This window comes from Echiichthys vipera, assembly GCF_963691815.1.
Source record: "Echiichthys vipera genome assembly, chromosome: 19".
NCBI classification, from domain to species: domain Eukaryota; kingdom Metazoa; phylum Chordata; class Actinopteri; order Perciformes; family Trachinidae; genus Echiichthys; species Echiichthys vipera.
In genome coordinates, this window is record NC_139844.1 from 5,598,509 (window position 1) to 5,738,508 (window position 140,000).

At 41.0% G+C, this 140,000-nt stretch overlaps 4 protein-coding genes and 1 pseudogene across 8 annotated transcripts in view; 1 reads left to right on the plus strand and 4 right to left on the minus strand.

Moving 5' to 3' along the window:
- The window catches only part of adgrg6 (adhesion G protein-coupled receptor G6), a 100,639-nt gene extending 88,900 nt beyond the window's left edge, over positions 1-11,739 (minus strand). For all 3 annotated transcript variants that reach the window (XM_083933771.1, XM_083933769.1, XM_083933770.1), the window contains exons 1-2: positions 11,485-11,739; positions 1,524-1,615 (exon numbers count right to left, since the gene is read on the minus strand). In XM_083933771.1, coding sequence (XP_083789897.1) covers positions 1,524-1,615; positions 11,485-11,486 — 94 coding nt within the window. In that variant the 5' untranslated portion in view covers positions 11,487-11,739. The remainder of the gene's footprint in view (positions 1-1,523; positions 1,616-11,484) is intronic.
- A 3,481-nt stretch (positions 11,740-15,220) lies between these two features.
- vta1 (vesicle (multivesicular body) trafficking 1) lies at positions 15,221-80,060 on the minus strand. 2 transcript variants are annotated; one of them, XM_083933748.1, is made up of 8 exons: positions 79,878-80,060; positions 60,276-60,370; positions 50,206-50,333; positions 45,968-46,043; positions 38,781-38,895; positions 26,339-26,590; positions 23,435-23,506; positions 15,221-16,677 (listed from the first exon to the last, which is right to left on the minus strand). In XM_083933748.1, the coding sequence occupies exons 1-8, from the start codon at positions 79,966-79,968 to the stop codon at positions 16,532-16,534; spliced, it is 975 nt and encodes a 324-aa protein (XP_083789874.1). In that variant the 5' UTR covers positions 79,969-80,060; the 3' UTR covers positions 15,221-16,531. The 2 variants fall into 2 exon arrangements, with proteins under 2 accessions (XP_083789874.1, XP_083789873.1); XM_083933747.1 differs by having other exon boundaries at positions 23,435-23,509.
- On the minus strand, positions 43,899-44,589 carry LOC310961896 (exosome complex component RRP41-like; annotated as a pseudogene). Its single transcript has one exon. The product of its transcript is annotated as an exosome complex component RRP41-like (transcript).
- Positions 80,061-89,151: 9,091 nt separating the features above from the next.
- gje1a (gap junction protein epsilon 1a) lies at positions 89,152-95,397 on the minus strand (the record flags this gene model as incomplete). Its single annotated transcript, XM_083934367.1, has 4 exons — positions 89,152-89,349; positions 92,869-93,066; positions 94,617-94,799; positions 95,359-95,397. The coding sequence occupies 4 exons, from the start codon at positions 95,395-95,397 to the stop codon at positions 89,152-89,154; spliced, it is 618 nt and encodes a 205-aa protein (XP_083790493.1).
- Positions 95,398-105,653: 10,256 nt separating this feature from the next.
- nmbr (neuromedin B receptor) overlaps positions 105,654-140,000 on the plus strand; it is a gene marked incomplete at both ends in the record, with an annotated part of 53,631 nt that continues 19,284 nt past the window's right edge. The window contains 3 exons of the mRNA XM_083934408.1: positions 105,654-106,081; positions 132,273-132,414; positions 134,538-134,753. Of these exons, the coding sequence (XP_083790534.1) occupies positions 105,654-106,081; positions 132,273-132,414; positions 134,538-134,753 (786 nt within the window). The remainder of the gene's footprint in view (positions 106,082-132,272; positions 132,415-134,537; positions 134,754-140,000) is intronic.

Genomic DNA, 140,000 nt, shown 5'->3' on the forward strand with positions numbered 1-140,000 from the left:
GTAGTAATTATCGTGGGGGAAAAATAATATGTAATCAAACAGGAGAGAGCTGTTCGTGTCCCAAACTTAAAGTCTGTGATGTAATGTTTCAATTCGATCGTCATGCGAATTTGGAGGGAACTTTTAAAATACATTTAACCTTAATTTATGTTTCAAAACATCAACAAATATCTATGATAGAAACATGCAGAGTCTTCAGGAATTAGTTTTAACAGTATTTATTAAGTTAAATATCCGCTACTAGCATATGTTTCCATTTCCAAAAACCACCAAAAGTGAGCGTAAAAACTTTAACTTGCGCGTTTGAGGACGTTTTTATCACATTTGGAATTTCTTTTCAGTTTCTTATGCGAATTTTCAAAATACAATTCATACAAGAAACACAATTCCTGGTGTGTCTTTAAGGTATGAGCAGTGGCAGATTAAGGTGGTTATGGGCCCCTAGGCTACTGTTTTTTTGGGCCTCCCACATTAATAATCATGCTTTATCAGAAAAAAAGCCCTTAGAACTTAAGAAAAGTCTGCAACCTTGAAAAATCCTGAAAATTTAGAAGATTTTCTTTATTAGATCTGGGTCCTGTTTTTCTTTCAGTCGTTCAGTTTTCTTTTCTTTTTCACCGCTGCCTCCACCTGTTAGTTAGTTTGTGTTATTGTGTGAACTAACACTTTAAAACAAAGCTCCTGTGTTTCTGTGGGGTAAAATCACCGTTTTTGTCAATGGAGTCTGGTGGCTTTGAAGAGAGCAGATAAACGTTTCAGTTCCCCGTCAGAGAGTCATTCTGAAAGCAAGGTAAAGCTGTGAAAATACTCTTTACTCAGATATAGTCCGTCTGAAATCTGACTGTGTCATTTAACTTTCTATTCAAATCAGAAACAACGTTTCTTCCAACAGCAGTGAAACACAACATGGAAAACATGAATGGGGCGAAAAAATAAAATAAAGAAAATGCATGAACAGCAATATAACCAAAGTGCTGAATTATATTATTTCACATTATATTAAATTCAAAACAACTTAAACCATGAGATTCAATAAAAGAGCAATTGTCTCTAAAGCTCAGGGTGATCATCAAGTTTAATTATCACTCAAACTTTGGACAATTACATTTAATAGAATATTTTCTCATTAAAAGCACATTTTACCCGTGTGAAGTATTAAACTTGCTGCACTTCTATCAGCTGCAATGATTTAATTATAATAATCATTAAGAGCTCATGATGTGCCTTTAATGCCTCGTGGTGACTCTACCCTCATTCAAATTAAGTATTAAATGTCTCAATATCTGCAGATAATAAGACTGAACACTGAAACACTCATGACATTTAATGATTCATAATTAAATCCCTTATAATCTCACCGAATGCTCAATTATATCAGAAGAAGAAAGAATGTTTTGTGTTGCAGCTTTTGTTGCTTTGCTCTCACAGCTGTTTGTTTTCCAGAGATTACGACTGATTCTGACGGACTGTGATGGTGATTTATGTGTGTGTGTGTGTGTGTGTGTGTGTGTGTGTGGTCCTACCATGTCTGTGCAGACTGATCCACAGCAGGACGACTGGGACGACATGATGCAGCCTCCACCTTCCTCCTCCTCCTCCTCCTGTGCAAGACCCCCTGCAGGACCAGAGGAGACATCAGTCACTTCAACACAGAACAATGTGAACTATGCACATGGATGGATGACTGAACGGGTCCATGGGCCCAGGCCAACGGGCCCTGACTCATAAAATGTTGCTGGAAAAAAAACACAAAATGATAACAAAGCGATGCTAAATGACCACAAGTTCACACAAAATGACCAAAAAAGAACGCAAAGCGAAAATAATGACAATACAGATGGAAAATGACTACAAAGAGATGCTGAGTGACTTAAAATAGACAAAAAACAACCACATGAGGACAAAAAAGGACAAAGACACGCAAAATGATTAAAATAAATGCAAAACCACCACAAAAAGATGCAAAATGACTAAAATTGAAGCAAAACCACCAAAAAAGATGCAAAATGTCTAAAAATAGATGCAAAACACCACAAAAAGATGCAAAATGACTAAAAACAGACGCAAAATAATTACAAAGACAAACAAAACAACTAAAAATGGAGGCGAAATTACCACAAAGAGGAACAAAATTACTAAAAACAGATGCAAAACCTCCACAACAAGATGCAAAATGACTAAAATAGATGCAAAACCACCACAAAAGATGCAAAATGACTAAAATAGATGCAAAACCTATGCAATAAGATGCAAAATGACTAAAATAGATGCAAAACCTACACAATAAGATGCAAACAAAACTAAAATGGAGGTGAAATGAGCACCAATAGAAACGAAGGGACTAAAAGTCGTGGGGGGGCCTCTGATAGGTCCGTGCCCAGGGCCCCGTTGGCTCTGAATACGTCCCTTACTCTCCACATGTTTTACATATTCAGAGGAGCGTGTTATGGAGCTTCTTAACTCTCCCCCCTGACACTGAAAGCACACTGACATTTACCAGAGCTGCACAGTTAATTAGATGTTAACCACGAACACGATCGGCCGTGATGATGATGGCGTTTAAAATGCTCTGCTGCATGTCCAAACTAACAGCGCAGCCACCAGGGGGGCATCCAGCCCAGTCCCGTCCCCAGGGCGTCAAATACTGCCGGGGTTTCACCTGTTAACCCGTCTGTGGGGATAGACGCTCAGAGAAGGTTCTCCAGTAGCGACAGCGCCAAACTCCACGTAAGGAGGCAGGATGTGGCGGTGGATGAGTGTCAAACAAACACCGGACCTTCACCAGGAGTTCCGTGCGTCACTGACGCCACAAAACAAACTCTCATTATAACTTTAATGTGAGGTCACACTGCAATCAAACACATCCCTCGTGTTTAAACAACGGCCGTGGTGGAGCGGATAGTCAGAGCACTGGCTTCTGCCTTTACCAGGTTTCCATGACAACCATGGTATCACGTCCATAATCTACATCTGCAACTTTATTTAAATATTCATCAAACGAACTGATGCTGAATATGTTTATTTAGATATTTATTTTATTTGTATGTATCTTTATTTAAATGTTCAGCAATTAACTGAAACTGAACATTAGTTAATATAGATATTTATTTATTCTTTATTTAAATGGTAAGTAATTAATTGACACTTGGCAATTTCATTTTACTTTTTTTTTTTTTTTAGATGTTCAGCAGTTGAATGTTACTGAACATGAATTTTATTAAGGTATTTATTTTTATTTTATTTTAATGTATTCTTTATTTTCTCAGTGTTCATTTAGAATTGGTTGATAATGCAGTTTTTATGATGTATAATAATGTTTTCTTTCATAAAGTTATTTGATCGTGAAGGCAGTCTTCTGAGTGATATCGATGCAAGATCTATTTTAGTTTGACATAATAACCTTTTTGAAAAACATTTCATTTATTATTATTATTTTTTTTTTTACTCCATGGTGATTTGTTGTTGTCCATGTTCTATTTTCTTTGTTGTTGGGAGAGACGAATAAAGATATTAATGAGAAAAAGATACATTTTCATTCCAGCTCCAGAATTCCTATATCAGCCGCCTTAGTCTCAAACATCCCACATTGTTATACTTGATATTTTATAGTTATAGCCAAAGTGTTTGAAAGTGGAGACAGGCATTTTGATAAAAAAGTCTTTTGCATAAAGTATGAAGCTGAAAACAAACATATGTCTCCTTTTCAAGCTTCTCTGCTCTTAAAAGAAAAACTGTTTGGTTGGTTCTTTAAACAGGAGTGTGAGCCTGAAGCTTCAGAAACGCCAGGATCTGGATCAGCTTTATTGTTCAGACCTGAAAAATCCCCGTACGTCTTTATTGTGTTTGGCAGATGGACTCGGTTGGACTCACGTTTGTTTGGTGAAGAATAACAAATCATGTAACACATTTGTTGCTTTTTCTTTATGCTCTTACTCAACACAGATGTTTTTTGTTCTGGCACTGAAACGACCTGAAAACAGTTTCCACAGAGGAGCCACAGGGGAGCCACAGAGGAGCCACAGAGGAGCCACAGAGGATCCAGGGAGGAGCCACAAGGGAGCCACAGGGGAGCCACAGAGGAGCCACAGAGGAGCCACAGAGGAGCCACAGAGGAGCCAAAGAGGAGCCACAGAGGAGCCACAGAGGAGCCACAGAGGAGCCACAGAGGAGCCAGGGAGGAGCCACAGGGGAGGCACAGGGGAGCCACATGGGAGCCACAGAGGAGCCACAGAGGAGCCACAGAGGAGCCAGGGAGGAGCCACAGGGGAGCCACAGAGGAGCCACATGGGAGCCACAGAGGAGCCACAGAGGAGCTACAGAAAAGCCACAGGGGAGCCACAGAGGAGCCACACGGGCTTTCAGAGGAGCCACAGAGGAGCCACAGAGGAGCCAAAGAGGGGCCACAGAGGAGCCACAGAGGAGCCAGGGAGGAGCCACAGGGGAGGCACAGGGGAGCCACAGAGGAGCCACATGGGAGCCACAGAGGAGCCACAGAGGAGCTACAGAAAAGCCACAGGGGAGCCACAGAGGAGCCACACGGGCTTTCAGAGGAGCCACAGAGGAGCCACAGAGGAGCCAAAGAGGGGCCACAGAGGAGCCACAGAGGAGCCAGGGAGGAGCCACAGGGGAGGCACAGGGGAGCCACAGAGGAGCCACAGAGGAGCCACAGAGGAGCCACAGAGGAGCTACAGAAAAGCCACAGGGGAGCCACAGAGGAGCCACACGGGCTTTCAGAGGAGCCACAGAGGAGCCACAGAAAAGCCACAGGGGAGCCACGGAGGAGCCACAGAGGAGCCACTGAGGAGCCAGGGAGGAGCCACAGAGGAGCCACAGGGGAGCCACAGGGGCTTACAGAGGAGCCACAGAGGAGCCAAAGAGGAGCCACAGAGGAGCCACAGGGTCTTTCAGAGGAGCCACAGAGGAGCCAAAGAGGAGCCACAGAGGAGCCACAGGGGCTTTCAGAGGAGCCACAGTGGAGCCACAGAGGAGTCACAGAGGAGTCACAGAGGAGCCACAGAGGAGCCACAGAGGAGCCACAGAGGAGCCACTGGGAAGCCACAGAGGAGCTACAGAGGAGCCACAGAGGAGCCACTGGGAAGCCACAGAGGAGCTACAGAGGAGCCACAGAGGAATCACAGAGGAGCTACAGAGGAGTCACAGAGGAGCTACAGAGGAGTCACAGAGGAGCTACAGAGGAGTCACAGAGGAGCTACAGAAGAGCTACAGAGGCCGACGCCTAAAAACATGCAGTGCTTGGCAGCTTAAGGCGTCCATGTGACTGCAGCTCGTCTGACATTTTGTCTGACCAATGCTCAGGGATCTGGACGTGATGTGGCAGACAGCATGCTAATGCATAACCCTGACTGACCCCCCCATCCCTGTCTGTCTCTCATTAAATAACATGTATCGATCACAGGTCCTGCTTTCATTCCTGCTGCTCTACGTCACTCTGGGGACGAGTCACCGGAGCTGCTCAGGTCAGCGAAGAATCCCCATAAACAACATCCTGATGGATGATTCTGCAGGACGTCCTCATCCACTGGTCCTATGTAGACAACAACCTGAACAACCTGTGTGCAGGAGCCTTTAAAGAGTTGTGATTTTACGTTTAGACGACAAAAGGCGACAAGTTTAGACAAGAAAAGGTGACGGTTAAGTTTAGACGACAAAAGGTGACGGTTAAGTTTAGACGATAAAAGGTGACGTTTTTTTGGTGCTCTGATACTACGTCACCTGATATCCTTCTTTGCTCCGGATGTAATTTTAACTTTATGTATGAACAGAGAATGGGGACCGACTGATTCCGTCAAAGTTTTCTCGGTGTTTGCGGATTGGATCTTAAACTCCTGAAACTCTGGAGGGAGAGAAAGTCGTCAGTGTTTGTCTCCAGAGTGTGGGGGGGGGATCTCAGCGTGTTTGCTCTACGTTTACTCATCAAACAGATGCATTATTAAACTCATGTTGGGCTGAAATCACCACTGTATGAGTGCAGAAAGTAAAAAGAATGAAATCTACTTTGACTGTCCGTCCATTTGCAGCGAGCCGGGCTCTCACTGCGAGCATCATGAATATTTAAAGCAGAAGAGAGAGAGTCCCGTCCAGCTCCGCAAATTCATGCAGCTCCTGACATTAAAGAAAACTCGCCTCTTTGTCAACTCATGCGTCGTGTTTCCTTGTTTCCCCTCCTCCCTCCTCCACTATGGAAATGGGAGTGAACAGCAAACGGAGTGAGGGTCAGCGGACGAGGCTGCCGACGCGAGCGCATAAAGAGGGCGATTCATGGGTGTGCAGGGCCCGACGGCAGCCGCCTCCAGTCAGACATTTTGTGTCCTGGTCACATGATCCATCACAGAGCACAACAGCCTCTGCAGCTGATGAGGAGTCGCACCAGTCATATCTATCCAGGGATGTGGCTATTAAAATATAGGGATTACTACAAAATATTATGACTTTTTTGTCACAATCTTCTGACTTTTTTTACTCATAATATTATAATTTTTTTCTCCAGATGCTACATCTTTTTTTTCATGAAATATTAAGACTTTTTTGTCACAAACTTCCAACTTTTTTCTCAAAACATTACGACTTTTTTTGTCACAATCTTCGATTTTATCTGACAAAATACTTTTTTGTTACAAACTTCCAAATTTTTTCTAAACAATTCCAGACTTTTTTGTCACAATCTCTGGACTTTTTTTTCAAAAAAATCTTCCGGCTTATTTTTCCACAATCTCCCGTCTTTCTCATTCAAAAAAAAAATCCAAATATTTTGTTACAATCTTTGGAATTTATTTCTAAAAACATTACGACTTTTTTTCATCACAATCTTTTGACCTTTTTACTCAAAGTATTACATTTTTTTCCCTTAAAATATTTAGACTTTTTTGTCACAATCTTACAATTTTATCTGACAAAGTATTAAAACCTTTTTGTTACAAACTTCCGAATTCTTTTTCTCAAATAAGTCAGACTTTTTTTTTTATCACGATCTTTCGACTTTTGAAAAAAATATTCTGACTATTTGTTTTTTTTAATCTTTCCTCTTTTTCTCTCGTAATGTTCCAACTTTTTTATTCCAACCCCAGCAGACTGAGACATTACAGGAAGACGTTGTGAACTCCTCCAGCCCAGTTTAAACTGGTTCGGTCCTCAAGCCCACATTAAACCGGTTCAGTCCTCCAGCCCAGTTTAACTTGTTTGGTCATTATCACAGTTATGAAAGTGGTACGTTATGAAACCGCAGTTATGATTTCAATACGTGTCATACATGTTCTCTGTATAGGATATCAATCCATGGGCGATGAAGTTTTTTGGGCGATGATGTGTTTCTTTTAACATCTTCGTCTGTGAATTCTTCTTTTATTAACACCAAACCAGAGTTGGTGATTGTTGGAACAGTGGAGAGACTCAGTTCTTTACTGTCCAGTTTGAATGAAGTGTGTTTTGATGATTTAACGAGGTCCTTATCTCAGCCTGAAGATGATTCGTCCTCATATTTCAGGTGTAGTCAGAAGATATCGGGGCCAAGACGTCGTTGTTTACGGAACATAGCTGAGAGACCCCATAAACAGATGCAGATCAATAAAAACAGAAAGATCATGAAAAGAGAAACGGACTTCAGGTGAACCATAGCATGCTCACAGCTGAATGGTCGAGTTATTGTAAAGGCTGTCCAGCTCAGTCACAAAGACGACAAGTCAACAAAGAGCCTCAGAATCGGCTGCAACCGTCGATTCTTCAAGTCTGTTGATGTCAAAGTTCACCGATTTAGAGGAAAAACAGCCGATTTAACAGTTTAAAAGTCAGATGAGACGGCCTTCAGTGGACTGAAGGAACCTGAATATATTTATGTTGTGGACGGTTGGAGACGTCACCTGGACGTTTTTTAAAAGAGCAGAGCAGGCAAAGAAAAGACCTGTGTGTCCGCTGTGATTCCCCGTCCTGTTTCCTCACGATAAATATCACCGGGATCAAAGTGGATCCAATCTCTCCACTTTAATTAAAACACATTCCTGTGTGTCTCAAATACACACACAAACACACACACACACACACACACACACATACACACACACACACACACACACACACACACACACACACACACACACACACACACACACACTCGCACGCGCACACACACACACACACACACACACACACACACACACACACACACACACACACACACACACACACACACACACACACACACACACAAACACCTAACTTTAATATGTCATCTCTCTTCTTTAAAGAGCTTCAACTAAACAATATTTTCATTATTGATTCAAGATCCTTGAATGAGTACACAGGCAAACTGGTGGAATTCAAATTCAATAGACAGGATTTGATAAGTCCTCTGTTTGGTCTCTAAAAAGTCTCAAACATGTTCAGTTCACTGTCACAGACAAAAAACTGACAGCGGAGAAATTTGGACTTTTGTAAACTAAAAAAAATGATTTAAAGTGTAAGTCTGCCGAAAATGGACCCAGGGGTGTTTTTCAGCATTTTTTCAAATAAGCCATGCAGACAGTTTTTTTCATTGATGAACCATGTACAGAGAATGCCCAGAGAGACGCTAACAGCCCCATAGGGCTAACACTGATTAGCTTGGGGCGGTGCACTGAACGCATCCAAAATAGCATTTTTTAACCACTAATACTGCTCAAAATAACACAGAACCTCTGCAGTAGCATGAGAGGAGTCCTTACACAGAAAATGTAGTTAGAGAACCAAGAGTGTATTAAAAACTCCAGTGTATTCACTAATCCACTTGTACGGACGACCTGTCAACATGGACCTGCTGGTAAGGACCAGACTTGTAAAGCAGTCTTTTTTTAATAAACTCTGGGTTCACTAACTACGTTGTTGGTGCTTTGTTTTCTGTGTAGGGACTCCTCTCATGCTACTGCAGAGGTTTGCTGTTATTTTGAGAAGTATAAGTGGTTAAAAAATGCTGTTTTGGATGCGTTCAGCGCACCGCACAGAGCTAATCAGTGTTAGCCCTTTGGAGCTGTTAGCGTCTTTCTGGACATTCTCTGTACATGGTTGATTAACCAAAAAAACTGTCTCCATTGCTTATTTGATGGATTTCATGCTGAAAAAGACCATTGGGTCCATTTTCACCAGACTTACACTTTAAAACAGAGAACGGAAAATGAAAATAGCTGGTGATTAACTGAAGAGTTGACTTCTAATGGAGTGATGGACTGGTGGTTGGATGCAGGACGCCTCCTGCAGAGCTGATCTCTGGAGGTTATTTTACATCCTTTTCTGCAGGGACTAGTCCTCATTTCAGCTCCAGTCCACTCATCTCTTCAGTCGTTTTCATCGTTTCTTATGTTGAAGGATTTATTTACTTATTTAATTGAATCTGAAAGATGGCTACAGGAGTGACATCATAGATTTAGATACTGTATATATGAGTCTCTAATTAAAAATGAAAACACTTAAAGAGATATATTTTTAAATCAACGCCAAAGTTTTGCTCATTGAGTACACGGTCACCAACATGCTTCTGAAGATTTGATATTAAAGATGGAATTTAATAAACAAAGTCCGGCTCTCCTGTTAAGACACTTTATGATCTAGAAAAAGATGTTTTTAATGAGACACATGTCCACACGGCCACAGTCTCGTGTAAAACAACGCGTGCTGTGATGTTTAAAGGATCAGAAATCCAACGGACTTTAAGACACTGAGAATAAAAGAAATCCAAAAGTCAGTCCAAGGATTAATCGACTAGTTTATTAAAGTCCAAACATTTCAATAATGGATGAATACTTTGAGTCTTAAATGTGAATACTTCCTAAAACAGTTGTTGTTTCATGATAAACTTCCTGACGGTTTTTAATCACTGTCTCAACTATGAATTATGGTTAAAACTGTGTTTAATTCAAGTGAATCTGTCCACCATCTTGTTTCTAAGGGCTGCTGCGTTTTTATCTGCACAGTTGATTTACTCACTGTTTGTTTTTATTAAAACAAACAACTTGTTTACATGTGGATCTGAGCAACTGTTCTTCATCCAGTCGAATTTTAATATTCAAATATTCAAATATTCACTTTCATTTAATGCATTTTATCCACAGGATCCGTGAAATCAGAGTTTAGTTTCAGTGAGTGAACACAACGATTGTGAGCTGAACTCAAATTAAACACGTATCTGATCAAATTAGAAGCAAAATAATTGACATTTAATTAAAACAATTCATCTGTCAGTTTCTCTGGGCTTCAGGAAACGGTGACGTTTTTACATCAAGTTTCAAACATAAGTGTCTTTTTTTTGTCCTAACAGCATTTTTTCCTCTTTAGAAATGACTCAAAATTATCGATTCATTCAAATAATAATCAAAAATAGTGTGTGAATAAACAATAACAGTGAAGAGAATCAGAGCTGCGTCTGTTGGTGAATAAAGGAAACAACAGAAATAAAGAAGACTGGGGCAAAACTCATGTTTTCATGAATTGAACTTAAATGAAATAACGTAAAATAAAAGTCCGTAAAACACGACAGACTTCAGCATTTTGACTTTCAACTGAAACATCATTTCAGGAAACTTGATGATTAATCAAAGTTTAAAGTGCACTTCCTGTCGTGGCCACACGGTGACACTTTGATATGTTTTTATGTGTGTTTACAAAGTGCTTTCACTGTATTTGTTTATTTATGCAAATATATAATTAAATATATATAATATATACATATACCTTTTTGGGGATGGTTTTCAAAATAAAACATGTTTTTTTTAAACATTTTGAGAACATTTTAAGGTCACCGAGAGAAAAACTTGAGAAAGAAAAGTGATTCATGGAGGGAGGAAACGACCCTCAGATGAATCCAGAATGAAAATAATCTCTTCTCCCTTTTTAACCAAGTTCATCTCTGAATAAAGAAATCGGACTTTTATTCTGACAGTGTGAAGGAAACTAAAATATATATCTAAATGCAGTTGAGACCCTTTTATCCTGGAACTGTTTGCTGTTTTGGATGTGTTCTATGACTGTGCTGCGGCCTGTCTGGGCCGGGACACTCTTGTAAACTTTTAATCCCTATGAGTCTTTTTCCTGGCTAAATAAAAATAAAAATGTATGTTTCCATCAGGACTTTGATTAGAAACATGTGCAGCTTCGTGGAAAACAAATCAAACTCTAATTTCTCTGATTTTTCTCTTTTTCTTGTCCTCCAAACTGAGACTCAGAGTAAAACTTTCAAAGTGTGAGACGGACTGAAGAAGAAGAAGTGACACTGGATCAACTTGGACACCGAACCCAGAGCTCACCATAAAGCTGGCAGCCTGTTCCACAATAATAAACCTCATTTCACAGCACAATGTTGCTTTTTACGCATTCAAAAACCCACACTAATGAAGAGCTGCAGCTGCTGTTGGACACTGAACGCACCAGACGTCTCCATAAAAGTGTCGAGCGTGTCCTAAAGCGCAGGAATGAGAGAGGAGTGGAGGATCTGTGGGGACTCACATGTGTTCAGTGGAGCGGCCGCTGGTCCTCCTGCGGGATCATTTCTCCTCCACGGAACTTTCTCCTGCGCTCAAACTCTTCACCTCCAACAGCTGGATCCACGGTGCGCCTCGGTGCCGCGTAAAAGTCTCCAGAGTTTGGAGAGGGTCGGAGATGGAGAGAGAGACGGAGAGAGAGAGAGATGGAGAGATGAATAAAGAGATAAATACGGAGGGCGTCTCTGCTCCAGACTCCCCGGCGGTGTGAGGATGCTTCAGCGGCGGCTCTGTGGACGGTCTGAGGCGCCTCCGAGAGGGGGAGTGAAGCTGCGAGAAACACACCAGCACTTCCGGTCAATATGTCAAAACAATGGAGCAGGACCGGACATATAGTCTAACCTTCAAAATAAAAGCAGTCAGACACATTTAAAGCTCAGACTCAAAGGGATAAGGAAACTAAAGCATCATCCTTTTCTTTAAAGAAAACATTTATGTTACTTCACTTTGTCTGTTGGTGTCAGGAGCCCTGCATCACCACCGAGCCCCCACCGCAGCGACTTCCTGGTGGATGGCATGCGCAGATTTTTTGAAGGGCAGGGGAGAAAAGGAAAAAAAAGGGCAATTATATAGCGCGTCCTCACCACTGAGGAGGGCACTTTAGCACACGTTTTGGCTCCTAGAGGGAACTTTAGCACATGTTTTGGCTCTTAGAGGGCACTTTAACACACGTTTTGGCTCCTAGAGGGCACTTTAACACACGTTTTGGCGCAGAGAGGGCACTTTAGCACACGTTTTGGCTCCGAGAGGGCACTTTAACACACGTTTTGGCTCAGAGAGGGCACTTTAACACACGTTTTGGCTCAGAGAGGGCACTTTAACACACGTTTTGGCTCCTAGAGGATATTTTAGCACGCGTTTTGGCTCCTACTTCAGCACACATTTTGGCTCCTAGAGGATACTTTAGCACACATTTTGGTTTCCAAAGGGCACTTTAGATACGTTTTGGCTCCTAGAGAGCACTTTAGACATGTTTTGCCCCGCACTTAAGCACACATTTTGGGTCCAAGAGGGCACTTTAGCATATGTTATGGCTCTAAGAGGGCACTTTAGACACATTTTGGCTCCAAGAGGGCACTTTAACGAACATTTTGGCTCCTAGAGGGCACTTTAGCACATGTTTTGGTTCCTAGAGGGCACTTTAGCACACATTTTGGCTCATAGAGGGCACTTTAGACACATTTTGGCTCCAAGAGGGCACTTTAACGAACATTGTGGCTTCTAGAGGGCACTTTAGCACACGTTTTGGCTCTCAGAGGGCACTTTAACACATATTTTGGCTCCTGGAGGGCACATTAGCACACATTTTGGCTTCCAAATGGCACTTTAACACAGGTTTTGGGTCTTAGAGGGCACACGTTTTGGCTCCAAGAGGAGTCTGACAAAATGGTGATTGGATCAAGTTCAGAGAATGGCTATGCTACATCCATTTTTATACAGTCTATGATCACGACGTGTGTCTGAGGAACCCACAAAGACGCTGAAGGACCACGAACAGAGAAACATAAATCCTCCACAAAGAGAAGAAAAATTAATACAAATAAACGCAGGACCACAAAAAGACACAAAAAAATGAGCCAAATCATAATCGATGCAAAGAAGCTTCAAGGAAACGCAGCAGGAACACAAAGACTCATTCAACAAAGAGAATAAAAACGACTGATGCTAGACTTTAGTTTAGTTTTGTCCATTTATATCTATAAATGTTTTTAAACTTGCACTTCAGCAGAGCTTACAGACACCAAACGTTCCACTTTCATTCCTCTCTATATTCTGAACGTTTTTACATTCAGACTCATTTAGACAACATTTATTCATAACACATGCAGATAATAAGGCTGATTCATGGAGTGATGAACAGACATGTCTGTAAAAACCTTTTACTGTAGCTCATATTTCATCCAATGGTGTCTCATTTGCGTATTTTAAATGTCAGAAAATGGTTCGAATCCAGGCTGGGGCCCTTCTGTGTGGAGTTTGCATGTTCCCCCGTGTCTGGGTGGGTTTTCTCCGGTTATCCTCCCACAGTCCAAAGACTTGCACGTGTTAGGTTCATTGATGACTCTAAATCACCCATAGGTGTGAATGGTCGTCTGTCTCTGTTCGTCTCTATGTGCCCTGTGATAGACTGGCGTCCTGTCCAGGGTGGACCCTGCCTCACGCCTGATGTCAGCTGGGATTGGCTCCATCCCCGCGACCCCAATAGGGACAGGCGGTTGAAGATGAATGAATGAGTCTTAATGTCAGTAATGGGGAAGTTTCATGTTGATATCTGTTATTCTCCTGCAGCGTCTCACCTTAAAACGTTACTGAAATAACTTTTTTTTAGTTTTGTTATTTCTGCTTTTCCTTAAGTTTAGTTTTTCTTCCACTTTATTATTATTATTAAAATATAATATATTAAATAATGTGCACAAAGTCTGCCTCATCGCAGCAACAGGAGATGAGAGCAGATGAGGTGTCGTGAGGATGGACGTGTTGTGATGAAGCTGCAGGACAAAGAGACTCTGAAGTGAACTCCTCTCATTTGCCTTTAAACGTCACTTGATCAGATTTTCCGGCCTGATAATTAAAAGTTGAGAGGAGCTGCAGAGATTTGCATCACAAACAGGAAACTGTCCGACCCAACCTCTCTCTTTTATCTCCGCGTTAACCAATCAATAAAACGCTTTCTTTTAATGACACTGTTGTTCCTTCACCAGCGTAAACAAACACACTGGAGCTCATTTTCCTGCTGATGTAAAGATTCATCCGCTGTCAGAGTGGTCCACAACAAAGTCACAGTTTCCTGTTTGATGAGATCTACAGTGAGCAGGAGGAAATCACCACAGGACCGATGTTGGTCATTTTGCTTCAATTTTTTTTTTCATTCAGCATCTAATTTTATTAATTTTGTGTGAATTTTTAGTAGTTTTTCATACATTTTTTATCATTTTGTGTAAACTTTTAGCCACTTTGCATCTTATTTTGCACCTTTTTAGTCTTTTGCACTTATTTTAAGATATTTTGCATCTATTTTTAGTAATTTTGCATCAGTTATTAGTCACCTTGCATCCTTATTAGTCATTTTGCATCTATTTTTAGTATTTTTGCATCCATTAGTCATTTTGCATCTAGTTTTAGTTATTTTGCATTTGTTTTTAGTAAATTTGCAGCTATTTTGAGTTAGTGTAAATTTCTTTTTAGTTATTTTGCATCCTTTTTAGTCATTTAGCAAATTTTGCGTCAATGTTTTATCCATTTTATTGTTGGATCAGATGAGTCGAATCATTAGATATCTAAATGTTCCCTGAATCGTATCGTAGCTCATGTATCCGTATCAGATCAACTCCTGGCGTCTCTTCCTCGAGGAAAGAAAAGGAGAATGCAGAAACCGCTTCAGTCTCCACTCTAAAAACATTTAGAGGGAGCAGAGATGGAGAGAAGGAATATTGAGCAGAGAACATGATTGCGTAATAAGAAAGAGGAAACATCGTGTCCCTGGCAGACTCTCACTAAATAAAGTTTTATGACAGAAGACTGCAGTCGGAGCGCAGAAGGTAAAAAAACAAAACTGGTGCTCAATTTCCTGCCAACAGTAATGAACTGGGAAAGTTTCGTGGTCATGTCTGTGAGTTAATGTTGTTTCTAGAGTCTCCGCTTGTTTTTTAAAGGACGAGTTTAAAGCACTAAATGTAAAAAAGATCCAAACACAGAGTCAGTTCACCGTCATCAAATATTTTATTCAAAGTGATTCTGACAAGAGCTTTGTGAAAAAGTCCAAACTGGAACAAGTTCAGAGAAACTTCACTGTTAAATATCAAAGAGAAAGATAAAAAAAGATGGCCGCCCGCTCTCAGAAATAATCAACAGAAAAAATTGATGAAGAAACAGAACCAACAGTTTCATTTTCTCACTGATTGATGCATTGTAAACTTTCATTTCCCTCCAAACATAGTTTTATGTTTCAAACTGAAAACATTTACGATTAAATATGACAAACTGTGACGATCAAACACTCTGATGCATATTCACGGCTGTCAGCTGCCCGTCAGCGTCCTCATTAGTGTTGTTAGCATGTCAGCTAACCAAGAAGAGGTCATGCATTCATCAGAATCAGGCTCAAACTCATATCTGGACAATTAGTAGAGATGCACCAATTCTGGGCCGATACAAATTATTTTTGTTTTCTATTTACCTTTTTGGTCTTGGAAACAAAGAAATCTTTGTTATAAAATAGCAAAATTGATGCAGCAGCTGATAAACACCGGACTCTGCAGACGGTGTTTATCATATTATTAACAGTCATCACATCAAATATTCAGCTGATAAACTGGTGCATCCCTAACAATTATAATTAGCCTAGCTTAGCACAAAGACTGGAAGATTGTTTTCCTCACCTCTAGTTTTTATACTAAGCTAAGCTAGCTGTTTCCTCTTACTTCCAATGTTTATGCTAAGCTAAGCACTAGCCGTTTCCCCCTGCTTCCATTTTTATGCTAAGCTAAGCTAGCTTTCCCCCCTGCTTCCAATCTTTATGCTAAGCTAACAGTCACCCTTGACTGTTAATGGGTTTCATTTCAATGTTCAGTTTTCATGTAAAGCCACAGTACAGAAGATCGTGCAAAAGAAGGTAAAACTCAAGAGTCATACAATGATTTTAATGGACTGTATGTGACAATGTTGATGGATGTGTAATAAACAAATAGTGGGCAATAATGGGGCTTTGATCTTTGGGCTGTAATTATTAATATCGGGTCAAAGAGTCGGTGTGTTCTGCAGTCAGTCAGTCACAGTGTCAGACACATGCAGCCATTGTTGCGCACTGATTTCCATCATGTCCTCCTCTGACGCCGAGCTCAACGGCTCTCTCACAGGCCGTCCTCAGTGTGTGTGTGTGTGTTCATGCCTGCGTCCTCAGCTCGCTGTTGGCCAGATCAGTGACGGATAGAGCGGCGCTACTGGGGAGAAAAGAAGGGGGATGGAAGAAAGGAGGGAGAGAGGGATCACATCGGAGGAGGAGGACAAAGGCTTCATTCTTTGCCGGTGGTGAGGAGCTTCAGGGCTTTCTGGAGGTTCTGGACGGCCGTGCTGACGTCCTCGTACTGCAGGGCGCTGCCGGCGTACTTGCAGTACTTCTGGGCCTTGGTGAAGTCCTCCGCCGAGAGATGAACGTCGCCTGGATGGATGAAGGGAGGAGAGAGGAAGGAAGGGAAAAGATTGGAAGATAACAAAAGGGAGTCAGATATCAGTTCATGTCAACCGTGAGCAGAAATCACTCTGGATCACAGATTCATCGGGGCTGCGAGCGTCTGCAGCAACAAGTAACCCTAACCCTCAAACCCCAGAAACACGTCAGTTAATCTTCCTCCGACACACTCTTTCTTCATTCGGGGCTGCAGATCGGTGTGTTTTAAACAGGATAAAAGTTTCTTTCTGTCGGTGTGTTTTTGTTTTCCGACGTTCCTGCTCTGCAGCTCTGTGTGTCTGGAAAAGGGCAGCGTTGTCGACACGGAGGTCACCGCTGGACGATAAACTTATTTTAGTTTAATATCAATGTACCTGAATTCAGAAATATGTGGATATTTCTACGGATGTCCTGTTCTTAGAGCCTGAGGAGGAGTGGTAAAACTGTTAAAAAACATTTCATTTCCTATAAAATCTTCACAATCAAAACCACGTTGTTTTGGTATTTAAAATCAATTTATTATGAAGCAGTGACTTCCAAAAACATCTTTCTCTTTTGTCGCATGCAGGCAGGAGGAGAAGTCAAAGTCGTACTAAAAATAAGTAATAAGTTCTTTCCTCAAGTGCGAAAAACTGAAAGGGTTACAACTTACTTACAAATCTCTTACTGGTTCAATCAAACGTCAAAAAATAGTGGGAAAATTATAATAAATTATTATATCATTAAAAGTTGCTGGAGCTCGGGGTCAGTGGTACAGTGGTTAGAGCAGTTGCCCCATGTAAAGAGGCTGAAGGTCCTCGAGGCAGCGGCCGCGGGTTCGACTCAGACCTGTGGCCCTTTGCAGCATGTCTCTCACCCCCCCCCCCCCACCCCATTTCCTGTCTGTCCTATCTAACAAAGGCTTGAAAACTGCCCAAAAAATAATCTTTAAAAAAAAAGTTGCTGGAGCTCAAAGTGACGTCTTTAAATATTCTCTTTAAAACAACATAAACCAGAAAAATCTGAGGGTCCACCTGTCGGCACTCAGGATTGTCGGTATCTTGAAGTGTTTAAAAGGAAGTGTGTGTGTGTGTGTGTGTGTGTGTGTCAGTGTTTAATAAAGACCCTCCCTGTGAGCTCATCTCTCTCCTTAAAGACACTTCAGATTTACATCTGAAATCTTAAAAACACACATAATTGAATAAAGTTGAGCTCTTTCTCAACATTTCTCCCAAAACATTAAAGTGAGTTTAAAATAAACTCAGAGATTTGTTTCATAATCGGTTGAATCCCAGAATCCCAGAAACAACCTTTTCCTGCAGCTCGTGACACTCGCAGCCTCCGCCCTCAGAGTCTCTGGAGGGGCTGCATGTTACACAGGGTGTGACGCTACAGATTTCATCCAGGACTCCAGTGTGAGCTAAAAGAACCCCGGACCCAGAAACCCCTTCGTAGAGCCCCTCAAAGATCCATCTATAATATTTCCTGACCTGGTGTCCACCTACTTTTGGACATATAGCGTAGCTCTGATCCTTCTCTTCCTTCGCTGTTCGTGTCTTCCCTAGTTCAGTTTATTCTTTTCACACAGCAGCTGCTTTAGTACCGTGTCTGTGGTCGTGTTGTTGAACGCGCAAAGTTGGTAACAAAATAAAAAAGGTTCTAGCTGGAGTCTGGATGAATAAAAGTGTTTCAGGGAGAGATGTACACGCAGAAACTGATAAATACAAGATACAATTTATTATCATTGATGTAAACTCTTTCCTGGGTTCTCTGGTCCTTATGTGTCTGAACATGGATGCCCATTTATCTTTCTCTTTATCCTACTGCCTCTCCTTCTCTTCCCTTCCCCTGAGGACTGTCTTTAACTCGAACCATTCCTCCAACACCGGGCTCCGCAAACAGCACAGGAGACACACTCTCCATATCAAACACATGAATTCATGCAGCTGCAGGTCAGATCTGTCCAAACGACTGACGGCACAGAGTCACAGAATCTCACTGAAGAATAATGTGCCAGGACCCCCCTGCAGCCGCTCCTCAAACCCTCCCTCTGACCTCCGCTGGGACGGCGTGTTTGTCCACTGTTGAAGACTTACAAAAACGTGGCGTTGCCTCTGAGCTGCAGAGAGGATAAATCTAAAGATCCACCATGGAAGTAAAACGTGTCATTAGATTTTGAAAATGAAAAATAATCACTGAATATTTACTTACTGAAATTATGTTTCTGAATGTTTTTAAAAAATAAACATTGAATTTTTTAATGTTGAATTTTAACACGTTGTATTATGCATCTGAATCTGATATATTGAAATTTTTAAGGTTGAATTTTTTTAACATTGAATTTTTTAACATTTAATTTTTTAAGGTTGAATTTTTTATTGTATAATTTTTTAACATTCAATTTTTCAACATTTAATTTTTTTAACATTCAATTTTTTAATGTATAATTTTTTTAACATTCAATTATTCAACCTTGATATTTCTGACCTTGAATTCTTTTATGTTCAATTTATGAACATTGTAAAATAAAGAGTTAAAACCTTCTGATACATAATTTCAATGCATGAATATTCAGTGCTAGAAACTCAACGGCCAACTCTTCTCTTAACGAGTAAATGTCGAGCACATGAAAAAATAACAACACCAGTTATTCTTGTGTTTAATGTTAACATGGTGGGACCCTATAAAAGACCTCTGCAGGTCCTTGGACCCCAATTTGAGAGGCTGTGCAGACCGAAGGAACGGTCCTACAGATAATGTCTCTCTTGGCTAAGGAACGCTCATAAAACATGCTCCTCTGCTCTTTAAAATGTCCCGGAGAAGAACAGGAGGAAAATGATTGAATAATGCTGCACCATAAGCTCCTAATCCCCTGGCTGATTCCTCCTCTCCTCCAAAAAGAAAATATGCTGACTGCATCCTCCCAGAGATGGGAAGATGTAGAGAGGAGGAGGAGGAGGAGGGGGAGGAAAGGGAAATAGTGGAAAAATGAAAAGTCATTTAGGAGTTGGAATACAGCCAGAAACTGCAGCAGCTTTGGAGAAGGAGGCCATTAAAGAATAAGGTACTAATGATTAAAAATGATCTGAAGAGTCACAAAACAGATCTCAGTAACTGTAATCAGCGTTTCTAATTCTTAATCAACTAAACAACAGTCAATCACAAAGAATTGTAAAAATAATCAACAATTAAAAAAATGAGTGGTTAGTTTGTCTTTAAACTGCTACTTATGCCAGACGAGCCTTAAACCAATTATATTCAATCAAAGATCTCCAGTTTTATTTACCTTTGCACCAAAGCTGAATACTTAATAACCCAACATTAGGATCCAAGTAATGCGTCTGTGCTTATGCGTCCTGTGACGAGCTACTGGCAGCTGAAGGGGGCGACGACAAGAATGGTGACCACTTGTTCACAACAACGATGAGGTTAGCTTAGATGCTAAAATATAGTGTTCCTGCAGATGCTAAAATACAGCGTTTCGCCACCTTCTCCCAAGTCAAGCACCTTTCAAGCATTTCCAGGTGAATTTGCAGTCTTATCCAGCACCTTCCAGCTGTGGTTAACTCCATATTTGTAACCAATACAACACTCACTATTCAATAAACTCGTTTTTGCACTTGACGAAAGGACGTGTAGACAAACGACAGGACGTATTTGAAGACGACAAGATGCAGGCAAAAAAGACAAGACGTAGGCAAAGACGACAGAACGTAGACAAAGACGACAAGACGTAGGCAAAGACGACAGGACATAGGCAAAGACGGCAGGACGTAGACAAAGACAAGTCGTAGGCAAAGACGACAGGACGTAGGCAAAGACGACAGAATGTAGGCAAAGGCGACAGGACGTAGACAAAGACAAGTCGTAGGCAAAGACGACAGGACGTAGGCAAAGACGACAGAATGTAGGCAAAGGCGACAGGACGTAGGCAAAGTCGACAGGACGTAGGCAAAGATGACAGGACGTAGGCAAAGACGACAGAATGTAGGCAAAGGCGACAGGACGTAGGCAAAGACGACAGAATGTAGGCAAAGGCGACATGACGTAGGCAAAGTCGACAGGACGTAGGCAAAGGCGACAGGACGTAGGCAAAGACGACAGAATGTAGGCAAAGGCGACAGGACGTAGGCAAAGTCGACAGGACGTAGGCAAAGACGACAGGACGTAGGCAAAGACGACAGGACGGTGGCAAAGACAACAGGATGTAGGCGTGTGTGTTGTGTTAGAGTACAGGAAGAAAACTCTTTAAGGACCTTTATGTGTCGATAAATGACTTAATGTTTGTCTTTAACTTTATTTCTTCTAGATAGTTTCATTATAGAGGGACATACTTGACCATTGTGAGAATTTACTTTCTTCAAACATTTCATTCTTTACACCCCTTTGGTGTGATGCTATCTTGTTTTCAAAACAACTCGTGCTATGATGTGATTATGTGATTTCTGTAAAAAATACTTGAAAACTATTAAAACTATTGATCAAAAGTGTTTTTATACTTTGCTGGAGTCCTTTCTGTCGTATTGTGTGGACGAGAAGAGCAGAAAACCAAAAAGAGACAGTTGCTGACTGAGTGAATTAAAAAGTTTGATGAATAGAAAATGCAGAACGGACATCCACATGCGTCCTGCGTCATTGGCCTCTTTCTTTTTAGGCTGTTTGATGTGTTTTAATGGAGCACCGCATGCAACATTTTTCTTGGTTTATCCGTGCGGACTGAGGCTTAATGTGTTTCTTCTCATTTTCATTTGAACACAAGTGTAATTGCCCGGGTTTATCGGCCATGCCCGGACTCACCCTGTGAAGACAAAAGTGCTTCTCCTCTCAGTGACTTGGCAGATCGGCCCGAATCAAAAGACTTTGAATTATTCATTTCACCTATTTCTGCTGAGCCTGCATATTAATCTTTATAGGAAAATAAATGTTTCCACACAGATCTCAGCTCTTTCTCTCTTTGGGCCTTTCAGCGCGGGCTTGTGCAAGACAAACAGTTTAGCCAAACAGTTTAGACAGGGATACAATCGCTGCAGCAAGATGAAATAAAATAAATATCACATGCATCCTTGCAGAGAGAAAGTATCAGTAACAGTGGTAAACACTGTGGCACTGTCAGCTCTGCACCTCTTGGTTTCTCAGCATGTCTCTTTCTCTCTGCGGCTGACAACCACGAGCAGCTAATGACAGTCTAGACCGCGGCGAAGCGGGCTATGGTGCGGTCTTAATGATAGGTTAGATAGCAGACAGATGACTGGCAGGGGCCAATCGGAGGGCGACCATCACCATCACCACCATCTCCTGCGGTGTAACTCTGTGGTTCTTCTGGTGTTCAGAAGCAGAGAGAGACAGGACTGTTTCTGGGAACGCTCCTGATGTGCAGCCACGTTATCGGCCTGCTTCTTTTCTCAGGATCACTGTGGAGGATCAACTGTTTCACCTCCTCTACAGATGTGATTGTTCATGTCCTTTACAGAGTGTGGGGTTAAAACGTCAACCATCACCTTCAGGACTTCCTGTTGTCTCTAACAGCCTGTGGACTGACTTCTCTGTAAAGGACTCAGGATGATATGAAGTTTTTTCTCCAGAGTCCCTCGCCTCTCTGAAGCTCACCTACAGCCAACGGTGATGAACAAATGAACCTGCAGAGTCCACACGTGCTGTTCTTCTGTTCTACATTCTGCAGCGGAGGCCCGAAGAACGACCTAAGGTCAGCCACCGTCCTGTAACGGCAGCAAACAGGGAGCGGGACTGTGGGCGGTCCGGGATCAGACCCCTGATGCCGGGGTGTATGCTGGCTGAGGGTCTGCGGGCCGCTGCAGAGTATGTGTAGCGGAGGCACATCATGTGTGGACTCTGTGTGTGCACCTACAATAAAACCCTTTTCCCCGGATGCTCATAAAAATCCTACATACTCCGTTACCATGATGATGCAACTAGGGCGACAATTAATACAGATTTTAGTTTGTTTTTTTTACATTGTTAGGAGTGTTTAACGCATTCAAAAGCAATTGGATTTGATTGAATACCATCGAACCCCGACAGTAAAACACATTTTCATTTTCAACTCGTCCTCATTTCTCTCTCCGTCCTTTTGACACACTTTGAAAACATCAGAGACACCAGGTGTCCTCGGAAAAAGCTTCAAAATGGACGGACTGGACATGTCTTTTCCACCAAATAAACACCCCAAAAAAACAAATGGATAAAGTGCATGAAAACGCTGACGTCTCCACAGAAACAGGCAGAACTGAAGGACTTCAGAGGAAGTCAAAGTGCTGCTGAGTTCTTCAGCTGAATTAAAGTCAGTGTGAAGTCAATTCAAACCCATTCTACATGTGAACAGACTGTATTCTGTATTCATGTCACACTGAATTACTGAACAGTTTTACACAGAAAGAAACACCTGCCACTACGTCTGGTTTTCAAAATAAGGGTTATACAAAATATATGGAAATGAGATGAATAGGATTGTATCTTCCTGGGTGTCTCTTTTTAAAACATTTTTTTTAAAAAGAAATTACCGCTAAGTTGTGAGTGAAATTCTTGGTTTTTGTAGAAACATCAAAAAACTCCTAAAAACATGGTCTATGATTACAGACAGAGTTCATTTCTGCTGAATTAATTTACAAATATTCAGAGTAAATGTCTGTAAAAATAATCGTTAGCTGCAGCTCAATTTTAAAGGACCGTATATTTAGTGTGTGTAGAATCTGACTGAGGAAAGGAAGAAGCGTGCTCTGTGTGTGTGTGCGTGCATCATTGTGTATCTCACCTTGCTGCTGGGCGTTGAGCAGAGTGGGGTCCACAGTGTGCACTGATCTGGGAACAGGCACTGGTTTCACTGCTTCTGTTGGTCAACAGAAACACGACAAATGATCATAATAATAATAACAACAACAACAACAACAACAACAACAACAACAACAACAACAACAACAACGATGACAATAACAATAATAAAAACAATGATGTTCCTGTTAACAGTAAAAAACTCATTTGGATAAACTGAAATGATTTCACTTCAGCTGAAGCATGAAATAATAACTGACATGACATTAATATTGATTGTCTTCCTGTTGAAAAAAAAATTGTTTTTTTCTGTGACTTCTCTTCACACTGATCCTTTGTTTGTTAGAACTTTTTGCGGTTTTGTTTTTGTTTCTATATGACCCTAAATTGGACCATAATTTACTAAATGAACATCATGTTGTATTGAAGAAGACTTGAAACTAGGGACTGAGACCAAAAACTCATTAGGAAAATGTTTACTGAGGGAATAAATCAAGTGAGATTTTGAGTTTAGGCTCATTTACTCATTGACTTCTATACAATCTGCTATAAAGCAGAAAGAAAAAGAAGTGAAGAATAAAAACTGAAACGGTGAAGTTCTGAGTAATCCGTGTATCCGGCCTCCCCAGTGTTAAAAAGAAATCTGCGGCCTTGGCTTCTCGCACATTTTTCTGTCAAATCTGATACATTCCCACATGTTTTTTTCAAAATAAAAGCCTCAAATAATCGGATTTAAGAAGGAGTCACGACACAAGCAGAAACTAAACAAAAGTGAAACACATCAGGTCTCTGGAGGAGCACCAAGGTCAACCTCTGTCGCTCTTTTCCTTGAATCACCTCTCAACGCAACAACACAAGATTAAATGCCAGCCGCACAATGTGTGTGTGTGTGTGTGTTTTTTGTAGCCAGCTCTTTGTGTCGAAACTTGTGTAATCTATAATGACCCTAAAGGACTTGATTTCACTTTGTCTTGAGCTCCGTCCCTCCACATGGGAACAGAAACAAGACTTCCTCACACACACACACACATTACATAACCCTGTGTTCTTCACACTGACACACACACACACACACTTCGGCCCTCTTGTGTGCACACAAACACACTTTGCACGCCTCGATATCTTCGATTATGACAACTGTTTCTGACAGTCAAACCTGAGGAGTGATAAGATCCTCACATCGTCATTTTTCTATAATTGTGAGGACATAGATGCACACAGTGCTCAAGTGTGTGAGCCTCTTGGGGAGGTGTGTGTTATTGAATGCAGAGCCAGAAGAGCGTGAGGCTGCCACATACTCGCTGTTATCAGGGGAAATTAGCGAGAAGGAGAGATTCCTGGAGAGACGATGGAGGCTGGTAGAGTGTGTACTTGAGCTTCAAATAATTAACCCTAAGAGAATAACGCTGGGAACACCTTTCCTTTATTACAAGGGATCATTATTATTGTGTAACAGTTATCAGACCCTCCCTTCTTTCCAGTAAAGACGTTGACCCGTTTGGCTCTTATCACTGAAGAGCCGCTGTGGACCGAACACAATTGATTTCATCTGAATAAGAGCTTCACTTAGTGATGACACTTTCTGTTCATGTATCCTTCTTTCTTCCTGAAGTGTACAGCTGACAGGAAGTCTAATGTTTCACCACTCTTCTCACTGTGGTCGGTGCATTCCTGCCATGATTTTATTTTTTAAGTCCTCTCTCTCTCTCTCTCTCTCTCTCTCTCTCTCCTCTCTCTCTCTCTCTCTCTCTCTCTCTCTCTCTCTCTCTCTCTCTCTCTCTCTCTCTCTCTCTCTCTCTCTCTCCTCTCTCTCTCTCTCTCTCTCTCTCTCTCTCTCTCTCTCTCTCTCTCTCTCTCTCTCTCTCTCTCTCTCTCTCTCTCTCTCTCTCTCTCTCTCTCTCTCTCTCTCTCCTCTCTCTCTCGCTCTCTCGCTCTCTCGCTCCTAACGCAGCCTGTAGCCCCTTCATCAGACGTCCTCACCCCCTGAGAAATTTCGGTGCTGCAGAGAAGTTGCCTTTTACATCTATTATTTACTTATATTTCACCAAACTGCCACAAACCACAAAGTGTACGTGTTTTGCTGGAATAAAATATCAATGGACCCCTCTTTTTTGGATTTCGTTTGGTAATCAACTTGAATGGCCTTTACTACTTTTACTACTTTTTTCGTTGATCAACCATGTACAGAGAATTCCAGAGAGATGCTAACAGCCCCAAAGAGCTAACACTGATTAGCTCTGGGCGGTGCATTGAACACATCCAAAACTGCATTTTTTAACCACTAATGCTGCTCAAAATAACACCAAACCTCTGCAGTAGCATGAGAAGAGTCCCTACACATAACAGGAAGCACCAACAACGTAGTTAGTGAACCCAGAATTTATTAAAAGAGACTGTTTTACAAGTCTGGGCCATACCAGTAGGTCCATGTTGACAGGTCGTCCGTAAAAGTGGATTAGTGAATGCACTGGAGTTCAATTCAAGGCGTTTATGATTCCATGGAAAAGCATTCTTACTGTGCTGTTTGTGACGATGTCTATCAAGTGTTGACACGGAAGTGAAAGGAGTTGCACATGTAAGTTACAAAACAATAATCCACTTCTACAGACTTTACTATGAGAGGAGCTGATAGTTGGGCTGTTGGTAAGTCTTTTAAATCAAACTTTTTCAATAAACTCTGGGTTCTCTGTCTACATGGCTCATTAGATCGGTGGATTTCCACATCGAAAAAGACCATGGGGGTCCATTTTCACCTGACTTACACTTTAAATTTAAGTTAAGATTAAAAATCCTGATGGTGCTGGATAAAAAGTCTTTACAGTTCATCCTGAGAGGACCATGAACCCTCTTATCAGCGTCACAGGTGACACTGATCTGAGCTTCTCACCTGAGGGAGGAGGCAGCTCTGCAGGAGTGTTGGCCGGAGCGTGGGCCCCCGGTGGGATCTGGATGTTGTTGAAGTTGGTGGGGGGAGGACCCGACGGCCCTGATCCTGGACCGGGACTAAAGCCGATCCCTGGGGCGGGACCCGGATCCAAACTCTGGTTCTGGTTATCAAAGGACCCTGAAGGAGGCCCCCCTCTGAAGGAACCCCCCTGAGAGACTCCATGACCTGAGAAACCTTCAACTCCGTACTCGTCTGTCAGAGAGAAAAGAAGATTTGGGGGACAGTGTTCACTTCTCAGCCGTTTAGTCAGTTTAAAAAGACAAATTCAACTGTTTAAGACATAAAGCGCTTCGTTAAAACTAAGTAAACTGTTGGCAGCTTGTTCAGGAAAACATCCGCTGTAAGAGAGAAAATTGAAGTCAGAAGGTGAACGAGTATAGAAGCAGAATAAGAGGAAGAAAGTGTTGAGTGAGTGAGAACATGTCAGACACAAACTCTCTCCTGTTACATGTGTGAAAGACAAACTTCAATCAATGTCGTTCAAATCTCTCCGGTCATGATGTCTGGGGAAAATAATAATTCCCTGTGAGCAGCTTCAATGAAATGAGTCATCAACAGGTTAGAGTCGATTTTTATGTTGCTTTGATTATTTTTTATGTTAAGTCTGCAGAGTCTCAGAAAACCTTGAGGGTCGTCGAACTGACAGGCTGCTAACGGACCTGGCCATTTTCTTGGAGCCGTGGACGCGTTAGGGGTCTGCAGGGTTAGGGCGTCAGGGGTCTGATGGGCTGTCTATAACCCACCGGACTCGAATATAGAGTTCTTAAGGTGGAATTTGTCCGTCCGTTCTAGTGGAGTTTGAGACCAATCAATGAAAACCGACATCTTAAAGGAGAGTTTTTTTTCTTTGGTTTTGCGATGACAGAGTTGAATGAAGAAAGGCACTTCCAATACTTTAGGATGTCTGCCGCTACTTTCGATTATTTGCTTTTTAAATGTCCGCTTACTACTCTCTTCTTCGTGAATGGTTGGACTGACTCTATACTGACTCTATAGTGCCGCCTCGATATCCCGGGGTACTGCTCCGTTCCATCCGGAGTACTCCGGATTTGTAAGCTCAGAGGCGACGGACCCACTGACGGATGAGACGACCTCCGGGACCGGACAAAAGGGTCCGTATCTGTATTTACCGTAAGGCGGGAATGGGCCCTTATGCACTCGAGTCTATCAACAAGACTGATTAAATTTGTAAAATAATATAAACAAAAGCTTCTATCCGAAATGTACATGCGTTGATGTCATTCTTTAGCTGCCTGTCAGTCGTTTTAATCTCAATAAACACGGATAATGTTTCTCACATTAGTCCGGGATACTGAAGTCTCTCAGAAACCTGAATCCTCACAGGAGAAAATGTGACGTGTTTGTCCTGAAGCTCTCCCTGCTCATGAATTCATCTAACTTTAGCTCACACAGTCACAGAAAGTCTCAGAGAAAAGAAAATGAGACGTCTGTGCTGCACAAGAGTTAAAAGGTCTCTGTCTCATCTGGTTTCAATCAAACTGACAATCAGCAGACTCAGAGATGAGTTCAGGTGAAATGATTCTCCAGACTCAATCATATTCACAGATGTTCAATCACAAACTGGTGTCAGATCCTCCAGCATTTGCTTCCAACATCACTGACATCCAAACATCATTTAATATGGGAGTAAATCTGTGTCATCAGATTTTGAAATAAAAAAGCCATTAAGAATTTAACCCTTTTTTTTTCAATGTTCAGAAAGTCAACGTTAAAGCGTTCAAGGTTAAGAAAACTAAATATTAAGAAATTTAACATTAAAAAAATGTCAATATATCAAATTCAGATGCAAAATACAATGTATACAATTCAATGTTGAAAATTCAACATCAAAAATGAAACGTCAAATTTTTGACCTTCAATTTTTTAGCTTTTAATGCTTTAACATTGAATTTATGAACGTTGAAAAATAAAGGGTTCAATTCAGAGTCAAAACATTCAGATATATAATATCAATGCATAAAAATTCAGTGCAAATTTTTCATTCTAAAATCTGATAACAGATTTACCTCCATAATTTAATACCATTTGTGTGGTTATTTCATAATTATTTATTTATTGAATTAGAAAAAAACATCCTGAAACAATAAATGACACAATCAATGAATCACCTATTTTGACATTCGATTAATTTTAAGAAAAAGAAAGTTAAAATTGCCTGATGTTGGTCTTTGTTTTTTTTTCTCTTTTTATTATTACTTTATTTATTGTATTCTTCTCTTTTTTGTCTATTGTTTTTATATATTCAAGACAGATGTATTATTTTGAAGTTTTTGAAGTTTCACTTCTCCGTTTCTCTCCGTTTGTTCTGCGTACAAACGCAATATTTTTTATTGAAATTAAAACTTTACGGCCGTGTTTGCGCTTTAACATTTACCTCGCCGGACGGCGATCCATTCTTTCTGGAATAGTCCGACACCTTGCAAATGCTGCCTTCACGTGCAATGGTCTCTTCCACTTGTGAACTGGAAATTACCAGTGCGTTGTGTTCAGGTGCGTTTGTTGTCGTAGTTAAATGAAACATGGCGGCAGTAGCTGATTCAACTGCCTAATTCATCAGCTACAGAAAGAAGAGGATTTATCAAAACACAAACTGTAAATAATATACTGTATTTTTTATTTATCATGAATAGAAGATTAGACTAAAAGACATGGATAATATTTCTGTTTTAGCTACATGTGCTTGTTCTACACTAATCTGAAGCACATAATCTTCCCCACCAGCTCAAAAACAGTGTTGTAATAAAGTAGACTCTTGTGTTGCTCTCCGCCATGTTGAAGAGGTCAAAGGTTGTCTCATCTCTGCAACTCGTGTGTTTTCTGTTTTTGTAGTTTTAAACATGATAAAAGTATTTGAGTCACAACGTCTGCTGATTTGACAACACATTTCATGTCCTATAAAAATCTTTGCAATACATGTTCCCCGTTCTTTTTTAATTTAAAACTCCACTTGAGTATCAGCTCACAACTTTTGACGAATGGAAAACCAAAAAAGAATAAGCCGTACAGTACCGTGCCATCGGCGAGACATAACCACCTCATTTGCAATGGGTCATATGTAGATCTGAAGCAGGACTAGGTTTGGACGGTATCAAGGTATTACAGGTCAGTTGGATCGATTTGGACATTTGTTTGTGATGTTTCAAAACAACGTCATCTGCACTCACCATCGTCTTGAAAACAGATGCCGGCCCAAACCAACCCAAATGCAGCTTTGTCTGGTTACGGGTCTGACAGGAATATTCAAAAACCACTAATGCAATAAGTATTAAAAAGTGTTTACTTTGGGTGCACGTGTTGCTCGTCGCTGTCCAATTTGATTTTTTATGTTAAAAAGTGGTTGTCACTGAAGGCCAAAAAATGGCTGCCAATGAGAACTTGGCAAGTGTTACTGTGGCGTCCTGCGAGAATGAATGAAGAAGGCGCTTATTACCAACGTATTAAACCGCTCATTAAAGACCAGCAGGCCCTGTCTCAGGAGGATAAGAGCATATTAAACACAGCACTGTCATACTTTTATCTTTTTTTATTACACAAACACCATCATATACACCGAGCCAACGCCTGAGCCCAACTGGAGCATCTCTTCCTGATAAGAAAGGGAAACAGCCAGCTCCTGAATGCTGGTTTGGCTGCTCCGTTGGTGTAACAACCACTCTGCCAATAAAAACCATCATTTGGAGTTTTTCCTTGGGTTCTAAAAATCTCATCTGGTCGCTGTAATGCCCAAAGTGTCGGCTGAACGGAGGGGAGAAGCAGACACTGAGGCCAGTTTGGACTGAAATCGTCTGCTTCCTGCCATCCTGAAGAAGACACCCTTGTTTACAGCAGGATGATTCACAGCGCACAGAGACGCTCCGCTGGGACAATTAGTGGCTTAGTGTCTTGCCAAAGGGCTCTTTTGATAATGGTTTCTGAGCTTTGGATAGTTGTTCTTTCAGTCTGTCATCCAGTTGCCATGTGGACGAGCAGTTTTACTCTTTACATCAGCAGAGTAGTTTGGCTCATGATTGGGCAACATTCACTGTGCCGCACCACGAGGTGAAAACATCTTTATGTTAGATTTCAACATAAATACACACATGAAGATAAACTCCACACCACAAAGATTAAAATCATCCCAGGGTCTTTTTTGGCAAATGCACTCATCAAGTAAGCCACCGAGACAATTTTTTTCACATAATAACTACCAACGCTAACAGCCGAATGCAGCTAACACTGATTAGCCTTGGGTAGTACTGTGAAGGCATTCAAATGTCTTTTTTAACCACTAATACTGCTGAAAATAACAGCAAACCTCTGCAGTAGCATGAGAAGAGTCTCTACACCGAAAACAAAGCACCAACAACGTAGTTAGTGAACCCAGAGTTCATTAAAAAAGTGTTTTAAAGACTTACCTACTGGCTCCTGTACCAGCTCCTCTCATAGTAAAGTACATTCAAGTGGATTACCAAAGTCAATCCCAAAGGAAGGAGCCCATTGGGGCTTTGTTTTCTGTGTAAGGACTCTTCTCATGCTGCTGCAGAGGTCTGTTATTTTCATCAGTATTAGTGGTTAAAAAAGACGTTTTCATGCATTCACTGTACTGCCCCAAGCTAATCACTGTTAGCCACATCCGGCTGTTAGCGACTACTTTTAATAGTTGTTAAATGAAAAAAATTGTCTCAATGGCTTAATTGATGAGTGCATTTGCCGTAAAAGACCCTGGGAAGATTTTACGCTGGTATTTCACTTTAAGGTGGGAGGGGGGCGCTGGTAGACAAAAGTGTAGTGCGTCTGAGTCGACAGTGTGAACGTGATGGTAACGCAGTCCATACTCCAGCCGAGTACAAACAGCAGAAAACAAAGTGCCTTTTATGTCTGTGAATCTGTCCCACTGTGAAGTAATAAAAACTGGATGGAGTAAAGCGGCGAATATCGCTCATATATTTTTATTAAATATATATATATTTTTTTTAAAAGACGTTAGATCAGGCGGCAGGTGTGTGTTACTTAGGCTGCCGCCTGAGCTGTAAAGTGCTGCCTGAAAAGTCTCGTCACATGACCAGGGCTGAAACTTACGATTGTATTCAATGTCGATTCATTTCTTCATGAATGGATCAGTTGTTTGTTCTCTAAAAGTGAGACAAATGTTCCCCAAAGTCCAAGATGACGTCCTCAAATGTGTCAAAGATATTTGTACTTTCATAGAGGAAAGAAAGACACTAGGAAATATTCACATTGAAAAAACTGAAATCAGAAAAATTAGGATTTTTTTCTTAAAACATTGACTCAAACTGACTATCAAAATAGTTGGTGATTAATTTCTTCGTTGCAGCTCTACACATGATTACACATGAGCATTCACAGACTATTCAGTCACATCATCATTACAGTTATAAAGTGAACAACAGTATAAATAAATTATTATTCAGTTACAGCATGGCCAATGAGCTGCAATGAGCGACTACATTTAAAGGTTTTTATTAGGGCTTTCCAAGTGAACGCGATAATGATGCGCTAACCAGATCCCTCTGTACGCCCCTGTTTTTAGTATGACCCTCGGCCCGCCCCGTAGTTTGTGAAATAAGTAAACATTCTGTGGATAACAGAGAAACAAACCTCCTGGGGAAGAAAAGAATAAAGACGGGCTTTTGAAGGTCAGATGTTTCTCTGGGCAAAGACCAAAGTTATCTGCGTTTATGTTAAGTGAGTTACCACCGGAGTACGTTACAGCAGAACAGCTGACGCTGGATAGTTTCACTACATTTGGGAAGTTTTCCTAAGTAATGTACGACCTATAGATATCAGGGAGGACAGCTTGCTAAATATTTTTAAAAGAAAGCTTAAAACGTATCTCTTCACTTTAGCCTGTAACTTACTCTGCTCAATTTTAACCGAGTTCTTGCTTCAGAATTTTTTTATAGATATGTGGGTTGGACCCATAAAGGGGATGAGTTGACTTTTTTAATCCTTATTTTATCTTTTATCCTAATATTATCAAGTGGGTCTTATCCATGAAGATGCATTCCATGTATTCTATTCTCATTTAGTTTTATTTTACTTGTGGGTTTTATCTTTCATCTTATTTTGGTAATTTCGGCACATATATTCCTGTCTTGATGTTCTATGTGTCTATTTTTAGTGGTGCATGTAATTTCTTTGGGCTGCATTTCATGTATGAAAACGGCTATATAAATAAAGTTTATTAAAATAAATGTTACATTTAGGTCAATCTGCCCTTTCAACAGATTTGTTGAGGTGATTCTGGACAGTATCTGTCCTTCTTTTAGATTGTTGCAATAAAGCAAACATATTTGTCCACCCCCATGTTAATAAGAGTATTAAAAATGTGCAATTAATATTAAATCTCTGAATGTATTGAAAGCCCTAGTGTTTATGAAAAAAAACTTGCTGTCTGTCTCTGTATTCTGCGTCTGGATCTGACTTTAACGCTGGCAGGATTTCACAACCCTTTCAGTACGTTTTCTTCTGACAACTGGGCCACATTCTTTATATTTTTACAGCTCAGGACTGGAAGTAGTTTTCTTCCCCCCCCCCCCCCCCCCATCATTCCTTTCCTCTCGCTCCCGACGTCCCCCCTCACAGCCAATGGAAAGTCAGACTGCAGCAGCTGGAAGACAATGCTCTTTCTGTACCACTGCCATATACGTGCGTGTGCGCGCGCGTGTGTGTGGTTAATTAACCCTGGTTCATATCACTGCAGCGTCCAGCTGACAACATGAAATGGAAAGATGGAATCTTGACCTGTAGAGTCCCCCAGAGAGTGTCCAGATGATTAAATAAGGTCTATTTTTACGCCCTGTTCTGCAGCATGTGGGTGTCCAGAGAGTCTGAATAATTAAAACAACTACTATGATCATCTGTTCATGGTCAAAAGTGATTTTTCATGCAAAAATGACACTAAAATTGTTTTCACTCTCAAATATGAGGGCTGCCCCCAAATAGTCGACCAAAAAATCATCAGCTAACAAAAAATTCATTAGTCCATCGGTTGCGGGGAAAAAACAAAACAAAAAAAACATGTCTTGTCAAAATTAAGGGAAAATCTATGTGACTGGCGGCTAGCATTAGGCCTAAAAGGCCGGAGGGCTTTTAATTTGAAAGGCCAGGTACAAGAAGTCCTGACACTCACTCGATAAATAAGAATGTATAAAATAAGAATGTATTAAAATCAAGCATTTTGGTCAAAACGCAGTGTCAGAGTCAGAGAATAAGTTTGAGGTTGCAACTAAAGTTTTTTTTCAGTATCAATTAATCTGATAATGATTACGTTTTTCTTCTTGTTGCTTCAGATGGAGGTTTGAGTTTCATGAGCAGAACGACGTCTGTGCTGTTTTCACATTTATCCGAGCTAGTTTGGAAGTCAATCCTGGTGAATTTGCACCTCAAACAAGTGTGATACAGAAACTTGAAGGCACCAGTGCACACACACTGAGGATGAGTTTACATATTCAGACATGCCTTTTTAAGGATTTTAATGTGAAAATTGTACCACACATCAGACACAATTAATTGTTCCAAGCAGACTATTTGTACATGTCTTAATAAATATCAGTAGATCTTTAATGCTGATTAATATTAATAATCTGTAATCTAGTTTCCTTGAGTGCAGTGCTACACAAAATTAACCTTTTTGTTGTTCAGCTGAATACAATTTCTCTTTCAGACCCCCCCCCCCACACACACACAATTAGACTAAACAGTTTAATTGGTTATCAGTTAATAAAACATTCAATAATGATAGTTTTGAAACAATTTTTTTTTTGGAAATTATTTATTTATTATTTTGTGTCTGTCGCCTACATGAATTATGGCTGCTGTAGTTTGTTTTTTTGCCATGTACAGTGCCGCAAAGAGATAAACAGCTATGCATATTGGCGTAGATCATCGCTGACATGGAGCCTGGAGGTTTTTGTAGCTTTTTTTAGTCCCAAACTACTAAATGTTAAAGAAACAGCTTTGCTCCAGCTGCAATCACACTAGAAAACAAGCTATAGCTGCACCAAACTGCACAAGTCACCTTGGAGCATGGATTTTTTTATTTATAGATTGATTGATTTTTATCTCATTGTTTTATCTTCATTTTACTGAACTGTTTTTATTTATTTAATTTTTTAACCTATATCTGTAGGAAATTTGCTCTTGGAGTTTTTAACTATTTATGTATTTGTTTTTCTTTCATGGATTGCAGCACTTTCTGTCGATTCTAATATTTATGTTTTGTTTTGATCATTCAAATTGTGAGGTTTCGACTCTCGACTGTGAATCTAGTTAACCATTGGGTATCAATAAAGTAACCTGAGCCTGAGCCTGGTGTCCTGGGAAAGAATGACGTCCAGCCTTAAAGCACAAACGTCCTGCAGGTACTGAGAGGAAAGAGCTGTGGATCATTGGTCCATAACGAGATCTAAACAAAGCGTTTTACAAAGTCCGCACGGAGAAGGAGTGATGTGACACGCATGCCATGCAGACAGATGTGAATAAAATAAAACAGATTTACATACTGTTGCATGACACACCATCTTCTGGAACATTTGATTTTTCTAGTTTTTACTATTGACAATGAATATAAACGTCCTGGAGGCCACGCCCACCCAACTCCCCTGAATTGTACCCAGGTCCTCTGGTCACTACAGTCAAACCTCTTCCTGTCTCGTCATGTTTCGAAAATACGTTGACAGTTGCGCACTTTGCCACTATAGTGTGAAACGTCAGCACCCCACGGCAAGCTGTAATGTTTTGTTTTTTTTTTACAGCGGACAAAATCTAGTTTTCCCTCTGCAAACAGAATTATGTTGCGTCTACAGGACAGAAACAGTGGAACATGTAGAATGATCACGTCAGGAAGGAATGCTTCTCTCTCTGTCTCACACACAGACACACACAACAAACATCTGGGCTGCTGATGCTTCTGACAGAAACACACTCTTCAAGTGTTGAAACACTGATAAAATCCTGATACACACACACACACACACACACACACACACACACACACACACACACACACACACACACACACACACACACACACACACACACACACACACACACACACACACACACACACACACACACACACACACACACACACACACACACACACACACACACACACACACACACACACACACACACACACACACACATCACACACAGGGTGGGTGATATTAGCTGTGTGCTGGCGGGGCTCTCTATCAGTGGGAATAAGCTATCATGATGTCATCACTGACACAGAGACCCCAGTGCACACTGGTAAGGAGTGTGTGTGAGAGACATAAGGGGAAAAGAATAAAAGAGGGGAACAACGCGGTTACATCCTCGGTGTGTCTCCTGTTTGCGCACGCGCAGCCCGCCCCCAGTGGACGTCATGGGCGAGCGGGCCACGTTTGGGTCAAACACTCCGACTTTTTTTTGTGTGTGTGTAGCGGGTGGGCGTTGACGAGCAGATGGACTTTATTTCAGTGAGTGAATTGGTCAACATCACTTCTCTGACATGAAAAATACGTTTCCCTGCAGGGAGCGGAGAGTCTGAGAGCACATAGGTGTTCATGTCAACATGCATTCCTGAGTGGACGTCTCTGGGGAAACCTGACGCAACTGCGAGCCCTCCAAGTGCAACTCTGAAAATGAGTCCAGATGCTACAGAGCCCCATGAGTCCCAGTATAAATTTTGCTCATAGCTGAAGTCACCAGAGTGATCCGAATTATGACACCGTTCATTAGACGGAGTGCTGCGCTCAAGCAGCTTCACTGTCTCACTGTCACCAACTCCTCCTCAGAGACTCATGTGAGGGATGAATACAGGACAACATGTCCTCCAGTCTTGGAGATTCTCTTCATAATGGGAACCAGGGGAGTACCGTCCAGGAGAGTCTGTCCTCTCAGGCACTTTATTATCTAAATGCATAACACCTCATGAAACCTGAGAACTTCAGCTCAAACAACGGGAATCAAACGCTGAACACTTTGGTACAGAAACAAAACAATACTTTAACTTCAAAGCATAAAAATATGTTTTTCTGCATCATCAGAGTCAATGATGCCTTAAAAGGAAGATTGTACAAGAACTCAAATAAAATAAAGTATTACCGCTAAATGGTTCAGTAACTGTCAAGTTAAAGGCTTCTTGCACGCCATAAAGTCTCAAACAAAAACTCTTTAAAATTAGAAGCAACTCAGTCTACAGCCGTGTTTCCATTCGACTGGCAAGACCATTTTAGGCAAACGTTTGAAATGTTGCATCGACTGTTTCGGAGTGAAGAGACGAGGCTGTAATCCTGCAGTAAACACAGCAGAAGAAGAAAAAGAGGTCGATTAAAGGAAACATCTAAACATCAGCGAGAAAAAATGCAGAGAGGTCTTCAGGAATAAGTTTTAATAGTTCTTTCATGTGAGATAGTGTTGTCCATGTTTCATGCTGTTGAAGAAGAAGACATGTTATGAGAAGATCTGAGAAGACGCCAACGGAAAACAGCTGGGTCAGAAGGGAACATATTTAGGTAAGCAGGCGGAGCTAGGGAGGAGTGCTAAAGAGGGACGTACTGCAGTGACACAGAGTCAGTTGATAAATCAGCAGTTCCCCTTGTGAGAACACACCGAGAGAGGGTCAAAGTCCTGAGGCTTTAACACAGACAACATCCAAAAACAAGTTCTCTGGTTCTATTTTAATGTCCACAGTTGCCGTGGATACACATTACTAAACCTCTATCCTGATTGACAGGTGGCTGTGTTGCCCCGCCCTAAAGCATCCCCTGCTTTATGGTCTGTTTGACTCTAACTGGGGCCATCATTTACTAAATAAACATCATGCTCTATTCAAGAAGACATGAAACTAGAGACTGAGACATGAACTCATTAGGAAAATGTTTAATGAGTGAAGAAATCAAGAAGTTTAGGCTCATTTTCTCATTGACTTCTATACAATCCCACTTCTTTATGGAGCCAGTGGAGTCTCCCCCTGCTGAACATTAGAGAGAATGCAGCTTTAAGTGGATTCTCCTCCTGCTGGACATTAGAGAGAATGCAGCTTTAAGTGGATTCTCCCCCTGCTGGACATTAGAGAGAATGCAGCTTTAAGTGGAGTCTCCTCCTGCTGGACATTAGAGAGAATGCAGCTTTACGTGGAGTCTCCCCCTGCTGGGCATTAGAGAGAAAGAAAGCTATGCCCATTATTTTTTACAGTTTACGGACAGCAGGTAAAAGTATGTGTTGATACTCAGCTGTGCTCTGTAAAGGAAGATTAGAGCTGCCACAGGAATGACCAGCTCCGTGTGGACTTAGGTTGAACCCAAAGTCACACATCAAACTGAATTACCACCTGCCAAAAGACAAGTGCTGGTGAGCTTTGAGGACAATCTGTATTTGGACCACTCGAGCAGAAAACCATCATTTTCAGAGTCCTAATTTAGTGCAAATCTCTCGTGTACTGCTAAAACGGTGAATTGAAGGAAGAAACAGCCCCTGCGGCGGTAGCCAAACAAAAAAGGTTTGATTCCTGCCCTGTGTTTTTTCCCACGGCATGTTTCTCACAAGACGATGAACTTTAAAGGCTGCAGGGGCCATGTTTGTTGTCCAATTTATTCAGTCAATCTGGTGGGGATCTGCTGGTGTTTTCCAGAGCTTTTCTTTCTTTTAAAGGTTATGTTTTATGGTGGAGGTCTGGAATTAGAAGCCCAAGCTTTTCAATGTGATAAAAGGTCAGGGAGTTGATCCACGCTGCATATGAAGGCAAACAGAGAATCATAAAAATAAACATCAGGTCAATCTCGCACACACGCACACATGCGAACGCACATGCACGCGCACACACACACAGATGTTTTATTCAAACTGTAATCATTTCATTCTTATTTCAGACGTTACATGACTAATCTCCTCTCTGCACTCTTATGATCTCCTGAAGTCCGCACTTTCTACTTTCCTACAGTCTCAGACCTGATAAGGCACACAATACAGAGCCCACACACACACACACACACACACACACACACACACACACACACACACACACACACACACACACACACACACACACACACACACACACACACACACACACACACACACACACACACACACACACACACACACACACACACACACACACACACACACACACACACACACACACACACACACACACACACACACAGAGAAATGAGCAGGATTCTGCGGTTTACCCAAAGCTTGAGTTCAACCGCAGAGTAAAGAGAGGCTGAATAAAAATAAATATCAGGGCACACGCACACGCACGTAGAGAGAAAACCAGAGGAAGTTGGCCTCCGTGGTCTTTAAAGAGCTTGCCCTGTGTCTCTGTGTGTGTTTGTGTCTCCTACAGTGCCGTATCAGTGTGTCCCACCTGCTTCCTCGTCCCCTTCCATGCCGATGGGCCCGGCCTGAGGCGTCTCACCGTTCTTCAGGCAGTTGTGGATGTAGGTGGCCTTCCAGCGGGCGTACTTCCTGTGCTGGATGTTCTGGTCGAGAGACACAAAAAGTGGTTATTAGTCGTGTTGTGCGGCAGTCTGCAGGGATATTAAGGGTGATAACATGCAGGTGGAAGTTCAGATTTGTATTTATCTGTAGCAGCAGGGGAATAGAGATGCACAGATCCACTCCTCCAGTTGCAGATACTGATACCAAAGCTCTCTTTGCATCATATTCACATAACAATTCCAAAGCAACTTCTTTGAAAAACAAATCAAGTGCACAGCAGCACATCGTCAGTTCTTGCACACCATAAAGTCTCTAAATAAAACTCTGAGAAGCAAACTCAGTCAGCGGCTGTGATTCCATTCAACAGTTGACACCATTGTATGCAAAATGTCCCCTAAAAGAAATGTGAGTGAGGTTTCCATTCACTGGTTCGGAGTGAAAAGACCAGGCTGTAATCGTACAGTAAACAGAGCAGAAGAAGAGGTTGACAAGGTGAAACACATAACAATCCACGGGATAAAAATACAGAAAGGTCTTTGGAAATTAGTCCTAATAGTTTTATTGTCAGCTTGTGTTGTCCATGTTTCACGTTGTCCGGAGACAAAGACACGTTATGAGAATATCTGTGAAGAGGAAACAGCATCAGTCATGTGAGTTAAACGTTCGCTATGTCAGATCGATTCAGCAAAAGTTTCAATCTCCTGTTTTACTATCATCATAGTCTTGTTCCATTTTGCTGTTTCCAATGCAACTCAATATAGATTTGACGTTTCACATCAACCGTATGAATATTTGCATTTTCATGTCATTTCTTTGTCGTGCCCCAGGTGTGTAAAGGCCTTACTGGTGACTAAGTCGCTTGGGTTTGCAAGAGAAAGTATTATTTGTTGGGAACATTAAAGGTTGAATATGTAGAATCTTAATTAAAAGATATATTTAAAAAAAAAAAAATTATTATAATAATAATACGGGGTACAGAATTAGAGTATTGCTTTTTCCATAAAAAAATATAATTAGTCTGAATTAGTATTTCTTTTTCAAATTGACGGGTTTGACAATGACTTTCTATACTGTTTTGTTTTCTTTGTAGCAGCCAATAGCGTTGGGCATTGCTGGTTGTCTGTTGTTGGGTGCAGCTACTGTAGGCTGGCACTGGGTGAAATGGAGTTTGCCAATCCTGCAGCTGCTTCGGAGCCTCGGTGAAGGGGCGTTATTTGTCCCAGCAGCTGAGTTAGCGGAGACGGGCAAAAACCAGAGTCAATATAGGCCAAGCATTTACTCCATGGACTGAAAGAAAGGAGAGAAACTGAACGAAAGGGGAGAAAAGGAGAGAGCCTTTAAAACGCATGCAGAAATGGCTACGTTTCTTCTTGATCGCTAAGACCACTTTCATCTTTACTTAGCTGTAACGGCTAATGCTAACGGCTAAAGGTAACTGTCATTCAAACTCCCAATGCAATACTTGTTTTTAAGGTGCGATTTGGGTTCAAACTGGCTCAAACAGACTCCGGTCTCCTGTAGGCTACTGGGCAACGAACCTGGCAACCCGATTGCTGGAATTATTTTTTATTGCGACGAGGATCTTAAGACACTAGATGGCGGAGTTCTGCTCATTCTCCATAATCAACCTTTAATATTCATCGCGCAGGGGTAGAGGTGAAAACTGTCCCAGCTGATAATCAACTCAGTGAAGTGGGGCAGTGATCGGGTTAATGGGTTAAAGGTACACGAGAGGCAGGATGTTTGAAAGGAGGCAGCAGGTTTCCACGGACATGAAGCTGATAAGAATGAATGGAGAAAGTCCTGCTTCTGCCAGATAAGTGCCATGTTTTCACCAACAACAGCAGCAGACAGGAGGGCTGAGGTCTTTCTGAGGAACGCCTCAGTCTTTACCGTAAAACACAGTGACTAAAGGTAGACCTCTCTAATCACTAGAACAACACTGCGGCCAGATTACACCACGCCACGGAAACACAAGAACTTTAATGACTCCATTTCTAAAGTCAGAAGAAATGTGACTCACTGTGAAGATATTTCATGAACTAACAAGACAGGGAGGTTCCCCTGCAGTCTCCAGAGAGGGTTATGGATTCTGTAAATCCAGAATTTACTCAGGGTTCCTGCACCTTTAACAAAGCCAAATCCAAGCACGTTTCACCTTCCAGCTTTGGTAAGATCCATATTTGTATCCAGAACAAACCTCAGTATTCAGTAAACATATTATTGCACTTGTTCATCACATTAACTGAGATGTTATTGTCCTATAAACAACCAGTTTGTTGGAGACAGTTTACTACAGATTAATGAAAATTTGACAGGAAAACTAACTCCACAGAAATATAATCACCAACTGTTCTGATCATCTGTTCATCAGCATAAGGGATTTTTTACACCAGAACTTTTTTTTTCATAGGAATGAACGTGGCTCCACGCACAACACTGTATCCAGTTCTTTTATACATCCATGAGTGTAACCAGCTGACAGTTCTGTCTGATATCAGTCAAGGTTTATGACCTAACTGGATTGGATTATTTTAAGTCTGACCTGTGGGATTTTAAATCTTCTATTTGGTGGCAAAAGCTCCTGAAATGTGATATGCGCCAGAAATGCCACCAGCTAGACACAACATCCCCGAAGTATATGCAGTTTGAAAATTTTATCTGACCCACAATCTTTAAACACATTTGTAACAATCAAGACAGTCAAGCTTTAAGATATGACATTCCTTGTGATGGTGAGCTGTTATTTATCAGTTGTATCATTTAAGCCACCTACAGCCTTTCCTCAGGTTATCTACAGGCTCCTGTAAAGAGATGGACATAAATACCTATTCTCTGCAGTGTGAGTGGACCATAAACTCCTATAGTCTGACACGGTCCCTGTCAGGGCTCACTGACTCATTGTGGACAGCGATAATCACAGTAAGACGGATGGTCTCTGCTGCCTTTGTCTGCAGAGATTCAGTGATGAGACAGTGCAGATACGACTGAAACACCTGTTCCTGAGATCCTCTGCAGGGCTTTTTATTCATGCCCCCTTTACATATGAGAACAGATCAAATGGTGTAGTTGTCACTGCTCACATACATACATACATACAGTACACACATACAGTAGCTCCTTAATGTTGCATAGATGTTAGAGAATACATCCACCAGAGGATGACGGTGGAGAAAGAGGCGAACCCAGACGCAGCGTTGTTGACGGAATTGACTTTACATTGACGTTACTGTTGTTAGGAGATATTCTAAAGGTAATAACATCACATTTCTTGAGTAATAATTATGAAATAGCAGAGAGAGGGAGAACAAAACGATGGCAATATGAATCTAAGAGCCTTTTTGTTGGCGGAGTATCGTGAAGGAGGAGGATTAAAATTCCCAGTACTGATGCAACTGTCCCACTGTGGAGCTCCACGTCTCTACAGTTCACATGAAGGAACAACAGTGTTCTTGTACATCAGGACAGTCAATATATTGTTCTACCTTGAGATAACGTTTAGTTCTAGTACACCGTAGTTTATTTAGCACAACAAGCTAGCGAGCGAGTCGGTCAGAAATGAAACAGAGCTGGAAGGTGCTTTTTAAAAGCAGTTAAGAAACAGTTTGGTTGTTTGTAAACGTAATTTCTCAGAGAGCATGCAGCTGGTGACTTTATGAGACGAGGATGGTGTGACAGCATCCTTTTCCAAAGTCATATTCAAGCACTTTTTAAGCATTTCAAGGTGCATTTGTCTTTTCCAGCACCATCCAACTATGGTTAACCATTTGATACCATATTAGTATCCAGAACAGTATTCAGTAAACTTATTATGTCACTTGTTCATCACATTAAATGAGATGTTATTGTCCTATAAACAACCAAACATGATGTTTGGAGACAGTTTTCTACAGAGGGACGACAAGTGAAAGGAAACCACCTCCACAGAAATATAATCACCAACTGTTCTGATCATCTGTTCATCAGCAAAAGGGATTTTTCATGAAAAAATATCACAAAATTATATTTTCACTCTCAAATATGCAGATCTGCTTTTCTCTGTTATATCAGATATGACATCACCATATAACAACATTCACAGCACTTTCAGTAGGGTGAACTGTGTGTGTCTCTGGGCGTCAGTGAGAATCAGAGTTCCTGATGGACCGCAGTGTTCAGTCACACCTGATCCACCTGATCTCAGACTCTTTTTACTGGCTGAAACTCAATCGCTGCTGCCTGTCTGTGTCTCTCTGAGGACTCATTGTCTGCTGGAGGACTCCCTGACTGGACCACAGTGCCCTGTTGATGCTTTAATGGCTCCTGGGCGACAGAGACACAAGAGAGAGAAACTCCTGCTGTGTGTCACACATTCACATGGAGATCGAGAGTGTGTGTGTGTGTGTGTGTGTGTGTGTGTGTGTGTGTGTGTGTGTGTGTGTGTGTGTGTGTGTGTGTGTGTGTGTGTGTGTGTGTGTGTGTGTGTGTGTGTGTGTGTGTGTGTGTGTGTGTGTGTGTGTGTGTGTGTGTGTTTGTGTGTGAGACTTCGTTCAGCACAATATTGGTGGACCACAATTACAGAACGATATTCAATTATGCAACACCATTTATGTATTTTGCGATATCTTCAGTGTTTCAGTGTGCAGGTACAGTCACAAATAGACTGTTCCCATTGATTCACACTGATGCATGCAGAGTATTTATGAACAGGCTCCTGTGAGGTGACCGGGATGACCGTCTGAGCTGCTGAACTCTGGTCCGTGGTTTACGGTTCCTCTCTGCAGACTGAACACATTCAAAAACTCCTTTATTGCTGCATCTAATAAGCTGTTAAACAGCGGCAGATAAAAGCCAGAATAGCTCCGGGTTGATGTCGGTGATTTGAGTTTTTGGACTGTTATTGTTATCACTGCACTGATGTTTATCTTATATTAGAAATGTTTAGCTGAACAACTGCGTGGCACCATGTTGACATATTTCTTTTCAGCTTCACCACACGTTTACTGTACAAAAGTCTAATTGTCATGAATACATAAAAAAAAACATTCACTCCAAAGTTCTACAATCATTCCTCTCTGATCAGTCCAATAAAACTTTCCAGTCTGCAACCAAAACCACAGTCTAGATGTTCACCCTTCCTTCCTGCATCACTTTCCAGAGAGCAGAGATGTTGTCGCACCACCTCATCCAGCCTTGCTCACACCTTCACAAGCTGTCATGGCAGCTTCGATCAAAGCTTCGAAATGATCATGATGTAGTCTGGTGTCCATCTGCAGCAGAGAGATATGTCTGCCCCGGGGGAGCAGCGCAACCCCGCTGTGCAGGCACACGCGTAGTCCCGCATGGGGATGAGTAGCAGCATTCACACACGATGTAGTTCCCTCCGTCTGACTGCAGAATCTTGACGTAGATGTCTATTTGAGAGCGAGGGTAGAGCTGGGTCATCACAGGAGCTTAAATGTCTGTTTGAGGTAGACGGTCCCAGTGTGGTCTCCTCTTCCTCTCCGCCATGCTGAATGTGGCCACGCTGTACTGACAGTTGATAACAGCTCGATCATGACAAATCCGGCTGAGCGAACATCGTATTACATGTGGACCGTAAACCACAGCCAGAGCCTTCGTGTTTCCTTGCTTTAATACGCAGATCCATCTGCCTGAGAGAACACACCCATACGGGCCTGAACTTTATGCAGCGTGGTGGCTTGTCTTTCATCTAAATGGTATCCCTGGTCAGACAGCAGCTCCAGGCTCGCCATGTATCATGTTGCTTTTTATGGTTTTATGGTGTGTTTTTTTCTTTTATGCAGCATGAGTGGCTCGAGAGTAATTCCCCATCTTGTATGAAGTGAAGTTAATCTTGAATCTTGATGAACAAACTGTCAGTGTTTACTTCATCTGTGTAATAACTGCAGGCCTCAACACTAACTTCATTCATTAAGATACTTTGCAGCTGTTCATCAGCTTAATAATGAAAAGTATACAAAATATAAAGAAAATGAGAATCAGCTTTATTACAGGAAGCAACATGATTTTCTTACTCGATCTTGGACAAAATGTAGTTCTAATATATGTATTCATACATTCTGCATCCTTACTGAAGCTCTGTGATGTTTACATGAAATGTTCAAACACTAAACTCCTCGTTTTGTTTTGAATACACTTTCCCCAAAAACAGAAATATTCTAAATGTTTTTGCATGACGTGTTTGGAATCTTTGGGAACATGTGCATCCCCACGAGGATCTAAAATTAGCAGTTTGTTATGAATGACTCGTGGATTATTAATGATTTTCAAACTTGTCCAGTGGGGTACTACAGAGCTGGATTAGTGGGTCAGCTGTGTCACGAAAGTCGCTTTCTTTTAGCGTCGGTGTATCACCATGGTAACTTATGCTTTCAACCAGACCTGGTATCTTAGGGCGCACGCACACTGTCCGTCCGTGCCGTGCCCCGTGCTTTAGGGTACTTGTTCCCCCCTCACTCTCCCCCTGCTATTTTTTTTTTGCCAGCACGCCTTTATAATGATTATATTTATCTGCTCCTCTTGAGTGAAATATACGGCCCTTGAGCCGGGGTGAGTCAAATGACGCGATACAGGCCCTTTTTATGAGAACGCGCATTGAAACTAAAGCAGAAATCCTGGCTTGACAAATTAACTCTTAAGTGAGCTTTGTGGTTCCATTTAACTCTGATTACCAGTTTCGTTTTTGTCGATCCGGGTTATCCAAAGAAACCCTGGGTATGTTCAGCACGCTTCGTAGAACACCCCTCAGGCGACATTGGTGTATTTATTTATGTCTTACCGGAGCCTTTTATATCAGCCCAGTTTAAATTGGTTTATTAACAGATGAGAAGCACCTGAACGCTCCATGAGAGGATCCACATTCTTTGTTTAAAGGCACAGATGCATTATCATTATCTGTGACAACACAGACAACACTTGTAAACAAGATGAATGTTTGGTTGGTTCTGGTCTCTTCGGGGAATTTGTGGATTAAATAAAGCCGGCTGGACGCTTTAACAAATGATCTGACTTCCTGCATGATCCCGACTGCCTCCAGTAATCTGGTTTGGTTGATTATCGTCACTTAAGAGAGTATACAAACAGTTTGCAGTGACCAAACCTTTATCTTACCTCCTCTGACAACTCCCCGAACACAGACAAGACGTCCAGCAGCAGACTGGCTGAGTAGAAAGACTTGATCATGTTCCTGGAGGAAGAAAGGAGGACAGGAAGCAAGAGAGAGCGGAGGTAAGAGGGAGGAAGGCAGGGGGACGGAGGTAAAGAGGTGGAAAAGAATGAAAGCGGGAGAGAGGGAGGAGAAACATGCAAAAATATTAGTTCAGTGTTTGATTGAGGCATTGACTTTCCCTCTCCCCACGTCCAACAAAAACACAGTGTTCGGGTGAAACACCAAACTAGCAGAGCACACTGGAAACAGTCGCTGTACAGATAAACTGCACAAAGAGGTGGCTGCTGCCCTGATGTGATTCCCATTATTTCATACATCTCAGTGTGATTGTATAGAAGTCAATGAGAAAATGAGCCTAAACTTCTCACTTGATTTATTCCCTCAGTAAACATTTTCCTAATGTGATTATGGTCTCAGTCTCAAGTCTTCTTCTATACAGGGTAATGTTCATTTAGTAAATTATGGTGAAATTTAGAATAGACCATAAAGCAGGGGATGCTTTACATGGCCACCTGTCAATCAGGATAGAGGTTTAGTAATGTGTCTCCACGGCAACTGTGGACATTTGGGTGTTGCTTGTGTGTGTTTTCACTTTATCACACTTCTTGAACATTTTGGACGCTGAAAATGTCTTCATCAGCGTTATGTTGCATCTTGATAACCGAGCTAACGTTAGTTAGCTAACTGGTAACTTGGAGGGAAACTGCTGATTTTCAACCATCTCTGTGGCACTGCAGTACCGTACAGGCAGATGTACAGCCAAACTCAAGGCTTCAAACTGAAAAAATTAAAAATATTGATCATCTTTTGGTTCACCTTGCTAACAAAGCCAGCACGAGTGTTAGCTGGTAACTTTAGGGAAACTACTGATTTTCAACCGGCTGTGTCACTGCAGCAAACAGCGCCAGCGACCGGAGATCCTCGCTCATCAGCCAGTAGTCCACAGGATGAGTCAGACAGTTAAAAAAAACAACTGTAATTTTCCTTCTTTAGCATTTAGCTTAGCATTTATCTTAGCACAGCGCCATATAAACAACAGATATAAACAGCCTGAAGCTACTTAGCAGCTCCGCCCTCTTGTCCAAATATGTCCAGTCCAGTTTCAAAAATGCGGACGGGCAAAATACCAAACTTGAGGTTTCAAAACGGTCGTCCACAAACCGACAACGTCCATCTCTATTATACAGTCTGTGTGTTACACGAGATATCTGATACGTTTGTTTACGTAGTGGAGTTCTGGGTTTCCTGGATTTGAAGCAGCCGCAGCCCAGATTTACCGGCACCATCATGACTGACGCGCACACGCGCACACACGCGCACACACACGCACACACACGCACACGCACACACACAAGTAACATGAATGGCCTCCTTGTAGCGATGTGTGTGTGTGAGAGAGTTACTGAACAGTGGCCTCAACATGTCGGAGGAAGTTTCTTATTCCACCACAGTTTCCCATAAACATTCACCTCAGCCTTAACATGTGTGTGTGTGTGTGTGTGTGTTTATATGTTTGCTGTGGTTGTCCCTGAGTCCTGATCCTGTTAGCAGACCACTGCCTCTCATAAAAACTGCAGGCTGTTTGTGTTCCCCCTTCAGCGGAACAGAAATATTACCCACTCCTGCTTCATGTACCTGCTTGGAACAGAGAGCTTCTGAGAACTTATTCACACCACAAACAGGGCAACAAGCTGTCGCCTGCATCCATTCATCCTCCACGAGCCGCAGAGCTGACATGGAGGGAAAGGAAGCAGTTTGTAGCATGTTGGACTTGTACGTTTATTGACCTCTCTGCACAATTAATCTGTGACTGCTACGCTCAGACCAAGGTATCGACCCAGGCGGCTTCTGTCCAGTTAAGTACTCAAACACGACAGCCACGTCCTTACTAGGGATGAAATAAGATTCTGATATTGAGATTAATGTCAAATACCACAGTTTCTTGATTATTACTGAGTGGATATATTATTGGAAAATAAAACATGTCAGCCTCCTGTATATTAAGAATAGAGAGTTTGACAACACAAATTAGAAAGAGATATAAAATTAAGCTGGTTTGCTTATGATGATGGATTTAAGTCAGGTGTAAATGATTACAACTTCCGGGACTGGGGTAAGAAAGGGCCCACAGCAATGTGTAATGAAGAAAGGGCACATAATGAGCTTCCAGCAGCTGAAAACGGACCACGGCCTTGAAAACAGAGACCATTTTAGATTTCTACAGCTGCGGGACTATTTTATGAAGGAAATACAAAGTGTAAAAAAACCTGAATGGTGTACTTGATGTGATGATCAGGACATACAATGAAACCAAACTGAAGGCAGTTCCAGTAGACTTAAGAGACTCAGAAGATGTCTCCACTCTGTACATTAAGGAGAAGTGGGAGAATGAATTGAAGATCAACATGACTTTAGAGGAGTGGCAGAATATGTGTGAAGCACAGCACATAACCACAAATTCGAGAATATGGCGGGAATACGGGTGGAAAACCCTGACCAGTTTCTTCATCACTCCCAAATTAAAAAGTAGACAGGCTCCCAACATGCATGTTGGCGTATATGTGGGGAAGGGGAAGCGAATCATGAACACATTTTCTGGGCATGTCAGAAACTTCACTTCAAATTTTGGCAAAATGTACACAACATAATTAAGGAAATCCTGGGTTATGAAATACCTTGAGAATGTAACGTTATATACCTTAGGAACTTGAATCACTTTGTCCTGGTCAAAGACAGATATTTAATGAAACTATTACTGGTCACGTGTAAAAAAACAATAACAAGAAGCAGGTTTAAGGCTGAGCCACCATCTTTGAATGAATGGTTAGAAATCATTAGAGAAGTCCAGAACATGGACAGAATGACTTCTAGACGTAGAATGAAGGGAAATGTTTTTTTTCTTTTCTCTTGGATCTGTGTACAGTGTCATCTAATCGTGGACGAATGTAGCCACGACTGTTGTACTTTCTTTCTTTTTGTTCTCTTTTCAGTTGTATCTGATTTTTGCAGCCGCTCCACGCGTAGAATGTAATTCACGTGGAGATGAAAAATTTCAATAAAATTTAAAGTTATAAAAAAGAAAGAAAGAGAAAAGAGGGCTTGGCATTCTTTTTCCTGTGGAGTATCGCCAGTTTCACTCTTTAGCGCCTAACAACACGTTCTTGCTCCCTTGTGGCTTCTTTTTCTGTATTTTTTGATGTAAAGCACTTTGTAACCTGTGTTTCAAAGGTCCATGCATCCATTTTCGTCTGTTTATCCAACCGCCGAGACATTCCCAAATCAGACGAGATATATAATCCCTCCAGTGTGTTCTGGGTCTTCCCCGGGGCGTTCTCCCAGTTGGAGGCATCCCGATCAGATGCCTGAAGCACCTCCACTGGCCCCCTTTGGACGTGAAGGGGCAGTGGCTCTACGCTGAACTCTGAGTTTAAAAAGATGCTGCATAAATCAAGTTTTATTTACTCACTTTTCCAGAGCCAATTTGTAGGTTTGTGAATATGTGAAAGTTGTACAAATCCTTTATATATTTTCCTTTACGGTGAGAAGCCCCTGTATACTCAGCGCCTCAGATGACTGAAGAGAAAGGATCGAGGGGAGAAGCAGAAACATAGGAGGGATGATGTAGTGTTACCATATGAAAGACACATAAAAATTCTTTCGCCTGTGAGCATTTATTTCATTCCCAGATATTTCCTGTCAGGAAAACACCCCTTAAAAAGCTCCACTCATCATATTCCGGATGATAAGTGGAAGAGAGGGAATGAACTGAAAAAAATCCTTTAGTTCAACTCATCCAATTACTTCAATATGAGAAGGATATATACATACTGTATATAATATGGGTTATTCAGTATGAAAAGGCAAATAAATATTTACTTGGAGAGTTCAAAGTTCATAACGTTGAACTTCGCCGTCTTGTTGTGGCTTCAAGTACTACCACACATCACATCCTGCTTAGAGTTATATCCAATCAGCAACCAGGCTTCTCTCAGGGGAGAAAAACGACCCTACTCTTCGGCAGGGTAAACAAACGGCTGCTAATGTGACTCGCATGCAAATTAGGGGTGTTGAGTCTCTCGGACGGGTAGACTGGGACCTGCCTACTTGTCTGTGAATGGTTAATGAGGGGACTAACAATTTGAAAGAGGAGAGGATATAAATCCTCAGATGTGTTCCTTACTTGTGGAATCGGCCTGATCGATCCTCGTTGTCTGCGTACAGGAACATCTTTAAGGCGTAGTTTTCAATGTGGGCGTTGCCGACCACCTCCTGACTGATGGAGTCGTTGTCACCCAGCTCCTTCTTCATCTGGAAAACAAACGCACACACACTTAATCACAGTTAATTAGATCAATTAATCCACAGGTAAAAGCACTGCGGGGAACTCTTAGTGAGACTGGGAATGTTAAAAAATAAAACAAATGATATGCTGTTAAAAATGAGAATGCATTACTGACAAAACATCAGTATGCTTTGAGAGTGAACACAGGAATCACTTTACTCCATCAATAAGCAGCAGTGACAAAACAGACATTGTGATCGAGACACGTCTTCCTTAAGTGCTCTCTGCACAAAGAGTATGAAAACAACAGCGAGGTCACACTGTCCTCATTCACTGTTCATACATATACCTACATAAAATGATCCACCTATTTATTACTGTAGAAATGAGGTCCGGAGCAAAGAAGGATATCAGGTGACGTAGTATCAGAGCACCAAAATCCACGTAGGGAGGAGGGTCAGGGTGGTGTACGGGCCCCAAAACACAGGACTTTGACCTGGAGGACCGGTGTTCATGTCCTGGAAGAACTAAGACAAACCATCACCTTTATCTGATCTGAACCAAGTCCTTTAGGGTCTAAACTTAACCGTCACCTTTTGTCGTCTAAACTTAACCGTCACCTTCTGTCGTCTAAACTTAACAGTCACCTTTTATCGTCTAAACTTAACAGTCACCTTTTGTCGTCTAAACTTAACCGTCACCTTCTGTCGTCTAAACTTAACAGTCGCCTTTTATCGTCTAAACTTAACAGTCACCTTTTGTCGTCTAAACTTAACCGTCACCTTCTGTCGTCTAAACTAAACTGTCACCTTTTGTCGTCTAAACTTAACTGTCACCTTCTGTCGTCTAGACTTAACAGTCGCCTTTTGTCGTTTAAACTTAACCGTCACCTTATGTCGTCTAAACTTAACCGTCGCATTCTGTTGCCTAAACCTAACCGTCACCTTCTCCTTTCTAATCTTAACCGTCTCCTTTTGTCGTCTAAACTTAACAGTCACCTTTTGTCATCTAAACTTAACTTAACCGTCACCTTTTGTTGTCTAAACTTAACCGTCGCCATTTCATGTCTTCACTTAACCGTCCCCTTTTGTCGTCTAAACTTAACCGTCGCCTTTTGTCGTCCAAACTTAACCGTCACCTTTTGTCGCCTAAACTTAACCATCGCCTTTTGTCGACTAAACTTAACCGTCACCTTTTGTCGTCTAAACTTAACCGTCCCCTTTTGTCGTCTAAGCTTAATAGTCACCTTCTGTCTGAACTTAACCTTCGCCTTTTGTTGTCTAAACTTAACCATCACATTCTGTTGCCTAAACTCAACCATCGCCTTCTTCTTTCTAAACTTAACCGTCTCCTTTTGTCGTCTAAACTTAACCATCACCTTTTGTCGTCTAAACTTAACGTCACCTTTTGTCGTCTAAACTTAACCATCACCTTTTGTCGTCTAAACTTAACCGTTGCCTTTAGTTGCCTGAACTTGACCGTCACCTTCATGACACTAAACAGTCCCATGTCTCAAAAGAAAACAGACTTTTTTTTTGAGAGCATTTATAAAAATGTGTCCAAACATCTGAACACGAGTGAACAAGTCTTCGCTCCAGAGGACATCATCTAGTGAGCCTCCAGCTCGCTCTGTTCGTCTTTTCTTTGCATGCATTTTCTGGGCCTGGAATTCCTCTTTTCCATTAACTCCCGCCCTCTCTCCTTCTCTGGTTCTCTCTCGCTCCATTAAGACGTCCAGCAGTGCTTCAGGTTTCTTGTAAAACCACTAAAAGCAAACACGCTGGTTCCCTCCAGCAGGTGGACCCTGACCGGCCTGAATAGACACACTGTTCCCCAACCTAATCGATGTGTGTGTGTGTGTGTGTGTGTGTGTGTGTGTGTGTGTGTGTGTGTGTGTGTGTGTGTGTGTGTGTGTGTGTGTGTGTGTGTGTGTGTGTGTGTGTGTGTGTGTGTGTGTGTGTGTGTGTGTGTGTGTGTGTGTGTGTGTGTGGTAGAGGAATGTAAAACCACTGGGCTGAGTGCAGAATGAATGAAGGACAACTGGTCAGGGAATTCAGCGAGTCTGGATCAAAAGAGACTTCAGTGAAAACAGTCTCTCATTCTCGCTCTGAAGTTTCAATTTGACTGTCAACCAAACTTTAAAAGGGCACGTCCATTTATTTCTTTATTTCATAGGCTTTTATTTCATCCTGTAGCTGACCAGGAATTTCTAAATTGTCTTTAGAGGCCCTGGAAACTTTTTTCGCTCAACAAGTTTGTTTCATTTGGAGGTGAACACAACAGGATGGTTTTCCCCCAAACCGTCTCTCGATTGCTGCTTAGTTAGTTTAGTTTAGTATGTTCGAGAGAAATATTTAGCATTTGAGTCCCAGGTCTTCAGGCTTTCATAACAGAGGGCTGCAGTGTAAAGTAGACAACTACGTTTACAGCATCAATGACAGATCAAAGAATTTGGGGAGAAACAGTGCTTGTTATTTCACTAGTTCACTTATATGTGATATGAACTTTTCAGTTTTCCACTGCTCAATTAATTGTTATTAATTGAGGTTTAAATGGCACCAAAGGGGTTTGTTCCTGCGTGGTGTGGTGAACCCACTTTATGTGTAAAATGTGTCAAAATTAGGCTGGAATCATGTTTTAAACTCTGCTTTTAACGCTGGACGCAGTGCAGAACACATTGCTTTGGAAAATACCCTGCAGCTCTTATTATTCTGGACAAATTGGACTGACCTTAACTACTGTATAACTACAATCACAGGGCAGGGGAAACCATATAAACGCCATGTCTCCGGTTTTAATGTGAACAGCCCAAATAGAAAACAGTGGAAAGACGTTGGACAGAAAGTAACAGGTGTTACTGAATAATTAACAGCATGAATCACAGCAGCAACACTGCAAAGAGTCTGACAGCGCGACGTCATTAGTGCCTGCTCATTAATAGCTGTCTGCTAAATAAAGACATCGGTGCGCATTAGATTTACCAACACTCTTACTTGGTAAGTTCAATATTAATAAAGCCATTAATTCATTGAGAGGTGATTAAAAGAAATGTAAATGTATTTTCAGACTGGCTATATTTAGCAGCATCTGACTGGTAGCTACTGGAGGTTTCCCAGCCTCCAGCAAATTCAAACTGAGTTTTACAGTTGTTAAAAAAAAAGAAAAAGAGAAATTTTCCACTGCCCCATTGAGAGCGAAGCCTCTGAGAATTGAGCCGGCGATGATGACGGAAAATAGAATTAATGAGTCCAACATGTACCGTACTGTAGGAGCCAGGTCATCAGGGAGAGAGAGCGAGAGAGTTGCTGTGGTTTGTGTGTAGAGATGAGTCACAGCTACCCGCAACAGTTCATAAAGACCATACACAAAAAAAACCTCAGGGTATCCCCACGTTTCAGAGAGCTGCGCTGAGAAAGACATTTAGGACGTGTTGCTAGCCTGGTCTCCGTCAGGACAGAAAAGAAACGCCATGATTAAATAATCAGGCTTCTCCATGTGTGCTGCCAAAAGCACCTGGGGAAGCTTTTACCGGATAGTGAAATGTAACCAGAAAGAAAAACTCAGATTCAAATGACTCAACCTTTGTGAAGACTTTCAAACCCATCAAGGTCTGAAAGGCAAATTCAAGAAGGGCCCATTACAAATACACTTGATGTCTAAAAGGTGCATGGATCCAATCAAACCACTTCCTGTAGGCAGGGGTCAAGAAAGTCAATACTCGACCGTTGCCTGCTTCCCATTTGGCAAACATTCTTGCCAGTAGTGGAACCATGCCAATCTTTGAGGCTCAGGTCCATCAGCCTCCATGTCTGGTCTCCAGGAAAGGACTCTGTTGTCCATAATCTGGTCGATCAATGTCGATCTGTCCCCTCGCCTTGGATCAGTTTTCCATCAGGAACTGTTGCCCCTGAAAACACAGCTTTTAGGGTCATTGGGGAGTTATTATGACTCTTACTGCTTCTTGGCAAGACACACCCTGTGTAGTATTTAAGGTTCAGCCATGCATCCCTAATGTCTATGATCAGATTCTGCATATGAATGTAGATTCTGTAGTCAACTGGACAAGATTTGGTTTGTTAGTCTCAGAAGTGTGGACCAATCATGTGTGGGGAGTAAAACAGGCGGGACTGTAATCACTGAAACCGCCGGCTACTGTCTGAAAACGACTGAGCTTTTCATTTGTTTTTCATTTTTCATCTGCAGAGCTCTGTAGAGATGCCATCTCTCAACTCCAAACACATTCTCAAGTTCTGCACTATAAACAATGACAGCCGCATGGAAGAGGATTACTGTCATAAAACAAATTGTAAAAGTTGTTTGCTTGTGGTCTTGCAGACAGACCTGACAAAGTATGAATTCAGATCTTTAACAAATCATCATCACAATGCAGTTATTTCGGTTGACTTTTTATCAATTAAATCACAGCAAGATCTGAACCTCAGTGCTGAAAGCATTGGCAGTCATCCAGACGTTCCTTCCTGGTGGAGGCGGTGAAATTCACAGAGCTGCACATTTCTGGTGACCTTGAAGGGGCAGAGGTTGGTTGATCCGTGCATGTGACCAGAAATTTCACAAGTTCTACATGTATGGCACGGTGGCAAGAAAAGAAGCATCTTATGAAAAAATGTGAGTCTCATAAAAAAAAAAAATAATAATTGAAGATTCCGATGCCATGTGGCAAAAGGTTTTTATGGTAAAATTTAACTTTTTGGGCTGAACTCCAAGAGCCATGTTTGGCAGAAACCAAACACAGCACACCATACCTACAGTGAAGCCTGGTGGTGGCAGCATTATGTTGTGGGCTTGTTTCTCTTCAGCAGGGACTGGGCAGTTGGTCAGGACTAAAGGGAAAGTGGATGCTGCCAAGTCCACCCAAATTCTTGAGGAAAACCCTTGCCCCTCAGTTAGACACTTGAAAGGTAGGTGGTTGACCTTCAGCATGACAACGACCCAAAACACACCTCCATAAAAACAACACAGTGTCTAAAGGATGGGAAGGTGAATGTCCTAGAGTGGCCCAGTCAGAGCCCGGACCTGAATCCTACAGAACATCTGTGGATGGACTTGAAGAGTGCAGTCCATCAACTCTCACCACAGAATCTGACTGAACTCCAACAGTTCTGCAGGAAGAATGGGGAAATACTGTATTTCCAAGTCTAGGTGCACAAAGCTGGTAGAGCCATATCCAAACAGACTGATGGCTGTAATTAAAGCAAAGGTCATTTCATCCATCTTTAACCGCTTGTCCCTGACAGGGTCACGGGACTCGAGCAGATCCCAGCTGACATCGGGCTTGAGGCGAGGTACACGCTGGACGTCTATCACAGGACACATAGAGACAAACAGAGGCAGACAACCATTCACACTCACATTCACACCTACGGGCAATTTAGAGTCATCACTGAACCTAAACACCTGCATGTCTTTGGACTGTGGGAGGAAGCCGGAGAACCCGGAGAAAACCCACGCAGACACGGGGGACTTTTCCAGCCCTTCTAGTCCAGTTTTTTTATTTTTTATTAATTTTCAATATTTTTGAAAAAAAAAAAAATCACTTGAATGTTGTAATGCAAAATGTGTAAAGCACAATGTAAAAGTATGATTAATTAATTCATTCATAATTAATTTGTATGTTTTATCCTTTCAGGCTGTAAAACTAAAAAAGTGACTATTTAAAAAGAGTATCATGACTTTCTATAGGCACTGTACCATATGCTAACCCTTAACTTAAAATATATAAATAAGCTCTGTTTAATTAAATGTACAGTACATCATGTTTAAACATTATTCAACTGTTTAATATTTCATCAGTTAATTAAAAACTAACTTTTGAAAGCCTGCAGATATATATTAATAGTAAAAATAATATATGAACAGACTCCACTAATTACCTGTGTGTGTGTAAGTGTTACATTTGCTGTCAAAGACATTAGAAATATCTATTTGAGGGATTAAGAGTGCACAAACAGGACACTTGAGCCAATTAACACACTAACACACACACACACACACACACACACACACACACACACACACACACACACACACACACACACACACACACACACACACACACACACACACACACACACACACACACACACACACACACACACACACACACACACACACACACACACACACACACACACACACACACACACACACACACACACACACACACACACACACACACACACACACACACACACACACACACACACTTCAAAGTGGCGGATGTGAGTCCTGTTGACATCCTGAGTGTGACAGTAATGAAGATCCCTGGAGCCTCTGTAAATTAAACCTGTGGTGTGTTTGCGTGTTTTCATCTTCATCCCCTGCCTCCTTTAAATTGGCTCTTAGCGGTCATAAAGTCAGTCCACTTCCCACCTCCTCACCCTTTCTCCTCCACCTCCAACCCCCCCCCCCCCTCCATAAAAACATCCACCTGCTCTCGTGCACCTCCTCTTGGCTCGTCTGAACGCCTCTCTCGCCGCTGTGGGACCCATTTGATAAATTATGGGTCCGACCACATCGAGCAACTTACCACAGCGCTTCAAAAGCTTCACAATGAATCCGATGAATATGGGGACGACCAAGTGACTCTGAAAACAAAAAGCTGCGGACGGCATGCTTTGGGAGTTGCAGCGTGGCCTCTCCTGTCCCTCTCACTCTCTGGATAAAAGGCTCATTTATTTGACCCCCACTGGGACCTTCTGAGTCCGTCCCCCCTCCTCCCGTCTCATCTCACCTCCTCCATGCTCCTCATAACAACTCTATAAAATCTCATTAGTTTGGCCCCTGTTGACAGGTTGCCTTCCTTACCTTAATGTGTGTCAAATGGAAGCGTGGGCCTTGCTGCCGTCCTCTGACTCCAAATTAACTTTTTATTTAATCTACCAACGCTTATGAAGACAAGATAATCCAGATAAACGACTACACTGGTTTTGTCCTGTATCATAAATTCAGCTCTCTCTTTTCTTTACAGCGTTGAGTTACTGACATGAAAAGCTGAAATATGTTGAATACACAGACAGATGCTGGAATGTGACTTCATTCATGTAACGTTACTGAACAAAGACAAACCAGCGTGTTTCCCTCTGTCCACCTGCTGGAGAGAACAGTGGAGGAAATTTATTGGAAATTTTGGGGCCAACTTTCGCTCCTCGATCACGTTTTTGTAAGTGGAATTCTGGGATTCCTAAGGGCGTTTTGGCCTCTGCCTCCCTTAATTTCAAACTATTTTGCCTTACATATCATCAACAGCACCATTACAGCATCACTACTTCCGTCTTACATTTCACAATAACAGCCCCACACATAATCACTGATTACCAAGGAACGTTTCACTATGAAGCAAACCTATAAAAGAGCTGACAACTCAATTAAATATCTAACATTAGCTTCAGGAAGGGTGAATGGCTGAAGGTGGAACAACAAGAGTAACTGTAGAAACTCTAACGTTACGTTAAAACTATGTTTTGCTATTTCCAGAATACCTTTTTTTGAGCTCCAAATATAAAGTACTAATCAACAGCAATATCATCTGGATCATGATGTGAGCCGCAGCCAAGCCCTCAGCACAGCGACTTCCCGGCTGATCCAATAAGCAGTGTTTCTCCTACCATTATATTAGGGGAGCTCCCGCCTCCCCAAAGGCACCCCTGTCCCCTTGAAAGTCAGGTTCATATTATCTATCTATCTATCTATCTAATTTTCTGAATAGAATTCGATCCCAACAGGAGTCATTTAAGGATCCCTTTCCTATAGAACAGCTCTCTACCTTGTCCTTTTAGTAAACAAACTCAACAGCCTTATGTTATTTGTCTTATTTGCACGACAGCATGTTAATTCTGTCGCTACATGGTCGCCTGTTCAGAATTCTCATAAAACTCAGACAGTGTTGGAGATTCACTTGTTCAACGATCGTTTGTTAAAAACGGGGGGAAAACGAAACTGAAACTTATCAAAGATCCTTTATTATTTGGTTTGAGAAGAGGGTTCACTCCTACAAAAAACAACTAAAGCAGAATTAAACAAACTCATATTCTTTCTTTATTTTGTTATGCTTGAAACCGAAAAGTGACTTATGATTTAACTTAGGACTGTTTCTGTTGGAGAACTTTATTTGGATCTTTTGGACAAGTATTTAGAAGACATTTTCTGATACCGAGTGTAGCCAATTAGTGCTTGTAAACTGTGATCCTTCAGTCTGGTGATTTTTACCCCCCATGCTGTAAGTGCCAAAAACTGCAGTTCTCCGAGTGGCCACTAGAGGTACTTTGCACAATAGAGCAGTTCCTCATTGACCCCCATGTTAAATAGGCCTAGATGCTCATCTGTTGATGCAGCAGAAGACCGACCGGCGACAAACAGCCAACTGTGGACCCTGTTATAGAGTGTTGGTGTGTGAGTGCGTGCGCGTGTGTTGATCACAGCAGAGCAGCGTCAGAGCTCTGCTGTGTGTTCTGAAACAAACCAAAGTGTGAAAGTCATTTTAAAGCCACACCTCTGGTCACTTCGCTGATGGATGCTGACAGCAGTAATAAGGCTGTCAGTGGCTCTACAGTCAGCCATTACTCTTCATGAAACATTTTATAATAAGTCACCTGACACCGTCCAACGTGTACCAACTGCTATGAGAGCAGATGAGATTCTTACCTAGCCTCCAGCCAACTTCTCTGCAGACTGGACGTCACACTCACTTTAATCTTCTAGTGTTTGGAAAGAGCTGGACACTTGATCAGACTAATTTTTAATACCACAACACATTAACGTTTTCCAGTCCTTGGGGAAAAGGTTTTATTACTTTTACTTTCTTTTTTATTTGTTGGTACTCACAATATTTACAGTTCTTCTACTGTAATTATTGCATTGATAAAACCCCTTTTCTTTTCTTCTCATTTTATTTTTTTCTTATTCATTGTCTTGTTTTTTCGTGCCTTTGTTTCCTTATTTAAAAAGAATGGTGTTGGCTTTACTTTTATTACAGAACAAATAACTTTGTATCATGGAGAACAGACAACATGTATTGATCTAATAAAAAAAAAGAAAATACTACAAACTCGACAGCTAATCCCTGACGTTTAAAAACAAGTTTAAACTTTAAAGTAAATAAGAAAAAAGTCAAAATTGATCAGGTTTATCCCTGAAATGGTTAATCACATTTTTTTTAATCAAGCAAATGGTGATTTTGAAATCAGGATTTGGCTTCGCCTATATGATGACTGTCTTAGCCCGCTGTGTTGATTCTGAACACTCTAACCCTAGCTTAAGTCTGTGGTAGGGATGCTATGATATAAGATGTTGACAGAATGATTATTGTCAGAGGAAATACCCCGATTATTAATGAGTAAATTTCTTATTTGACACTCACTTGAAAATAGAGGGCTCAGCACGTCCTCATAGAACTGGAGTTACATCCAGGTAACTACTACATATCACCACAGCGACTTCCTGGTTGAACCAATCAGGAGAGTGCCAAAAACTGCAGTTCTCTGAGTGTCCACTAGGGGCAGGTTTCATAACATACCAGTTTCTCATTGACCCCCATGTTAAACAGGCTGTTTTCACAGCATCATTAAACCTGTTTAAGGCCTGGGACAAAAAAACATTCTAGTCTGTATGTTTAGGTCATATCTCCATGACAACACTGAGGGGTGTTATTTTTGTTTGTATCAGGCTATTTTTTATTTTATTGGAGGTAAAAGTTTATGAATAATTAGGGGTGTGGCCTCTTGAGTGACAGCTAGTCTCTGTCCCTCACTTCTCCTCGGAGGTAAAAGTCAGCCTGATGGACGTATCTCCCTCCCCCCAATGTCACATACATGCCCTTTTTTGGTAAGAGGAAATGAGGCGGAGTCAAAGTCTGTTTCGGTTTAAGGAGGAGAATGCGTAACGCACACATGCACACTCACGCCCCCCAGGATCCCCCAAGGAGCAACAGGACCAAAGCAGGTCTAACTCACTGTCTCCAGCTGGTCCATGAGTTTGACCAGGAACTTTCGGCACTCTGGTGTTTTACTGTCCAGCTTCATGCCGGTCTGCATGGCGTAGAGCCGACCTGCAGCAGAGGAGGACAGGAAAGAGGGAGAGAATAAAACATCTTTGTAGCGCTCAGTGCAAGACTCATTGGCACAGAGTGGGATGATTTTTTGTGTGCGTTTCCTTCTCCTCTGCAACAAATCAAACACAGACTCAGCGGAGCGGAGAGTAAGGTCGGAGAGATCCCCATCTTTCCAACGGCGGGACGGGCCTGGTCACACAGAGCTGTCAGAACTCCAACTCCCACAATCCCTCACCTGTCAATTAGCTCTGTGGTCAGATTCTTCTCTTCACATGATGAAACGCAGTGGTTCTCAAACTTTGTACATGACGTACCAGCTCAGAAAATATCAGGCTCTCTCAAGTCCCACCACTAAGACCAATGTTAAAATACAGTAACGGACAGGAAAGTTTATTCCTAATCAGAAGATTTATTGTTGACTCCTCAGCCACAGCTACACTGTAGAAAGAACATCAGAACTGACATGTCAGTGATTTCAAACCAATCATTTTACCTCTACTTACTATCTTGCATCATAGTTCTCTAATTACATGACTGAACTCTTTGATCAAACATACAAAGAGGTGTCATTGATTTCCTACCTTCCAGTTTCCTTGCATTCTTAAGCTGTGCTTGAGACACTGTAGGTAACCTTTCACAGCTAGGGTTGAAAAGGGGAGGTACATTTCTGATAAATTGCTGGAAACTTTCCTGAAACAAAAATATGACAGGAAATGCTGAACTTCTTATTATATTAATTTAGTAATTAATGTTTCCTTTTTTATTTTGGAGATTTCTTCAAGTACCACCAAAGAGTTACAATACCACAGTTTGAGAACCTGATGTGACGCCTTAAAGACGGGACTCCTGACTCTGTGTGTGTGTGTGTGTGTGTGTGTGTGTGTGTGTGTGTGTGTGTGTGTGTGTGTGTGTGTGTGTGTGTGTGTGTGTGTGTGTGTGTGTGTGTGTGTGTGTGTGTGTGTGCGTGTGTGCGTGTGTGTGTGTGTGTGTGTGTGTGTGTGTGGACAGTAGGAATGTATTAAATTTTTGGTCTTAATTAGATGTTATTCTATGTCAAGAGTCTTAGGTAGAATATAAAAACAAGCCGTTCAGCCGAGTTATTTTGTACATGCACAATTATTAATATTACATATTTTTTGTGTGTGTGTTTAGGGGCTTTGTCCTGTTAAAAGAGAGTTATTAAATGATGTTAGAAACTTAGAAGCGTTAGTTAGAAGCGTCTGCTGTCACGGTTCAAAATTAGCTTTTTTGTCCAGTGATCAAAAGGTTGATAAATGCTCAAATCTACAACTTAATGCAGTTAAAGTGGAATTTTGGTATTTTTCAACCTGCTTTATTTTGAAATTGGTCATGACTGATAATGATTGATCATTTGTTTGAGATGAAAAGTCAGAATTCTCTGATTCTAGCTTCTAAAATGTGACTGTTTTATGGTTTCTTTCCTCTAGGACAGTGAACTGAATATCATGAGACACTGATCCACAGCTTTCACTATTTTATGACATTTTAGAAAAAAACAACTGATCCATTAAAGGATAAAATGATTATCAAATGAATTAACAATGAAAATAATCACCACATAATCAGCATAAATACACATTTGGCGGGACTGTGAAAAAACCTCTTACTTGATGAGATTGTGGTGCTTATAATCAGTTAGACTATATGCATGTTGTTTTTTGTTTTGTTATATATTCTTATTTTTTCTGCAATTTCCCGGCATCAATCAATCCAATTAAGTATTTCTATTTTATTCTATTATTATAGTTTATTTTTATGAAATGAGCTGTTTTACATTGGTGATTATTTTGGTTTAATTGATTTACTTTGTATAATTACGAGTCTATATATGTACAGAAGACAGTTGAGAGGTTTACCAGAATTTAACAATGCTGTACAAAAACTCAATACAATCCTAATTACAAAAAAAGAATGAAAATAATCATTGGCTAAGGTTAGAAGACGTCTTACACATTTTTCATGTCAGGGAAGATTATATTACAGGTATGATTGAATCTGTGCAACAACTTTAAAACAGTTGAGATAGTTTCTCAACTAAATAAACAGCATAAAAACATGGACCTCATCAGCAGAGGTATCAGAGTCTCAGTCCCTCTGAATCTAAACATACATGTCTCATGTGAGTTCAGGTCTGAGTGAGACAGATTCTTCCATCTATGAAGGAAATCTGTTGCCCTCCTAATGAAGGAGAAATGCCAAAAACAACTAAGCATTCAACAGTTTCAGCAAACTACTCGCATGCTGGATGAACTTCACCAACATAAAACAAACAGTAAAATGTTTGGAAGTGAAAAAACCCTTCATTTACTGTTCACTTCTCAGAGGTGAAGAGTTGTTCTATTTAAAAAGCATCTGGTGAAGCAAGAAAAACTAAACACTGACTAGGGGTGTCATGAGAAATACTTGCGATACATTTCGATCTAAAAACAAAACAAAACACAATGCCTATTTTTTGAGGCACCGGAAGCGTCGGAAGCACTGGAAGCACCGGACGTTTTGATGCTGTGTCTCTTCCTGAACTAATGGGGGCAGTATAGAGTGTTCCACTTATACTTGCATTCAGAAGTGGGAGGTCACGAAGAAGTAGCGCTCACATGATGTAACAAACCCCATGTGGAAGTGAACTACAGCGATCTCTTTGCCCCGACTCGTTGATAAAAAAGGCACCATGAGTCATGTTTGGAAGTATTTTGCGTGTGAGGTAGATGACCGTGGAGTTATCATCAATCCTCAGAAGCCACTATGCAAACCATGCTACTGTGCTCTTCAAACCAAGAGAGGCAATACTTTTATTTTAGCGTTTACTCTAACAACAAGCAACGTTCAAAACACGACTGACACATTTCCTCAAACAAAACTATAAAGACTGATCAGATAAGGAAGGTTATGTTTAACATTATAACGAAAAACTAAACAGGAGGCATTCACGAGGACAGCTACGGTCCAGCAGCTAATTCAAGGTGATTTTGATTCATACTGTATATATGAACATTAAAATGTTTTAACGAGTTAACGTTTACATTATGAAATTCACGTAACATGATTTTTGGATGCTAGCGGACACATCTGCTGTAATAATGCCTTATGTTATGGAGCATACGGGCTGTAGGTTTAACGTTAGCCTGTACCTCGTAGTAATGCAGCCTCTGCTAATCAGTTAGCACGCCTCTTTACATTTCCAAGTTCTGGGACCAAGTTCATGTTTAAGTAAATAGGTTCTTAGACAATCCTCCTTTTTTTTTTTTACTGCAGTATCAAATTGCCATCGAGAATCATGTAATTTCACTGGCAGGGGCACAGACTACTGGACTTTTGATACCGTGTCATCTCTAACACCAACAATTATTTTCACGCCCAGGTTTGTCATCTGCACTTTGTTGTTCTAATGTTTCTGCCTCATGTTTACTCTTTGAGTCACTGTCCTGCATAGTTTCAGGTCACAGGGCAGCATTGTGAGGCGTCACCGCCATGCCACACTCAATATTTCCGAAAAATAATAATAAATTAAATTCCCCAGCGTGACATGTATGCATGCACTCATGTTAACCAGAAGAGACGAACAGCGAGCCGGTCCTCAGCTCCTGAAACAGCCGCTTGCCCAGAGACAAAGACGTCTTTGTGCCGTCACACCCATACAACATTCACAGACAATGAAGCGCAACACAGAAGGCTTTGACAGCAGAGAGGATGGAAGGCCACAGAGCTGAACCACAACCAAGACCATATCCACCCAAAGTGCTGCCCCCAGAGCTGGAACTGCATGTTTGTTTTCACCGCAGACAAACACGATTTTTACGTATGTCGTCTCTCACTCAAATGTGTTTTCTAATCTGCAAGTTTGAGGTGTTCATTCTTCATTAATTTCGTTTTAGTTTTTACACTGACAGGCTCAGACTGTTATCACAAGTGTCTGAGTGGATTATGGAAAGATTGAGAAGTCTCGTAGTGAAATCTTAATGTGAAATCCCGCGGGGAATCCAAATAATTTGTAAATTATTCTAAACACACTTCACGCAGCTTTAAAAAAGTGACATTCCTTTTGGATGCAGACAGGCATTGAGCTACAAATGGATCCTAATAAGTCCGGATACACTGCACAATCGGGTCTGCAGTTTGACCGGGACACTACTGCCAGACAAAGAGGACAAGACATCCTACCAAAGACCATTTTACTACAGAAACTGGCTGCTCCAAGAGTGAACGCTGTGCGTATGTGCAGCTAGCTACCGCTACACCACTTGGACAAATCACATAGAACACGATATTCCAAGTATAATATTTACAATTAAAAAAAATGTATTGAAGAGTGAACAGATAATATTAGATCAGTAGAATAAAAAGATTTAAATTTTATCCTCAAATGAAACAATACCTGAGGTGAGAACGTTTGACACCATGTTTCCATCATCCAGTCAGACACTTGTGAGAACAGTCTGAGCCTCTCAGTTCAGCTGCTTCACAGCAGACCGGCTGGTTTATATTTTGGCCACTAAAAGTGTACTTGAGCCATCAAATTTAGGGGCTTGGTGGCAGGTGGGACTAGTGCTTCACAGTATTAGTGTCTATCTCTTGGTTAGCAGTCATGCCGTCCCTATTATTTACGTCTAAGTCTATGAAGAAAACATGAAATACAAAGTGTTTGAATCAGGATGAAATTGTCCATAATAAGCTTTCGGGCTCGTTGATGGTGCTTTCCACTCCGCTGCACCTCTTTTCTGCCTGTCATGCACATAATTATGTTAAACTGCCAGAGATTTGGCTTCTTTTCCTTCTTTTTTATATTATTCATCAATCTAAAACCACACACTTCACTTGAAGGACTCAGCTGTTGCTGCAGAAGCACACAGAGGATGAAAGTAAATGAAGGATATAAAAGCCAGAAGTATCTGCACTGGAGGTGTCACATAAAGCATTTTTCATGAACTCATCCTCCTGCAGAAAGAGCGACCACGGAAAAAAATGGCACCGAAAAAAAGAACTGGATAAATCCTCACAAGGTCCTTTCTGTTGATTTATATCTCTGTTTGCTATCAGTCACACAAACAATCAACAATCGATCTAGTTATTAATCTATTCATTTAAAATGGCAGGTGTCATAATCTCAGGCTTAAGACTTCACCTTTTCGGTCCCGTTTTGTTTCTTGTGAATCATTTTGAATATCTGTAAAAGAAGGCATTAACTTAATGTTATTTATTGTTTATAACTAGAGCACTGTATCTTGTTAGTTATAAATGACCAAAATGAACTAAATAAACTAAACTAAAGTAATGTTTTCGTGGTTCTGTAGACAGATGCACTAAAGGGACTTTTACGTCCTCGTCGTTCTCAGGATTATCACAAGCTTCTAAACATCTGTGAATTTGTTTGGATCCCGGCTCAAAGTGACATCCAGTGTGCAGCAGTGAGGGAATCTGTTGAGCGGGGGGGTACAACCAAGTTTAAAGTGTGTTGGCAGGGTGACACAGCCTCCATGCAGTGTTGACGTTGGTCAAGAAGAATCTGTGCCAATCTGAATCTTGGCCAATGCCGCCTCTCCGTCATATAGATGACAAGGACGTTATTATGGAGGATAGTTGTGTGCGTTCTCTCCGTCAGTAAAAGCTGTAACAAGTGCTTTATTACACCACAAAATGTTCCCTCAAACCCCTCAGTCCCTGTGGGGCATTTAACCACAAGAAGAAGGAAGTATTACATCAATAATTATCCCTCCAAATTCAAATTTAAGGTGTATACTCCAGAAAGAAAGAAACAATGTATAAGAATGGACGTATCTTCAGGTCTGAAAAGTGAAGTCAATGGTGAAGTAACTTAATGCTGCATTCTCTCTAATTTCCAGCAGGGGGAGACTTCACTTAAAGCTGCATTCTCTCTAATGTCCAGCAGGGGGAGACTTCACTTAAAGCTGCATTCTTTCTAATGTCTAGCAGGGGGAGACTCCACTTAAAGCTGCATTCTCTCTAATGTCCAGCAGGGGGAGACTCCACTTAAAGCTGCATTCTCTCTAATGTCCAGCAGGAGGAGACTCCACTTAAAGCTGCATTCTCCACTGGCTCCATAAAGAAGTGTGATTGTATAGAAGTCAATGAGAAAATGAGCCTAAACTTCTCTCTTATTCTCTCAGTAAACATTTTCCTAATGAGTTTATCGTCTCAGTCTCCAGTTTTAAGTCTTCTTCAATACAGCATGATGTTCATTGAGTAAATTATGGTCCCATTTAGAGTTAAATAGACCATAAAACAAGGGATGCTTTAGGGCGGGGCTAGACGGCCACCTGTCAATCAGGGTAGTAATGTGTATCCACGGCAACTGTGGACATTAAAATAGAACAAGTGAACTTGCACATCCACTCGACATGAATTTAAATTATTATGATGAATGTTCGCTCTCAATTATTCTTAAATATATAGAAACACCTGAATAGCTTTTTAATGCTGCGGGTGATCAGAGGATCACGTTGTCATTTCATAAATAAATGGCTTTGAAGAAGACAAACATTCACTTCCACCTCAGTGCAGGTAAATGGTTCCACTTGAGATCAACTGAACAAATCAAGTGAAAAGAGTTCAGATTAATTATGCACTTATATCCAAATACATTGAGAATGAGAATAAAGCATCCAGGAGTGTGTGGGGCCTCATCTCCACAGCTCATTTATAATGTCAATGATCCAATCTGTGTGAAACAGCAGCTGTAACGCAGCCAAACACTGTCAGCCGGGGAGCTGCTGCTGAATTACGCCGCTTCATTACAGCTAAACAAATCACGGCTTTGACTCAACCCGCTATTGATCGTCCTGTTCTGGGGCGGAGGTGAGCTAAAATATCGTCCTGCATTAGCCAGCTAATTTAGATAGTCCTGCTGATGAAGGGCTGAGGCCGAGTGATGGAGGAAATGCATCAACAGATGGTCAGGGGAAAAGGACCGAAGTACTGATCCGATTGAGCCCTGTAGACTCAATGTTTCAGGCAATAATGAAGGCCGTTGAATAAAAAAACTGCTCTCATTATTAATAACTGCACAAAAAGCACTTGAGTCATCATAATGCTGTTTTAAAAAAAGTCGAAATAACTCATTACAGCTGCTGAAACTCTCTGAGGACTATTTGCAGCGGCGGATAGATCCATATTTGTTGCTCTAGTGAGTGTTTGTGTCAGGGTTTTGTGTGTGTGGGAGTCAGAATAAACTTAGTGTGTGTGTTCATGGTTGTTTACTCAGATCGAGTGATCGCATTTTTTACTTGAGGGAGGATTGATTCCACATGGAGTAAATCTATTTTAACAAACATTAAGAGAGCGTCCAACTATCCGCAAGGTCTCTTTCTCCAATTAATCCTTTTAGTCATTTTGTATCTGTTTTTAGACACTTTACATTCGTTTTAGTCATTTGGCAAAAAATTTTAGTCAATTTTCATGTGGTTTTAGTCTTTTGCATCTGTTTTTAGCCATTTTGCATCTATTTTTAGCCATTTTGCATCTATTTTTAGTCATTGTGCCTCTAATTTTTAGTCATTTTACATCTATTTTTAGTCATTTTACATCTATTTTTAGTCACAATGCGTCTGTTTTTAGTCATTTTGCATCTAGTTTTAGTCATTTTGCATCTACTTTTAGTCATTGTGCCTCTAATTTTTAGTCATTTTGCATGCATTTTAGTCATTTGTATCTATTTTTGCCATTTTGTATCTGTTTTAAGTCATTTTGCATTGGTTTTTAACCATTTTGCATTAGTTTTTAACCATTTTGCATGCAAGCAAGAACACGAAGACAGAGACAGGGTTAAAAAGTTGTAACTGATTTGATAAATTGGGTAAAGCAGCTATTGGACATGATCGTCTGCATTTACTGCAATAGAAACAGGTTGATATGGTGCAATTTATGTCCTGCTTTAGGGTTAAGACAACAACTACATCATCTTGGCACCGCCCAAAAGATATATAATATCAGCAGACTGTTCCCTTTAATATATTACATATGTGTTTTATTACAGTAACAGTCTGGTGTTATTCTCGACTCTTTTTCTTCATGCTCGGTCAGATTTCCAATCTGTTCGATCAGGTTTGTATCCATCTGTTCAGCCAGTCAGTCTTCAGTTTCTGTTGGATGTTTAGGCTGTAACTACCACAGGACACACACAGCTTCTCTTGGATCTTTAGTTTACAGTCTATTTCATTTTGCAGCAGGACTTTTGGCAAGATTTGCATCTCACAGTTATTCAGCCGCGCCTAGAAATGTTTCTATTAAAGGTTCTTTCTGCTACATTGATGTGAGGGAGTCAGTTCAGTTCGGAAGTTGAGCTTCCTGCCCTCTGATCACACACACACACACACACACACACACACACACACACACACACACACACACACACACACACACACACACACACACACACACACACACACACACACACACACACACACACACACACACACACACACACACACACACACACACACACACACACACACACACACACACACACACACACACACACACACACACACACACACACACACACACACACACACATACATACACACACACACAGGTTGGCTCAGAGGCCCAGACACATGGTGCTGCTGACCTCCAGCGGTCTGGCTGGATCACTGGTCCCCTGGAGCACACAGCAAACACAATGTGTGCATGTTAACGCAGAGGATCCTTCTGCACACTGGGCTGCTGTTAAATCACCTCTGACGTAACAATTCACAAAGAAAGAAACACTGCAGGTAAAAAGTCTCTCTCCACCTTCCTCCTAGTCCTGTCAATCACTCATATCGCAGATCACTGAGAAAAAGCTTTTTGCTTTTCTTGCTTTGAGATAAAGTTAATCCGCTTATCTGCTGTGAATTCAGCAAACACAATGTGCACAGTGTAAGTGGACTTTTCCATTAAAACAGCCCAACTCCCTGATCCTTATTTAATCCACTAAGTACCCTATCTGAGGAGCAGCCTCTGGATGTGACGGACAGATGATCTGGAGCACAACAGCATCATTCGGGCCCAAATGTTTACATTAATAACTATAAAACATACTTTAATAAACTGTGTATGAAGGACTGAATCTGCCCAAATCTAAAATAAAGACATATATGAATAAATGACTCAATAAAAAATTCATTGATTTTTATATTTACTCATTCAATGTATGTATTCATGCATTATATTATTGCAAAATGGCAAAACATGCAGAAGGATCTGTAAAAAGACAATAAAAAAGAAATTGTTTAAAGTATTCCTTTTTTTTGAATTTACTTTTTATTCATTTTTTATTTATTACTTAAATTTACGTATTGTATTATTAAAATATTCATTCCTATATTATTTTCTTTTTACATTTGCATAAAGTAAATGTAAAAAGAAAATAATACAGAAAAAAACTATTTAATGGATTTTTGCATTTACCTTTTATTCATTTAAAATTAAACGTATCCATTTATTTTATTTATTTATTTATTTATGTATTATTTTCTATATATATTTTTACAATGGGGTAAGCATAAGGAAATAAAAATGCAAAAATGAATACATATAAAAATAATAAATTAACTAATAAAAGGGAAAATTAAAAAGGGATCTAAATAAATAGGAGGATTAATTTTATCATTAATTAAAGCCTACATTTATTTTTCATTTTATTTTTGGTTCATTTAATGTTATATTTATGAATTTATCAAATCATTCATTTATTTATGTATTTTTTATTTCGGAGACGTCAGTGCTATTGCAAATGCTATTTTTATTTATTCTTTATTGAAATTGTCAGCAATGGACCGATTCTGAACAGGATGCATTTCTAGATTTATTTTCTATTCATTTATTTTCTCATTGTTCATATAGAATGTGTTTACAATGTAATACATTGTATTTATAATAATACTTAAATAAATAATGTTTTAGTAAAGCTGCCTTCTGAGTGTCTTTGCAGTCATACTGGTGCAAAATCCACATAGAAAAGACTTTTTTAGTTTGATGACATGATTATAAGGTCTCCAGAAGTCCTTTTAAAAACTTGATCATTTATTCGTATTATCTTTCTTTTCTTTTCTCCTTGGTGAAATCTGTTCTTCCTTTACTGTTGGGGATGGTTTGGAAAAGTCTAATAGAGATATTGACGAGAAAAGATCTATGTTCATTCCATCATGGGCAGAAATAACCACCAAGTGTCCAAACATCAATTTGGAGGTCATATCCTCTGCAAACATTAAAATGAAATGTTTAAAGCTGCGGATGAATTTTGCAACGATTCCCACAACGATGCCAAGAATGCGTTCTTATTTACAGCTGCCGCCGCAGAGTCGACCGAAGCACCGCCTCTCACTGCGCGCTCGCTTTCAACCTTGAGGAACTGATTTGTGAAGACCTGCTCACTGTCACGACATTTAAAACACAACTTGTTGAACAAATACGGACATCTTCACCCTGCCAAGTTCCCTTCTTTCTTTCTTTTTTTTTCTTAATGCTTGCTTTTAGAGCTTCCAGCCTAAATGTTTGATCAATAAAACTGGCAAAGCGCCTCAAAATAAATCCACAGAAAAAGAGACAGCACAGCGAACTCTGGTGACAAATTTGCCTCCAGCAGGTTATGCATATTCAGATTATTTCACCATCAACAGATTAAAAGTGTGTGTTTAAGCATGCTGTTGGCATACACATGCACACACACACAGAAACACATATTCCCATTCACCTGAGAAATAAAACAAAACATTATCGTTTCAACATACTGTTGACAAACACAGTACAAAAAAAAGATGTTTCCATGCATATACCCACCAGACACTAGAGCCAGACCCATATAGCTATTTATATGCTTTATTTATTTTTTATTTAATAGTCAGGTATGGACTATTACTGAAAATGATGTTTATTTAGATATTTTTTTATCTATTATTTATTTAAATGGTCGACAATTGACTGTTACTGCCTATGATGTTTATTATCTTTTTATTTTATTTTTTACTTATTTGTTATTTGTCAGATTTCGACTTTTACTGAATATGATGTTTATTGAGATTCTTTTTTAAAACTATTGTTTAAATGGTCAACAACTGACTGATACTGAACATGATGTTTATTTAGATATTCATTTTATTTTTATATATTCTTTATTTAAATGGTCAACGATTGACTGTTACTGACTATGATGTTTATGAGCTTTTTATTTAATTTTTTACTTATTTGTTATTTGTCAGATTTCGACTTTTACTGAATATGATGTTTATTAAGTCATGTATTTTATTTTTTATTTATTTAAATAGCCATGTATTGACTGACAATGAACATGATGTTTATTTAGCTATGTATTTTATTTTAATTTATTCTTTATTTCCTCTGTATTCATTTCTAGAATTGGTTGACAATGTAATGCATTGTATTAATAATGTATAATAATGTACAGATATGTGCAAAATCCACATAGAAAAGATCTATTTTACATAGAAGCTCAAGAATTCACCCTATTAATGATATGCTGAATTTCTCGAGCACACACGCACACACACACGTGCACAGACAAAGTCTGGGTTCAATCCACTTCCCAGCAGGCCCTCTGCCTCCCATCATCTGTAGCCAATCAGAGATCAGCCATACTGTTAAAACAAAACCACATATGCACCAACCCCCCATCACTGGACACTTTAACTGCACACTACCTCCTGCACTATTTGTTTGAATACATGTATGTACTTTCTATTTTATGGTTAATAGTTCATTGTGCTTAGGTTTATTTTTATGCCGTTTCCATGTAAGCACCGTCAAATCAAGGCAAATTCCTTGTAATGCAAATGATTCTGATTCTGATCAGAGACTCAGCATGGCTGAATGAAGCTTTCCGCAGAGCTAAAAAAAGAAAAACACCACAAGCTGTAAAGTGAAGATGAACAAACCACAGACTGAAGTGTTTTCTTAGCAAAGAGCTCCTTCATCCGAATACTGAAGGTTCTGCTTCAGAACTGTTAGACTGATCAGTTATTGATGTGACATGAATGAAATCCTTGGAAAAACCCAAACCTGCTGCCACCCTGAGGTTTGCTTAACTGGCACACTGCTCTGAGGGGAGCTCCTGAGAAGAGCTGAGGGAAAATGACCCTGAACTTTCTCCTACAACCATCACTGCAAGGATGATGACAGAGTGCAGAGCCCCGTGGGGTTCAAGGTGTCTGTAACATCTATAAAAGAACAGAACAGCGCTCACAAAGTGCTCTTCTGGTGCACTGTAAAGCAATAACGTTGTGCAGCACGGCAGTGTGGTGAGAAAGGAGGCAAGACGAGTGAAATATCCACATCCAAGCTCAAGACACAAACCTTTTTTAACCAGTATTGCTCGCATCTGTGAGTCCTTGTGTGCTTCTTATAAACACATTTCTCATGAAAAAATACTAGCAGTAGCTGGGTGAAAGGGCGTGGATATAGCTATAGCTCGAAGGTCCCAATCAGGCCGAGGGTGAGCGTTCATCGCCCTGGTTTTTGCGGTGTCTCTCACCATTTGAGCTCTTTTTCTAGGCTGTGAGTTGGGAAACAAACTTGTTATATCAGTTCACATAATTAGTTTATCCACTGAGCTGTTTGACGTAAACACTTCCTAATTGTTTGTGTTATTGTTCCATGAATATAATTCTTTCTTCCAACATCTGGTTGTGTTGTTAACGTGCTAACTGGCTAACTAGCGATCTTGAATCTGTCCTGTCACTCTTCCTGTTTCTCTTTTTTTTTAAATGATGAATACAGACTTTCTCCACCTGCTAGTACGGATCGCTCAGCATCTCCTCCTGCTTCCCTGAAGTCACCACTGTCAGTGAATTTACATGCTGTTTAAAAACCCGATTATATTTACAATATCGTAACCCAGGTAGAACCGGAGTTCTCATGCCATGATTAACAGACCTAGATAACTCCTTCAGTACCGATATTTCGTGCATGTAAACAGCATCCCCGGAGTATGGTAGGGTCACGTGTCCGCACATGCTCAAAAGGTCGTAACTTCCCCTCGCTCCACTGCAGTGGTTTCTGAACCCGAAATAGAATAAATCAGGAAGCAATGGCGCTGAAACAACATGAAAAAACAAAACAAAAACACAAGGTTTACCTTTTAACAGAGGGAGGACATTGCCATGGCAACTAACTACCAACTTGGTAGTTAGTTGCCATGGCTACTAATCACTACCAAGTAGACCTGTTTCTGTCGTAATTCTGTCCAGAAGTCGGGCATTTGCCACCTCCTCTCCAAGTTGTTGTGATTTTGTCAAAGGTGAACCGGAAGAAAAAGCCATATTCAGACCAGCTGTATGTTGGCAGAGCCCCAACTACTTTACCGGAGGAAGAGTTACTCCAGTCATTTTCCCATTCCCATTGTAAACGGGGGAATCTTCAATAATCTGATTATTCCCATAACTGGGGGACCATTTTCGGGTTACTGCTGTGGCTGTGGACGGACTGACTTTGGAAACTTGCTGTGACTCCTGTAAAGCTGTGGGCTCCGATGGGACTTCATGGTGTGTTCAGGTGAACCTCGGAGAATCTTAAACTGTTGTTGGAGAGCATGTGTTTTCGAAAGAGGTATCGAGTACCGATTTTTTTAATTGAAGTTTAAAATTCTGGTATGTTAACAACCTTGACACAAACTGGATTTAGCACTGTGGCGCTGTCGGTACAGGCTGCTGATTTAGGCTAATGTGGTTTGATAAATCACACCAGAAACAGAAATGGACCCAGCCAACTCTAGCAGCACAACTAACTTTGAAAACTAATTGCAATATCTACATATGTGCCATCAATATGCTCAATATTCTCTGTCCAGCACCAGCTGGTTTCTCATCCTGCCTACTGACCGAGAGTTACTTGGGAAGACGCCACATAATGGACTCAACTCAGCTTAAAACATGCCAACAAACAGTGATGGTCCGGTAAAGAAGTAAGAAAAGCTTTCCCTCAGCTGTCAGAAGAAACACACACATATCTCTGCCAGCGTGGTGGACACACAGTTTTGATCTGACAGCTCTCTTTTCTGCTCTTCCATACCTCTCGGTGTGCATCTCGCCTCGAGCAGCTTCCCCCTGTCACAGCTCAACTAGGTCAGACGCAGACCCCTGTGCAGCAGTGCACTCTGTGTCAACTCAGATAGTTTGCCCAACTTAATAGGAAACCAGGCTGTACTTGATGAATCAGACATGTGATGTGATCATACGGTTAGGTATCAGGTATCATAAAAAGGTTTCTTTCTTTACTCTCACTGAAGTGTTTCTTATTCTATTCCCATTTGATTTTACTCATATTATTCTGTCGTACCATTTCATGTTTCCGTCTTATTAATATGATTTCAACTTGTGCAGCATGGAGGAGCTGAGACAACATCCTGTAATTTATAGTCACAATAAAACTGAACCAACGAGTTTTAATATTTCAGACTGCAGCCGGGAGACTTGTGATGTTTGGATAAAATCTGATTTATGTACACACGGTGCAGGGGTTTCTCCTCAGGATATTGTTTAGAGAAGGACGTCCAGGTGACGACACACCCTGTCTTCTGATCAGCGCAGTTAGTAGGTGACGAATTTAAACATTACTCACACTTATCAGCATCCGCTGTGAGGAGGTGGATTTATGGAAGGTAAGACGGACCTCCTCTATCAATAAAGGAGCCATAAAACTTTGTGCTGAAGACGGCTCAGCCAAGCAAAATGTTGCCTATTTGAAACATATTTAATTAAGCAGAGGCTTTTGTAAAACTCCCACTGATCTGTGGCTCTTGGCTCACAGGTAGAAAAAAAAGCTTCACAAATATATAGTTTCATGGTTAAACTAGAATTAGCACCTTGTGGTTGTTCGCCACAGCACACCAGTCAAGTGTCAGTTTCCATACAAACTGCCCAGACTCCTATAATATATGCAGCGAAGACTTTGAAGGAATTTAATAAAAGGTATTAAGTGTACTTTAAGTGTTTTAAGTAAGTCACTGATTTAGTATCCGACCAGATGTTGGGAGTATTTTGCCAGTTGCTGGCTGGACAGATTTTACCACTGTGATAGGATCCCAACCGTGCAACATTCAGTCAGGAAACTGTGCATGCAGGGTTTGAAATAAATCCGTTTGGCGAGTAAATCTCAGAGCCTTATGCGTCACATGGCAAAAGAACATTTTGTGAGAAATGGCGGTTTGGAGATGTCGGCGTTTCAGGAGACTGGCTGCAGTACGATGAGGTTGTAATGAGCTGTTCCGTGTGTCGCCAGTATGCTAAAGATATCATGGACACGCCACCTTGGCTGGTGAGTGAAAAACTTAATTTGGGTCCCTGCTTACAGTCGAGATTAAAAAATGATTAAAGGCCAGTTTCAAATATGGGTGGTGTCTGAGTTAGGGGGTAGGAATTAGGGAAGGGAACCATTGACACCGCTCTGTGCTTCATCGCAAGATGGTCACTAGTTTTATCTTATCAGACATGTGTGTGAAATGTTATCATAACTTAGGGTAAGAAATCTTTAGTTATTGGGGATGGGCACAAGAAGTTCATTCCAAGATCGAGGGATTGCATCAGTTCCTCGAGGGCCAATCAAGTCCTTGTTTTTCCAAATCTATTTTTAGAAGTAAACGCATCTTTCTGCTGGAACAATGATGCACAGCAATACAGCCTAACCAACAACTTATGCTTAGTCTCAAAACAGTCACAGTTCTCCTTTAAGGATTGATTTTACTTCACTTCACCTCACTGACTTTAACTTCTAAACATTGTTTCCTTCCAAAAACATGACAAAATCCTTGTTCCCATTCTGTTAATGATCAGTCCTGCTGTGGAGAACAGGTGCTCCTCTGGCACAGAGGTGGCAGGGATCAACAGGTGCTGCTTTGAAACAGCGCTCAGTTTTTTTTTCCTGGTGCCTGTTGGACTTCCACCACTCCAGAGTGTTTTTCTGAGGGTGAATACAAGCTTCTAGCTCTTTCACATCCATATTTTTGAACTAGTCCTACTGAAGTGGATGTCCAGCCCCTCAACGCTGGGCCCCCGCGAGCGTCACTGCGTTCCCCCTTCATGTCGTCAGGACCTTGCACAGTAACCCCATCATGGAGTTCACACTACTTCTCTGATGGTGAGGAGAAGAGCTGGTTGGTTGTGTCTCAGTTCAAACGCAGAAGCAAGAAGTACCGCATGCACGCACGCACGCACACATGCACGCACGCACGCACGCGTGAAAGGCGGAAGTTGCAGTGGGATGCTGCGTTGAAAAGTTGAGATGGACTCGACTTTTGAAGAAACACAAACTGACGTCAAGCTGCAGTTGCCAATGAGATCAGACTTGTCACAGTGTGTTTCAGGCGGTGTGAGAGTCCCGTCCAGTCGACAGGAAACATCCTGCCTCTGTGACTGACACAAGAAAGTTATAAAAAACTAAGGGGGTAAAAAAAAAAAAAGAATACACGCTCTAAACTGTGCGGGCAACAAGCCCCAGCACAGTCGCTCTGTCCTTCCGTGTTTGACGAAGTTCTGACTGAAAACAATAACCTAATTGTGAAATTTAACGTCTACTTGTGCTATATGAGGGAGTTAAAGAATAAAACAGGACGTCACACAGAAGTGACACTCCCACAACCCCACCTGAGGCTGCACCTGAATGCCTCTTAGCCACCTGAAAAAAAAAAAGCACAGTCATTTTCTAAAACAGCAGATCATTGTAGTTTTTAATCAAACAAACAGGAAGAAATGTGCATTTGTTGTGTCATTCTGTATATAATAAAATCAAAAGCAATATCCAGCCAAAGTGACCCGATATACCGGATTTAAACAGCTGCAGTCACTATGAAGACACCGTGTTAGTCATCAAGTCATAGCGCTGCGGCACTCACACAGCATGAAGTGAACTTGCAGGGCCGTGGGGTGGAGCCCATTCTTTAGAGCTGAGCCAGTCCTGCCTGACTCCGGAGACTCATGACTGTCTGTTAGCAAAACACACACCCATAAACAAGCTGGACAACAAATCCACTAGGGCTAAAACAATTACAAAATTGTTTCAAAAAATCATCGAGGCAGAGATTTTGCCTCGACGATTTATTAATTTTTTTGTTTAATTCCTATCTCCCGCGTTCTGTGGCCTGTTCAGCGGAGGGATCATTTCTCCACGCGGCCCGTTTTTGCAAATGCACACCACTACATCCGGAAAACGCAGAGAATAAATTTGGGATCATTTCACACTTAAAAAAGAAGCCACTGCAAACTAGAACTGTTTTACCACAACAGATGATTCAGTGTCTGAGCCGAAAGCAGCCCGTTATTAACACCACTTCACCGAGCACCACTCTTTCAGTTTAAGGAGTGCGACTGTAGATGTTAAAAACAGGAATAGAATGCGTAGTTGTCCTTGTGAATGCCTCTATGTTTAGTTTTTCATGACTGTTAAACAGAACTTATCTCCCTGATCAGTCTTTATAGTTTTGTTTGAGCAATACTCCACGTCATGTAAAAGTCCTGCACTCAAAACCTTCTCATTTGAAGTCTTTTATATCCTGTTGGGTAGCTTAATCTGCATTAATGCATCAGATCATCATGAGTTTGTTCTGTGAGAACCACACATCTTGTAACGCTGCATTCATGTGGAGTTGGAATAGTTGGATAACTGAGATCCTGACTGAGAAAATTTATGTAAACGCCCCCTCAAGTCGGCGAAAATGTTGGTGCATGACTTAATACGCAGAAAAATGGGAGACAGAAGTAAGTGTTGGGTTGACGCTAATAAACTTTTAATCCCTATGTTGTATTTTTTTTAAATACGGTTGCCATTTTTAGTCACCTTATAGTTTGAGTAATTAAGATACTATGCGGCTATAAGTCAGATTATTAATGAAAATGTGACATAAAAGACCTCAAATTTCCTTTTTTTTTGTTCATCTGGTTCTTTGTCAGTTGAATCATTGCACATTTGTTAAGATAACTGCACACACGACAATACTGCACATGCGCTGGTATTTAAAAATCATTAACGCAGAAAATATTAAAAATTTATTTAATTTAGTCCATTTCCAGTCCGTCATAAGCAGCATCGTTTATGTGTTTACGGTACTCTTTTATTATGACTTTTCTTATTTTATTGTTTGTTTTGAGGTTCTGAGGTTGCCGATGAATTACATGCAGTAGAGTAGAAGTATAAAGTAACATGAAGTGGAAATATTCAAGTAAGATACCTCTAATTTGTACGTAACTTGAGTAAATGTACATGTAAATGTTATATTCCACCACGGATGGCAGACAGTAAAGTGAAGAACTTGTACACATTAAAAGACAAAGTGCTGAAGGTCAGTGGTAAAAAAAAGTACTCTGAGATTTTACTGAAGTAAAGGTATTAATACCACACTGTAAAAATACTCTGTTACAAGTAAAAAAGTTACTTAGTTTAAGTACAAAAAGTACTCATCATGCAACGGCCCATTTCAGAATATTATTCTATCAGATTATAATTATTGATATATTAATGTAAATATCACTTTAATGTTGCAGCTGATAAAAGTCAGGCTCACTTGATTTACTTTAAATACTGCTTCCTCTATAACAACATACTGTATGCTAATTTATTTAATAATAGTGTGTATTAATAATCTGAATCTAAATAAAGTTACCAAATAAATGGAGTTCAGTAGAGGTATAAAGTTGCATAAAATGGAATTACTCAAAAAAAGGACAAGTACCTCAAAATTGTACTTAAGTACAGTACCTGAGTAAATTTACTTAGTTACTTTACACCACCGATAAAAGTAGAACCCCCACAGATAGATAATAATTACAGTTGTTAGGATAGAAAATGTGTATCTATACAATAGGATTTTATTGTCATCCCTCATTTACCTCACTACATTTATGTATTTACTTTTTCTACATTTGTTTATTTATGATGAGCCTGGACATAAGCAACGTCCAAACATGGTCCGGTTAACAAAAAGTACAGGGCAATGCTATTCAAAAGGTTCAGGGATGAGGGAGGCCTTTAAAAAACAACAAAAATAAACTATTTTCATTCTCATTTCTGTAGAAATATGGGCTATATATGTATATTTATGATATTATCTAATACTATTTTAATATATGACATGTAATTTATAAATTGTAGACGATTTATTGTACAATTAGATTAAAGCATACAAAGGTAAATCAAGAACAAAAGTAAAAACAATGAACTGTTATGGAGAAGGGGTAGGAATCAATATATAATTACTTGTACCTATTCCTTTTTCAGGACTCATGATGACGTAGAGGAAACGTCAGCCTGCTAATGAAGTTTGGACAGTTTAAGCTAACAGCAGCAGGCTAACTTTAACATTAAAGTAACATTAAAGTACAGACTGATTCAAACCCGCTGCTCAGTGGAAACTCTCTGTTTGCGCTTTATGTATAAAGTCCCAGTTTAAATCAAAGCTAAAGGCTTAGCTAAAACACACACACACCCTCGAGTCAGGTAAACACAGCTGTGATGCTAACAGTAGCTAACATTAGCTCACAGAACTCACAGTAGTAAGCCACGACAGGGTCCCGTTGCTCGTGTTCCTGCGCGGTCCGCATGTGATGCTGGATGGCCTTGAGCTGAGGAGGCAGCGCCATGAGTCCGGTTACAGTCCTCTAGGAGTCGGAACCACCGGAGAGAACGGAGAGAACAGAGAGAACAGGCTCCCTGTTGTTGTTAGCAAGTGTGACCCTCACTTCCGCGTGTCTGTCCAATAGGAGCGGCTACCTCCGCGGGACAGATGACGTCACCAGCTGCTCAGGTCGGGCACCTTTTGCCCAGTAAAAGTGTTTTTGTCTTTTTTATTTTCCAAGGTTCAACACAAAATACTGTATTTAAAATAGTATATTATAGCAGATCTATTTTAGTATTATTATAAATTTATTTTTTAATATTTGTATTGTTTAATTCTTATTTATTTTCTATCTATGAGATGGGCTCCAATTATATTGTTTTCACTTACTTTCTCTTTATTTGTGTTGACTCCTGGCATGTTTTGTGTTACTTTAGTCTATTTCACCCTATGTTTTTCCGGGTCGTTTTCTTTTATTGAATTCTTTTTTTTATCTGTTTATATTGAAGTCGTTTTTTGTTTAATCGTATTGTTAACTGATTATTTTTAAACAATAGTTAAAATCCAGACAAACATGTGGATGTATTATTACTATTACACACTTTTTTTCTGACTTCTTCTTCTTCTTCCATCTTTTCATTCATTGCATTTACACAAAAGTATGGACGATCCCCAGCATTTTAATTTATTTATCAAGTTATTTATTGTAATTTGAACAATGCTCATTAAATGAGTATAAAAATAAAAGCACTAAAGTAAAACAGAAGAATCTACAGCATAAAATAGTGCAGAAGTTCAAATGTAGGGATAAAGGAAAACAAAGAATATACAAAGATTAATAAAATAATACATATTTGTGGTAGACAGGTGTACAATCATTAAAAAATGAATAAACTGAATGAAGTGGCATAATAAGAAGTTTAATTTAGATATACTACTTAACAGAACTAGGTTAAACAAACACATAAGTAAAGTATACTGTATATAATTATTAAAGTATAAGATTGCGGGATAAGAACGTTATTCCGAAATAAAACATCAACATCTAACTGCATTTTTAATTTTTCATAAAGAAAGACATGAATACATGACATGTTCTATTAATGAAGAATAAAATGATTCATGACTAAATAAGAACCAGCAAGTGCATCCACTTGATAATTCATTCATTTATTTGGTAAAGGCTATCATTATGAAGAGTTAATATAATCAACCATATATATACTATCAGCCTATTTGATAACTGTGCCCTTCCCACACAAAGAAGAGCGTCCTTTTTTGTATCAAATGTTTAAAATACTAATATCGTGCGCCCCCTTGATAATAATGATGGATTTCTTCATTCTGACACCTTTGTTCCAATAAAGAGAAAATCATAAATGTACTTTAATGTTCAATGTTTGCATCGTTTAAGTTCAAGCAGATATTACTTTAATCGCTAAACTTGCAGGATACCTGCAGTCAATGCATTATTTTCTTTGTTCATGAAAAGATGCAGAAGGTAGGCAGAGAATCCCAGAAATATTATTTGGATTCATTTGAATTGTCAAGCAAATAAATGTAAAAAATAATGATGTAAAATAATTGAGAGTGACTGCTTTCAGGGAAAAAGAATATAATTTAATTTGTAATATTAGGTAAAGAAGACATGGAGTCAGACAGGAGTGGATTAAAAGTTCTTCTCAGGATATTCAGGTTTGAGGTCAAGTTAAATTGAGTTTGCAGCCAAAAGTATATTCACAATAAACACACAAGATCCCAACAAGCACGGCAAATAGAACTAAATTACACTTCCCAGAAAGTGGGTGGGCATGGAGCAGAGAGTTCATCTGTGACAGTTAAGGAGAGTTTATGGGCCGCGGTAAAACGGAGCGCTTCGATCGGTTCTGAAACTGTGACCTGAGACACACAACAAAGGGAAGACAGTTTTCTTTGGTCCAAACCATATTGGAAAACATGTGTGTGGTTCTTTTAGGTTTACACTGCCCAGTTTCTTTGAACCATGGACTTGGCAACCAAAGTCACATGGAGTTTGGAAAAGCAGTTGTGGTTAGGGGGGTTTGGGAGGATCCATTAGCTGACGGAGAAAACTCTGCTCCAGGCCCACACACTTCACTGGTGACACCATAGACCAGAGTTTATCCCCTCCTTCGATGATGGGACCAACGGAGCTGAGCGGCTACAGACAAAGAGAAGCTCAACCCAAGTGTGGACAAGGTCGGAGTCCCTCCCCTTCTGATGAACCCACAGACTGAATAATAAAGATGGACGTATCTTCAGGTCTGAAAAATCAAGCCAATAGTGAAGTGTCTTAAAGCAGTATTCTCTCTAATGTACAGCAGGGAGAGACTCCAAATAAAGCTGTATCCTCTCTAACGTACAGCAGGGGGAGACTCCACTTAAAGCTGCATTCTCTCTAATGTCCAGCAGGGGGAGACTTCACTTAAAGCTGCATTTCCTCTAATCTCCAGCAGGGGGAGACTCCACTTAAAGCAGCATTCTCTCTAATGTCCAGCAGGGGGAGACTCCACTTAAAGCTGCATTCTCTCTAATGTCCAGCAGGGGGAGACTCCCCTTAAAGTTGCATTCTCTCTAATGTCCAGCAGGGGGAGACTCCACTTAAAGTTACATTCTCTCCAATGTCCAGCAGGGGGAGACTCCACTTAAAGTTGCATTCTCTCTAATATCCAGCAGGGGGATACTCCACTTAAAGCTGCATTCTCTCTAATGTCCAGCAGGGGAGACTCCACTTAAAGCTGCATTCTCTCTAATGTCCAGCAGGGGGAGACTGCACTTAAAGCTGCATTCTCTCTAATGTCCAGCAGGGGGAGACTGTACTTAAAGCTGCATTCTCTCTAATGTCCAGCAGGGGGATACTGCACTTAAAGCTGCATTCTCTCTAATGTCCAGCAGGGGGGGACTCCACTTAAAGCTGCATTCTCTCTTATGTCCAGCAGGGGGAGACTCCACTTAAAGCTGAATTCTCTCTAATGTCCAGCAGGGGGAGATTCCACTTAAATCTGCATTCTCTCTAATGTCCAGCAAGGGGAGACTCCACTTAAAGCTGCATTCTCTCTAATGTCCAGCAGTGGGAGTTAGTTCTGGCTTCAAAACGGTGGTCCACAAAAAAGTGATTATCTTGCTGAAGAAAACATTTAAGTAACATGAATTTTCTTTTCCGCAATAATCCACAATGTTGTTGGCTTTCTGCCGTGTGAACCAGGGCGAGGCTAATTTCAGGGTCGGACGACAGAATTAAATCATCCCTGCAGTTCTCTATTGGTGCAGCAGCATAAATAGTGCGTAGAATTCTAAAAAATTAGATTTGTTTGTTCTGATCTGCAGTATTAGAAAGGCAGATGTTGGTTTCCATCCAGCTAAGAAAAAAACAGATGATGTGAGCATCCTCAGCTGATGGTTTCATGTTAATATAGTAACCTTTCCAGTGTTAAAGTGAATCTATCTCTGTTGTGTAAATCAGCAGACCCTGAACTTATCAGCGTAAAACTGCCAATGAACCATTCACAATACACCTGGAGATTGGCTACAGGGGCAAGAACTGGCATCCATACACACAGAAACCAATGAGGTCTTGTGACAGGTTAATTTCTTCCCCTCAGCGCTGTCATTCAACATCATAATGACAGTCAGCATGCGTGCCTCCTTCATTTCACCTACTCTCACTGTGTGTCCTTTCTTTGCCTCCGAAAAAGCTTGTTTCGTATAAAAAACTATTTAAATTAATACAAATTGATTTTCTGATATCTGCCAGTTAATTTGGGCCGTGTTTACTACATGGAGTATGTACCCAATGAATCTCCTGTTTTTCCAAAGAATCTGTCTCTCTCTCTCCATTTATCAAGTCTTACATTTACTTCACTCAGTAATTCATTTTTTAACTCAAAGCTATGTCTTACTGTTTATGTTTTTTGTTATTTTTCAGATAGATTTCTCAGAACCCAATATAACGTCTTCATGTTTCTTGTGTTGTCCAAAATCAGAGAAAAGCAGCAAATGACCATGTTTGGCGAGATGGAAACACTGAATCTTTACATTTTTTGCTAGTTGCTAATCAGGCCCGACACATGGAAGAGGACGACTCGGCCTGGATAACCCAGTTTCCTGGGATCCTGGTTAGTGTGGTGGAAAATCTGAGTCTCAGTGATCAAAGAGTTCAGGCATTCTGATCTGTCTTACCCTGGAATATTTAGTGACGATTAACGAGAACAAGTCAACCACAGTTCATCGTCGTGTAGCGCCATCCCAACCCTGAAGGTTCCTGTCTCCCTGGAGGAGGACTCATGGTGGACACTTTCAATCAAAGAATGTAGTCTAGACCTTCTCTTAATGGAGAGTGTCCTGAGATCATTTTAGTTACGATTTGAAACTATAAATAACACAGAATTGAATTTGAACATGGCTATTATTTTATATGTAGCTTTTTCAATGTATTTCAGCCTTTCATTCACACAAACTGCTTTTACACACTCTCATGAACACGTTCATAGCAAATCTTACCTAAAGTTATGCACAAAAATTCGTAAGAAATTCCTACGAAAAAAAAACAAGCTGGCTGACTGGAAGTCAAAATACAGCGTTTCGTGACTGATTTAAAAAAAAAATGAAACCTAAACCTTGCAAAAATTTTACTCAATGACTGTGAAATGATCTTATTATTATCGTGTGTGTCAATCCAAACAGGATCAAAACATAATTTGTCTCTCTCCGTTCACTAAAGTACATATTTGGAAGACCCAGATAAAAACTGGATGTGGCATTAAAGCAGAAAAATAAGGCAATTTAGTGTGGTAGGTTGTAAAACGTGTGTCTGATGTTACTGCCCCATCTTAAACTGTTACAGGAGATGGCTGACAAAATGTGACGGTTAGAGTTAGGCATGAAAAACACTTGATCAGGATTAGAAAAAAAGCTGTAACAGACGAACAATAGCCAGCCACGCAAAAAAAAAAAAAAAAAAAAACAACGCACAAAAAAATGATTCCAGCAACAAAAGGTGACAGGAATGGGAAGACATTGGTTAGGATCAGAAAAGAGGTCGTTGATTGGTTTACTGCAGAGGGGAATTGAACCCCTGCTCTCCTGGCTTAAAGTCCTGTGCTTTAGGTACCAACAAACACCCCCCCCCCCCCCCCCCCCCGAACACCCTCCCGTCTTATACTTAGTCAAATGCTTTCACTGTGGGGAATACACACGATAAATAAGTGGAATACACATGAAAATCTGCACAAAAGTATTTACTATTTTGGTAAAATGGTTGTCATGTTTAGCAAGGTGATTCATTTTTACCATTTTTCGATTTGTAAATCCCTTCTAAAACCATTTTTATAGTTAATTTTTCCACATACCAAGTCAATAAATGAATCAAAAATGAAACAAAGACAATTGCAGGACATTTTTAATCAATCATCTCAAGACAAAACATATGGGAGAATAACCGGTCACCAGAACAGTAGCAGCACTCAGATGGACAGAAGGTTTGGTTTGAATACGTATGCGTTGGTCATAAAGTATGCCTCTTTTTCTTTGACATGGCTGCGAGGTGAAAATGAGCTCAACACAGAGACAGACAACAGTTGATGAAAAAGGAAATCAGTCCTTTTTCACAACTAACCTGTAACAACATTAGTAAAAATCAAAGATACAAAAATGAATGTTTTGAGTTCTCAGTTCAGTGTGATGCATCGTAGTTGATGAATTTCCAGAAATGACCCTGGTGGTCAAAAGAAGCATTGAGGCATATTAAAGATGCACTCCCTGATTTTTTCAATGGTACCTCCCAGAGCAGTGATGATATTTTACAACTCAGTCCGGTTCACAGTTAAAGTCCATAAAAGAACCCTGTGGTGGCTTTATTTAAAAAAAAAAAAAAAATCAAGGGGGAATCTTTAAACTCTGCTTACGACCAACAAAAAAAAAAAAATCCAATCTCAACAGTTATTCACCAGAATCGTATCAATGAGTCAAACTGATTCAAAAAAGTTATTAATTATAAATCAAATTCTAAGACAGTTAACCACAGATTCAAGTACACAGTTCTTTACCAAGACTCGCCTGTGGATTAACTTTGAGCCAAAAAATGAAACCTGAACCTTGCAAAAATATTATCTAATGGCCGTGAAATAATCGTATTATTATCATGTGTGCCAACCCAAACAGGATCAATACATTTTTTGTCTCTCTCTGTTCACTAAAATACATATTTCTTGCTGAAATAAGGTCCACTGGAAGAGGAGGGACTTCACCTTTGCATAAGACCTGGAAATAAACTGGATGTGGCATTAAAGCAGAAACATAAGGTAATTTAGCGTGTTAGGTGGTAAAACATGTGTCTGACGTTATTGTCCCATCTTAAAATGTTACAGGAAATGGCTGACGATCTAGATTCAGAGCTGTATGTCCACCAGATGGACCCAGATCTGATCAAACCCAATGCCACGTTGTACTACTTGAGCTGAACAGCACAGATGTTAATGTAAACAAGTCCTAAGTCTTGGTGCCAGAACTTTAAGAGGCAAAATTCAAAACAATCCTCCACTAATGGATTCCAGAACGCAGATGAACCCAAACCACAGGAGTGACATACCTGTTTCAAATCCTCTTAAAGCCCACAAGATCAACCGGACCTTTGGTACTGCAGGTGGGGATCAACCGCAGTGGTCCCACAGTGCCGGAGAAGCTTATTTAAAGTGTAATCCCGGCGTAAAATCATCCCAATGTCTTTTTCGGCACTTACATACATCAAATAAGCCGCCGAGACCCTTTTTTCGTGTATAAACTATTAACAGAGAAATCCGGGATAGTCGCTAACAGCTGGACGTGGCTAACACTGATTAGCTCGGGGCAGTATGGTGAAGGCATTAGAACGTCTTTTTTAACCACTAATACTGCTCAAAATAACACCAAACCTCTGCAGTAGCATGAAAAGAGTCCTTACACAGAAAACAAAGCACCAATGGGCTCCTTCCTTTTGGATTGACTTTGGTAATTGACTTGAATGGACTTTACTATGAGAGGAGCTGGTACCTGGGCCAGTAGGTAAGTCTTTCAAAACACTCTTTTAATAAACTCTGGGTTCGCTACCTACATTGTTGGTGCTTCTTTTTCTGTGTAGGGACTCTTCTCATGCTACTACAGAGGTTTGCTGTTATTTTGAGCAGTATTAGTGGTTAAAAACGACGTTTTAATGCCTTCACCGTCTTGCCCTGAGATAATCAGTGTTAGCCACGTCCCGCTGTGAGCGACTCTCTGGGATTTCTCCGATAATCGTTCATACCCATAAAAAAACTGTCTCGATAGCTTATATGATGTTTGTAAGTGCTGAAAAAAAGCCCTTTGGATGATTTTATGCCGAAATTACACGTTAAGAGTTTAAAAGGATTTTAAATGAGGGTTTGATCCACTTTTGTCTGGTAATGCAATTTTGTACCTGAGATGATAAACAGATTGCTGAAAACTTCATAACAAAAGTTGGATGGATGTCTGATAAAAAAAAAAAAACATTACAAAACATTAGAGGTAATCTTTTTTCAAAACACATCGACAGTGACACCAAAGGCAAAATTACAGAAAGTATTATGTGTAATACTACTAGTGACAAAAAGGAGATATAAAGAGAGTGTGGGGGTGAAGGGCACCCTTGATGAGGAGTGATGGTTGAGAATCAGACATGGACAAAAGCTCAACAATCCTTTCAAATACATCTGGATTGAATTAGCTAATGCAGCCTTAAAAATAGTAGTTACTTTATATGAGACCAATCGGGCCAAAGTCTAGAAACTTCAAATTTCTGTGCAGATTTTGTCCATGTCTGTAACCCAAATGTCCCAACTTGGATGTTGGGACATCCATAAGCACAAAACAATGTGCAACATTTCTCCTTATTGGCAGTTGATGATTCTTTTTTACTTTGCAAACTTAAAGTACTGTTAAATATTTTCATTCCAACACATTTGTATACCCAAATTTAAATAATATTCCGTCTAAGTCACTAATCCTTCAGACTATACATTTCTTTAAAGTATCTAAATCCAAGCCAGGAAGAGTTTCATCCCTTGATTAAAAAAAAAATGTTTTTATCATTACATCAACCCATTTTATGATATTCTTTTTTTAGAGTAAAAACGCTACATTTGAAGCATTTTTAGTGATGGCATCATTGTTCGAAGATGCTTGAGCCGTTAGTTTGAGTCTTCGGTGGCTTTCCCCAGTCTACATGTCAAGCTGAAGGTTGTTTTAGCTGAAACAGATATTTGAAAAGGCAGACAACCCCATCAAAAGTCATGTTGATGGAAGTAAAGGTCAGAAGGGGCTGGAAGCAAACACAGACATCTGTCAACTGTCACACATGGAAGTGTCAGGAGCTTTTTAGTCATATTTGATCAGCACCTGGAAGATAAGTTACACTGTAGTGTTCTTCTGCACCTGTATGCAGAATTACGTGACTAGCTTAATGATTTGCATTGCTAGCTGTTATAACATTACCACAAGGACTTTATGCCTTTTAACTGAAGCTTTCTGACACTTTAGAAATCTCCAGAAATTGAGCCATTTAGGTTCATTGTTGGCACTCTGTAAGTGTTTGTTTAAAGAATCTTCTTGTTGCATTTACTGGACACCAGGCAGCTAATGCCTCAAGGGTGTGCACAATGTTTAGATTTGAGGTACAACTCCTAGAACAGGGTTTGAGGGACCCTGGAGCTGTTGTGGGCCACCAGGTTTTTGACAAACTGGGCTTTCCTTTAAGTTGAAGCTGAAGTTGGCGCCTGTCTTTCTTGTGGAAATCTTTCTATCCCCGATATTTTAGAGTCAGAGGTACATATTCTGTGGTAGGCCATCATGTCCATACAACACCTTGGACACAGCCAGTACAGACCCACTGATATCTGAAATAAAACCAGGGGTGATCACTCTATAATCAAGGGCAAAAACACCCAGAGTCTGAAATATCAGACTGACCAGCTATGACACTGTTGCATATTCTCAAATTTCTCGGTGCACCCCACTCACGATGGTCAACAGGTGAGGTTCTGCTCTGACGTCAGCTTCAGCAGTCCAGTACGAGCAAACCAAGAGCCCCGATAAAAACTGGCAGAATTAGTGTCATATATTTTCAGCCTGTGTCATTGTATGTGTTTGTGTATGTTTGTGTGTGTGTGTGTGTGTGTGTGTGTGTGTGTGTGTGTGTGTGTCATTGGTTGTTGAGATAACCAAGCCGTCGGCAGAGTATCTCAAATATCTCAGCAACACAGAGGAGTATGGTGATCACAGTGAAGGTGTACATGGCACTGAGGAAGATGGTTTTTTCAAAGTGTTCGGGCACCATGCACTTAGTCACATTAAAGGCCTTTTCCAAAGCACTGGCGTCACACATGTACAGAGGGTGGACCTGGGAGACAGAGAGAGAAACATGAGGTGAAAATACTTTCATAAGTTTCTGAACTTCAAATCCTTATATCTCTCTCTGATTAAAGGCTCAGTAGGCAGAAACCTAGAACAAAGGTATTTGTTGAGTCTACATGGGTCTCATCTCATCAGCTCTGATGTTTTGTTCACACCAAACGTGAATGACGTGAATACAATTGCTTGAGACACTTGTATCGCGCCGCTTGCTCACATTTGTCACATTTTTGATCATCACTTCAAACGCAGGTAGCAGCCGAGGCAGCTAGCTAACTGAACCTAACCCCAGGCTCAGCCTACTCTGCTGTTGTGCTAAATGGAAAGTTATGCTAGTGCTAACAGGGGTCTGAATGCTTTTAAAAGAACAGAAATTAGCTCTCAGATGAAGTGTGTGGCTCTTCAAAGAGTCATTGTGTTGTAGTGAGATCTGAAGCCGTACATAGTGCTGCCTGGTCTCCGGTAGATCAGATCAGCTTCACTCTGCACTGATGGTTTCTTCTTCTTCTTCTGGATTTCTGGCAGAATAGATCCCTAAAGCCACATCACTGCCATCCACAGTTCATAGTTATATTCATTATATTATATTCACAGGAACTGACTGGTTTCCCCCAAGGACTGCAACAATTGTTGCTTTGATGAGCCGAGGCAATCGGCAACTTGCCAAAGCTCCTTTTTTTTTTTTTTACATTATCCTCAATAACGTCCGAGACACAAGTTAGAAAATCCTTTTTTTAAACACATGAGCGATAGTAAATAGTATTTATATTTAGGTTATAGTGAACAGTGCTGAATGAGTTCATTAGATGGCCGGGGTGAATGAAATGGACAACTAACTTTACTTTAATCAAATGTTCACCTGTATCAGTCTGCTTATGCCTCGCTCATTTCAATCGTCCTGGTCATGATTGTGATTGTTAAAATGATAGAAGGGAATTTACTGTCACTCTTGGCAAACTTGACGGTATGTGAAGACATTTGAGGTGGAATAGTATGATTCAGGACTCTAACATAGCAACATAAACCTAATCTTGTATTAGCAGCAGCGGTATGCCTTTGGCTGCGGTTAGTATGAGGCTAACGCATTAGCAACCAATCATCTAGCCGCTGTGACCAGTCTGTTTCCATGGTCATCAGCCCACACAACCTGACAACATCACAGCAACTGGAGTTGTTAGAGGAAAAATCGTTGAGCACCTGTCCAAGAGAAGAACAGCGAGCTCCGGGTCCAAGTTCAAACCAATGTTATCCCCAACTTCTTTGAAACACAACGCTGATATTTATAGGTGTTTTATTGCATTTGTTGTCAGACTCTCTTTTAGACTCCCTTATGAATCCGTCTTCCTCTTCTTAGATTGTTTTGCACTGAACGCAGGTGCTTACAGCCTTGGAATCGCAATTTTTCCCATCCGGCCATCCGCCATTGCTGCAGACTGGGTTTCCACCTCAGACACGTGAACGCGCATGTGCTACATCTGCTTCATCTGCTTCATCTGCTTTAGTAGAACAGCCAATCACAGGGCTCACTCTCTCAGCTGCTCTGTGATTTTGCCAAAGTCTTCCGTCACGGGGTAGATTCTTTGCAGGCTGAAAACAAAGCCTAGGAGAGACGCAGATGTCAGGATTCCGGTTCTGTCAGTCTCTTCCCTCTTCCTTTTGTGTGAGTTTGTCTCCCTCTGTCTGTTTCTCCTTGCATGTGTCATTCCCTTTGTGCTTGTCTGTTGGAGCTGGTAGGCATGGTTCCGCCCAGCTGTGGCTCATCTCCTCATCCTGGATAAATAGCTGGACGTGACCGTTATTGCTATTTCGTGGTTCATGTCTCTCGCTTGGTTGGCTACCTACTCCATATGATCATATTTTCTATCCGTGTTTTGTTTTGTGTTGTTAATTGTTTCTTTTTTTCTTTTGTTATAGTTACCCGAGTTCCTGTCATCCACCCGTTCGTGTTTCGTCTCCTGGTCCCCGCGTTTGGTTTCCCCCTCGTCTCCACCTGGACCCTGTACCTGTTTTCCCGTTCTCTGGTTTTTGTTTGTTTCTCGTTTTTGTCTATAAAATATCTGTTGAGATCTTACTCTGTGTCCTTGTCTGCATTTGGGTCCTGCTCCTCAGAGTTATTCCCTGTACCATTCATGACAGCAGAGGTCTGATTTTCTCTCACATCATTTCATTTACATTATCCCTAGGTTATTATGGAAGTTTTTTGCCTAATGCTGCCAAAAAATAAGCTGCCTACCGAGCCTTTAATACAACATGGCATTGCAATATTACTAAGTAATATTCTTATTATTGAATGTAACTCTCTTTGCTAGCTTTACTTAGCATGTATGAGCCAGGACCAACAGTGATATGGGCTATCATGCAGGGGACTGGAGGAAAATATCGCGCAGTAATTCCAGGGACTATCGTCAAATTTTTTGTATCATCAAATCCTGTCCTTCTATCATCCTGGACCCTACCAACAGCACTGTTGGCTGACCACGTGCATTGCAAGTTTCTCCTTCTTCTTCTTGTTCATTGGAATTTAATCTTGACAACTGCATTGGTTGAGGTTTCTCCAAAGGGTGATTTGCCTTTAAAGGTTTTTTTTAGAGGATCTTGGCGATTTGAATCCTCTACTGAGCGGGTGTTCCATTGCTTGAAGACATTTGATTCGGGCACCTAGTAAGGGTGTCCCGTAGTCCCTAACCAGGCTATCTTAAAGTGTAACATAAACACATAAAACAAAGCACCAACAACGTAGTTAGAGAACCCTGAGTTTGTTAAAAAAGACTATTTTACAATGCTACAAGCCTAAGCAACTGGCTCTGTTCATATTGACAGGCAGTCCAAACAAGTCGATTACCCAGTTCAGTTCGATAATCGACTGGTACGGACTACCTGTCAACATGAACCTACTGGTAAGGCCCAGACTTGTAAAACTGTCTTTTTCAATAAACTCTTGGTTCTCTAACTACATTGTTGGTACTTTGTTTTATGTGTAGGGACCATAATCATGCTACTGCAGAGGTTTGGTGTTATTTTGAGCAATATTAGTGGCTAAAAAATGCCGTTTTGGAAGTGTTCAGCCCACCCCCCTGAGCTAATCAGTGTTAGCCCTTTAGGGGCTGTTAGTGACTGTCCGGGATTTCTCTGTTAATTGGTGATCACACAAAAAATTTGTCTGTATGGCTTATTTGATGTATACTTTGATGTTAAAAAAGACTGTGGGGTCTGATTTCGCCAGAGTTACACTTTAACAACTGCACTGACTGAGGTCTGTCCAAAGGGGTGGAGTCAACCCCAGCCGACATTGGGCAAAATGCAAAGGTATACCCTGGACAAGTCACCAGACAATCACAGGGGTGAGACATAGAGACAGACAACCTTCAGGCAATTAAGATTTGACAACTAACCTAACACCTGCCTAACTACTCACACAGAAGAACCCAAGCCGCCTGAAAAACCTCTTGCTCCTACCTCAGCCCCTCTACTGAGTTCATCAGTTTTAAAACATTAGAAATGCACAGACCTGGAAGCCAAAGAGGTGGCTTTGTAGCCAGAAGGCGATGACTTCAAGAATAATGCGTAGAAGAACAGAAATAATGTAGAATACGGTGTAGATGGGTCGTTCGAGGATCTCTTCCTGGTCAATGTTCTTACAGGCTGCATAGAGGTGGAAGACAGCCCCAGGAACTAGTACTGTTACCAGCTGTAATGCCCAAAAGACCTGGGAAAGGGCAGAAAGATGGGAAGAGAGGAGTGAGAAGAAATGGGATGGAGACAATGGGATATAGAATGGAGGAATCATAAATATTTGATGGGAGAAATCAAGAAAGAGGTGAACACACCCTAGGCCTAATTAACTTGGGCGAGTGAAATAAAAAAGTTATGGGTTGGAGGGAGAAGGAATCGGGGTTGAGAAGGGAGAAAAAGAGCCAGGATAAATAAAGGAAAATAATATTTGTCCATTCATTTTTCATCACTTGACACATTGGTTTTGAATTGGCAATTCAGACAAAACAGGTTAATAAAATATGGCACTTGTGTCTTTGGTAATGGAGGTAGGCAGGAAAGTTTCACCTCTCCCAAATTTCACTTTTCTACCAGGATGGAATAAAAACCATTGTGCTGATCACAACCTGTTACGGTTTTCTGATTGCAGATGTTTTAGTTTGGCTGGACGTTTGTCCCTGGAGAGGCCTCAGGTGGAATATTTACAACTGACCTGAACTATTTACAATGCAAGATGAATTTAGCTAATTGCTACACAGCTCATGATTCTCAGTTCTCATCTTGTTTTAGCGTAGTTGAGCTTACGTTATGACAGGATAACAACAGTATGTGATGACATCACTGTTTCTAAACTTTTCTGGGAAGCCTGTTTAACCATTTTTTGGGTTACTTATCCACCAGCATGTCCACAGATACAGATATATATTTAATAAGTTCATGTCAGATATGACTTTTAAATAATAGTTTAGCTTATTACATTTTAGCATAGTTGAGCTTAGATTACATTACATTCGCTCTACAGAATAAACAATGACAGACATATCGAGTGCACGTAGTTTGGCAACGGAAGTGCAACAGCTTGTCAAGCTATGCAAAGATATTAACAGCAACGATTGCAACCTAAAGAAATTGATTTTGACAATTTTGACAGATTTCTAGATCTGTGTGCTGTCAGTGAATTGGTAGAAGATATTAAGTGGCGGGAATGTCCGCTATATAGAGGTGTTTGGTGGAGTAATCTTGCGTTTACCATGAGGTCATCCGTGGTCATGTACAGCACGTCAATGATGTCTTTTGAGTTTAAAAATGGATGCAACACGAGAGACAGCCGTAGACGCCACCGGTGTTTTGGTTTCAAGAGCAACTGTGTTAACTGGTGACTGAGTAAAATGCCTCATGGCTGCTTGTAGTGACGGCAGCTGATGAAAACACCAGCAGAACATGTAGCTGTCCTCGTAAAAAGCGTGAACTACATCTGTGTCTATTATCTATGCTGGCCAATGACGGAAGCTACTACTTGCGACCACGGACGCATTCTTCTGGAAGTCTCCAGTTGACACGTTGACTGGTGAAACTGAGACACAGGTTGCTCTTAGACATCATGAATTCAGGACAATTTTCTGTAACAGTTTGAATTCAGTGTTTAAAGCTCAGTGATTTGTCTGGATGGAAAAATAGTCTCTACGCAATAAAATTGGACTGAAAATATTGTAGCAGTTCATCTCTGTGTAGTTCAGTCGTAGCTTCAGTTCAGTTAAGTCCTACCTGAGGTGTTATGGGTCTGAACTGGTTGTAGCAGTACAGGTTGAGTTCTCGGCGATCAGGGTCGCAGCTGAAGTGCAGTGCCTCATTTCCGTAGACAGCGAAGCCAAGAACTCCCAAGAAGAACATCCGCACCGAGCCGAAGAACAAGGTGTGGAACTGGCCTATCACCGTAGGAGGCCTGAGCTGGAACACACACACACATACACACACATACACACACACACACACACACACACACACACACACACACACACACACACACACACACACACACACACACACACACACACACACACACGCACAGACATGTATGTTCCCAACAATTTGCATGGCACAAACATGCAACACGCCAACGTGCATGGAACCGCAGACGTGCACACAAACACACACAGTCAGAGACAAAGAGAAAAGAGCGTTTGTCAGCCAGATAAATGCAGCTGCGACAGTGGCGCGCTGAGGCCCCATTCACAGGAAACATTTCCCATCTCTCTCCGCCTGCTCTGTTCTATCAGACAGGAGTCCTGTTCCACAGGAAAAAGGCTTTTCAGTTCTGTGAAGGAGATGAATTACACAGCTGAGAATGAAAACAGATTCTTCTTTTCTGGTTTTAAAGCCTCAAGGGGGGATAACTGTTCGACGCCGCGCCTGCATGACCCTCAAATCATGAAAGGTAACAAGTGAGGTTGTTCTGAATGAAAGTACCAAGAAAAGCCCCAGAGATCGGCCTTTGTGATCTACTTACGCATCCTTCATAGAAGTTTTTGATGTAGTTTAAAGACATGGTTAGCTTGTCTATCTCCCCTGTTTAACTCCAGGCCTGCTCGGGGCCCTCATGGCCGGTTTGCTACTGGCACCAGTTAAAGGCCAACAACAGCAAGGTCACAAAATCTCCAACTGACCCCTCTTCTGTCTCTCTCTCTCCCTCTCCCTCTCTCTCCCTCCCTCTGCCCTGAAAGCCCATGTCAATGCATATTTCTTTTGTCTTTTATCCCTCGATCAATTGACTCGCTCAGTAGAAAAGGACAACAGAGACAGAGGGGCCAACAATGAGCTGGGGGGGCATGTGGTCCCTGCATTATAATCCCTATAGAACTATGTCAGCGAAAAACACAACCTCCTGCCACACACAATGCAGAGAGAGAGATGGCAAACATGCAACAAAAATACAATGCACCCAGGAGCTCCACTGCACTTAATGTTTGTCTTTTTTTAGTTGTTTGATGAACTTTACTTTGAAAAGCACCTGTTCATAGCTGAGTTCGAATAAAAGCATCATTCTGATAAAGTGTTCATTTTAAATACAGACTTTCTGGTCATTTTGACACCTTTTTGACACAAAGGTTACCTGTGTGGAGTTGGTCTACGTGGACTAAATCATGATGAGAAAAAATTAAAAGTCACAAACAATTGATGACAACACACCCTGCACTGCAAATACTTCTGGAAGAGCATTGATGGAGCTGCTGTTGTCCCAAATACAGTCCCTTGTTGGCGAGCTACGAGCGGCCAGCCACCAACACAGAAAGGAAACCCGGGAATTCAAATTCCAAACGGCAAAACTGGACAAAGTGAAATAAAATGGAAGTCCACACACCAACCGTAATCCTGGCGGAGTGTTGTTCATTCCCCCCTCTTTTTCCACTCAGGGATCCCAAATTCATGCCAGTTGCGGGACCTTGCGGGTCAGAAAGCAGAGTCAAGCCAGACAGATCCAACGTGGGGTATTTCCATTCACAGCTTTCAAAATAAACACGGGAGCTTGACAAGAACAGTCTAAAGGTGGGGAGGCTCAGAGGTGACACAGCGTGCAGAATGGACAACATCACATTCATACTGAAATATAACTTTCTGTTGAGCCACAGAGAAAAAAAGATGCTTGCAGAAAAAGAAAATACAACAATTTAAACAGTTAGCTGCTGTGTAGGGTTTTTCCCATTCATTACAAGTTTTTGTGTCGTCATTTTTTATTTTATTTTTTCAAAAAATTGTGTTTATTTTTTACATTTGAAATAAAACTATATATTTATTTATTTATTTTTTGTTGTTGTTTGTTGTTTATTTTTTTACATCTTTGAAAGAAAGACAAAATATTTTGTTTGTAGTTTGTTTTTTACATTTTTGTCATAAAAAAGTAAATACTGTTTTTTTCTTTCTAATCTTTCTTCTTTTGTCGTCATTTTGTTTGTAGTTTTTTTTTTTTACATTTGACATTAAAACAATGCTTTCTATTTTAAATCATTTTTCTTTTTCGTTGTTTATGGTTTATATTCTTTACATGTAAGAAAGAAAGAAAGAAAGACAAGAAAAAAATATTTAGTCATAATAATAATTGTTGTAATATCTGTTGTAGTGTAGTAGTTACATTACTTACGTTTGAAATAAATAAATACAGAAAATACTATTTATTGCTTTATATTTTTGCTTTTGTTATCATTTCTTGTTTAATTTTTTACGTTAAAAATAAAAAACAATTTTCTATTTTAAAGTTTGTTTTGAAGTTCCATTCTTTTTACATGTTTGAAATAAAAAAGTAAATAAAAAAAGTATATTTTTTAAATATTTCTTCTTTTATTGTTTTGTGTTTAATTTGTTACAAAATAATGGAAAATAAATGTATATTTGAATCTTTTTTATTTTGTTGTTTGTTTTGAATGTTTTACATAAAGAATAAAGAATGATAATTAAAAAATGAAATGAAAATAATAATAAGGTCCGACCTCCACTTGAACATATCACTCAGTATACCTGCATGAGAAAGTCCAACAGGGTATCTTTTTATTATTTTAAAGGGAATTTCATACTTTTATTTTGAAGGTCCGATCCTAGAGCTTCCATTGAAAGCTGTTCTCACTGTGTCTCACTTCATGTATCTATGGCAGCCAACTTGTGTTGTTGGCTGCAGCAGCTGAGCCTCCTGTAAGCAACATGAGGACCAACGCTGTCGGTAAAAGCGCTGCATTGGCTCAGAGAGAAGCCATGACATCACAAACACAACATTCAGGTTAAATCTTTATTGTCCCTGCAGTTCAATTCTGTTAGACCACTACAGGTGATGGTTAAGTTCAGACCACAGAGGCGACGGTTAAGTTCAGACCACAAAGGCGACGGTTATGTTTAGATGACTAAAGGCGACGGTTAAGTTCACATGACTAAAGGTGACGGTTAAGTTCTGATGACTAAAGGCGACGGTTAAGTTCTGATGACTAAAGGCGACGGTTAAGTTTAGACAACAAAAGGCAACAGTTAAGTTTAGATGACAAAAGGCGATGCTTAAGATTAGACGACGGTTAAGTTTAGACAACTGTTAAGTTTAGAAGACAAAAGGCGACGTTCAAGTTTAGACAACGGTTAAGTTTAGACAACGGTTAGTTTAGATGACAAAAAGTGATGGTTAAGTTTAGGCGACAAAAGCGACAGTTAAGTTTAGACGACAAAAGGTGAGGGTTAAGTTTAGATGACAAAAGGTGAGGGTTAAGTTAAGACAACTCTTAAGTTTAGATGACAAAAGGCAACGTTAACTTTAGAAAACAGTTAAGTTTAGACGACGGTTAAGTTTAGACAACTATCAATTTTCAGACGACAAAGGGTTACGGTTAAATTTAGATGACTGTTAAGTTAAGAGGACAAAAGGCGACGGTTAAGTTTAGACGACGTTTATGTTTAGACGACCGTTAAGTTTAGACGAACAAAGGCGACGTTAAGTTTAGGCAACGGGTTAAGTTTAGAGCATGGTTAAGTTTCGAAGACTGTTAAGTTTAGACGACAAAAGGCAATGGTTAAGTTTAGACGACGATTAAGTTTAGATGACGGTTAAGTTTAGACGACGGCTACGTTTAGACAACTGTTAAGTCTAGACGACAAAAGACTACGTTTAAGTTTTGACGACAAGAGGTTATGCTTAAGTTTAGAAGACAAAAGGCAACGGTTAAGTTTAGACGACAAAAGTTGACGGTTAAGTTTAGATGACAAAAGGCGACAGTTACATTGACGACAAAAAGTGATATTACACACTAATATTCAATTCTGGAAAAGGCTTCAACTCCCACATTGTCATGTGTTTTAATACAGACTGAAGCAGAGGCCATAATATTTTTGGTAAAAAAAATACAGCAATTGCCCTTTGAAGAGGACAGATTGATGCTAAAAGCTTCATCCTCAAATTCCAACTCATGTAGTGCCATCGCTCGCCACGAGGAAACACTGCCATCTGTGACTGTGAACCCCCCCCCACACACACACACACACATACGGACTGTAAAAGTGGACTTTTAACTTCAAGCTCCAGATGGCAGCTCACGGTGCGTGGACACAAGTTAGAAAAGTTTGAGGAAGAAAAAAGGAAAATGAATCACAACCTTAAACCTTAAATACTTTGTCGTACCTTTGACAAATTAACAGACTAAGTCTCTTTTGACAAAACCATTCAGATAAGATGTTTATCACTGCCTGGTCGCCTGAAAAAAAAAGTAGGTATTACAGGACTGTGCGACTGTAGCTCACTGGAAGAGTGGGTCGTCCTCCATTCGAGAGATCAGCGGTTCGATCTCCACCTCACCCAGTCCACATGTCGAAGTGTCCTTGGGCAAGACACTGAACCCCGAATTGCTCCCTGTGCTGCGCATGGGTGTGTAAATGTGTTGTGAATGGTTAGATTGGATGGTATGTAGATGTCCACTGCCATCAGTGTGAATCTCTGTGTGAACGGGTGAATGTGACAAACACTGTAAAAGCGCCTTGAGTAGTCAGAAGACTAGAATGGTGCTGTACAAGTCCATTTACACCACAGACAAGTTTATATGAAATGTTTTTGGCGCCCTCTAGCATCTGTCTGTACAACAAGAACCAGGCTTTCAGCTGACAGCTATTCCAGAAGGCGCGAGCGGCCACACTCCATAGATGACACAGAGAGATGACACATCGCCTGCTGCTGATGACCTGTCCGAATATCCAACTTAAACTCACTTCAGCCCGGTCTGCTGCTGTGGTTACATTACTGTTTGTCATATTGTTTGGCTTTAATAACTTCAGGCACAGCTGAAACAAAAGAATCACAGAATGCAACGTCTGTGTTAAGCTCAGCTGCATAAACTATCAACGTTAGCTTGTTATTAATGTTAGCTTTTTGAGAGATTCATTTCTAGATTGGCATTTCTTAAATTACATATTTTTTGCTGCCTCCATCTGCTGCTAACACCGTTAAACCGGGAGAAATACATGTTAATTATTAATGTCAGCTAAAGGCAAGTTCACGTTACAGGTTTATTGTTGACCACATAACGTTAATGTTACTGTGTTATTAGCTTTAACCATTACACTGTGTTTGAGAGGCTGGGGGATTGTTTTTTAATTTAACCTTTATTTAACAGGAAAAGCTTGCTAACATTAAACATCCTTTTTTTCAGTGTCCTGTGACAGACAGCAGCACAACTGACCAGGTTTCTGACAAACATAATGAGCAGCCAATACATGACTATATAACAATAAAAAAATAATCAAAAAGGGGAAAAAAGCGAATATATACCAAAATCGGAATCATGAATATATCATGCAGAATATCTACAGCCAGATGTGTCTGCCTCCAAGTTATTTAAATTATCTTTAAAATCCTCCAATGAGAGCAGGACCTGGAGTTTCAGGTGTGTCATTAATTAGTTCAGGTAAACTTTGTTTCTTTACACTAGATTATAAGGTGTCATTAGCTGGGACCTTGTGTAATTATACAATACCGTTGTACTTCAACTCTATGTTTTTATTTATTAAATCATAAGAGACTTGATTAGGACTTGCTGCTGCCCTCAGAGACTTGAGACTTGACTCTGACTTCCCCTCAGAGACTTGAGACTTGACCCAGACTTCCCCTCAAAAACTTGAGACTTGACTTAGACTTGCAAAAAGTGACTTGTGACCATCTCTGCTTTTGATCACATGAGACCACATCTGGTGTGGAGATCCAGGTATGTAACCTCTCACAAGGCCGCTGATGTCACTGGAACCCCTTGTGCTCCAAGTGACCGTCGTTGGAGTGACAGTCGCTGGTGGGAAGTTGGTTTGGACTTTTGTGGGTGTGTGGTGTTCTGTCCTTGGGATGTACTAGTCTCTGTCTGAGTGTGTTACCGGGTTTGAAATACACAGGGATGCAGTGTTTGTTAAAGGTCCTCCTTGAGTTTCCCCAGCCACATACGGGATGACTATGTTGTTTCTCTTGTTTTCTTTTTCTTTCTCAACCACTTTGGTTTTCTTTCTGGAAGCAGCTGCCATTTTCACAAAGGTCCAGCTGGGGTAGCCACAGGTTGTGAGGGCGCCTCACAGGTGCTTGCGTTCTTCCCCTTAGGCCTGTGAGCTGGTGGGTACGTTATCAGTTCTGTGTTGCAGTGTTCTGATAACTCCAAGCTTGTGTTCCAAGGGTTGGTGAGAGTACAGTAGATATTGATCTGTGTGAGTGGGTTTTCTGTATACCCCAATGTAGAGGCTCCTGTCATTCTCCATATTGATGTAACAGTCTAAGAAAGACAAACTATTGTCCCTGACTTCTTCTCTTGTTTCTTTCCACTGAGTTTATATGTTCGGTAAAAGTTTGCACCTCTTCGGTTTTTGATTTTAACCCATGTGTCGTCCACATATCTGAACCAGTGGCTCGGGGTTCAACAATCTAACATCAAAGAACAACTGTTCAGGAATGTGACTGTGACTCCAACGACTGTCGTTTAGACTCAATAGAGCACTAACGAAGTCCAAAACAACTTCCCACCAACGACTGTCACTCTAACGACAGTCGCACAAAGGGTTCCAGTGACATCATCTGCCTTGTGAGAGGTTAAATACCTGGATCTCCACACCAGCTAGTTGGACCAGTCCCAGGCTGGTCCTGGTCCAGTCCCAGTCTAGTCAGATGCGTACATGAACTGATGAAGCCTCTTGGATGAGAGGTGAAACGTCTTCCTAGACAAATAACCATGTCCAGTTGCTTTTGACTGAAATTGCTTTAGGGATAACAATGACCTGGACAAAAGAGAACATTCACAGACCTAACCGAGTAGTTTTGTTTTCTAAACCTAACCATGTAGTTAAGTTGTCTAAACCTAACCAAGTAGTTTTGTTGTCTAAAACTAACCAAGTAGTTTTGTTATTTTGCTGTCTAAACCAGTAGTTCTAAAAGATAATTTGAATTATTTTAATATATTTGTATTTATATTAAAATAATATTTATCAGTGGTTCGCAGAAACGTACAATGCCTACATTCATTCCCAGTGATTGGGTTGATTTGTCACTAAAAGCACTTCTGAGAACAGGAGTGACCCCCAGAGCTGTTAGAGCTGTTTTGTGTTTGACTTCATCCCTGAACCTGCCGTCTGTTCCCTGTATTTTTTCATTAAGTGCATTCATCTCATTTTCCTCCAAACACCTGAATCTGACAAAAACATAATTCAACACATTTCTGATCTTTGCTTGTGTTTGTGCTTTTCCCTCCTTTTTATTTCCTGATAGTGATGGAAACACACAGGATTAGAGGATGTGTGTACCGCACATGTAGGAAGCCTGGACATTTAATGATACGGTGAATTAAACCACACAAGGTAAAATGCTGGCTTTTTGAAAGAGAAAAAATCATGCAGGTGTTAGCAAAAGATAAGCCCATCAGTGTTTTTTCCAGCTCTGCAGTGGATTTTCACACTTCTCGTGGACTCCTGAATGTGCGTTACATCTCATTCCTCGCCTGCCTACAGCTTTTAAATCAGTCATTGAGGGGTTTGTGCAAGAATCTTGAAAATGCATCTCAGCCTTTTGCAGAGTGTGTTGGGGAGGAGTGAAATGAAGGAATCACATCTTACAGACTGTGAGATCAATGTTCCCTCTGATCATCTGTTGACCTGTGACTTGTAATCACAGTCGTGTCACTTCCTGCTCCTTTTCATAAACTGCAAGTTTGAAAATATATTTTATGCAGAAAAACATAATAATGTGCCACAGTTTCTACACTTTTGGGTTCATAATGAACAGAACTAGACCATCACAGAGACAAACAAACCGCCCGACTCGTCACATACGGACGTTTTGTCAGGACACTGGTCAACGCTCTGGGTCGTCCTGCACTTCCAACTGTTACACTCCAGTATAGTCACTGTTTTAAACACGGGAAACACGGGTTTCACGATGTGAATTCAAAGGCAACAAGACAACCTGGTTAGGGTTAAAATAAGTGTCTTTGGAACGTGACTTCAGTGACGCACGTGACACGAACCATAAAAAATTCAAGCAGGTAGTATGGGAAACAGAGTTATCTCAGTTGGAGTGAACATAACAACTGATCTACACATTTACAAATTTAAAACCTGACTTGTTTTAACACTTGTAGCAGAGCAAACGGAGTCCGTGCTAACGAGCTAAAGAAAAATAAATTGAATTGAATTGTCTTTATTGTTTATTACCTTTAAAAGATACATTTAAAAAATAAGCTTACACACCAACACACACACACACACACACACACACACACACACACACACACACACACACACACACACACACACACACACACACACACACACACACACACACAAACACATGCACATCGTAGCAGCTTAAGGAGACAAAACAAAAAACAGTAGATTGCAGAGACCCTGAGCATCATGTACCATCATAGGTAAAGGTATTTGCGGTGTTCAGCACTGTTATAGCTTTTGGATAACTGTTCTTGAGTCTATTAGTCTGAGCATTTAGAGACCTGAAACGTCTCAAAATGCGTTTCAGGTCTCACCAAGACTTTGGCAATAATTCGAAGTGTTGGTGGTCTTGGTGGGACAAATCCCCTAGAAAGTTTTTAGCCCTACTAAGACAGCGAGAGCTGTACAGTGGAAAACCACACACACATGCAGTAAGTCAGGATGTTTCTATCGAGCAACTATAGAATGACACCAAAAGTTTCTGAGTCAGATTGTTATTCCTGAGAACTCTCAGGAAGTACAGTCTCTGTTCTTTCTCGATGGTGGTTGTGGTGTTAATGTTCCAAGTTACGTAAGTCCTCCTGTATGTGCACACCTAGAAACCGGAAATCCGTTTTGAGCTGGCATTAATTGAATCATATACTCTATAGACCGTATAAAAAAATGGACGTAGCCTCTCCGTCGAGGTCCGTTCTCTCATCTTGATCCAATCTTGATACTCGCCTTTAGGAGTCGCCATCTTGTCAGACTTTGACTCCTCCTCATTTCCTCTTACCAAAAAAGGGCATGTATGTGACGTTGGGGGGAGGGAGATACGTCCATCTGGCTGACGTTTACCTCCGAGGAGAAGTGAGGGCCACAGGCTGGCTGTCAAGAGGCCACGCCCCAAATTATTTATAAACTTTAACTTCCAATAGAATGAAATCTAGCCTGGTACAAAAAGATTCACCCCATGGAGATATGACCTAAACATACAGACTAGAATGTTTTTTTGTACCAGGCCTTAAAAAGGTTTAATGATGCTGTGAAAACGGCCTGTTTAAGATGGGGTCAATGAGAAACTGCTCTATTATGAAACCTAGTGGACACTCAGATTTGGCACTTCCTGATTGGATCAACCAGGAAGTCGCTGAAGTGGGGGCTTGGTCTGAACTTGTAAGTTAAAGTACTTTGAAATTTTTAGTCTGAAACCAATAAAAGATCACCAGACCTGACACGTTTAGTGAGTTTGGTGAGTTTTTAAGCCAGGTAAGTCCGTCAAATAGATGATTCATTTGAAAGAATAATCACAATTCCTGAGTTTCATCAGAGCCTTCACTGGTCGTCGGTTCTCAGGGAACAAAATATAAAAGCATTTACTTTAGAACAACAGGAGCAGATTCACTCCCCACATGCAATTAGAAGGAAGGTATTGTAGGTTGATGTCATGCATGAAATTAACCAACTACAACTCCCTCTCTTTCTCTCTCTCTCTCTCTCTCTCTCTTTCTCTCTCTCTCTCTCTCTCTCTCTCGTTATTAATTCAATATGCAAAAGTCAAGGGTTAAACAGCACTCATTTATCCTCCAGCAGCCCTCATTCGTCCCCAGTCTCTCCCACTTTCTGTCTCTTATCATCTCATGATGTTCACAGTGTCCCTGTGGTGTCTGTCTTTGTCTTCCCTCTCTCCCCCACTGTGCCAAAAGTATGTGGACACCTGAGCATCTCACCTCTGCTCCTCCAGATGTTCAGTGAAGTCCAGCACCGGTGTTGGTGATCAGGCTAGTGTTGGCTAGAGTGGACGTCAGGCTTCCACACGCAATGATTAAACAGAGAAGAGACAAACTTCACTGTGGTCTAAAATAACAAAAAGATGAATAACAATGAGCAGGGACATTATCAGACCTGCAACCAATCGGTGCAACAGAATTTAATTCATGTGAAAGCTTTCTGAATCAAAAGATATAACAGTTTTGTCTTAATAAAGCAAAAAACATCCCGATATTCAGACTTTAATGTTCAATAACATCATTATGATTCCATCTGCTCATTATTGTTTTAGACAGGTGCTCAGACATTTATTCATCTTTTATTTTGACTGACTGAATGGGTGAAGAAAGGACAATAGCAGAGAACAGAGAAAAACAGAGACGAAGAATGAGAATTAAAAGAATCAAGAGATTTATTATAATTACATCCCTATCCATCTATCTTTCTATCTATCTATCTATCTATCTATCTACCTATCTATCTATCTATCTATCTATCTATCTATCTATCTATCCTCGCCCATACCTTTTCGTGCCCCCTCCTCTCTTGAGAGAGAGAGAGAGAGAGAGAGAGAGAGAGAGAGAGAGAGAGAGAGAGAGAGAGAGAGAGAGAGAGAGATGTTGCTGGTGTCAAAGGAGAGCCTCCTTCTCTTCAGGAGCGTCAGTCTCCTCTCACCCTCAGTCAGTCAGTCAGTCAGTCAGTCAGTCATCCAGCTGTCAGACAAACTTCCTCTCTCCCTGCAGGTTGTGTCCCTGAATAAAAACCCGACATTGCGTCTTTACGCGCGGAGCCTCCCGTTGCGCGCCAGTAGCAGAGCGCTCCTCTGAGGATATTCCCGCCCCGGAGATGGACGACGAGTACCTGTCCAACTTCGCCCCGTCCCTGCTGGGAGACTCCGACACTCTGAGCCCCAACTCCACCGAGGAGCCCGGCTGGTGGGCGTCCTCTGACGGCGCGGAGACGGTCCACTACGCCGTGCGCTGCGTCATGACCTCGGTGTACATCCTGATCATCACCGTGGGTCTGCTGGGCAACATCACGCTGGTGAAGATCTTCATCACCAACAGCGCCATGAGGAGCGTGCCCAATATCTTCATCTCCAGCCTGGCGGCGGGAGACCTGCTGCTGCTGGTCACATGCGTCCCGGTGGACGCCTTTCGCTTCTTCTCCGAGGAGTGGGTGTTCGGCGAGGCGGCGTGCAAACTCATTCCCGTCATCCAGCTCACCTCGGTCGGCGTGTCCGTGTTCACGCTCACGGCGCTCAGCGCGGACAGGTAGGACCAGAGGATCATCTACTGTATATATGTATGTACAGTAAATATCCACTATAATGAGCCAACTCCATTATATATATACACATATACACAGGTATATATATATGTGTGTGTTTGTGGCCTGATGTTCTTCAATGACTTTTGAATATGTTTCATAATGAGGGTTCTGCATTCAACTGATGATATTCCCTTGAAGAGTCTTTTATTTTAGCATTGTGTGAACATTCAGGGATTACCAGCCTGTTATCATCATCATCATGCAGCAAATAAACCCATCAAATAAGCCATCAAGACAATTTTTTGGTGTAACAACTATTACCAGAGAAATCCCAGAGAGTTGCTGAGAACACTGATTAGCTCGGGGCAGTACGGTGAAGGCATTAAAACGTCTTTTTTAACCACTAATACTGCTCAGAATAACATCAAACCTCTGCAGCAGCATGAAAAGAGTCCCTACACAGAAAACAAAGCAGCAACGACGTAGTTAGAGAACCTGGAGTTTATTAAAAGTGTTTTAAAGACTTACCTACTGGCCCCTGTACCAGCTCCTCTCATGGTGAAGTCCATTCAAGTGGATTACCAAAGTCAATCCAAAAGGAAGGAGCCCATTGGTGCTTTGTTTTCTGTGTAGGGACTCTTCTCATGCTGCTGCAGAGGTTTGCTGTTATTCTGAGCAGTATTAGTGGTTAAAAAAGACGTTTGAATGCCTTCACCATACTGCCCCGAGCTAATCAGTGTTAGCCACGTCTGGCTGTTAACGACTCTCCCGGATTTCTCCGTTAATAGTTGTTACATGAAAAAAATTGTCTAGATGGTTTATTGTGTATTTGCCGAAAAAAACCCTGGGAAGATTTTACGTCGGAATCTCACTTTAACTCACAGTTTCATGTGTTCAGGGACTTGTACTTCATTTATCTCAATGTAATGCCACTTTATGCTTCTACTCCTCTTTATTCATGAGGGAAATACTGTTGGTTTTTCCTGCACTATAATGAGCCCACTCCAGTTTCAGTCAGAGCTGACGGAGTCAGCGTCGGTGAGGACGATGTGATGTCATTTTGTCCAGAAAAAACCCTCTATGTTAAAGTTATTTATTGATGTTGTTTGTCAGCTGTCAAACCATTCATTCTCTGGATGTGTTTGTTCATTTCATGCCAATCACATCACATCCATACAGGGTTATTAGTAACCAGATGTTCAAAAAATAATATCAGATCTGTAAATATATCTTTAATGCACTGTTGTCAAATCGGTACTCGGTAGCAACTGGGACGCAGTCTGTATCGGGAAGTATAAAATGGAATCAGAAACATCACCATCTTTTTTTCACTTCTGCACGGGTGAATTTTGAGGTTTTGGTCGATTTTCCTTCTTTAAGACGTCGTCTTCTTTCAGACACAAAGAAAACATTTATTTTATTACACTTTACACTGCCTCATTTACATGACATGGGTCCAGAGAGTCAGGGGCCCAGAGGGTCAGGGGCCCTGCCTCACATGTGTCTTAAAAACCACACAGAGAAGCTGAATGACCACAAACACAAAAGGAGGAGGAGACACAAAACCACATCAAAGACATAAATCCCCCACAAACAAAGAGAGGAAAAATGAATCAAAGTAAATGCAAAAACAATCACAAAGGAAAACAACTACAAAAAGACTGGAACAAGACTTGAGTTTGGTGTTTTGTCCATTTAAATCCATATCTATAAATGTTTGTAAACTTACAGACACCAGACTTTCCACTCTCATTCCTCTCTATATTCTGAAGGTTTTCACATTCACAGCCTCATTTAGACAACATTTATTCATAAAAACATGCAGATAATAGATGATGAAAAGACACGTCTGTTTTGCTCAAGGTCGGCGGTTCGATTATCCAGAAAAGTGATTTTTTTGTGTTCGAAATGTTGTTTGTGTTTGTGTTTCTCTCATCAGATCCACGGTTTTCTTTTGTCCAGCTGCGTCTTTTGCTGAGTCGAGAGGTTTCTTGTTCTCCTCCACCTCGGTGGGGGCGGTTTGCTTTTTCCTTTGGCTGCGTCTTTCCCCCGGCATTTAAGTTTGAAGCAGAAAAGAGAAGCCAAAGGTCTCACAGCAGATTCATCTAAAGCCACAAGTTTGAATCTGCCTTTATCCAATGTTCACTCTTCTGCTCTGGAAATGTGTGAAAATGAGCTCAACAGGACATTCCAAAAAAACAAAATAAGTCTTAATGGGAGTAATCAACTGGGGAAGTTTCATGACGATATTTATTAGTTCAAAATATTCACCTGTAGTGTCTCCACTTAATATTTTTCATTGAAACCATACTACAAGAAGCTGCATCTGTCTGTGTATGAGCACACGCTTTAAAGATGGTTTTATTCGTGTTTTAAATCATATTTCAGCACGTTGTTCTGTAGATTAATGACGATTTCTAAGTATATTTGCCGAGAATACTTTTGAATGTAGGACTCTGATAGTTTTTCAGATCATCTTTGGTTCCTTCATTGCGCGTGAACCTTTCAAGCGTTCAGGTGTTTTTGATGTACGAGCTGACAGGTGATAAATCCTTGCTTTTGCTCGTCTCGTGCACGTCCAGCGGACACAGCAGGACTCTGTGCTGTGTCTGAGATCACCATGATGAATAGGTCCGGTGCTGTCTTGAATCATTTTACTGAAGAGCAGCCGCATAAATATCTAAAGCATCTTTTTTCACTGTGAGAGAAATTATTGGACGGACGTTGAATCCCTGCAGGTGGGAACACGCTGGGATTCACTTTTAAACGGCCGCTTGATGAATGTGTGATTTACTTGGAGCTGCAGACAAAGAGTCCCTGGAGTCTTGTACGTATGAAGCCTAATTATCGCTGCTTAAGCTGATTTGTGGAGCAGCATTGATTAGTATTAGATAATGAAGAGGAGGAGATGATAAAAGGATGATAAGAAGATGATGAGATAATAACAAAGGAGCAGAAACAGACTGAACAGAGACGCAAGGAAAAGGATTTCAGGATTAATGCAGAGAGAAAAGAACTGAACACATTTTAAAATGAACGAGGTTAAATTTAGACAACAAAAGGTTACGGTTAAGTTTAGGCGTCAAAAGGTGACGTTAGGTTTAGACGACAAAAGGCGTCAGTTAAGTTTAGACGACAAAAAGCGACGGTTAGGTTTAGAAGATAAAGGGCGACGGTTAAGTTTAGAAGACAAAAAGTGTCGGTTCAGTTTAAACGTCAAAAGGTGACGGTTAAGTTAAGACGACAAAAAGCGACGGTTAAGTTTAGACGACAAGAAGCGACGGTTAAGTTTAGATCACAAAAGGCAACGGTTAAGTTTTGAAGTCAGAGGGCGACTGTTAAGTTTAGAAAACAAAATGTGTCGGTTCAGTTAAAACGTCAAAAGGTGACTGTTAGGTTTAGATGACAAAAGGCAACGGTTAAGTTTAGATGACAAAAATCGACGGTTAAGTTTAGACGACAAAAGGCGACGGTTAAGTTTAGACGATAAAAGGCGATGATTAAGTTTAGACCCCAAAAGGTGACGGTTAAATTTAGACGTCAGAAAGTGAGGGTTAAGTTCAGACGACAAAAGGCGACAGTTAAGTTTAGACGACAATAGGCTACGGTTAAGTTTAGACGACAAAAGGTGATGTTTACTTTAGATGACAAAAGGTGACGTTAGGTTTAGACGACAAAAAGTGTCGGTTCAGTTTAGACGACAAAAGTCGACGGTTAAGTTTAGACGACAAAAAGCGCCGGTTAGGTTTAGAAGATAAAGGGCGACGGTTAAGTTAAGAAGACAAAGGGCGACGGTTAAGTTTAGAAGACAAAATGTGTCGGTTAAGTTAAAACGTCAAAAGGTGACTGTTAAGTTTAGATGACAAAAGGCAACGGTTAAGTTTAGACGACAAAAATCGACGGTTAAGTTTAGACGACAAAGGCGACGGTTAAGTTTAGACGACAAAAGGCGATGATTAAGTTTAGACGCCAAAAGCTGACGGTTAACTTTAGACGGCAAAAAGCGACTGTTAAATTTAGACGTCAGAAAGTGAGGGTTAAGTTTAGACGACAATAGGCTACGGTTAAGTTTGGACGACAAAAGGCGACGGTTAAGTTAAGAAGACAAAGGGCGACGGTTAAGTTTAGAAGACAAAATGTGTAGGTTCAGTTAAAACGTCAAAAGGTGACTGTTAGGTTTAGATGACAAAAATCGACGGTTAAGTTTAGACGACAAAAGGCGACGGTTAAGTTTAGACGACTAAGGGCGATGATTAAGTTTGGACGCCAAAAGGTGACGGTTAACTTTAGACGGCAAAAGGCGACTGTTAAATTTAGACGTTAGAAAGTGAGGGTTAAGTTCAGACGACAAAAGGCGACAGTTAAGTTTAGACGACAATAGGCTACGGTTAAGTTTGGACGACAAAAGGTGATGTTTACTTTAGACGACAAAAGGTGACGTTAGGTTTGGACGACAAAAAGTGTCGGTTCAGTTTAAACGTCAAAAGGTGACGGTTAAGTTTAGACGACAAAAAGCGACGGTTAAGTTTAGATGACAAAAGGCGACGGTTAAGTTAAGAAGACAAAGGGCCACGGTTAAGTTTAGAAGACAAAATGTGTCGGTTAAGTTAAAACGTCAAAAGGTGACTGTTTAGATGACAAAAGGCAACGGTTAAGTTTAGACGACAAATATCGACGGTTAAGTTTAGACGACATAAGGCGACGGTTAAGTTTAGACGACAAAAGGCGATGATTAAGTTTAGACGCCAAAAGGTGACGGTTAACTTTAGACGGCTAAAAGCGACTGTTAAATTTAGACGTCAGAAAGTGAGGGTTAAGTTCAGACGACAAAAGGCGAAAGTTAAGTTTAGAAGAAAATAGGCTACGGTTAAGTTTAGACCACAAAAGGTGATGTTAACTTTAGACGACAAAAGTGATGTTAGGTTTAGACGACAAATATCGACGGTTCAGTTTAGACGACAAAAGTCGACGGTTAAGTTTAGACGACAAAAGGCGATGGTTAAGTTTAGAAAAAAAAAGGTGACGTAAACTTTAGACGACAAAAGGTGACTGTTAAATTTAGACGTCAGAAAGTGACAGTTAAGTTCAGACGACAAAAGGCGACAGTTAAGTTTAGACGACAATAGGCGATGGTTAAGTTTAGACGACAAAAGGTGACGGTTAAGTTTAGACGACAAAAGGCGACGGTTAAGTTTAGACGAAAAAAGGCGACGGTTAAGTTTAGACGACAAAATGCGATGATTAAGTTTAGACGCCAAAAGGTGACTGTTAAATTTAGACGTCAGAAAGTGTCGGTTCAGTTTAGACGACAAAAGTCGACGGTTAAGTTTAGAAGACAAAAGGTGACGGTAAACTTAAGACGACAACAGGCGATGGTTAAGTTTAGACAACTAAAGGTGACAGTTAAGTTTAGACGACAAAAGGCGACGGTTAAGTTTAGACGACAAAAGGCGATGATTAAGTTTAGACGACAAAAGGTGACTGTTAAATTTAGACGTCAGAAAGTGACGGTTAAGTTCAGACGACAAAAGGCGACAGTTAAGTTTAGACGGCAATAGGCGGCGGTTAAGTTTAGACGATAAAAGGTGACGTTTACTTTAGACGACAAAAGGTGACAGGTACATTTAGACGACAAAAGGCAACGGTTAAGTTTAGAAGACAAAGGGCGACTGTTAAGTTTAGAAGACAAAATGTGTCGGTTCAGTTTAAACGTCAAAAGGTGACGGTTAAGTTTAGATGACAAAAGGCGACGGTTTAGTTTAGACGACAAAAGGTGACGTTTACTTTAGACGACAAAAGGTGACTTTAGGTTTGGACGACAAAAAGTGTCGGTTCAGTTTAGACGACAAAAGTCGACGGTTAAGTTTAGACGACAAAAGGTGATGGTTTAGTTTAGACAACAAAAGGCGATGGTTAAGTTTAGGAGACAAAAGGTGGCGGTTAACTTTAGACGCATAAGGCGACAGTTAAGTTTAGACGACAATAGGCGACGGTTTAGTTTAGACGACAAAAGGTGAGGTCTACTTTTGACGACAAAAGGTGACGTTAGGTTTAGACGACAAAAAGTGTCGGTTCAGTTTAGACGACAAAAGTTGACGGTTAAGTTTAGACGACAAAAGGTGATGGTTTAGTTTAGACGACAAAAGGCAATGGTTAAGCTTAGGAGACAAAAGGTGACGGTTAACTTTAGACGACAAAAAGGGATGGTTAAGTTTAGAAACTAAAGGTGACGGTTAAGTTTAGACGACAAAAGGCGACGGTTAAGTTTTGATGACAAAAGGCGATGATTAAGTTTAGACGACAAAAGTTGACGGTTAACTTCAGACGACAAAAGGCAACAGTTAAGTTTAGACGACAATAGGCGACGGTTAAGTTTAGACGACAAAAGGTGACGTTTACTTTAGACGACAAAAGGTGATGTTAGGTTCAGACGACAAAAAGTGTCGGTTCAGTTTAGACGACAAAAGGTGATGGTTAAGTTTAGACGATAAAAGGCGACGGTTAAGTTTAGACGACAAAAGGTGACGGTTAAGTTTAGACCCTAAAGGACTTGGTTCAGATCAAGGTGATGGTTTGTCTTAGTTCTTTCAGGACATGAACACCGGTCCTCCAGGGGAAAGTCCTGTGTTTTGGGATCCATCCACCACCCTGACCTTCCTCCCAACATGGATTTTGGCGCTCTACAGTAATAAATATGTGGATTACAGATAAATAACAGTACTTTACTTTAAGAGGTAAATGTACTTACAGTGAATAAGGACCGCCTGAATGAGCAGATTGTTACAAGTTAGGACATTTCTGTTAAGCGAGGTCATTTTGGAAATTGAGGACATTTTTCATTAGAAGTGACGACACTTTTGGACCTTTAGTGAGGACATTTGAAAAAGTAGAAGTAAGGATATCTTTAGAAATCAGGGGCAGTTTTTAAAAGTGAATGTTTCTCACTTCTTCACAGGCGATTCAATGTTTTTTTATGGATGACATTTAAATAAATCACAGATTGCATTATTTCTATGCGCGTCCTCAGGTGAATAGAAACACAATAGTCAGTCCCCAAAGCAGCTCATTCATGTCTGTGAACATGAATAATTTATAATGTGTCATGTTTAAAGACCTCTGTCCAGCTCTGGGTCCAGTCAATCATTCAGGGCTTGTCCTCCTCACGCTGAGAGGGTGTGTGCTCTGGTGTGTAGATAAGACAGAGAGCAGACGGATGAAATGATTATGATTTAATATCTGATGACAGGATGATGAAAATGGAACTGTGGGGAAGCTCCACTCGTGAAACCTAAAAGAGCAGAACCGACACCTGCCTTTAAATCCCTGGATGTCTGCTCTCTGTCGGTGCAGAGTAAAGGGGGACGGAGGAGACAGAGGCTTTAAACCAGTTCAAGGTTAATTCATTAAGCAATACAGTAAATAGACATTCTAATGAAACATGCCTTATAAGTCCTTGATCTGGACGAGGTTAAAAGACTTAGGTTTAAAGAGAAATGTCTTTAAAGCTCCTGTGTGTAAAGCTTTAATGTATGAATTGGTTTTATCTCCAGTGTGTGAACGTGTTGTTCTGTCACTTCAACCATCACCTTCAGGACTTCCTGTTGTCTATAACAGCCTGTGGACAGACTTCTCTGTAAAGGACTCAGGATGATGTGAGGTTTTGCTCCAGAGTCCCTCGCCTCTCTGCAGCTCACCTACAGCCAACAGTGATGCTGAATGGAGTCGGCTAACATGAACAAATGAACCTGCACACAAGCTGTTCTTTTGTTCTACATTCTGCAGCGGCGGCCCGGAGAAGGACCTAAGATCAGACCAGAGACGGACCTAAGGTCACAACCAGAGACGGGCCTGAGGTCAGGTCAGAGATGGATCATAGACTGTATAAAAAATGGACGTAGCCTCTCTGCCGGGGCCCGTTCTCTCAACTTGATCCAATCGTACATCTTGTCGAACTTTGACGCCGCCTCATTTCCTCTTACCAAAAAAGGGCATTGAGGGGGAGGGACGTCCATCGACGGATTAGCCACGACGTATAATGGATTAGCCACATTAGCTGACATTAGCTCCACCGCCCGGGAGCTAGGCTAACAGAACACATTACCAGACACATAAATGGGAGTGGGATGTATAAGATATAAGATATGAAAGTTTGGACCCCCCCCCCAAAAAAAAAAAAAACCCCAAACAAACAACAACACCTGCTCCGGGAGTAAAGTGCAGGCAGCGTTTATGATCTATGATTTAAACTGATATTCAACACAGTACCATCCTCATAGACTGTAAAACCCGACCCTCAGTGCCCGAATCCTCCCGGTGCTCCAGATTAGCATCTAGTGTATGTGTCATTGATGGTAAGCTATATTCAAGTCATGTTGCAAGTGTGGCTATTTAATTAGCCTAACGGAGCTAACACATTGCGTTCCTAAACCATCTGTTGGTTCAGTTGATCGAAGAGAAAACCATCTTGTCACTTATGGAAACACCACCACACGAATGACCGCAGTCGAGGTCGAGATGATGGAGTTAGCATGCTAATGATGCTAATCCTGACAACTAGCCTACAAGGTGAAGTGAGGGCCAGAGGCTAGCTGTCACTCAAGAGGCCACGCCCCCAATTATTCATAAACTTTAACCTCCAATAAGATAAAAACTAGCCTGGTACAAAAAAAATCACCCCCTCAGTGTTGTCATGGAGATATGACCTAAACATACAGACTAGAATGTTTTTTTGTACCAGGTCTTAAACAGGTTTAATGATGCTGTGAAACCGGCCTGTTTAACATGGGGGTCAATGAGAAACTGCTCTATCATGAAACCTGCCCCTAGTGGACACTCAGAGAACATTTTTTGGCCTTATTGGATCAACCAGAGACAGACCTACGGTCAGACCAGAGACAGACCGAAGGTCGGCCCCCGTCCTCTAACGTTACAAATCAAGCATCACTAGATCCATGCAGCGTAGCCTAGCTACAGATGGCTGCTGGTCTCGTCAGTTCTCCCTCTCCTGATTTCTGGCGTGAACCGTTCTTGTTCTACAGCCTAGTCCGGTCATCGACTTCCTCGTTTTTACGACTTCCCCCTTGTTGCTTCCCTCAGTCTCTCTCTTCCTGATTTTGGAGGTCTGGGACCTCCTCCTAAACACCAAACACAACCGTTGTGGTCCATTTCCAGTCGCCATTTCATAAGCTATCATACAAATTTTAGTGCATAACTTGTCATCATATCTCATACGGACCTGCTGATGAGAGAATGTTGAGCTGTGTCACATACAGCAGCAGTGGACGTTAACAAGCTTTTAGAAATGAAAATATTTCAAACAAGGCAGGGAAATAAAACCAAGCAAAGCATCAAAAAATTATTTCACGCACTATGATATCATAAAAACCACAGCAACACAAATAAAAAACAATAAAAGCAACAGTGACAGAAGCCCAGCCCCCGGAGTCCCAGCGCTTTAGAGCCAGACAACTTCTGAATTTATGTTCAGAGCGGCCTGTGAGGCTGACTCAGGCTCTGCAGATGGCAACAACTCACCGGCTGACACTCGACAAACACTTACGATGCACAGGGGTTCATAATTTCCCTCGGAGCGGGGAGCCCAGTGTGTGTGTGTTTGTGTGTGTGTTCCTCCAGCACCGCCACCATGAAAGATGTTGTTTCCTGTCTGTTCGTCAGGTCATTCCTCCTGATGAACGGACACTTCCTAACCATTGAAACAGTCTGATGACGCACGACACGCTCCCTTAATGAGCAATTAACGGCTTGATTCTTGACTCGCCTTCTCAAAATATAAGACTTTAAATCCAAGGTCAGTCCTGTCTGCAGACTGTATGAAAGAAGCAGCATGCAAACAGAGACAGAAACCCAGAAAACGCCAGAATCTCCTTGTGTTTCAGGCCGTAAAGCACAGCTGACAGCCAGATCTCCCTTAGGGCGGCACATGGACTAATGGGCTTCTGAGGTGAAATTCGATTTGCAAACCATGCAAACCGCTGCAACATCCAATAAAACATACTTGAGGCACCACGGGTGTGTGTGAGAGAAATTTAGATATTCAAATATGGCTGATAATAAAGTTGTATTAGATAATAAAACAAGCAACAGTTCAGTAAGGTGGAAACGTCTGGGCTGCAACAAACTATTAATGTAACATAAGTTCAACTGACGAGTCTGAACGAATGTCACATAACACCATCCGTTCAGTAATCTGTCCATGACTGAACCTGGGCGAGTGTGTGTGACGCTACAGGAACGCCTCAGTTGAGCCATGTTTCTGTGAAAATCATGATGTTTCAGACCATAATCTCCTGCAGCTGGAGTTCATCCAGAGAACGTACGCTTGCGAGTAAAAGGACGAGTTAGCTTTAGCCTAGCTCTTAGCCCTCCACCCGTCTTTGTTTACAGTCTCAACCCGGCCTGGGAGCGTGTTTGGTAACTGCCATTGTCCTGGCCAAAGTCAATCGGAGATCAGCGATAATGATCAGAGGACTGAAGATGTCGGTTGTATAAATATCTGCAGATGGGATTGAGCCCACTGAAAGACATTTACACAGTTTTAAACAAATTAAATGTAAGTTAATACTAGAATCATCATTCTGCTGCGGTTGTTTGCATTAGAGGGTTAAATTGAGCATTTGGGAATTGAGGAGATAGAGGAGATATTACTTTTATTTCCTCCAGAAGCTGATCTATCCGTCAAGGTTGCAGATGAAGTTGTGCATCAGTTGAGTGAAGCTGAATTATGCGCTCATTAGGACTAATGGATGTGTCACCCCTCCTCGAGAGAACAAAACAACACAATCCCTTTCTCATTTCGTTTCAATCGTGTCTGTTTGCTGGTGTGAAGTTAAGGAAGGGGTCGAAATACATTCATAAATTCCACGTGTTCCAGCTCTGCTGAATGGAGAGACGGAGCGTACAGACAGCATGTGAAGAGTCACTCAGGGTCACAGAGACGAGCCGGAGCCGCTCTGACCCTTAATGTCTCAACAGGAAGCCGGTGAAAGTGTGTGTGTGTGTGTGTGTGTTTGTGTGTGAAGTGCACTAACAGCTAAGACTACACCAGCACCGCGGAATCGTTTCAGAGGAATCCAACAGAAAGTCGCTGCGTTTTTCCCCTCCAGCTGACTGCAGATGAGAGATGAAGTGACTGCAGAGGAGCTCTGGGGTGAGGGACTGTCGAAATAGGGACGAGAGATTGAGAGAGAGTCTAGAAATGAACAGGAGCAAGACGCTGAGACGAGAAGTACAACTGCATTAAAACTGTAGGAGCCTACAGGTGCACACTGCGGTGCAGGCGACCTTTACATGCATGCTACCCATAAGTCTGATGGTTTGATAACGTATTTCTCACCATATTTTATTTTGCACTGCAGTCATCTCACTCTCAAGAACATCAAGATGGTGTTTGCTCTTATGTTTGTGAATGAGTCAGAAGCAGTTTGATGGAAACACTATACTTATCTACTATACTGTACATAATTATATTAGTAAGTATTTTGTATTTTATATACTTATCTAACACACTAAACTGATAAGCCAACAGATATAAACCGGTGCCTGTGTCGGAGAGTTTTGACATTGAAATACTGGATTATTTCACGCTCCCCGCTTCATTATTTTCTTATATGGAGCACCTCTTCACATCTCAATGCTTTAGTCGTAGCTGCAGAAATTAAGTGCTTGTTTATTTATTTATTTATTCTGACTATGATGCTTGTGTGTATGGACATGACAGGGTGCAGGGGGTAAATCAACAAAAGAAACTGAGACAGACAGAAACACTTCAAGGTCACACAGCACAAACAGTGTGTGTGTGTGATGATATATAATTAATGTTTTCACTTCATCATGTTGTCATGGAGGTTTAATGGTTTAAACTTACTGGAAGGGCACTCCGATAGCACATACGTCCACCAAAACATGCCCTATGCCCCCTGTTAACGGAAGTGAAAAGTAATTAGTGTTTCTAATTGTTTATTCTGTGACCCATGCTATACCCTTCCACCAAGCTTCATGAAAATCAAACTTGTAGGTTTAATATAATCCTGCTGACAAACAACCAAATGGACAAACATAAAGATACATCACCGTCGCCTTTTGTCGTCTAAACGTAACCATCGCCTTGTGTTGGCTAAACGTAACCGTCTCCTTTCGTCGTCTAAACTTAACTGTCACCTTTTGTCGTCTAAACTTAACTGTCACCTTTTGTCGTCTAGACGTAACCGTTGCCTTGTGTTGGCTAAACTTAACCGTTGCCTTCTGTTGCCTAAACCTAACCATCGCCTTTTGTCGTCTAAACTTAACCGTTGCCTTGTGTCCTCTAAACTTAACCTCCACCTTTTGTCGTCTAAACTTAACCGTCTGTATTGTTAATGTAGCCTGGATGTTTTCATCCACCCTGACCGTCTCCCTCTGTGGACGTCTCTCTAGAAGAACGTAACAATATGCCCCCCTTTGAGCTGTCGTCACTGGCTCAAATGTGTGACGCTGCCTTGTCTCTGGGGAAGACAGTCTTCTGGTTCCAGAAACCTAAATGGATGAGTATTTTTAATTTCCCAGTGTGACGTGAGAGGAAGCTGCAGTGTCTCCTGTTCCCGCTCTGTGAGCCAGTTTGTTTACCAACAGGCAGCGACGCCGTCCGTCTAAAACACTGTTATATCAGCTTTTTAATGGGAAACTCATTTCCTGATCACACAGCTGCGGGCATCGATCTGGCTGTTTGTCCAACCCTGATGGCCTCTAATGAGCCCCTAACGACACTAAAGGCCACTAACGAGCCCTTAACGGATCCTAACTTGCCTGAAGGTCCTTGACGAGCACAACGAGCCAAATGGATAATTAGCATAATGATTGGAGTGGTTACTGGAGCCACAGTCACAGCCTATCAGGATGATGCACACTAACAGTGAGCTGAGTGCTGCTGGGGGCCAAACCTGTAATAAAGTAGTGAAACAGTGACAGTACGGAAGACAACGCACTGCAGATATGAGAACAATAGATCCTCCTGAGTCTGGGGGACTTTTATTTTTACTGGACTCACATGAACCTCTGCCACACTCGACATGAACCTACGACAAACAACAACCTTTTTCTAATCCTAACCAAGTCGTCTTGATGCCCAGGGGCGCAGTAATGGGGGGAAAAGTTAGCATGATTCTAAGAGCCCATGACTGACAGGGGCCCTAAAATATTAGAACATGAGGAAATTTTATTAAATGAGCCTGTCATCTGTAATCAATGATTTCCATTAATAAAATGTTTTATATTGAGTGAAATAAATAAAATTAACGGTTAATTTCACTGTTTTCTGACAAAAAGTAACAATTTCAAACCTCTGTATGCCCTGTTTAGGTTACACTAAATATTCATAACTGTATTGTTTAGTTTACACAGAACAGATTTAAAAAAATTTAAATCTCTTTTTCATCATCATCATTGAGATGGCGCAGCGCTAGTGGCAGCCTGTTACAGCAGCTCTCGCTCACGTTTGAGCTCTTTCCGTTCTAGTTTTGTCTTTCTCCTACTTTTAATATATTTTTCTAGGTGTTTGGGTTTTTGAATGTGCCGGTGCACCATAGAGACCAAAGTCGCCGCATTTACTTTGGCCTTTCTTTTGTTTTTCTGTATATTTTACGTCTGTGTCTGGGGCTCGCAGTCGCAGCCATGGCCCTATTATTTACACTAGGGATCAGCTTTTGACGCTCCGCAACACAGCGGTGCTGCCCCACGAGAGACCCAATGTTCCCCGTGAACTGAAGAAGAGGAGAAGGGGGAGCCGTGCCGGGGAGCCGTGCCGGGGCTTTGCGCCGCGCCAGGAGGAGGAGAAACAGACTCGTCGTCCTGTCCATCATCATGGGGAATGTGAGATCTCTCCCCAATAAGATGGATGAGTTAGCGGCGTTGACTCGGCACCAGAGGGAGGAGACAACCATCATTGCGTTCACAGAGACATGGCTGACTACACTGACTCCAGACACGGCCGCTGCGCTGGACAGCTTCAAGCTGCTGTGGGGGACCAAAAGTGGGCAAATGACCTGAACTTATTCTTCAATAGATTTAATCCGTTATCCGTCCCTCCCTCAGCCCAGTCCTCAATGCTGCAGCCCCCATCGCTTCACCCCCTATCTCCACCTCCTGCTCTACAGCACTCAGCACGCAGCCACCACCCAGTGCTTAACCCATGAACCCAACCCCCACACCCTAAAGCACACAGCCTCCCTGCTCCAACCTGTCCCTCACAACAACCCAAGTGAGAAACCAGCTCCGGAGGATCAAGGCAAGGAAGGCAGCAGGTCCAGATGGCCTCAGCTCCAGGCACCAGAAGTCCTGCGCAGACCAGTTAAACAGGATTGTTGAATGCATGTTCAACCTGAGCCTAAAGCAGGTGAGGATCCTTGTACATCTCCACCCCCTGGTTAGCCCATCGATGGACCCGCTTCAGTTTGCCTACCAGCCTGGCATCGTGGTGGACGACGTCGTTATCTTCCTTCAACACTGAGCTCTATCTCACCTGGAGAAGCCTGGGAGCACTGTAAGAATCATGTTTTTGATTTCTCTAGTGCTTTCAACATGATACAGCCTGCACTTCTGAGGGATAAGCTGGAGCACACAGGAGTGGACTGTCACCTCACATAATGGATTTTGGACTCCGTTCCTCTTCACCCTCTATACTGCAGAATTCTCACACAATTCACCAACCTGTCACCTGCAGAAGTCCGTTGAAACTCTGCAATAGTTGGCCTCATCAAAGAGGGGGACGATAGTGAGTACAGAGGACTGACGCAGGACTTTGTGGACTGGTGCAAGCGGAACTGCCTTCAGATCAACGCCGGGAAAACAAGAGAACTAGTGATGGATTTCGGCAGGAAAACATCCCCCCCCCCCGACACATGAACATCCAGGGAACGGACATGGATATGGTGACATCTTACAAGTACATGAGTGTTCACCTGAACAATAAACTGGACTAGACACACTACACAACAGCACTATACAAGAAAAGCCAGAGCAGACTCTATCTGCTCAGGAGACTGAGGTCCTTTGGGGTGCAGGGGGCACTCCTGAAGACCTTTCATGACACTGTGGTGGCATCAGCCATTTTCCATGGAGTGTTCTGCTGGGGGAGCAGCATCTCTGCGGCTGACAGGAAGAGACTTGACAGACTGATCCGGAAGGCCAGCTCTGTCCTGAGATGCCCCCATGACTTTGTGGAGGTGATGGGAGAGAGGAGGATGGCAAAGCTGTCATCCATGATGGAGAATGACTCTCACCCGCTGTAGGAAACTTTAACAGCACTGTAGAGCTCCTTTAGCGACCGACTGTGTCACCCAAAGTGTGTGACAGAGGTCTTTCCTTCCTGTAGCTGTCAGACTGTACAATCAGCACTGCTCCCAGTAGACCACACACACAAAAACAATAATTACAAATAATGACAATTTCAATCATAATGTGCAATACTTTTATTTTACCTCTGTGCCTTAGTGTGAATTTGTAAATAATTTAAAATACTTAAAATTCTGTATATATCGTTCCTGTTATTCTTATATTTATGTTTAGATTATTTATTATATTTTTTTCTACAATTTATTGTTTCTTATTGATACTTCCTCTATGTGTGCTATCCACTTTGATGTTGTGAATAATAAATTTCCCCTCTGTGGGACTAATAAAGGAATATCTTATCTTAAAAATTCCTTCATGTTGACTTTGCCATACTATTCAACATTTGAATCAAAACATAGAATTGGGCACTCGTTTTGATTAATAATTAATTCATTTTTATCAAAAAAAGGTCTATTTTAATTTAAAAATATAATACATAGGTAATTTTAGATGGTACTTGTATGGCATATTCTTTTTTAAAATGAATATAAATATGGAAAATCATGTGTTATTTTTTACAATAATTTCTAGTTCATGTGACTGTGTCCAAATTATCTAGAAAAGTCAAAAAGATGTCAGCTGGTCATCTGCCCCCATGCCTCAGAACTTTTCTGTTGGAAACCCTTAACTTTACCCTGAATCACATTCAGGACAACAACATTAATTTGGAAACATTTTTCTGTTCTAAACTTATTTTCTTGTCACAATAATTATGCTTTAGATTTTTTTGTCAGAGCTGCTGATTTTCTGACATTTTTTTAATATCCTGTACGTATAATTTTTGTGATATCTCAAAAATAAAGCTATATTGTGAAACAAAAAAATGTCTTATGTCAGTTCCGTTTGCTACCTGTAGTAAAGGTTTACTTTAAACTCTCACCTTTTCTTGAGCAATATTTCAACTCTTGAACCCTAGAGTAATTTAGCAAAATTTGTTTGGGGGGCCCGGCGTGACATCCTTTCATGGGGCCCAAAATCCCTGGCGGCACCCTGTTGATGCCTAACCCTCACCACCACACCAAGGCCAGTGGAGTTCCCAGGGCATTTTGACTGGGGTGGCCTAGGCAAAGGTTTATTAACCAATGCAGAGATGATTCACTTTTGAATCCATTGTAATGTTTTTATTCAAGGCAGAGTCGATACAACCTAAAACAGCACTCACATGCAGGTACCAAACCATTCGATGTTTTCTATTCCACTTCCACCTAACACATTCTCGGGGAAGCCTTTTTTTTTGTTTCCATGACAACAGCAAAGCAAATGCTAACTGCTGGTTGGTTTCCAGCATAGATTGTATAAAAAAAATGGACGTAGCCTCTCTGTCGGGGCCCATTCTCTCAACTTGATCCAATCGTACTCAACTCTGGGAGTCACCATCTTGTCAGACTTTGACACAGTGTGGAACCTTCCTAACAAAGAAGACTTTTGGAGTGCAGCCTGGGCATGTGGAAAGGTGTGAAGGTCTTCCATCTTGGATTGAGGTTTAAAGGACTGACTGTAAGAGTTCTTACGCCCACCTCACAGACCCAGCACAGCAAAAAACACACAGTAATGCAGGACTCCACCGATATCCAATCAAAAGGTGAGCCACTAAACCCATTGTTGAGAGACTGACTCTTAGCTCACCAACATTATGACCAGCCAGTGTAGGAACCAAGGACTGCAGGTCACCTCGTCCTGACAGTAGAGAGAACGAAACAATGTGCAGCCCTGTCTCTTCTCTGTGTGACATGGAAATGGAATCCATTTTCTTCTATTTTTCTCGCTTTGTTCAGGAAATCGACTTTCAGCTTTTCTGGCATTAAAGTATTGACGATGGGGGATTTTCTGAAGAGGAAATTTGCCACTCCTGCCTTTTGGAGTGATGGTAAAGCACGAGACGGCTCATTCTGAAAGGTGGAGGCTGGTCCGAGGTAAGGATATCTAAAGACTGTACGAGATGAAGAGAAACAAGGATGTAGAAAAAAGTCGTGAAGTGGAATGAGAAAGAGAGGATTAAAGGAGAAGAAGAAGATATGAGGAGAGAAAAGTGATTGGTTAAGACAAGATTGGAGCAAAAGAGCGATCAATGGAAAGCAGAAAGGGGAGGTCATCCCAAACATATGCAGACAGTCCCTCCTCACAGGAGGCCAATCAGAGACCATGAACCAACCATGTGTGGGACATTTCCGCCGACAGACCCGTCCACAAGATATCCGTTCTTTAAGTTTTGATGTAATGCCCTTTCAAAGCACTACTTTCTGCTCGAGGCCTCATATTTCTACCACAGTGCTGTGTTCCTGTTGTTTGAACACATCTGAATCATTTAACCTCTTTCCTGTCGATGAAAAGGTGTCTCTGAAGAAAGAAGTGATGGTAAAAAGGTTCCCCAGATTTTGCAATGTTCAGAAACATACAGAAAATATTGTTTTGAAATTGTGTTACGTCATGACTTAAAGACCCTATTGAAGGTGTGTATGAACCCTCACAGTCCAGAAAAAGAAAGTGTTTATTCACTGTGCCGTTTTTCAGTCCCTGCGTCCACAGGCTGATCCATGACTCACTGGCATCAGGGTTACAGTACATCAGAGGAGGCTGCACAGTCAAGACTATTACATTCTCCACATGCTGAGAGCTTTGCAAACATCCTGAACTGCAATTATGGCTCTTTTGGAAAAGCCTTTCCACAAAGAAAAGCAAACTTTTTGACACCAGATAGGTAGCTATGGTAACAAACGATGTTGGTGGAGATAAAGTGGTGAAGTACAGTAGCCGGTTGGATTACAAAGCCTTTCTGTGGAACATGTCAACATGTGAAAAGCCTCAGAGGAATGAGTCAGTGAATGAGGACAATATAACTTTTAAAGGGGACGTACTGTATCTGTGCCATGTCTGAAGAAGCTCAGCGCCTCAGCCTCACCGAGCAGCCTGTTCTTAGTCATTGCTCATACTTCATTATAATTCATATCAAACTAATGTTAGCGTATTCTCAACAACGGGTTCATTCAAGTGGGATAATAAAAGATATGTAGTTCAATTAACGGCAACTGGTAAGTGATCATGACAGTTGAGTTTAGATGACGGTCTGCTCTTAACCGTCTACACTTAATCTTCGCCCCTGTGTCGTCTAAACTTGAGCGTCACCTTTTGTCGTCTAAACTTGAGCGTCGCCTTTTGTCGTCTAAAATTAACCATCGCCTTTTGTTGTCTAAACTTGACCGTCGCCTTTTGTCGTCTAAAATGAACCGTCGCCTTGTGGCGTCTAAACTTGACCGTCGCCTTGTGTTGTCTAAACTTGACCGTTGCCTTTTGTCGTCTAAACTTGACCATCGCCTTTTGTCATCTAAAATGAACTGTCCCCTTTTGTCGTCTAAACCTGACCGTCACCTTGTGTCGTCTAAAATTGACCGTCGCCTTGTGTCGTCTAAATTTGACCGTCGCCTTTTGCTGTCTAAACTTGACCGTCACCTTGTGTTGTCTAAGCTTGACCGTCACCTTTTGTCGTCTAAACTTGACCGTCGCCTTGTTTCGTCTAAAATGAACCGTCGCCTTTTGTCTTCTAACCTTGACCGTCGCCTTTTGTCGTCTAAAATTTACCGTTGCCTTGTATCATCCAAACTTGACTGTCGCCTTTTGTCGTCTAAACTTGACCGTCACATTTTGTCATCTAGAATTAACCGTCGCCTTGTGGCTTCTAAACTTGACCGTCCCCTTTTGTCGTCTAAACTTGACGGTCACCTTGTCTCGTCTAAACTTGACCGCCGCCTTTTGTTGTCTAAACTTGACCGTCACCTATTGTCGTCTAAACTTGACTGTCGCCTTTTGTTGTCTAAAATTAACCGTCGCCTTTTGTTGTCTAAACTTGACCGTCACCTATTGTCGTCTAAACAAGACTGTCGCCTTTTGTTGTCTAAACTTGACCGTCACCTTTTGTTGTCTAATCTTGACCGTCGCCTTGTGTCGTCTAAACTTGACCGCTGTTTGTGTCTTTTATTTGTGTCTTTTTTCTCCTATTTCTTACGTTAATATCACCTTTGGTTTCGGAATTATACAGATTGCATTGGTGTTACATTCGTTTTAATTCCAGAAAAGATATAAAATATAATTTCAACAGCCGATTCATGTTTATTATGACTTCAATCCAGGTTATGCTTGTATTAACTGCCAGGATGTGAAACTGTATTTATGTAACTGTGACTGTTTACAGAGTCTTGTATTTCCACCAGGATATCTTCTGTCATATTACAGTTTGATTACTCATCCTTAAATAAACCCATCTTTCTCTTCCTGCTGTATTTTATTCAGAGACACAAACAGGAACACAGTGAGGTCGTATCAGCCTGAGGGTCCACAGCATAGCACGTCACCCATAAATCTGACATTACAATGTGTTATTGATATACCTGTAATGACTTATTGATTATTTATGTCATGTAGCATATCGGGTCCAAGCTGACTCTCTGTTGCGGGTGTGTTTTTTTTAGTAACTATGAGAAAGTCTGGAGCAAAAAATCCCTGCAAAGTATTTTTATTTTTTATCGTATAAAAATAACGACGGCAACAGCTGTGTTGAAACTGCACAGAGACAAACCCACAACAAAAGTCCTAAACACTGTCATGAAATAACATTTTCTTTCAACTAAGGAATCTATGGACCTTTTGACAAAATTAAGCGAATGAAGGATTTACAGACATAGCTTAAATATGATCACATTTGACACATTTCAGCACGATTTTACTACAAAATATGAAGTAATTACTGTATACGTTGCTTCAATACAGTAAATATTCATGTTTAGATATTACAAAGAAACAAAGATGCAGAAAGTCTACAAGGTCATGTCGAGATTGTAACCCAAGATTTGAGAAAGTCTAGCGAGATGGTTACAGTTCAATGGTTTAAGTAAGTTTCTGCAGGCCAGTGAATGAGGGCGGACATGTTTAATCTCTATTCAGAATGGCCCTCCACTGCCTGCAGGCCATAGATCCTCCACCAGGGAGCAGATAACTAACATGTTTGATAATGCACAACAGGGGCATGTTCAGGCCTGACAAAAGGTATCACGGTGGTGGTGCATTGAGCACCCTGTTCGCTCAGTCGCTGCTGATTAGATAACACCTTGGACACACCCAGCCAACATGCCTTAAAACCTCTTTCACAACGTTTCCAAACTGTAGCAAAATGCTGTTTTCAGATTGAGCAGGTTTTTGAGGACAGTATTGATCATGTGGATGACTTGAAGGATGCACAAAATCGTTTATCAAATATGATATGAATGGTGTTATGTGTGCTGCAGCATTAAATGCTCCCTAAAAACAAATACATAAAGTCAATAGATACAGTCACAGCCCCAGTGGAAAGCTGCATTGTGTTTCTCTCTTCCAGGGCCAGTTTCATTTATCTGCATCTGTCCAAGTGTTCCCAAAAATGCTGCACGCCCCTTCATATAAAAATAAATCACTGCTTAAGTTCTCCTGTTGCACCGAAGCACCGGAGCAGTTTTCCAGATGAATCATTGATCATTATTGTTGGAACAGGCCCCTTTACCCAACAAAACATACTGATAGAAACTTTTATTAACTTTGTTTTAGTTGTCATTTTATGTTGGCTTGAGGCCTACAACGGTTACAATGGTTGTGATGGTTACGATGGTTAAGATGGTTATGATGGTTACAAGGATTATGATGGTTATGATGGTTACGATCATTTTGATGGTTGGGATGTTTACGTTGGTTATGTTGGTTACAATGGTTACAATGGTTATGATGGTTGTGATGGTTCCGATAGTTCCGTTGGTTATTATGGTTGTGATGGTTGTGATGGTTATGATGTTATAATGGTTAAGATTGTTATTATGGATACGATGGTCATGATGGTTGTGATGGTTACGATGGTTATGATGGTTGTTATGGTTAAGATGGTTATGATGGTTGTGATGGTTATGATGGTTATGATGGTTGTGATGGTTACCCTGGTTATGATGTTAACGATGGTTACAATGGTTATGATTCTTGCAATGGTTGTGATGGTTATGATGGTTGTAATAGTAACGATGGTTATGATGTTTACGGTGGTTATGATTGTCGTGATGGTTACGATGGTTATTATGGTTACAATGGTTATGATGTTTATGATGGTTATGATGGTTGTGATGGTTACCATGGTTATGATTGTTACAATGGTTATGATGGCTTTGATGGTTATGAGGGTAACAATGCTTATGATGGTTGTGATGGTTACGATGGTTATGATGGTTGTGATAGTTACGATGGTTTTAATGGTTACGATGGTTATGAAAGTTGTAATGGTAAAGATTGTTAGTATGGATACAATGGTCATGATGGTTGTGATGGTTACGATGATTATGACGGTAGTGATGGTTACGATGATTATGACGGTAGTGATGGTTACGATGGTTATGATGGTTGTGATTGTTACCCTGGCGATGATGTTAATGATGGTTATTATGGTTAAGATTGTTGCGATGGGTATGATGGTTGTGATGGTTACGATGGTTGTGATAATTGTGATGTTTACGATGGTTGGGATGGTTACAGTGGTTACAATGGTTATGATGGTTATGATGGTTGTGATGGTTTCGATGGTTATGATTGTTGTGATGGTTACGATGGTTATTATGGTTACAATAGTTATGATGTTTATGATGGTTATGATGGTTGTGATGGTTACCATGGTTATGATTGTTACGATGGTTGTGATGTTACAATGGTTGTGATGTTACGGTGGTTATGATGGTTACGATGGTTACGATGGTTACAATGGTTGTGATTGTTATAATGGCTTTGATGGTTATGATGGTTGTGATGGTTATGATGGTTACGATGGTTGTGATGGTTACGATGGTTATTATGGTTACGATGGTTATGATGGTTACAATGCTTATGATGGTTGTGATGGTTACGATGGTTATGATGCTTGTGAAAGTTACGATGGTTTAAATGGTTACGGTGGTTATGAAAGTTGTAATGGTAACGATTGTTATTATGGATACAATGGTCATGATGGTTGTGATGGTTAGGATGGTTATGATGGTTGTGATGGTTACGATGGTTATGATGGTTGTGATGGTTACCCTGGTGATGATGTCAACGATGGTTATTATGGTTATGATTGTTGCAATGGTTATGATGGTTGTGATGGTTACGATGGTTGTGATATTTGTGATGTTTACGATGGTTGTGATGGTTGTGATGCTTACAGTGGTTACAATGGGTATGATGGTTGTGATGGTTATGATAGTTATGATGGTTGTGATGGTTATGAGGGTTGTAATTGCACTTGACGTTACCGCTTGCCCCAAACTGAAAATCTGACAGAGATGACAGAATTAGAACTAAATTGTGTCCAGAAAGACGAACAAAGAATAACCCTCTTTCCGTCTCTGCACCTGCTGTGATTTTATTATCTGTCCATTCAGGTCGAGGTAGGGTTGTACCACTCCTCCATGTGGACTTGGTAGACACCTGACCTGTGTGTGTGTTTGAATATGGAGTCAGCCAGCTCACAGATCCTCCTGATTCAAAAGGGCACTGCTCTTAGTATGTGTGTGTGTGTGTGTGTGTGTGTGTGTGTGTGTGTGTGTGTGTGTGTGTGTGTGTGTGTGTGTGTGTGTGTGTGTGTGTGTGTGTGTGTGTGTGTGTGTTTGTGTGTGTGTGTGCGCGTGTGTGTGTGTGACTGAATGAATGTAAAGCAGTAGGTGTTGCCTTTCCTTGAATAAATAAAGGTGTAGAAAACATTCAAGGAGTTTTAAATCCACTATGTGTGATAAATAGAAGCTTCAGATGGTGATGCTTTTTCAGTTGCATAATCACTCAAGGTTCAGACTTTGTGTTTCCGCACTGTATTCATCAGCCCAAGAATCAAACTGTATAATGACAAGTTTTTGATACTGTTTGACTGAGGAACCCAAGGCCGTTTCACCTGCACACACCAGCTATGAAGGATATACAGTATATGAAAAAAGCCCAAAGGACAAACCTTCAGAATATGAAAGTTAAAGGAATTTGTATATTGAATAATTAAAAATGAAATGGTTTCGCTCAGAAATCTTGCACACTAAGTCTGATACTGTAAATTCTGCATCAAGGTATTGTCAAAACTCTATCTATCTATCTATCTATCTATCTATCTATCTATCTATCTATCTATCTATCTATCTATCTATCTATCTATCTATCTATCTATCTATCTATCTATCCATCTATCTATCTATCTATCTATCTATCTGTCTATCTGTCTATCTATCTATCTATCTATGTATCTATCTATCTATCTATCTATCTATCTATGTATGTATGTATGTATGTATGTATGTATGTATCTATCTATCTATCTATCTATGTATGTATGTATGAATGTATGTATGTATGTATCTATCTATCTATCTATCTATCTATCTATCTATCTATCTATGTATGTATGTATGTATGTATGTATGTATGTATGTATCTATCTATCTATCTATCTATCTATCTATCTATCTATCTATCTATGTCATTTACCCTAAAAAACAATCGTCAGATGCAAATAGACAAAGTCAAACACCTAAATATGTATTTTGGATGTTTTTGTCCCACTAGTTTGAAAGAAGACATGTTATGAGGACGGGCAACAATGGTGATGGTTAAGTTTAGTCGACAAAAGGCAACGGGTAAGTTTAGACGACAAAAGGTGTCGCTTAAGTTCAGACGACAAAAGGCGACTGTTAAGTTTAGACGACAGAAGGTGACGGTTTAGTTTAGACGACAAAAGGCGACTGTTAAGTTTGGACAACAAAAGGTGATGGTTAAGTTTAGACACTAACCTGGTTCAGATCATATAAAGGTGGTGGTTTGTTTCTCAAGGTGAAAGTCCTGTGCTTCGGGACCCGTCCACCACCCCAATTCTCCTCCCAACGTGGATTTTGGCGCTCTGATACTACGTAACCTGATATCCTTCTTTGCTCTGGGCGTAATTTCTACAGTAATTAATGCGTGGATTACATATGAGTATTACTATAGCAGTTATATGTACGAACAGTGACTAAGGACAGCCTGTCAGGTTGGACATCAGGACAGATGGCAGATGTAACTTCACTTGTGTGAATGAACATTGTGTCCCCATCCAGCTCAATCACACATCTCTGTCTAATTAGGAATTTGAAATGAGGCGCTATGATTCCACATAAAGAATAATTACGGTTAGAGTGACACAGTCCTATTGTTATCTCTCTTTGTCCTCCGTTCTGTAGCCACCGATGTTTCTCATTAACTGACAAAGAGCCTGGAGCTACTAATGCTGTCAAAAGGAAAATTATATAATTATTAGATGATTTATGTTTTGTTTCAGTCCAGAAAATCTGAAAGTGGATGAAGGGCTCATTTCATAATGGTTTTTACTCCTTTATTAATGTGGCAGCCTATTTGAGGTCTGTTTATTCATAGATCCATGTTGAAGTGTAGCCAAAACAGCCTGAGGCCCCTCAGCATCACAGGAAGAAGACGTGTGTTTCTCTCGGTAGCTTTGGGAGGTGGAAGGTCAGATGAAATAGACAAAGACGGCTCAATGTTGTTGCTGTTCACCGAAGCAATGCACCATGGGAGGTGACCTGCACTGTCGAGCAAGCTGTGCCCTGCAGAACTTCTGCAAGGTGTTTTACCTGATTTGGGGTTTTGAGGATGATTGAATCATCCTTAAGTCAGTCTTGCTCTGATATTTTCCGATGATCATTTCTTTTATTCATCAAAAAACTATAACAAGTCAGAAACATGTTAACAGGGACGAGGGGACCGTAGTACAGACGCTCTGATGGAGAAGGTGGAAATAAAGGCAGATTTTCTGAAGTCTGTTATAGATATACAGGCTAAAGGATGAGTCACACCAGCATTTACACAGAAATCAGTTGTCAAAGTGATTAAACCCAGTCTCGTAAAATGATGATAACATACCACTCAACTTCGTGCGTCCTGCGTTCTCGATCATGATTAGATGTATTCGTGACTTGTAAAAAGTGTTCCTAATCACTGTAGGTCCGCACAGTAACATTAAGTTTGGTATAAAACCGTTCAGTGAACTGCGTTAAATACTTAAAGGGACACTTTGCTGATTTTCAATCAGCCTCTGTGTCATGGCAGTGTGTGCAGAAAAGGTGTTCGTGAATCAGCTGATATTCGTTCTGCTAAAGTCCCGTTGCTCCGTGACCTGCAGCCAAACGCCGTTCATCTGCACATATGGCATGCCATGACAGACAGCTGAATTTAATTCAGCAAAATCTTTCTCCAACCTACAAGCTAACCCAAACATTATCTTTTTTTTTTAAACTTAACCAAGTAGATTTGTTGCAATTAACAACATTAACCACATGTTTAAAACACAACGTGCACCTGTTGTATGTCGTATGAGAACAAACATTTTAGGAGAAGGGAACATTTCGGCAAATGTTCCAACCTAACTGCAGACCTTTAGAGCAATCTGTGTGAATTTGGGGGTTGAACTCGAGCAAACTGTCCTGATAGTGCTGACCTCTGAGGGAGCAGAGAATCACAGAAATCTGTATTCAGAAAATTGTACAAATATGTTCAGCGTTAACTATGTGAACTTGTTGTCCGGTTAATGACACTGCTACTGTCACCTGCTGCAGCAACTAATACACTTATTGACAAGATTCCAGAGCCAAGTATAAGAACCATGCACCTCTAAATTTTTAAAGTCAAGTTCATTAAAGTTAAGGAAATCTTTCAGCATCACATTAACTCCTTGAGTGTGGAATTTTGAAGTTACTTGTTGCTCTGTAGATTTCTGATGGATGTATGTCGCTGTGTTTCTGGCAGGTATAGGGCCATCGTAAACCCGATGGACATCCAGACGTCCAGCGCCGTCTTCTGGACGTGTCTGAAGGCTGTTTCTATCTGGCTGGTGTCTGTCCTGCTGGCTGTTCCTGAGGCTATTTTCTCTCAAGTTGTTGCCATGCAGGTAGAATACACATACTAAAAACACAACAAATACTTCTGTAGTACCACTATTACAATAAACTAAAACTATAACAGCTCTAAGAGAGGGCAGACCTCTGTCAGGGCCATACCCTATTACTCAATGTTTATGAAAGTAACAAATCATTTTTGTATCCGCCCCATGATTCAGTTCTGCTCTCAAATCAGATGCTCCACCCTTCCTCCAAGATTCCTGAAAATCAGCTCTGTAATCCTGCTGACAGACACATAAATAAACCAGACCATTGTGGAGAGAATATTGTCATCTGCATGTTTTTTAAATGTTTTCATAATTTTTAAAAAACTCAGATTATTATGATTGTTGTTATATCCACTGCATGACACTCTTTCTTTGAAGATATCATTTAAACAATTGCATGACGGTACGTTGCGTACTACGATGCTAACAGCATCTGTGCTTCCATAAACATATTTAAATGCACATTTTGAAGATTTGCATAAGAAGATTCACATAAGAACATGCTCAATGTGAGATGGAAACATTTGCTGGGTATGTTCTGACCTAGCGAACATTATACTCACGTGACTGATCAGCTGTTAACATAAAATACAGTATCTGACAATGAAAGAACGATTAAAACAAGATCTTTCTACATTTTCCTCTGGTGGATGTTTAGATGTGAAGCCACTTGTTTTTTGTTTCCAGTTATCAACCTTAACTGGAGGATTAGAGCGGCATGTATCCTATCAGGGGCCTTATTCACAAACATTTGATCTCAGCACTAAGAGTTCTCCTAAGGAGCACTTAAAGTTCTTAGTTCTCCTAAGATAAGACTAGAGGGCGGGGTTGACCTTGTAGGCCTACTGACAAGTCTGGCAGCTAATTAGACAATCAGTGGATATGTAGGCCTATATAAGAAGCATTTTAATTCTAGGGCTAGAATAACCATGGCAGATACGGACACATCCGCTCCGCCATAACACTAGAGAAAACCAAACTGGACCAATGACCAACTCCTATTCCTCGCTCAACTTGATGAAAGGATGAAAGGAAAGATGATATCAAAGGAAAGTTTGGAGTTGGGATCTCTACAAGAACAAAAAAAGAAGCATGGCAAACTATCTGCATACATGTCAATGCTGCCTTTGCTATCCTGCAGCTGCATTTTTCCGGTGGTCAAACAGCAGAGTTGTACCAACTTTAATCTGTGGTGATATTGGGTGGTTTTTATTGGTTGGTGATGTGACGTCATCCCTGACCAATGTCACCCCCATTAAGGCGCTACATTTTAAAACATTCACTATCACTCTCCAAAATGTTGACTGCAGCAGCCGTGCTCCTTTCTCATTTACTCTGAGTCAGTTTTTTTTATAGATTTAGTAGCTACTTAAGCGCTAAAATGCTTTATGAGGAGTCCTACAATTAAGAGTGAAAAACACCTTTTTTTTAAGTGTTTCTCCTAAATCAGCAAGTTAGGACCTACTCTGAGCCTTAACATGTTTCGATAATACGGCCCCTAATCTTCAAGTCTTGACATGACACCCTTTCAAAATACTATTTCCTGTCCAAACACTCAAACTAAACAAATAAAACCTGTGAACCTTTTACCATCACTTATTTCAAACAACAGGAACACAGCACTGTGGTAAAAATACAAGGCTTGGAGCAGGAAGTAGTACTTTGAAAGGTCGCGGGGTCACCATTTAAAGACCAAACCATGCAGCCAGTTGAAGGAAACACACTTTAATGTGGATGTGTGTTGCAGCTCGTGTTAGTGACCTTGGTCTCCAGTAGACAACAGTCCCCTGACAGCTGTCCAGTGTTTGACAGTCAGATTTATGGACGATGAGTGCTTCACTTTACTCTCAGTCTGTTTTTTGGTGGTTCTGTTGTCATGTCTGCTGTCTCCTCTGTTCTTTACTCTCCTTTCACTCTTCTGTCCATTTGTTCTTTGTCATTTTCCCGCTTGTTTTCTCCTCTTTCCTTCCTTGGGTGTCCTTTCTCCTTACCACTGTCTTGTCTGATCCTCCCCTGTTATCTCTTCTCGCCTTGTGTCATCATTTCCTCTCCTTCCCTCCTGTTTCCCTGATTTCTCTCCTCTCCTCTCCTCTCCATCTCCTCTCCTCCTCCTCTCCTCCTCTCAGGGTCACAGGGACAACAGTAACGTGACCTTTGTGAACTGCGTGCCGTACCCTCTGTCCAATCAGATGCATCCTAAGATCCACTCTGTGATGATCTTCCTGGTTTACTTCCTGATCCCTCTGACCATCATCTCCGTCTATTATTACCACATCGCCCGCACGCTCATCAAGAGCGCCCATGACATGCCAGGGGAGGTCAGCGAGCACACCAAGAGACAGGTGAGAGGACGGACGGATAGATGGATAGATGGTTTAACGAACGAATGAATGGATGGATGGATGGATGGATGGATGGATGGATGAATGAATGGATGGTTGGATGGATGGTTGGATGGTTGAATACATTAATGAATGGATGGTTGGATGGATGGATGGATGGTTGAATGAATGGATGGATGAATGGATGGATGAATACATGAATGAATGAATGAGTGGATGGATGGACGGATGAATGGATGGATGAATGGGTGGATGAATGAATGGATGGATGGATGGATGCATGGTTGAATGAATGGCTGGATGGAGGGATGAACCGATGGATGGATGGATGGTTGAATGAATGGATGGATGAATGGCTGGCTGGATGGATGGTTGAATGAATGGATGGATGGATGGTTGAATGAATGGATGAATGGATAGTGGAATGAACGGATGGTTGAATGAATGGATGGATGGATGGTTGGCTGGATGGATGGTTGAATGAATGGATGGATGGATGGTTGAATGAATGGATGAATGAATGGTTGAATGAATGGATGGTTGAATGAATGGATGGATGGATGGATGGATGGTTGAATGAATGGATGGATGGGTGGTTGAATGAATGGGTGAATGGATGAATGGATGAATTGATGGTTGAATGAATGGATGGATGGATGGATGGTTGAATGAATGGATTGATGGATGGCTGAATTGAATGGTTGAATGAATGGATTGATGGATGGCTGAATAGATGGATGGATGGATGAATGTTGAATGAATGGATAGATGAATGGATGGATGGTTGAATGAATGGATGGATGGATGGATGGATGGATGGTTGAATGAATGGATGGATGAATGACTGAATGGATGGATGGTTGAATAAATGGATTGATGGATGGCTGAATAAATGGATGGATGGAAAATGTTGAATGAATGGATAGATGAATGGATGGATCGTTGAATGAATGGATGGCTGAATGGATGGATGGTTGAATGAATGGATAGATGGATGGTTGGAGACTTTGCAGGTTCAGAAGCTGTTGATAAGTGTCTGTAATGCTACAGGTGTTTTATGATTTTTAATTTGGAAACAACAGAGCAGTTTTTGTTTCACTTGAATTTTTCTGTCTCCACACTGGCCACAGCTGGGACAGAGACATGTTTGTCCATCCCATTCTTGTGAACACTGAATGAATTTTAGATGTCACAGGTCAAAACATAACATTTAAACATCTAAAAACTTTTTTGTCCATAACAAGAATCCCTGTGTTAATTATGACAGGATGAAAATGATGATGTGATGAAATTTTCTATCCAGAAGGTCAAAGGTCAACTTCACTGTGACATCATAATGTTTAATAACTCAGAGACAGAAGAGGAGATGCTTGGTGGAAACTGAAGTGGTCGCTCGATCTTCTGTCCTGCCGGTCGAAGACGTGTTTGTGCAGTGTCCACGTTTTGCACCAAAAAAATACTCTTACATTCTTAAATTAAATTCCTTCAAAGTCTCCACTTCCTACATGATGGAGGTCTGGAAATGTGTTCAATTTCAAAATGAACAGAGTGGAGGTGAAACGGATGACTTTCCCTCGTATCCATGTTTCTCAACACTGATAAAACTCTGCTGCTGTCTCTGATAACGTTCAACAGGATAAATCAGAAACCAAAATCCAGATAAAGACAAGGACACTTTTGGCAGGTCACCTGTCCGCCTGCAGTTTAGGATTAGATGACACAGGCTGCATTCAGATGAATTTGAAAGAATTACATGTCCTCATACATTCAGACTGGATTTGAGGTTTAAACAGTGACCGCTCCAGGGCATCCTCTGGGTTACAGCAGGTGCCCCATATACAGAGGCTATAAATCCTCACCATCCCCTGCCTCTCTCTCTCTCCTATTTCCTGTCAGTCTTCAGCTGCTCTGATAAGTAAATGCACAAGTGAAGGAGTTTGAGAGTAAAAAAAGAAACAAGAAAACTAGTTGATCCTACAGACAGAGAGGCTGGAGGTGTAACAGGGATCGACTCGGGAGGGTGGAGCTCTTGGCACCCACGCCTCCCTGCAGCTCTGGCGGCCTCGGTAAATATTTCAGCCGTGAGGGAGGTTTTAGCGCGGGACCGTGTCAGCTGCAGTGAGTAATCACTTTACACCAGCCTGATCTTCACAGATGGACGAGAGGTCAGGCTGAGGGGGACGTCTGCATTATTTAAGAGCCAGCAGCAGCAGGATCAGATCAGGTGGAGGGAGGAGCACAGCTGCCGTCTCTCTAGGGATTACCACGGTGATAATCACGGATTCTGTCTTTGCAACCGTCACCAAACTGCTGCTGAAACTCTTTTTATTCACTCAGTTCTGTTTCCTGTAAAGGTTGTATATGGAGAATGAGCAGAACACCACCATCTAGTGTCTCAAGATCGTAGTTGCAACAACAAAAAATAATTCCGGCACTCTGGTTACCAGGTTCGTCGCCCGGTAACCTACAGGAGACCGGAGTCTGTTTGAACCTGCTTGAACCCATCTCATCCGGCAAATCTCACCATAAAAACAAGTATTGCATAGGAATTTGACTGACAGTTACTTTTAGCCGTTAGCATTAGCCGTTACAGCTAAGTAGACATTAAAGTTAGCTTACGGATGAAGGAGAAACGTAGCCATATGGACATGCGTTTGAATGGCGTTTCTCTCCTTTCTCTCAGTCCATGGAGTGAATGCTTGGCCTATATTGACTCTGGTTTTCGCCCGTCTCCTCTCACCCAGCTACTGGGACAAATAAGCAGCTGCAGGATTGGCAAACTCCATTTCACCCAGTGCCAGTCTACAGTAGCTGCACCCAACAACAGACAACCCTGGCAACCAACAACGCCCAACGCTATTGGCTGCTACAAAGGAAACAGAACAGGAGAGAAAGTCATTGTCAAACCCGTCAAAAAAATTTTAAAATATTAATTCAGAGTAAATATATTTTTAATGGGAAAGCAATAGACTCATTCTCTTCCCTTCAAAAAGCCCCGTGGGTGTATTATTATTTTTTTTAAATATAGCTTTTAATAAAGATCGTACATATTCAACCTTTAATTACCGTTAAGCTACCCTCGAAGAAACGGCCACTTCCTGCAGCTTTTCCACATTAAAAGCCCTACAGGCTGCTGGGAGACGTCCTGTGGTACTAATGAAAGAAATAGAGTTAAAGTACCTACTCTATTATATTCTGGGGGATGTGACTGTAGGAATGATTGTGGCTGAAACTGTGGGTGAGACGGCAGAAGCAGCAGTAGTGGAGGAAGTTATCTGGGCATTTTCAAAATGTTGGGGGGACTGTTGAATAATCCTCATCCCTGCATAAAGTTAAAATTTTTAAATGTGACATAAACCCAGATTAAAATACCTACATAAAAGCACATTATTGATGATTCTACAGACTAGTGTGCAGTCGTGTGTGTGTGTGTGAGAGTGAAAGCTGTTGCTCTTCATAACCTTCATACAGTTTAAAGCACATTAACCTCATCACAGTCTTTCAGATGAACTCATTTATGTTCTGTTTTCCTTTTTCAAACATGCTCTTCAGAACTGTTAAAATAAAAGCTTTTCACAACTGTAGGTGTAAAGTGATGACCTTAAAAACAAACATTAACAGGTTGATATTCATGTGACAAAACTGCTGATTGCAACAGTAATGACTTGGACTCCATTAACTTGACTTTGACTTGTTTTAATAGACTTGAGACGTGAGTTCTGTCCTGACAGAGACGATTCAGGCAGCTGCAGCAGGTGAAGGTAGTTTCCAGTCTCCGACTCCGTGTGGAGCCCATTAACTGAAGGGGGTCGCCCTAAAACAACATAAATCCTGCGGGGACGCTCGTGTCTGCTGCAGCCTGTGTGGCTCTGCAGCTCTGAGAGGACACTTTACAGCGAGCTTGACCTCCACAAACTGGAGGTTAATGGAGAGACGTGGACGAACAAACAGTGAATCAACTCCTGACACTGAGAGAGCGGAGAGAGCGGAGAGAGCTGAGCGAGCTGAGCGAGAAGGATCCCCACAGACGTTTGTTTTCAGACTCTCTGCATCTGTAAAACAACTTCTCTAACACGAAACATCTGCATGTCTTCCTCCTCTACGTACCGTCAGCGTCTCCTTTGTCTCATTACAGTCACATCCCTCCGTGTCTCTTATCGTCACATCTGCAGCAGCTGGAGGTCAATTGTTATATTAACTGTAGAGTGCCACATCAATACCAACACTGCTGCTGTCTTATCTGAGGGAAGAGCTCATTCATTAAGTTCCCAGAGATAAGATGAACACACACACACACACACACACACACACACACACACACACACACACACACACACACACACACACACACACACACACAAACAGGCTTATCTAAAACAGAAGCATTGAAGGAGGAATAATGAAAGTGTTTGGTCTTAACATCGTACTTTGGTATTGGTATTGTGTCTTTATATATGGCCATATATTGGTAGATATTGTTATATTATAAATATTTAACCACAATCAAACTAAAATGGACTAATGAGGTTTTTGACCAGCAAATATGGAGATACACGTTTTTTCTGTTAGTGATTATAACGGCCCCATCTGAGGCCGAGTGCATCACATCCATTATCAGCAATTTACAACTTACAGAGTAAAGTGGAGCTGTGTGTGCACTCTGTTTTTCTTTCATTGAACACATCTGACCAAAGTAGAGGTCTGCATTTTGCAGCGTGCCCGCGGGACCTATACAGGTCCATTACAGCGGGTGGTTTTCATATAGTTGTGGGCGGTCAGAGGACGATTGAGCGCACTTTAGTTACATTTTTTGCTTGTTTACACAGAGTGATCGTCTGTGACTTTTCAAGTCTGACCATGTCTAACCCCCTCTCTAAACAGTGAGCATGTATGTTTTTTACTTGCGTGTCTTGGACAGAAACGCTTTGATTTCGGGGGTCTGGGGCTCATGCTGGGCTAGGCGACCTCAATTGTGTGATTTGTGTCAGTACAGTAACCTCATCATCAGAGGGCTGGTTGTGGGTCAGAACTTTATGGGTTGTGAGTTTTGTGTTTGCTACCAACTGGCTATTTTGAAAACATTTTGTGAAGAGCTTCGCTGACCTGATCGATCAACTCGCCTGGTAAAGGAGGCAAACATCAGATCACGTTCGGCTGTTTCACTTCATTTCGAATGGAGAGAGGTGGAGCTACAAGGTTTATTCACAACCTCTTTTTGATACTTTTAACTGGTTAAAACTTTATAAA

Bases quoted from the DNA above. Each gene is read 5' to 3' on its own strand.
- vta1 (XM_083933747.1), bottom strand. From the start codon at position 79,968: ATGGCGCTGCCTCCTCAGCTCAAGGCCATCCAGCATCACATGCGGACC. The intron at 50,334-60,275 runs GTGAGTTAGACC...TTTGTTTTCCAG, and splicing joins TCATGGACCAGCTGGAGACA to ATGAAGAAGGAGCTGGGTGA. The intron at 23,510-26,338 runs GTGAGAAGCTCA...GTTGACCAACAG, and splicing joins AGAGCTGCCTCCTCCCTCAG to AAGCAGTGAAACCAGTGCCT.